Here is a 144,179-nt window from a genome sequence, read left to right as displayed (position 1 = left end):
GTGTGTTGTGGGTGATTTACTGGAAGGGAGATGTTCAGCATGGATGAGAATGTTTTTTCTCGGATAGAACACTTAGTTTGATCAGAGAAGCCCCATTTTATGCCTGTTTGCCTGAAAGCAATTATTACCACTGTCTTCTTTCCCTACTGATACTTTATAGGGTTACAATACTATTATTACCAACAGATAATGACTAAGCAGAGTGCTCCATTATTAGTTTTTTTTTTTTTCAGTTCACTGTGTGACAGTGTCAAAGGTTCTCCAGAGCTAAGACAAAAAGATGAACTTTAATGACATTATACATTATATAACATTCTGCTCAAATTATCCCTTTGAACAGCAATAACAACAATAAAAAAAAAAGTTCTATTTTCTCATTCTCTCTGCTTTTAGAATGACTTATTTGTACATCTAATACACTGGTTGGGAAGACTATGACTGATTATTTTATGAAACCTGCCTGATTATCTGGTAGTTTTGAGCTACCTGACAATGAACAGAGACTATTAGGATAAAGTGTTCAAACATTTCTTACAGGAAACTCGGGTCCTGATAACAACAAAAATCTGATTAATTCAGAAAAGGGTAGCTCCTCAATATACCTACATGAATACATAGCCTACGTCAATGTGACATAGGAAGTGTTGGGTTTAATATATATATATATATATGTGCAGAAAAAACATTAGCTGAATTTGTTATTTAATTAGGAAACAGAGACTGCTATTCCCTAGTAAGTTGTCAAAAACTCAACCAATTTTAAAAGGAAAAGAAAGTGTTTTTTTTTAATATATAAATTTTTAAAGATTTATTTATTTATTTATTTATTTATTTATTTATTTATACAAGAACCAGGGTACAGGCCAGATGTGCGGGGGGTGGGAGGATTCACCAGAGACAAAGTGGGGAACAGAACAGGCAGACTGACAAAATACACTGCTGAGGGGAGCAGCGGGCGAGACAGGAGAGGTCTGCTGTGCCATGGTGGACCCTCACCGGCAGGCCAGGATCAAACCAGCGCTGCAGAGGCTGCAGACAGCTTCCCAGACTGGTGCTCAATCGCCTGCACCACCTGGGGATGCCCAGGACAAGAAAGTGTTTTAAGAGAATATGCGACTTAAGGTAACAGCATGTTGTTCAACTAACATACATAGATGGCATGGTTTTGATTAAGCAACTTCCTTGGGAAAAATTCCAGCTCTCTGTTTTCCAAAGGTCTTCAAACACTTACAATTTAGAGGTCAGAGAAAAGAAAAACTTAACATTCAAGAAAGTCATCATAGTTGTCTTAGCAGCTCTCAATATGTGAACAAGTGTGGTGACATTTACAAATCCCTTGATTGCTAGGGACGATTAGGTGACCTTGCTAGCCTGAGAAAGTTGTAGTGTTTTTTTCCTCAGCAGCTGAAAGCAACAGCCCTGGGTTTTACATTTTTTGGAGAAAGACAGAGTGAAACAGAGGTAGGACGTGTAGGGACCAAAGCACACAGCTTTATATACCTCAGAAGAGGTATTTAAGTGAAAAAAAAAAAAAAAAGATTTGTTAAATCACCCACAATTTCTTTTAAAATGTCACAGCCAATTTCAATGCAGAAAATACTATGAAATAACATCCTGGGAAATTTTGTTTTTTGAGGAAGTATAAAGGACAGATTTTTGTAGGTCTGAACACTAAATGCACAACAGAAAGGAAGACAAAACTCTGAATTAAGAAAATATTTCCTATAGTATGACTTTGAAGTGAAGCACAAGACAGATAACCTGTCTTCCTACTTGGTCCTAGCCAAAGAGAGACAGAGCACCTTACTCTTGTGTTTTCTTTCTCAGGATTTCGTTGGTTGGCTATATTGGTCCTTCCCTCCACCCCCCGCCACCCACCCTACCCAATTTACTATCAATCCCCAAGCCATATAACCTATCTAAATGTGTATTCAAGAAAAACATGTATCAGTCATTTATTTCTTGTTGTGAGTATAAAATCCTATCATTTCCAAACTGAAATACTATGAATACATTTATTCCCATGAATTTTACCAACCATATATATGTGTGCATAAACAGAGAACTGCTAAACTATACTCACAATCATTGTGCATTAATCACTAGCACAATAAGACCATATAGAAGAAAAGCAGAGCTTATGCACTATTCGAGGGGGAGGTATGTATTCACTATTTTAAGTTCCTTCCTAATTGCAGTAACTGTCCAGGTTTACTTTCAGGGCACATTTTTGTGGTTTGGAAAGGGACCCTGACTTATCCGAGCTAATAAGTGAAACCTTTTTCCCAAAGTAATGTGCTTAGGGATAGATAATAACCAGTCTTTCGCCACTCAGCTCATGGGATTTCTATGTCTATAGCTATTGGTTCAAGTTAGGCCAATTAATGTATGGTTCAATATTTGGATAAAAGCAAGAATCCACACAGCTCCACTTGCTAATGGTAGCTGTGTCATAGCCTCATGATGAGAAAGAGAAGTCAACACAGCAGGCACAAAATATTAGAGAACAGGAATTAATTCCTTCAGTAAACCATGCCCCAAGGCAGCCCTACCTGCAGGTTTTCAATTTGTGATGACCTAATAAATTCACTCACTTGTTAAGCTAATTTGTTCTGTTTTTTTTCTAACATTTCAATTGAAAGAATCCTTCATCCAGTTCAAATTTAACCACCTTTCCTCAAAGTGCATTCTGAAGCTACTTATGTAACTTTCATTCTTTTTTATATTAATTTATGGCTTTCTTCAAATTGAAGTCTAGACTTGTAAACTTGACTTTCAAGAGCATTTACAACCTCACTCTGATTACTTTCCACCCAATGCTCCTTTATAGAACAACTTTGCCCCAGCTCAACTATTCTATCAAAGTCTCCTACACACACCAGACAGTCCTATTTTAATATTTCACACGTGATGTTCCCCTCATGCATAGAACATCTTCTTAAAAATGCTTTCTCTCTCAAATGCATCTCAAGATACCTTCATTTTCCCCATTTTTTTTTTAGCCCACAGTGAATCTTTTCCTTTTCCAAATACCTGACCCTAATCATATGGGCCTGGTATTTGTCAGATACCATTTCACATACACAATTAAAACTATTAAGGACCATATAGTTTGTCTTTTTCTTCCATTTCATCTAAAATAATTCCATATACACAAAAGACTACTTTGTTGAATATATTATTTAATTTGCAGTGGGTGTTTTTCAGGATTGACTTGAAATGCTAATTAACTGTATAGTTAACACTGCTAATCAAATAATTTTCCAAAACTTATCATATTCCTAACTTTTGAATCTATTTAAGTTTTGTTGTTTGTCCCCCTCATTCAGTAAATATTCACTAAGAATTGATTTGGTCCAAGTGCACTGTCTGCTGTTAGCGACACATTAAAGAATAATGGACAGAGTATCTGCTATCGTTGGTTAGGGGAGAAGGTACACAAAAATTCAACAATAGAAATCAAGAAAATAATTCAAGCAACTGACAAAATACACAGTGGGCCTGGAGGATTTCTCTGTGACAGGGGGATGGTTTCCTTTGCTGAGGAAAGTTCCCTCATAGCCCTATTGTACTGGCATGATATCTTTGCTATGAGTTATTTCCAATTTTTAAGTTTAATATAATATAGTATAAAGTTGTAACAAAGTAAGTTAAGTTGGATTTGGAGAAGTTCCCTTTCCATGTGGTTTCTATCATGAGACCCATTTCATTTAATTGACTTTTTAACTCTTTGTAACTCAGCTTAATCTGGAAAAATAACCAATAATAATTCAGCTCCCTTTTCATGAAATATTTTTGCATATGCAATCTAATGTACACCTTCCTTCGAGCCAGAATACAGTCTTTCATGTAAAAAAAAAAAGTTCAAATACAGGAAGCTCTTGTGCATTTGTTCAAAGGAACATATCCAACTCGATTTCTCTGGGAGGTAGTTTTTTTCTTCACATGAACATACTAAAAAATTCAAGACCAATGTGTGTGTGTTTTTGTGAGTGTGTGTGATTGTGTATGTCTGAGTGTATGTGAATGCATGTGTGAGTGTGTGTGTGTGAAGCAAAGTATAGGCACTGAGTTTCATTCTGGACAAGAATGCCAAGTTATTCTCTCTTCACAAAAAGCAATTACAATTGGAGGACTCCTCATGCCTGCCTTCTTTTCCAGCACCCCATCTGCCTCATCTGACTCTTTTCATGCCTCCTGAAACATGGGTTCTGGCTGCATTCTGTCTGTGTCACCAGTCACTCCTTGAGGACTGAGACCTCTGGTGAAACCTCTTGGTTTCCTTCCCAGCAACCTCTCTGTTCTTTGATTTGCAATCATCAGATTTACTGTCAGAAGTAATTCTTTCAGTACTATACACTTCTTCACCAGCTTTTTGAGAATTAAGATATGCTCCAGCCAACTGTGGACAATCTAAATTTTCTCCCGGTTGCCAAGTATTCTCAGCACCTGTAAATACTTTCCACATCGGGAACACTTCTGCTTCCCATTGCTGCTTGAGGGGCCAGTTCTATTCTTTGCCACAAATTCTTCAGGTTCTGCCTCTTCCATCTTCTTACTCATTCCATTCTGTTTCTTTCCCATTTTGGGCAATGTAGTTTGATCAGAGGCCATTTTATTCTACCTGCTGGCTCGATATCATTCGCCCCCTGAGCTGCTCTGGGTCTGGGGTCTGTGGCATCCCACCCTGCGCCTCATTAGAGCATTTCATTTTCTGATAACATAAAATATTAGGTGTTACGTTACCTGGTTTTCAAATCTTAAACCTCATTCTATCATTATATAAAGCAAAGCAGAACATCTTTATAAGAGGATATAAAACAGTCACTAGATCTTGACAGATGGGCTCCTTGAACATTTGCATGATATGCCTCACATGTGTCACACACTGTCATAGTTTATGTGGGAAAGAGAATGTGACAGTCTGTCTCCCCAAAGCCTCCTGATCTCTTAAGCAACAAAAGCTCATGCAATTTTAAGTCATATGAGAAAGGATAATGACACACACGTAGAGGCACATAGAGAACAAAAGTCCATTCATAAAGAGGGTTTATCTCCAGCTCTGGGAGCAGAGACGACTCTGTGAGCCCTTCCTGGAGCTTGGCAGCACATGAGGGGCGTCGCTGTTTCTCAGGAGGCAGCCTGTGGGGTGACCTGTCCAGACAGGAATCAGCTGGAGGGGACAAGCCGCTTATCACTTACCAAACAATGTAAGCAAGAGGTTGAATGTGTTCCAATTCCCCTACTTTGATAATAACAAAGTAATAATTAACAGTCCTGGAAACATTCTAAAATCACAAGTTGATGTTTAATGGGTTTCCACATATGTCTATTCAAGGGAAGAAGCTTGTGAAATCTCATCTCAACTAGGAGTGACTCTTCCCACCAAATAATTAAAATTCTGCTTCCTTATCACAGCATAGTTGAAGACTCAGTGCGTCAAAAGAGAAAACTCAGAGCATGTTCAGAGGAGAGGAAGGAAGACAGACAGAGATGGGCAGAGATCAAGAACTGCTGAGCTCAGAGGAAACTGGCAGGTTATAAAAAGCAACTGGCAGATAAACCTTCTTAACAGAGTAGTTTATCTTTAACAGATAAAACTAAAGTACAAACTGACATTTAAGGGCAGGTAGCACAAACAACATCACAAAGTTGATTTTCTAGGGCAGAAATACTGTTGGATACACAATTGGGTCAGTAAAGTGTGGAACAAAGGACTGGATGAGGATGTCTCTCTCTCTCCGTGGGACTCTGGGGGTTTGTAGAGCATTATGTTTCCATGCATTTGAGTGTAAATGTTTAAGGGGATAAACATTTATCTCTATCTCATACCCCTATATGCCATAAATTAGATTTTTTCTCACAAATCTTTCACCTGCCCCATGAGAGTTAAGAATGAGGTGACAGAAGACAGTAAGTAGAACTTAGAATAGTCTCACTTAACAGGAGTGCTTTCCTGTCTAAATATGTAACATATTCTGTTTTGCTAAACAAGTGACTTTCTCATGTTCTAATTACATATAATTCACTCAAAGAAATTTTCTGACTATTCTTGGTGACATTTCTATTAGCTTAATTTTCGTTGGTTTGTTTCATGCAAAGCTGTTCTATTTCTAAATGTCTTTATTTTTTGGTGGGAGAATTAATACCTTTCTGTCCATGCAGGTAAGTTGGATGAACCATATTGATTAGTTTATAGAACAGATATGACTTTGTTATAGGAGGCTTGGCTTGAGCATCTCAAATTTGTATCTGGGACATTAAAGGTAGCCACTCGCTGTTTAAGGCAACACCTAGTTTGTTGTTCCCTTATTCTCAATGGCCAGTCCTACAATGGAAGTTTCCTGAGGAATGAAGACCATTAATATAAATTTGAATGGGAGAAAAATGAACATGGAAAATGCCCAATGCCAGCATGCTGTGCCAGACCTGTGATTTAGCATCCCTTCCTGGCAGTCTGATTATAATTAAACCACAAGCATATGGAAGGCAAGTAGCTGAATGCTATTTGAGCTTTCTATATAGGAGAGAGGAGGTATGAAAAGAAAGGCAGGGAAACATGGTATTAAAATTATCTGTGGATTCAGAAAGTGACTTTGTGCAGCCATGTGAAGGGTGGATGTTGTTTAAGTATCGGTCCAGAGAGAAAAGCATGAGTTAAGAACAGATTCTTTCCAGGACTTCATCACCTTGCCATCCCATGCACCAGGCAATGTATCTTGAGAACAGTTTATGCTGTGTGGTCTTTATCAGACAGGCTGGATTAGTTACATTCAAAGGACAAAAAGATGCTTCTGGAGTGGAGTCTTGAAGACACAAAGAACCTGGATTTTGTGCTGAATGCAATCCTGAGATGAACCTTTAGAATTGTGTCACTTAGGAGGAGGTGATGGTGTTCCACACAAAATGTCCTCCTGGGAAGAAGGGATATTAGGTAGTAAAAGGACTGAAGTCGCAAATGACTTGCCACTAGAGTAACACTCCAACTGCTAATATTCTTTCAGAGGTGAGCATGGATCACAAACACCAAGAGCTAATTTAAGGCTTTTCTCCAAGTATCACATCATGTACTCGCACACACACACTGTAATCACCCCACCCGGACCCCAACTGGCAGGTTGGCAAAAGCTCCTGTGTTGGATTTGTCAGGATATTTTGCACCCTGTGGTCTTCACAAACGATTCCCTTGCCCAGAGTGCTCTTCTCTAATCTCTACTTTTTGATCCAATATTTAAGCACTTCCACCAATTCAAAGCGTCTGTGCATGCGCTCTACTCTGAACACTGAGATGTTTCATTACACATTTATTTATGTGATCATTTCCTTAAGACCAATCTTCCCTGTAGCCTATGATCTACTATTTTCCAGTTTTCTGTCCCCAGCAATCATCATGGTACCCAACGCCTAGAATGGACACAATAATTACTAGCAAAATAAGAGGGCAGATGAAACAAAACAAATCAATTTTCTTCAGACAAAAGGAATTTATGATTTTGTGATACTGAGACACATTGCCAGCAAAGAAAAGACATTATCAGATAAGTAGTTCTTAAACTTTAAGTATATTAATATTTCCTTTTTAACTTAAATTTCCCCCCTCCTATCTCAGTTGAGGTGATGTTCTCCTCACTCAGTGGACCTCTCTACATGCCTCTCGGATTCCAAGCCTTCCATATTCGGAAGAATTTCATTCTCTCAGTTGTTGGAACAAAAATATTATGTCTGAGTAAGAACATGAAGAAAGAATTAAATCTAAAATAACTTTTAAAAAGAATGATCAGTTCTATTTTTATCTGATTACCTCATATATACCTAAAAATATTTGAGTAGGTAATTCTTTTTTTTTTTTTTAAAGATTTATTTATTTATTTATACAAGCACTGGGTACAGTCAGAAGCGCGGGAGGGCGAGAGAATTCACCAGAGCCAGAGCGGGGAGCAGAGCAGGCAGAAGGACCGAAGGACACTGCTGAGGGGAGCAGCGGGCGGCAGGAGAGGTCTGCGCGCCATGCGGGACCCTCCTCCGGTGGCCGGGGAGCAGCAGGGATCGAACCGGCACTACAGAGGCTGCGGGCAGCTTCGCAACCCAGCGCTCAACCGCTGCACCACCGGGGAGGCCCTGAGTAGGTAATTCTTATCTAAACTCAAATATTTAATACTTTTCCCATGTTATTTGAGTTTCTGTAATCACCATGACATAGGCCTGTGTATGACTTTTCAGCTAGCTTGTGGAAAATATTATTTTGCATTAAAATTATTTAATATAACAGTGATTAAAGTATTTATTACAACCATGATCAAATAAATTGTGATTTTAAATATTTATTGAGCTAACATTGGTTTATAATACTGTACGTATTTGGTGTTGTGTTTAGGATCACACCTCTTCCGATGTATGTCACCACCCCATACCCCCTACTCGGTTATCCACAGTCCATCACAGTCCAAATTCTGGGATGATTTGTCCCAGAATTAGCTATATTACCATATATGAAACATTGAACTAAGAAGTATCATGCCATGATCTTGAATATTTCAACTAGAAGTCATGATTTAATAACATATTAACAGTCACAGAACCCATGGAGATTGTGTGTGTGTGTATGTGTGCCTGTGCACACACTCATGCTATTTAAATAGGTGGGGGTAAAAGAAAGATTTCATGTGGAGCAGATTTTAGACATTCTATCATCTGTGATAGAGTCGGGATGGCACACTGAGTAGGTAAAATAATACCTACACCTAATCTATAACAGGTGTACTCTTAACTTAGATTTGAGCTGTTTTATTATAAGAAGCCAACCAGAAAATACTATGGACATACCCTTTATGGGGCATGATCCATCTTGGAGAACTTTGATTTATTTACTTGAGTTCACATAAAAAGCAATTATTAGGTACTTGCTATATTCTGGGTTGTATTCTAAAATACAGAGACAATTAAGAAGCAGTTCTTACCCTGAGCATCCAGCCTAGAAATGGAGGCAGGCACTCAATTGATATTTCAACTTAGCGCATTAGGGAGGGATGCTCAAGTTCAGTCAAGAAGCAAATAAGAGAGCTATCAAATCCGCATGGGTAGTTCAGTAATGAATTCTTAGGCCAGAATGGGCGAGGGCCCAGGTTTACTGATAAAGAAGATAGAAAAAGATGTTGGAGAAATTGAACATTACAGGTGGAGGGAAATCGTGTGCATGGCAGAGAGGTGGCAGAGAGGATGTGGATTTAGGCATTGATTCACACCAGTATTGATTTAAAAAAAAATAATTTCACTTAAGTTTCCATCAAAGTAATGCATGCAGGAAATTTAAAGAGTCTATTAGTTCAACAAGGGTGATTATGCAAACAGTAGATTCTAACTATTTAACTCTCTGTAGAGTCATATACTTGTGAGTCTTTTAGCTAATTCTGATAGTGTTTACTTCCATATTGATGAAGAACCCGATTACATAACCAGTGATTGATTTTTCAGTATTGGTATTTATCTACTGACTTCCTTGTATAGAAGATGAGAATTTAAATTTCTTTCATCCCCTTGCCTCACACATCTTCATTCCCAATCTTTACCTCTCACTCTCTCCTGCATAAACACACATACATGCCAGTTTTCTAACGCAGTTATAATTTAAAAAAAAAAATAATGTTAAGTATTGGGCCTCCCTGATGGCACAAGGGGTTAAGACACAACCTACGTGCAGCCACTGCAGCACAAGTTCAATCCCCGGCCAGGGAGCTGACCCACAGGGCGCAGCAGATCTCTCCTGTCTCCCCGCTGCTCCCCTCAGCAGTGTATTTCAGTGGATCTGCCTATTCTGATCCCCACTCTGTCTCTGGTGAATTCTGTCACCCCCCACACCTCTGGCCTGTATCCCAGTCCATGTATGCATAAATAAATAAATCTTTAAAAAATAATGTTTACTATTAACAGTAGTCTTACATTAAACACATTATACTTTGTTTTTAGTATTATATTTTGTTTACTATTTCATTCAAAATACTAGTTTCCCCTAGGAGTTTATGGTAACTGATCATACACATATGCACACACATTTACATACATACCAGGATACAAACATACTGGTTTATGAACCAAAGAACTGGAGCAACAACATCCTGTTGTGCTTTGAACCCTTATTTTAAGGTACTTGTCAATTGCAATAGCTTTTGTTGTTAGTGACGCCTTTGCCTCAGCTTTAGCACTTCAAAAACAGTTACCCTATATTTTTGTCCTATTGGGTAAACCTCTTCTCTTTTCATTCAAACCCATAATGTGTCCTATAAATATTGTTTTCTGACTGGAGCCTTCTCACCAACTTCGATTAGTCATAGAGTTCTTTTTTTTAAAATTTTTTAAAGATGTATTTATTTTTATACAAGAGCTGGGGTACAGGCCAGAAGCATGAAAGGGTGAGAGGATTCACCAGAGACAGAGAGGGGAGCAGAACAGGCAAAAGGACCAAAATACACTGCTGAGGGGGAACAGCAGACGAGTCAGGAGAGGTCTGCTGCACCATGTGGGAATGGCGGCCGGCCGGGAATCGAACCGGTGCTGCAGAGGCTGCAGACATCTTCACAGCGCTGTGCTCAACCCACTGCACCACTGGGGAGGCCTGAGTTGTTTTTTTTTAAGATTTTTATTTATTTATTTATTTATGCATACCAGATCTGGGGTGTTGGGGGTGAGAGGATTCACCAGAGCAGAGAGGGAAGCACAACAGTTGGATCTACTGAAATATAAAGCTGAGGGGAGCAGCGGGTGACACAGCAGAGATCTGCTGCACCATGTGGGTCAAATCCCTGGCCAGGGATTGAACTCAACTCATGCCGTAGTGGTTAGCGTTAGCTTGATAGTGCTGAGACTGTAAACCCTGCATAACCAGCAGGGCCCGAGTCAGTGAGTTCTTAAGGATAGGTAGTTCTTAATTTTTTTCATGTGTTATGTATTCTTAATTTCCAATAATTCATTCCTATATGCTGAGCGTGTTTTCCTAAAACAACCTGTCCTCATTATGAGGATTTTAATAAATTTCATGCTATTCCTTAATATATCTTTTGTTTTGTTTTGTTTTGGTTTGGTTTATCTTATGCCATTCTTACTAGTGCCTGAGTACCTGTGGCCATTTCCACATGAAGAGCGACATCTGAAGTTCTGGGTGTATGGCTGGAGCTTCTCCCCTGAGCTCTTTCCTTATATATGACCACCTTAAAGGGGTCCTCACAGACACTGATGCTAGTGCCTAACCCTGGGGTAGCTTCTGGAGAAATTCATAGTCTCTAGATAGTGTACAAACTTTCATTGAATCACCTCATTTTTTGGAATGCAACCATCTTTTTCTATATGATACCTGTTAAAATTCTGCCCAAAGGATAAACATTCTGTTATCTGTCACAATGAGGATACAAATGTTCATTCACACCATGTGTGGGCAGCAATTTGGGTCTCGGTCCAAATTAATATGCTTCCATTGCCTTTTGAAATTTTAGTCCCTCCTTGCTCTTAAATCCAGAAGTAACTTACATCGAAGTCTTAAATCTTTGGGGGCTCCCTTGATGTGTGTGGGATTGCTCCTCAGGCTTTCCAGTTACCACTCATCTGTCATCCATCTACCTCCAGCCATCCCTATCCAGTCATGATGCTCCCTAAAATATTCAGTCATTTCTGTAGGATTTTAGTAGAGTGCAAAACCACATATTTAATATGCCCTGATACTAACAAGTCAATACATGTTTGAATATTTTATTTTAGTTTTTAATTTGTTTTCATACAGTGACTTCTTTACACACATACATTGCTATAATAACATATATACCAATACCATATGTATAAACTAACATTTATAATTATAATTGTTAGCTTATATAGACGGCATTGCTGTATATTGTCGGGGAAATGTACGTTGGCTCAGCCCCTCTGGAAAAGAAAATGGCAGTTTCTCAAAATATTAACCATAGGTCTACCATGTGATCTAGCAATTCCATCCTAGGTATTTACCGGGAGAATGCAAAAAACACTAATTTGAAGGGATATTCACAATCTGGTGTTTTTAGAAGCACTATTTTCAATACCTCAGTTATGGAAGCAACTTAAGTGCCCAACAACGGTGGATTAACAAGATATGGTACGCACACACACATACACACACTGGAATACTACTCATCTTTACAAAAGATGAAATCTTGCCATTTTCATCAATATAGATGGAACTGGAAGGGATTATACGAAACAAAATAATTCAGAAGGAAAAAGACAACTAAAGGATTATTTCACTCGTATGTGGATTATACAGTTAAAACAGGAACAGACAACACCAAATCAAATAAACCCTAGAAATCTGACTGTAGAATTGAGGCTACTAGAGGGAGAGGAATGGAGGTAGTATGGGGAGGGGACCCAATGGACTATCAATGAGAATTATGGGTCCTTTGGTGACAATAAAGCACAACTGGAAAACTCAAGTCAACACACATTTTCTTTTCTTTTATTAAAACTAATTTGCAAGATATTAATTTATCTTTACAACAGGCTGCTGTTACTTCAGTGTAAGTGACAAACCTCACACTGTCATCACCTAATATGTGCACATTCAGTTGGTCCCCTAGAGGTTAGTGACAAATTGACTGAGGCCTGTGTAGCTAGCACCCCGGTCCATCACCTCCTTTCTGGGTTTAAAAAAACAGCAACAGTATTTTGGAATAAATTTACACGTACAGAAACATTTCAGAGGTAACTCAGCTGTTTCCCATAAATATCACCCTGTAGCCCCATCTTATTTATGTCATCTTATGTAACTATAGTGCATTTGACAAACTGAGGACATTTGTAACATTCACACAATACTATTAACAAAACTCAAACTTGATTCAAATATCACCAGAACATACTTTTTCCTGTTCTGTGTTCCATCTAGGATTGCATCTTGCATTTACCAGTCAGGTCTGCTGAGTTTTCTGTGGGATGAGATCATTTATCTCTTGACTTTTCCAGTTTTAAGGAGCAGTTGTTATGTATTTTCTAGTGTGGTCCTCAGTTTGGGTGTGTTTGGTGCTCATTTTTGGACTGGGGTTACAGGTTTTTAAATGCTTACCTCTGACCATTGTCTTGAGACTCTTAGCTTTTGAAGCTGCCCGTGATGGTTACAGAGATACCACATGAAGAGACAGGAGGGCCCAGCCAATGTCCGACTTGTGTTCATCCTTCAGCAAAAAGATCAGCTTGGTTCCACTCACTGGGGGACCACCAGAGAACTGCCAAATTAAACCACAACAATCTTGAAAAATAATACTTTTTCTGTTTTTAGATCTCGAGTTTTGAGCATTTTTTCATAGAAAAACATAACTGAATCACTAATGAAGTAAATATGTTGAAGATAAATATCAGATTGTTTTCCTCACATTTTGAAACTCATCCCTTTCATTTATAAGTTTGACATTCATTAGGTGCTTAAAAAGATAAATATTGACAGAACCACAGAGAGTTATAAGATAGGAATTGTTGACATCAATAATTAACAATTCTCTAAAGGAATCATCTTTGAAAAGATAAATAGAACAGGGAGGCAATGGAACAAGATATTTTTCCTGAGATTATAGAGCTATATCACAGGATGGTGCATACTACTGAGAATATTACAAGAAACAGGAAGGGGACCTCCCTGGTGGAGAAAGGAGGTAAAGTCTCAGCGCTATCAAGCTACCACAGCCACTGCAGCATGAGTTCAATCCCTGGCCAGGGAGCTGTCCCACATGGTGCAGCAGACCTCTCCTATCTGCCCACTGCTCCCCTCAGCAGTGTATTTCAGTAGATCTGCCTGTTCCACTCCTCACTCTCTGGTGAATCCTCTTACTCCCTGAACCTCTGACTTACACCCTAGATCTGTACGCATAAATAAACAAAACTAAATCTTATTTATTTATTTATTTATTTATTTTAAGAAACAGGAGGTTGATAATACAAGAGAAAGAATTGTTAGAGGGACATCCCTGAGGGGAAGTGAAATGAAGGATCTCCTGGAATGGAGTCCACAATTGGATACTTAGTCCTTGGCCATATATTTGGTTAATCATTACTAGTTAGTGGGGAGATCAGGACATATGGGGGCAAATTCAAGTGAGGAGGAAGGTATGGCAGTGAGAAGTTTGGGAGGCAGAAGTCTGCTAAATTTTTCTCCTAGAGTTTCATTTTTCTCACAAAACAGAGGGCACAGTCATGAATAGAGTCCAGATGGGGGTGTTATTTGGAAGTTTGAGGATATGAAATTGCCATCGAAGGCTTTTTGTGTTATGTTTTGACAATGGGGTACACTGGGAAATGTAATGAACATGGCATGTTAATGTAGTACATCTTAGGTGTCTGGGAAATTGTTGCATGAATTCCATATGTGGGTTCTGAACATTGCTAATTGTAAATATTTTGCTTATCCTTGACTTATGTATATATATTCCTAAGAGTCGTTTTATCCAGAAGCTAGGCATGGCTTCCCCATTATTTACCAGTAATAACAGGCAGATTTTTTTCAAATCTACTATTTTGGGATGTGATAGCATTTTCAGGATTTAGAGGCAGGTCATCATGCATGTGATAGTAAAACTGTAGTTACAGTATTAATTTTTTTTTAAGGGTTATATATTTTTTAGTATTCCTATGTATATTTAATAGGAAAATTTGGGAGTTATTTTATCAATAATTTTTCCAGAAAGAGAAATTGTGTGTGTGTGTGTTTGGTGTGATCTTGGGAAATTTAAAATATATTTGGGGCCACTGTCTCTTAATCTATAATATGAGATAATAATATGAACCAGTTATACTTGTGGTAATTAAACAAGATGGTGCATAAAGAAAGAATTAGTTGTCCATGAAAGATAGCTTCATTATTTTGACAGAGATTCCATTCCTTATATTAATATTCAGGGTTTAGTAATGTCTAGTTGTGAGTTATATAAGTTACAAACCAATAAAGTATCATATATTTCATATCATATATATTTTTTATCTAAACCTAATAGATTTATCTTGTCCTAATACGAATTATGAAATAACATGAGAATTTTATATGTAATTTGATAAATTATTTTTAAAATTCATACTTGTGAAAAGTCTTTTTTTAAAGATTTATTTATTTATTTATGCATACAGGCTAGTATTTATGCATACAGTGGAGGTGAGAGGATTCACCAGAGACAGAGTGGGGAACAGAACAGGCAGATTAACTGAAATACACTGCTGAGGGGAGCAGCAGGCGAGTCAGGAGAGGTCTGCTGCGCCATATGTTTATCTTCCTGGCTGGGGATCAAACTCGTGCTGCAGTGACTGTGGATAGCTTCATAAATTGTGTCTTAACCCCTTGCACCACCAGGGAGGCCCTGTAAAAAGTCATCTTAAGTGATTATTCAGGTGCAAGGACAGCTGAGTCACGGAGAGAGAGAATCCTGTCACCGTAACACCATGTATAATAGCTGTTGTCCAATTGGCAAATTGGTTTCTAATGTAAGAATGTAGGCTGCACCACGAATACTCAAGCCTTGAAGTTAATAAGATCTGACCATATTACCACAACATATCCATAGAGCTTTATTTTAAATTTCTATGAAAATAAAGTGAAGACTATAAATACAGTGATTTTTTAAATCTCATTTTATGATACAGCTTCCCCATTACATTTGCATAAAATTTAGAGTCAGATTTTTTTTTTTTTATCCAGACACCAAATTTACCACCTCCAACCTGCAATCTGGAAATCAATAGTGTTCTTTTGGCACCTTCTAACCTCATTAGCAATTAAACACTTGAAATATAAACTCAGCTTAAAATTGTGTTGACAAGTGACTTGGCCACATCTGTCCTAGAATCTGCAGCCAACAATAGTAAGAACATATTTGTAAGGAAAGTAATCAGATATGATCAAAGTGCAAGACAAATGAGAAGCCACACTATGAAGTTTTTAAAGAGAAGTCTAATTTTAAACAAGTATTTCTGTCTCTATAATCCATCTTGAAAATAGATGAAAATGAGAAGAAAACATTACTGGGGACTCTTGCAGTTAAATTACAAATGCCACCAAAAATAAAAGCAGCTCTGTCTCTAGTCAGGAATAAATACGCTTAAGTGAATTACTAATTCATTTAATTAATGTTTTTAGCATAGATAATAATTTAAAAATGTGACTTGGTCATTACTTTCCTTAATTTATATAAATTTAATGATGATTATCTGTAAGGCATTGATCCTTAGTATTTGGTATGCATTATTCCCTTTAGTTCTCACAACAAACATTTGAGCTACATATTGAGACAAAGAAAATTTAAGTAATATGTCCAAATTCATACAACTCATAAATCACAAAATCAAGATGCATTTTTAGACTGTGTGGCACTATTTTTTTATTTATTGCCTTCATATAAAAAGGAGTTATGCCACCTGCTCTGCTCCCTGCTCTGTCTCTGGTGAATCTTCTCACCCCCTGCACCTTCGCCTACACCCTAGTTCTTCCATGCAAAAATAAATAAAATCTTTTTTTTTAAAAAAAGGAGCTATAAAAAGTAACGACATACACATAGGCAGATACTTTGCTTTTTAACAAAAATAGTGACGATGATCCCAGCACGTGTTTGTCCACTTTAGAGCATGTGTAATAATGTAGGTGTGCATATATATGTTCTTGCTTAAACAAAAGAGTTGTTTGCAGGGGAGTGATGTGGATGGGAGAGCATATTCTATATATACCCTGGAGAAACAACTCTAAGAATGAATTGCATTCCACCTGCTGCAGCATATTGGACTGATCTTGACGGCTGCAAGTGAGAAAGTGCATTAGATTGAAGAGCCCAACTGTGAGAGATGCACTGTAACGTGCTGGAAATGCATTTCCATCTGTGAGTCTGGCACATGCCCCCGAAACATCATCAGGTTTTTCTGAGCAATGAGTTCTCAACCGTCAATCACTCCATAAAGAGGTTGTTATGGAAGCAAAACGTGGGTTCTTTCTCTCTTTCTGTGACCTCTGTAATGACATGGCATAGACTTCTTGCCAGTCATGGGAAGGTACAAGGAAGGTCTGTGAATATCTTTTTAAATTTTCACAATGTATTAGGTCAAGAGATAAAGAACAGGAAAGTTTTATCCTGAGATTCAACTTAGATTCCCAGAATTGTGATTTCTAGGACTATTTTGTAGGTGGTTCTTTGATTTACATGTCTATGTCACATTTTCAGCCATGCTATTGAGGTTAGAGAAAGAAGCTCCCCTGTCTGAATTTGGTGAGGATGCACTAGCAGTGGCCATCAAATAGCATCTGCACGGGCAGAACTGTAGGGTCGCAGTCAATGACTGGTTAATGCATTAGCTTGAAAAGTCTATGACATATATAAGGAATGTTTGGGCTATGATGCCAAAGGAAGACTCAAGATAAAAGATTCATATATTTTTTTAAGTTTTATTTATTTATTCATACAAGAGCTGGGGTGTAGGCCAGAGGGACGGGGGTCAGAGAGAGGATTTGCCAGAGACCGAGTGGGAAGCAGAACAGGCAGATTGACTGAAATGCACTGCTGAGGGGAGCAGCAGGCCAGACAGGGCCATATGTGGGTTAACTCCCTGGTTGGGGATCGAACTTGTGCTGCGGTGGCTGCAGATAGCTTCATAGTGTTGAGACTTCACCCTTTGTGCCACCAGGGAGGTCCCGGACAATTCATATTTTTAATGAAGCAATACAAATGTCTCAGTACTGAGAGTTTTTAAAGACTTGTGGCAAAAGTATTAAACATAAATAATAAAGTTGAGAGTCAGAACATTTATAAGGCAGCACACAAACAGCTTTATTCACTGATGGGGCAGTTTAGAATAAAGGTGACAATAGTCTTAGCTGAAGCCATGTGTGGCCACTGGAATTCCCTAACGTTGATCTCTGCCTTGAGATATGTGAGTGCATTAATCAATGGAGCATTGGAACTCCAGGCAATATGACCAACAAATGTCCATCAGCACTGAGTTTGAACTTCACTTATTGCCCAGGAAACAGAGGGCGAAAATAACCACTGACTGTTTACATCAGTACTTAAGAATGATAAAGCACTTTATTCATATCCTGCTTTTAAAATTCTGAGTCAGTCTTGTTTTCCAATTTGCACAATGCATCATTTCAGTGTCAGTTTTGAACACTAAAAAAAGTTATTTTCAACTAAATGCAAATTCTAGCAGGTTTTAAAAGTACTTGTTTGAATTTTACTAGTTTTCAGCAAGGCACGTTGTGTGTGAATTCATTATAATTCTTAGGTTATTTTGTATCATTCCTTAGAGTTATCTTCTCAATACCATACTTTTTGTTCTACGTGTCTTCAAAAAGAATGGTTGAGTTCAGATGTAACCAAGCCAGAGATGTCCCAAAGATTGAATCTTCTGTGTTGCACTTTGGACCACTGGATGGGCCAGATTTTGATCAGTGTTGCATGAAGGAAAAAGCAAAATTTACAGATACAAACAGATATGGTTTTAAACCTCAATGTTTCCATTTTTTTGCTAGGTAACACTGAACAAGCTACTTCAACATGTAATTGTTTTGGGATCTCCCTGGTGGTGCAGGGGCTAAAGTCTCAGTGTTATCAAGCTATCACCAGCCACTGCAGCTGAGTTTGATCCCTGGCCAGGGAATTAACCCACATGGCACAGAAGACATCTCCTGTCTTGATCCCTGCTCCCCTCAGCAGTGTATTTAGTAGATCTGCCTGTTCTGCTCCCCATTCTGTCTCTGGTGAATCCTCTCACCCTCGCACGTCTGGCCTACACTTCAGTTCTTGTATGCATAAGTAAATAAAAATAAATCTTTAAAAAAACAATCATGTAATTGTTCCATTTCATCTAACAAATCAGGATAATTCTTACGTTACATCTAGAGCTTTTATCATCTGACATTATTGCAAAGCAAATCACTCCGTAACTTAAGGGCTCACACAACCGTAATTTAAGTAGCTCTCATTCTGTGGGTAAATCAGGTGCTTGCTCTGACCTGACTTGGCTCTTAAGGGCTCAGATAATCTAGAATGATCACATTCACATGTGTGTCATCAGCTGGTCTGGGAAAGCTGAGGCTCCTGTTCAAAGGCCTTTATCCTCCAGGTTAGCTCAGAAGCTACATGGAATGATGGAGAAGTTCTCAGAAGCGAGAGGCTTAATGTGCAAGCATTTTGAAATACTATACTGGGGTCGAAGGTACTAATACTCCATTGGCAAATGCCAGTTACATGGCCAAGTACATGTTAGGTAGATAAAAACTCCTAGTTTTCACGGGAACAGCTTCAAAGAGTTAACAGACTTTTTTTTTTTTAGTTTTCAATGGAACTTGAATAATAGTGAAAATGAATGCAAAGTATTTTTCATAGCACTAAATAGTATTAATAATATCACATTAATATTAGTATTAATAATCAATGATTAATAATAATTCCTAAATGCATGTTATTATTATGAATGTGTTTTACCAGTCATGCATTTCATCATCCTATGATTTTACAATTATTCCTTAAGACAACATCATGGGGGGCCTCCCCAGTGGCGCAGCGGTTGAGCGCTGGATTGCGAAGCTGCCCGCAGCCTCTGCAGCGCCAGTTCGATCCCGGCCGCCGGGCGAGGGTCCCACATGGCGCGCAGACCTCTCCTGCCGCCCACTGCTCCCCTCAGCAGTGCACTTCGGTCCTTCTGCCTGTTCTACTCCCCGCTCTGGCTCTGGTGAATTCTCTCACCCTCCCATGCTTCTGACTGTACCCAGTGCTTGTATAAATAAATAAATAAATCTTTGAAAAAAAAAATCAAGGAAAAAAAAAAAGACAACATCATGGGGAAAGTTCTTCTAATATCAATAACATGTGTTCCTCCAAGTTTTCCTTGTCAACAGTATATCACAAAGATTATATATCATGATCAAGTGGGATTTATCCCAGGGTTGCAGTAATGGTACAATATACACCAATCAATCAATATAATACATTTTACCGACTAAATTGATGGTATCAATAGAGGCAGAGACCAAAAAACTGTATTTTTTGGTCAACTGATTTTAAACAAGAGTCACAATATTGCTCAACAGAGGAAAGAATAAAGCTTTTCAACTACTGTAACTAGAATAACTGAATATTCTCATGCAAAACCTGACTGCAGAACTGAGGCTACTGTAGGGGAGGTGGAGGGAAGAGAGCAAAGTGGACTGTGGTGGAGAACTATGGGGGTTTTGGTGTTGGGAGTGGTGTCGCAACAATACCTGAAGTGGGAGAATCTGTATTTCTAAATCACAAAAAAATTTTGTAAACTAATGTTATCTCAATTTTAAAAAGAAAGAAAACTTGAAAAATTTGTTTTTCTTTAAAACAAAAATTCCTTCAGTTGGGCCCCAAACTTACACCAAAATTAATCAGAATGGTTCATATATCTCAATTATATGAACTGAAAATATGAAATACTTAGAAGAAGTCACAGGAATAAATCTTCATGATATTTGTTTAGGCAAAGTCTTCTGATACATGTCAAACGCACAAACAACAAATGCAATACTGGATAAATTGGGTGTTATCAAAACTAAAAGATTTGATGCAAAAGACACTATGAAGAAAGTTAGAAACAACCCATAGAGTGGAAGAAACTAATGGGAAATCATAGATTTGATAATTAAGTTGCATGCAAAATAGATAACATTTTTACTTAACAATTAAGGAAACAAAGAACTCAATTCAAAAAATGAAAAAGGAATTGAAGATACATTTCCCCAAATAAAATATACAAATAACCAAGATGTACATGAGAATATATTCAACATCTCTAGCTATTAAAATATTCAAATCAAAATCACTATGAGATACCACTTCACTTGTCTAATCAAAAGTCAGACAATAACAAGTTCTGGCAAGGATGTTGAAAATTGGATGCCTCATTTGTGCTAGTGTGAACGGAACGGTGCAGCCACTTTGAAAAGCAGTTTGGCAGCTCCTCAATAGAATATAAATAGAGTTATCCTGTGATACAGCAGTCCCATTCCTAGATACACACCCAGGAGAAATTAAGCCATATGTCTGCATACAAAGTTTTACATGAATGTTCATAAGAACATTATTCGAACACCAAAAAAGTGGCAACAACCCAAATGTCTATCAACTGATGCATGATTAAACAAAATGCTTTTAATCCATACAATGCAACATTATTTGGCAACAAAAATGAAGTGCTGGCACACAGTGTAATGTGAAGGAACCTTAAAAATATGATGGTGACTAAAGAAGCCAGTTAAAGGTCACGTATTATATGGTCTCATTGACATGAAATGTCCAGAACAGACACATTCATAGGGACAGATAACACAGAGTGGTTTCCAAGGGGAAAGGGATGGAGACTGAGGACCAAGGGTATGGGATTACTTTGGGAGTGAAAATATATTCAGTGCAGATATTGGAGAGGGTTGGACAACCCTGTATATATCACTGGCCACTGAATTTTCAATTTTAAGGGAAAATTTTATGGTGTGTGATCGACAGATTTGTACTCTGCCCCTCTGCCAACATCTGCTCTCAAAGGCAATCTTTTGTATAGTTACATCTCCAATTTTTGACTCATAATATACATGGGCCTCTTTCTATATTGATGGTTATAGATCTGAGAGTTACCTAGATGCCTTAATAGAGGTGCCTGGTGGTCTCTGAAACATCTATGCACTATGTGAGGCCATGTTTAATAATCGCTTTAAGCATAAATCTTTGCACGTTTGCTCAAGGGTTCCTGAACAGGAGCTATTGATAAGTGTGAGAAGTTAGTTGTAAACGAGGAAATAAATTAGTTAATTGTGAATTTGGAAATAAATTATTTTCCAAAGAAATGTCTACTTAACTTTAAAAACACAATTACCAGATATTCAAGAACTGCCGAAATGGTTACTAAAGGGCATATTTTCAGGATACTGAAAGTTCTAGTTGCTTGAAATTGTAATGTTTATCAGAGCGCTGCTCTCCTGAATCAACAGCATTTATTTCATATTAAAACCTCTTCAAATTAAAAATTACAAAGGAAAATTATGGACTAGTCAATAAAAAAGGAGATGTCTTTGGGTTCAATGATGTGTTCTTTCCCTGTTTTATTGTCCACTTTTAAGTCTGTAAATGTTATCTAGATTGTTGAATTCCAAATTTTAACTTTCATACAGTCATCTTTCCTGAGTTCTAAATTTGACTGGCCACACTGTACAATATTTGAATGATGCATGAAAACATTAGAATACAATCAGACAAAAGACCCCCAGTGCACTACCTCATCTCCATTGCCACTCTGTATTGCACAAGAAAGAATTCAGTATATACACCAAACTATGCTATAAAAAACGCTAAGCAAAACTATTTGAAAAGAAAATTGCCTGAGGAAACTTCCTTCCAAATCCCTTCCCTTCTGTGACTTAAGTGACTTCTCCCTTTTCATACTATCCCAACACCATCTAAAGTGACATTTCCTAAACTTGGCTTAGCATCCTATCTGCCAGATCATATTGGCTCTTGCAATTCTCAGAACTTAATCTTTCATTTTGCCAAAGACTGCTCTGCACCTGCGTTCTCCCAGTGCAGCCAGGAGCCCAGATGCAAGCAGACAGGCTGGCAGGTCTCCTGCTGCTGGAGAGCCGATGCCCTACTCTGCGATGTTTTATTGTATACAGAAGTACTAGTTTGCCCCTCTGCTTTATGAGCAAATTGCTGTATTTTTGGACATGTTGATATTTGGATAATTATATTGATGCTGGATTCTTTCAGCTACTCTCTCCATTTGTTTTTGAGGGAATGAATATTAACCACTTCACAAGGTGAGAACTAGAGATAGTTATAATTCTCTATGCAAATTCTTCCTAAAGTGATACAGTATGGATAAATGCTAATGCAGAATTCTTTGAATAAAGTCCTCTGAAATAATTTCACTGCTCTAGTCAATTTCTGTGTGCTGAAGGACCCCAACCCCCACCAAATCAGCAAATAAACCCAAATGCTGTCCCACTTATTTAAGGGGACATGTGGCCTAATGATCCATTAAATAGCATTAAGTGTGTCTTGCATGCACTCAACACTTTAGGTTCTTTATAGTGGTTTGTCCCCGGAAGCTCAGGAGTCCCTCATAACTAACGAGCAGAGAGAAAGAACAGTCACTATTTGCCCTACATAAAAAGAAGAAAAAGATAATTAATCACGAAGGAGGTAAAATATCATACGTATGTTTGTACCATACTAGAAACTTGATTTCTGTGAAAGAGACCAGTGTTTTTGCCACCAGAGAAGACACCTATTATAGGAGGAAAATTGATTTTCCCTGGAAGAAAATGCTGTAATGTATATATAATCTAAACAAGATTGTATCGTTGGACTGAAAAGCAAACATTTTGTATCAGCTCCATACCTAAGGATATCATGATTATCTTTATGTCCAACCCTAATTTTTTTTCTTTTTCTTTTTTTTTTAGTTTTCTGTCAAAGACAGTGGGAAAATGCTGTAATGGGAAGGAGGCAGGATTTAAATTGAACAGATGTGTATTAAAATGGTAGTTCATTAACTTACTAAGTGTGTGATCTTGTGTAAATTGCATTTGTTCTGAGCACTGATATGTATCTCTGGGAATGAGGAGGATCATATCTAACTTAGAGAAACTGGATGATTTATGCAATGCTCCTGCCAACTCTGGTCATTCAAATGATTCATGTTTCTTCTAAGCCCTTTATTTATCCCCCTTTACCCTTTACTTCATCTTTGCTTGAAATACATAGTAGATATATTTTGTACTTTGTGATTTAAAAAGGAAACTTATTATAAGGAAGTGGGACTTTAGGATCATCACTAGGGCACTATTTTGTTTTGGCAACTCGTACAATGCATGACATTAAATGAATGCAAAGCAGCCAATGACAATAATTTAGTAAGAAACCTCATTTTAGCACCAATGACTATCTGAAGGTTGGAAATCAACATAATGATTACAAATATAATTACTCTATATCCTGTACCACACCCCTCATACACACATAGATTTACGAGTTTAACAGGAGCTAAAAGTGGTAGAAATACTGACTTGAATTTCCATCAGCGTTGAACTAATGGTCTTGAAATAAATTAGTAAACATTTAGACTTTATTTGCATATTCCATAGCCAAACTATGCTCTAACGTGTTTACCAGTGTCAGTTTACCAATGTCAAATAGGTGAAGCTGACCCTACAGGATCTCATAAGATAACCCCTCCCTAAAAAGCTGATCTTAGAATGGAGATTAAAGATTTTCTTTGTTGGCTTTTAGGAACTATTATAGTTAACACTTCTCTACTGTCTAGAAAACATTTTACAAACGTATCTACATGATACTAAACATTCTATCACATTTCTAGTAGCATGGAAGTTTTGGAAGCAAAATAGTCTTGGGCTAGAAACAAGAGGCAATGTCTCAGTGAGGGAATGAGCAAACAGGAGGGATGTGTTCTACTTATCAGCCTCCAGTTGTCCTGGGAATCTCAAACACATTTGAAAACTTTCAACTCCCCTCACAAAGTGAAATCTCACAGAGTCTGTTGTGAGCACTGTCTTAATTCATAAGCTCTGAGTCTGGATAGGTGAGCCTAGCTGTTTATTTCTCAAGGCAGTTTGCATAGATAGTTCAGAGATGATGAAAATAATAGAAAGTATTTTTACTATTTTTCATTCATGCAATTATAACACTGTGGCTTAGATGGATCTGTGTTTATCTCTCAGAATAGTGACACAAGTTATATAGCAGTGATAGTTCCAGCCATTATGTTTATTTTTAAGCATGAGAAAATCAATAAGGTTGAAATATCTGAATGTTTTTATAATGCATCATTAATATTGATTTATTTGTGCTTAATTAAATTTCCTGCTGTATCATTATTTGCTAAATAAAAAATATAAACTGATGATTATAAGGCTTTATTCTATTATCATAATATTCTATTGAAAAAATTTTCCCGGGGCCTCCCCAGTGGCGCAGCAGTTGAGCGCTGGTCTGTGAAACTGTCCACAACCTCTGCAGCGCCGGTTCGATCCCCAGCCGCCAGCGAGAGTCCCACATGGCATGCAGAGCTCTCCTGCTGCCCACTGCTCCCCTCAGCAGTGTATTCCGTCAGTCTGCCTGTTCTGTTCCCCACTCTGGCTCTGGTGAATTCTCTCACCCTCCCGCACTTCTGACTGTACCCAGTCAGTGCTTGTATAAATAAATAAATAAATCTTTAAAAAATTTTCCCATAAATTTTATGTTTGAAGCACAACAGCCAAAGAAAATTACATGGAAGAATCTCTTAGCACTTAATCAAATAAGCATAATCTTAAAAGAAGACTGTCCATAAAATCTTTTTACTAACGGACTGCTCATATGAATGAAGCTCTTACCAATACATTTTATGTTTAGAAAGCACAAGTAAAGAACAAAAATTGACTAAAACAAATGTTAGCGTTATTACATCCCATTCATTAAGCACAGCCTTAGTATATTTCCTCTTATTAAGAAATTCATACACATTCATTAACAGACCAAAAAGCCCCAAGCTTTAATGCAAGTAAATTAATTTCAAGCCACAAAAATCACAATAGATTCAATGTTTATTGGGTTCTTATTATGAACAAAACCTTGTGATTATGTCAAAATAAATAAGGCATTTGAAAATATTGCTCCTTTTAAAGGTATGATTATACCTAAATGATGAAATTTGGTAAATTTTTGAAGCTTAGGGAAATAATTGCTATAGAAGTAAATAATGTTAATAATCATCCTGGCTTGGGCCAAAGGAGAGAGAACAATGTGCACCTCTTGTTGCACAGAGAAGAACAATCTAAAGAAATGGAATCTGAATTATACCAACAGCGTAACTGGTATTCTACTACCCATGGAAAAATCCTTTTGACCTTCTCAAGGAAATATGATTTTACAGCTGTCTGGATTTTTGCCAGACTCAACTGGAATCTCTTCTCCAGCTCTTTCCTGCGCAGTCAGGTGCAAATACTTCATGCATACACAACCACCACCCAATCCTAAGACATGTGGTTAGACCTGACAAAGCGTAGGTCAGTTTCCCAACGGTCATCTCAAATCACACTCAAGATTTCAACCTGCCTGAGGCATGCTTTGTACAATCAAAGGTTTCCTCCTTGGAGGTTGGAATTGGGGGAGGAAGCAGAAGGAAGAAGAAATAGCAGTTTTACTCAATAAACATCAAGGATTTTTTTATCATTATTATTTATGCCACATATGGTTGTATAATTTCTATAGCCCTGCTCAAAGGGAAATTTATTTAAAAACAATAGTACTTTTATAGAAAACATTTAATATTTTTGTAACATATTTGTAATGGGTTCATGTATACCTAGCAACTTTCTGATTCAAATTTAGCTCTCTAGGCAAGGTCTCATAAATAGAAGGAAAATGTTTTCTTATGAAAATTAGCTATTGAAATAAGTGAATAATTAATTCATTTTATTATGACTCACCATCACAAGTGACTAGAAATGGAAGGGGATGCATCGATTTCAGACAGGTTTGACACACACGAATGTTTGAATTCTTTTCCTGCCAACCATAAGTTGTGTTATATTAGAAAAATCAAATTCTGGACCTCAGTTTCATTGTTTGCAAAAGCCACATTATAATAAATTCTTTGAGGATTTTGTAGAAATAGAATTAAAATATTTATAAAGATCTTAGTATATTCCCCAATATAAAATAAATCCCTGGTACATATCTGTCATTACTGTTGGTATTTCCAGTCCCTCTGAGTATTCCTAAGGTAAATTTTTCAAGTAGCATGGAGGTTTTTTTTTTTTTTTATCCTCAGGCTTTAAAATGTAAATTTTAATTAGCATGAATTTAGTTATTAAATTCTGATAAGTCTTAGACATTAGCATGGGATTGTTCTAACCCAAATTCAACCAATATTCCTCAAACATACCATACCTTTTGAAAATGTGTATCCTTCTCCTGTCTACTTAAGTTTACTACATATTTTACTTAATATTAAAAATTATTTTAATTTTTATTATGTTTAGAGAGCACAAAATATTTCACAGAGCAGAAGTTATTATTTAAAAAAAAATCTGTAATAGAAGCTACTGGAAAGTGAGGCAACTCTAAATAAAACTTTATACCATATATTTTAATAAAGATTCTGCCCACATCAGTGACTCTCATCCTTGACTTCACGTTGGTCTCAAATTTGAGAGCTTTAAAGATAGTGATGCCTTGTTACTTAGTCCAGAATTCCTGCTTCAATCAGTCAAACAGAGGACTTGAGCACCGAATAATTTAATGCCTTCCCAGCTGGTCTGGGTCATCACCCATGATTGAGATCATTGCTCTCCTCCTCTTCAGTTGCATGACATTTTAGTAAACATGCTGAATTGGAATACCGGGGAATGCAAAAATCCCTAAGACTTTATATCCCAAAGGGATATTATATTTATTTATTGAGTCTCATCACTTAGCAGAATAGAGAGGATGCAGAAAAATCAAGTGCAAACTACTGTTATACGGGAGCTCAGGAAAGAACATGGAGCTTGAGTAACACTCAGAATAAGGAGAAGAATTCAATAAGTTTCAAAATCTGAACTGAGAAAATGTTTTATTTTAAATAATATGGATGTTGTTTCTTTTCTTTAGAAAGTGATACATACTCATGACTTCAAAGGAAATCAAGCAATCAAAACTGTTAATAATTAAAGTTAAAATTAAAGATTTGCTAAACACCTAATGAATGTACAAATATTGGGAATGAAATATGAGCTTTATTTTCTTCTGAGTTTTAATATAATTTCCAAAGATTCATCAGTGAATGAGCATTACTATGTAATAGAAAACTGATGAGTTTCACAAATAGGCTTCAAGACTTATTTAAAACTGTCACCATCCTGAGAACTTTCAGTGTTCATCATCCTGAATCTGATGATCTACTGTAGAAATCCATCACCAGACACAAAGTATGGATGAGGGGAAACTCTGACAAGATAAGAGCTCCAGCTTGACAGCAGAGAATTGAGTTTGATTTCTTCACCAATTGAAGCTCTGTGACATTGCCCAAGTTACTACCCATCCTTGAGTCTTACTGGTTTTGGATCTGTATCTCAGCTGGAATTCTAAGACGGTTAGTTCTTATTTCAGAGGTATATTCAGCTTTTTGCATGAAATAACTTAGGTATTAAGAGAATGTTAGGAACAACAAATGTTGCTAAATATTCGTGCTGTGAAATGGCAAAATAAGGCCAACTTTATGCAGTAATACTGCCAAATAAATGCAAACTTAGCATATTGTCTAAAAGGAAGCGCGTTCTACCTTGTGTCTGTAAATAAAAGATAAATTGCTGTCAATCAGCTAGTCATTAAATACACTCATAGCCAAGCAAATACACATGTCCTTTAAAACTCATACCTGTCGCTTATTCTTCAAATATTTGTATTTCAAAAAGTATTTTGTCAGGTTTTTATGCATTATATGTATAAAAGCATGTTCATTTTAAGTGTAATATCTGAATTGCAAAAATGTAAATAATGATGAAAATATCACTACTCTAAGAAATAGAGTACTTGTTCCATCAGTATCCCATCAACTTTCCTTATATCCCTTTATAATCAATGCCCCATCAATTCCCAATCCTTGGGCATAACTAAACTGATATTACCACCTAAATTATGCATTTTTTAGAAATTTATTACATTTTTTTGAAGATTTATTTATTTATGCATACAAGAGCTGGGGTACAGGTCAGAGATGCGGAGGGTGAGAGGATTCAACAGAGACATTGCGGGGAACAGACTGGGCAGAAGGACCAAAATACACTGCTGAGGGGAGCAGCTGGCGAGACGAAGAGGTCTGCTGCACCATGTGGGTTTCTCTCTGGCCGGCTGGGGGTTGAACTTGTGCTGCAGAGGCTGTGGATTGCTTCATAGTGTGGTGCTTAACTCTTTGTGCCACCAGGGAGGCCCAGAAGTTTATTTCATTGAACCACATAGCTCATCTGTCTTTGTTTCTGACTTCTTTCTTTCTTTTTTTTTTTTTAAAGATTTATTGATACAAGCACTGGATACAGTCAGAAGCGCGGGAGTGTGAGAGAATTCACCAGAGACAGAGCGGGGAGCAGAACAGGCAGTCTGTCGAAATACACTGATGAGGGGAGCAGCGGGCGGCAGGAGAGGTCTGTGCGCCATGAGGGACCCTCGCTGGCAGCCAGGGATTCCACCAGCGCTGCAGAGAGTGCGGGCGGCTTCACAGCCCAGGGCTCAACCGCTGCGCCACCAGGGGAGGCCATGTTTCTGACTTCTTTCTTTATGTATATTCGTTGTGAATTAAGGTTGTACATAAGTCAGCAGTTAATGCTTTTTCATCACTGAGTGTAATTTCATTATATTGACACACTATGTCAGTCCATTCAGTTGATAATAGCCAAGGGAGTCATTTTCTGTATGTGTGGATGTGTGCATTTATGATAAAGGTGATCTCAGCATTTGGGGACACATCTTTGTACAGACCTATATTTTCATTTCTCTAGAGTGAATATCTGTGAGTGAAATTACTGGTCTTATGATATATGTTTAACTTTATAAGAACTATCAAGCATTTTTCTAGAGTGACTGTTATTTTGTATTTTGAGCACCATTACATGAGACTTCTAGTTACTCTGCATCCTTGTCAACACTTAATACTGTCAGCATTCCTTCTGTCCCACAGTTGGGCCTGAAATCTTATCATCGTTTAATTTTCCCTTCCTTTACTAATGATATTGAACTTCTTTTTATATACTTATATGTCTTTTACTTGGTCAACTATCTGTATGTACTATTTTGAGGAAGTTATATTCTTATTACATAATTTTGAGATATGTATATTTTGTATAAATGTATAAAATCCTATATGTATTTCGCAAGTATTTTTCATCTATAGAATATATAAATATAGAATTCTGTGCAAAGTTATATGGAATATACATTTTTTCTTATTTTAGCATATTTTTGAAGATGTAACTTTTTTCTTCTTTTTCAAAGACAAATTGACTATTCTAATTTCTTTGCATTTCCTCATTTGATTAATTTCCTGGAATTATCATAACAACTACCACAGACCTGGAGAATCAAAACATAGAAATGTATTCCCTCAAAGTTCTGGAGGCCACAATTCTGAAGTCAGTATCACTGGCAAGAATCGAGGTGTTGACGGGGCTGCACTCCTTCCAGAGGCTCTAGGGGAGAACACATACTTTGGCTCTTCCAGATTTTAATAGTTTGATTGACTTATAATTGCATCACTCAGATCTTCAAGATCACTATCATCACATATCTCTGATATGTTTTCATATCACCTTGTCCTTTATGCATCTGTGTCAAATCTCCTTCTTCTCCCATTTATAAGAACACTGAGGTTACATTTGTGGACCACCTGGATAGTCCAGGATAAGCACTCCATCTCAAAACTCTCACTTGATCATGTCTGCAAGGACTTATTTTTTTCCATGTGAGGTAACATTCTTAAGTTCTAGTGATTACAGTGTGGATATGTTGGGGGAACCATTTTTCAGTTCATTACACTTACATACTCATCTATCACTCTTATACATTATCTCTACAAAAAGGTCTTGGTTATTTCGATATATAGATAAATTTTGGAAGAAAATATAACTTTAATATGTTAAACCTTAATATCTACAAACCCTATTTATTTATATTTCCTTTGATTTCTTCCATCAGTGTTTTATAGTTTAAGAATACAACTCCTCTATATATTTTATTATATTCTTACTGTAGTGTGTGTTTTTGAATGCATGAAATAAATTTAATTCATTTAAATTTAAAAAAACAATATATTTAACAATTAAAACTATTAAAGAAGAGTCATATATTTATCCAGGGTGTTCTAATATGTACTAGTTAAAACCACATGACTACTTCAGTATGATGTAAAGAAGAATATTAAGTTCCATCTGCAGTATTTTGATTGTCATAACAGCATAACTTGGTAGGGATTTATATAGAATTCAGTAAGTTTTAATGTATTTTGCAATCATGAATGTCATGTCATTAATACCTGTCAGTGAAATAAGCACAGTTTAAAAGCAAATGACTGAAGGGAGATCATACACTTCTACTATGGAAACAAGATGTAAACCAATATTAACTCAACAAAAAACATTTAAAAAAATTGATAAAGCAAATCTCAATGTCTTATCTGGAATTGAATGCAATATGTAACATTACATTACTTTCTGTCTTGGGTCCCCACCCCTTAAATCTCCTTTTCTTACATTCTTTGAAAAACACTTAGCTTGGGGCAGGAAGTCAAATGTTCCTCAATTGCCAGTGAACACGCCAACAGGAATGTTCAGTCTAGAACATGAGCCAAGAGCAGGAGTTTACAGATGTGTTCGGAGTAGCAGTAAAAGGACTGTGCATTTCCTGTATGCTTAGTCTGAACCTTTCCTGGGAGTGACCTTGTTGATCTTATAGTCTGTGAATTATGACCAACATTTTTATTAAGAAACATTGATTAGGATATCTGTAACAATATTTAATAAGTGACTGAAATAAGAAAGTTTCCAATGGGAAATTCAGCAGAAGTAAATATTAGGTACCATTTCTCTTTGTTTTTGGAATAAAATAAATATAATTGTTCAATAGAAATGTACTTACTAGAATTGCAGTTTTGCATTATAAAAGAGGAAAAACAAATATCAAACATTTGCAGCTGACAACAGTCATCTTGCACATGATTCTACAGCCATGATTCTACAGCTGTCCACACAGTCTTTATTTCTCAGAGCCAACTTGTCAGACAGCAGAGAATGGAACTGAAGTGTCACTAGGTTAATCAACTTGCTTAAAGTTCCTAAACCATTAGAGTCAAGTTGGAATTTAAGTTCATTCTTAACACACTCCAAAGACCAGACTACTTCCATAATAGCATGCTATTATATTTTTATGGATATTTGTAAGACTGGAAATATGACCAAATATGGTATCAAGAGATTTGTTGGTAATTAATAACTTGGTAATCCATCCTAAAATTCTGACTCCCCCTTCTAGAAAAGTCCACCAGGAGGGCAATGTGATAAAAATGCCTAAAACTGATCTTGGCATGGAACAGCTTTTTTCACAAGCAAAGGAGTATAAAACACACATAGATTGCCTAGTCAAAGAAGAATGAAGTCATATTTGACCTCTGTTTAGGAAACAGATCCTGTTCCTTTCCATAAAATAAGTTATTCATCCTCCTTGGATGACCATATATAAATACTGCCTTTAAATAGAGTTCCATACTAAAGGTTAAAACATTTTCTGCCCATCCAATATATCTCTAATTTATAGCATATTTGTACACTTTTATACTTATATTTTTCTCTCAATAGTGCATTCTAGTGTAGGGTCTATTATTATGTCTGACAAAATTGAAATGAGAGCAGTAAAAGTTTGAATTTAGTGAGGTATGGGGCCCTTAGGGAATGTACGATGTATTCTTAAAAAGCTAATCCCACACAGTATTAAATTACTTGCATGCCCTTGAGGACGCGTATGTTCTGTATTTCAAGTAATCTAATTCATGGCTCTTGTTTGTATATAAAAGTAGGGGACATCATATCATATCTGCCTTTTAAAAAATAATTTTCTGTTAAGCTGGCATATGCAAACTTTATTCATATTAAATATTTTAAAATATAAGTTTTTTTTTAAACTACAAATCCCAATCCTTTTATCAGCAGTTTAAATAGAGAAATGACATCATTTTCCTCCCTTGGGTAGATTTACCTCCTCATTTTAGTTTCTTAGTATTAAGAATATTTTCTAATTGATATTACTTAAATGAAAATTAAGTTGAAAATAAAAGGGTACTTACTAATTAAAGCATGTTAGGTATAAAATTATAATACAGAATTTTAATATTATTAACCTCTTTCAGGATTTATTCTCTACAATATTGTGATGAAATTATAACAATTTATAAATAATAAAATAAAATCTAGGTCAGGGGGCCACCCTGGTGGCACAAGGGGTTAAGATGCAACCTATGAAGCAGTCTGCAGCCACTGCAGCACAAGTTCTATCCCCGGCCAGGGAGCTGACCCACATGGCGCAGCAGACCTCTCCTGACTCACCTGCTGCTCCCCTCAGCAGTGTATTTCAGTCAGTCTGCCTGTTCTGTTCCCCACTCTATCTCTGGTAGATCATCCCACCCCCCACGCCTCTGGCCTGTTCCCCAGTTCTTGTATGCATAAATAAATAAATCTTTAAAAATAAAATAAAATAAAATCTAGATCAGGAGAAATCCAACTAAACTATATAACAATCCTTAAACATTTATTATAACATGACGAATGTTCCCAAACAATTCTTATTTTATGAAAATAAATAAAAGTGTTATTTAAAGTTTCATGCTATTTTCCCTATAGTATGTTTTAGATCTGTTTTTCCTAGATTTTTTTTACTTGACTTTGGAGGAACTCATCATACTCATTTCCTTGAAAACTAAGTTGAAAACTGAAACTGTTAATCAAATGAAAAATTAGCATCAACTGCTATTCTAATCTTTTTCATAAAATTTGAACAAATTTCTTCAAATTTCTTCTATGAATAAAACCAGAGAATTAAAAAAAAGTAATAATATTAAAATAAGACATTTCTTCTCTTTTGATGATACTGAAGAAGTTTAATCTAAATTCATTCAGACCAAAGACTTTCATAATAGAAGACATTGCAAAGTTGTCTGCAACAGTCAGCTCTCCTTTCCAGGCTAAGACAATTTTTTTGTGAGTACAATATGGACATGCGTTCTCATCAAGACAGTGTCTGTAGACTGGGAAGCCGGTGTGCATTGTGGAAGGATGGGTATTCCGAGAGGTCAGGGACTGGCCAAAGTCTATGAAATTAGAGGATAATGAAATTGCAAAGTGGAAGTTACAGTGATGTCCTGGCAAATGTGATGTGTATTTTCACCCTGAGCATTGAGGACCATCTCGTGGCCATCACATGTTCTCTTGGCCTGTGACCCTCCTGGGAGAGAGTGAAAGAGATCAGGGATTCACATTTCATTTCCTGGGTCAATAAGCTGGAGAATCAAGATTCTAACTTTAGGAGGAGGACCGATTCGATGTGGAGACATCCTTTTTTTTTTTAAGATTTATTTTATTTATTTATTATATAAGCACTGGGTACAGTCAGAAGCGCGGGAGGGTAAGAGAATTCACCAGAGCCAGAGCGGGGAGCAGAGCAGGCAGAAGGACCGAAGTACACTGCTGAGGGGAGCAGCGGGGGCAGGAGAGGTCTGCAGGCCATATAGGACCCTCCTTCCGTGGCCGGGGAGCAGCCGGGTATCAAACCGGTGCTGCAGAGGCTGCAGGCAGCTTCACAACCCAGCGCTCAACCGCTGCACCACTGGGGAGGCCCTCGATGTAGAAACATCTTGGGAAGTCAGGTTTAATAGTCACAAGGGTGCAAGCACATAGCTTTAGTAATTTCTTATTTGAAAACAATCCTAAAGATTTTAATTAATAGTCCAGATGGTTTGGTATCTTTAAATTGCTCTCATTTTTCTGAATTTAAAAGAAAGATATCCAAAATGAAGGAAGAAGCGGCACAGATCTCAAGTAGGAGAGGGCATGAGCCATGGAGTTTACACCAGAGATGGAAAAAGATACACAATTACCAGAAGGTGGTTGTGTTTTGTCATCAAAGGAACATGCAGCTTGTTATTTAAATTCATTAGTTCAGATCTTCAAAAAAATGACAAATCCAGCTTTTCATCTAATTATCGTCACTTGTAAGCACAGAAGTAGGAGGCCTCACTGTGATTGCAGGCATGGAGTGGGGAGGTCATCAGAGTTCAGGAGACTGAGCAACTGAAAGAAGTTTCTGCAAAGATGAGCAGTAACCGTGGAGCTGGAATTAAATCAGAATGATGGTAGGAATTCAAAAATGAAGACACTAGTGTCAAATGAATTATCAATCCCTGCCAATCATTCATTCCAACTTCTACACAAATACCTTTAAATATTGTAGTGGACATGACTGTCCAAACTAATCATTTCTAGTTTTAATTACTCTCAATATTGGGGAGATTTTGAATGCACTGAGATGAAAGTTCATTGCTGGAAAAAAGAATTCCTGTCTGTAATCATGACTGGAATAATTTACCTCCCCCAAAACCAGGCAACTGTGCTGAGTGACAGTGCACGTCAGGGGCACAGACTGACTGGAAAGGGGCGTTCCCTGGCGCAGGGTAAATAGAACCTCTTTCTTGAAGGAGGTAGGAAAAAGAAATGATCCCTGACTGATCCTGACTCTTGATATTGGGGTTTCCCCCAAGCAAAATGAGAGCTCTGGTTTCTACACATGGTTTAATCACATGAAATCAGAGCAGACAGTCTTGAGACTAACCAGCCTTTGATGGTCAGTCCCAGGATTCTCATGACCTCCTGCAAGAGACACTCTCTTCTCTGTGAACCTGAAGATGTTCTTCGGGCCCCTAGGAATGTGTCTCAGGGCGTGCGATTCAACTGCCGGGTTTAGTTGAACAACTTGGAGGCAGACTTGATCAATGTCCTTGGCTCAGGACCCACCACGTCAGCATGTCCATTACGTCTTTCAAGAAACACTTTTCCTTCTCATTCTTCAATTTAGCTCCTCTCCTTCCCCACCGCGACAATGTGTCCTCCCTTCTTCATGTGATTCTTCCATTTCTATGGTTTGCATCTCCTGCTCTGGCATAAATGGAATAAAATTGACAGGAACCTCTCAATAATATCTAAGAAGCCCTCAGGTTTAGATACTCAGGTGCTGATGCTTAACTCACTGTTCCTTTTTCTCTGCATGTAGAAGTTTGGGAGAAACACACACACATGCACACACACGTGTACAAAGGTTTATAACAAAGCTAAGATATTTTATAGCTTCCACCTATCTATATATAATTCTGTAGATTTTTCTCATTGTGCATTGAAAGTGTTTATAAATGGAGCTTTTATCCTTGTTCTGCTGTGAGCAATTATTTCTTTGTCAGCTCCCAACATAGCTGCACTCTGTGTTAAGGATTCAGAGACCAAATATCTAATTTATTTTACTTCTATTTATTTTCTGCTTTAAGAGATGCATTTTCTTAATGTTTCTCATTATTGTTCACTTAAGAGATATAAATTGTTAGAGAAACAACCTCTGAGCCCCTGGGTGATGCTCTTAGCCATGGTAAAGCTTTCTGGATTCAACGATGTGCCATGTGCTGTGCTAAATTTTCTTATCTATCATCTCTAGTCTTCACAGTAAGGCTGAAAACATTATTTTCCATTTCTGATGATAAATGCTAAAAACTAAGTTAAAGCAATAGGAAATGGGCTCTTCAGGGATTTTGCATGCCCATTATTGGATGCAGGAGTAGAACAGAGAAAGAGCCAGTTCTCTGCTTGGCTCCCACATTTGACTTTAGAGCCAACATGCAGCTGCAGGTGGCCCTTGAGCAGAACTAACCTGTGACCTCCAAGCTCCAGGGCAAATTTTTTTTTATCAGATTCCTTATAACCCTGATGTGATCACTCAGAACCACCACTTAGATCACAGTACCGAGAATGAAGACGCCAGGCTTAAGGAAGGAGGGTGGCTGGACTAGGAGACGCCATTCGGTGACATATTGGACCCTGCTTTTCAGATGTGGACTATCAAAGTGCTTAGCAAGCAAAATAGAGTGTAAGCATAGAAACGATTAAGATACTACTATGAGAAGAAACAGGATTGCTTGGAAAAGATTATAAGTTCAGATGTAGAACAGTAAATGCATGTTTATGTAGTTATTTTGAGTTAACTTGAACATAGGGACTTAGGACATCAGGAGGATGAAACTCTTTCCAATTAAGCCCTTGGGAGGCAATGGGTGTGAAGACCTACTGGGTAGGAATGTGCAAGCACATTACCATGAGAAAAGGCAGAGAGAAAAATTCAAGTGGCCTATGAGTTACCTATTTGAAAACCAGTTCTTGTACTTACAAAGGAGTTATCCTTTCTGGCTTAAAAAAAATCATTTATACATAATACTGGGTGGTACCACTTAATTCCTGGGAGGAGGGTGTTCTGACATTTGAAGGTAATTTTAAACCCCTTTGGGGTCTCCCCTGGTGGCACAGCGGTTGAGCACTGGGCTGCAGAGGCTGCCCGCAGTCTCTGCAGCACAGGTTCGTCCCTGGCCTCTGGTGAGGGTTAACAAAAAAAAAAAAACTCTTAGCCACTCTCTCCCATTCTTTTTTCCAGGTTCATGCCACTTTCCTCTCACCTTCTTACAATACGCATAATTCTAAATCAGGCATTTAAAAAATCTATACATGTTTTGCATATTGCTAATAAAAGGTCCCTCGGATTTCCTCTTTCACTATAAGTAGTATCTTTGCAACCCAAGATAAATTCTCGAGAATAAATATGGTGTCATTTATTAAATGAACACTTTTATTGTCCTCTGCATAACTACAATACAATGCAAATACTACTGTATTACAGAGTTGTTAATAAGAACAAAATCTTCTTAATTTATGGACCCAGGTCCAGTATTTCACAGTTTTGTGCCTCTGTAGAAGTTACCTAATATCTCTAAGTCTTGGCTCTGTCTTTTCCTTTTCTCTGTCTTTTTATCTCCTCTTTTCTCTCGTCTTTGAATTTGGAGCTTTGATTTTATTATCTATAGCATGATACTAATTCTTAGGGATGACAAGGATGCATTTAACCCAATAGAAAAGCTAGTTTATTAAAGAAGGAGAGTTAAATATCAAAGTTAGAAATACAATGATAAATTTAGAGAACAGTGCATATATCACAGTATTGTGGAGCAATAGATAAAACAATGGGTGGAGCCATGGGATGTTTTTGTTCCATGATCAACAGGAGAGTTGAGAGCCGACCAAATGGAGCAAATGACCTGCTGGAAGCTGAACTTCACTCACCCAACTCCTAGTTGCTTGATGGCACCAATCCAATTCTAATAATATTATAATGAGAAGGAAAACATCTGCAGAGCTGGTTAACAATAATTAGAGGAAGAAATGCACTTTCCTTAACTTCTTCCTAGTGTGAGATCTGAGAAGGTATTTGGAGCAGTTGTGTTACTGACAAAAGATTAGGTAGTAAATGATATTTACATAATTTAAATGTATGTGCCAAAGGATTAAATTTAACCTGTGTTCCCAGGAGCTTCTCTGCACACACCTGATGCTCTTCCTCCTAAGGCGTGGAGGAGATTATAAGTAATGAAATCATATATCTGCATTGTGTTAACTGAACAACAGTGTCACTGATAGAGTTTATTAGATAATCAAAGTGAGGATTTCCATCCTGGATGCAGTCTAATGGACTTTATCCTAAACATTCCAGTAAATAAAAGTTTGAATTTATTCTATGTAGGTGAAAACAATGAGTCATTGACATTAAGAATGTAATTATTCGTGATAGAAGAGGCTTCTGGTTCTAAACTGTCCTGATCTAAAGATATGCTGATACAAGAAGCAGCCAGCATTATCTCCTTTGTTTTAATGAAAACACCTCAGAGATGGAAAGGCTGGGCTTCCTTTGTTTAAATCTTTTTTTTATCTGAAAAGACTGACTTACACCTTCAAGTAGCAGATTTCTGCACACAAGATAGAGCCTGTGAAAATGGCTTTGTTTGCTTGCCTGCAGGGCCAGGGCTTAGAAACCCAGAACATTTATGTTACATTTGTAATTGCTTCCTTTTCTATACACTTGGGAACTCTGTGTTGACTTGGGAATTCTTCCAAACATCCTTTTGGTCACTAGAACAAGTGACCAAATATTTTAGCTCTTTGCTGCTTAACATTTTCCCCAGGTATTTTAATTGCCCAGAGACTTGGGTTCCTTACAGAAGATAGTGATAGTGTAGGGGAGCAAAAATCTCCCACCCCCAAAAATGTCTCTGACAATGAGTTTATTTCATAAAATGGCCTTTGAAGGCTGCATAGTAGTTGCTTCTGATGGTTTTATCTATATTTTTCCCTATAAAAGTCTATTCCAGGAAGACCTAAACCATTTATTGCTCTTATATATTTATTGCTCTTTATATATATATATATATATATATATATATATATAAAACTGTGTTTTAAACTCTGCAGGTGTTTTCCTCCTCATTATAATATTACTAGACTTGGACTGGTGCCATCAAGCAACTAGGAGTTGGGTGAGTGAAGTTCAGCTTCCAGCAGGTCATTTGCTCCATTTGGTCAGCTCTCAACTCTATGGTTGGCTCAACTCACTTTTGTTGATCATGGAACAAAAACATTCCATGGCTCCACCCATTATTTTGTCTATTGCTCCACAAATACTGTTTAAATTTAAACAGTTAAAATTTAGACTTTATATTTATTATTGTATATATAAATATTTTTATATTTATAAAATATATTTATATATTTTACATATGTATATGTTTAAACTGAGGTTCACATCCTTGGCTTCTTGAGTTATCAGAATGCACCCTCCACCAAAGCACTGTAGTCCACTAAACTAGTCCACTGTGCTTCTTCCCCATATTGCTCTTGTCCTTCTATCACTCTGGATTCCTCAGTACTGCAATCATCATTCAAGGGTTAGTTTTAAGTTTGGTTTTATCTAACACTTTGTTTGATTTCTCTATATTCCACTTATATGTGATACCATTCAGTATCTGTCTTTCTCCTTCTGACTTATTTTGCTTAGCATAATCCCTCTAGCTCCATCTGTGTTGCCATGGGTGGTTTGAATTTATCTGTTTCGATTGCTGACCAGTATCCCACTGAGTACAAATACCCTATCTTCTTGATCCACTCCTCCATTTGGGAACATTTAGATTATTTTTTATATCTTAGCCACTGTAAATAGTGCTGCTACAAACATAGAAGAACAGGTTTCCCTTTGAATTAGTGTTTTTGTGTTCTTTGGGTAGATTCCTTGGAGTGGAATTGTGGAACATATGGCAGATCTATTGAGGAAGCTCTCTCTTTTGAAGAACCTCCCTACTGTTTCCTATAAGGGCTCTTTATCACTTTTCAATGGAGAAGACAGAAGCACCTTTGTTTCCCCCACTAAACACCTCAACTGAATTTTTCCTTTATTCCCCACCTCCCTTGTACTAGCTAGACTATTTAAGATGGCATCTAAAGCCATGTGGGTGAGCTACTCAGTTGTGCTGGGTCTCTCCTGTGTGCACCGGAGGTACATGTGTAATTATTAAACTTTGTGATGGGGCCTCCCCGGTGGCCTAGGAGTTAAGTCTCGGTGCTATTGCCACTGCAGCCTGAGTTTGATCCCTGGCCAGGGAGCTGACCCACATATGGCGCAGCAGACCTCTCCTGTCTTGCCTGCTGCTCCCCTTCGCAGTGTATTTCAGTAAATCCACCCGTTCCACTCCCAACTCTCTCTCCAGGAAATCCTCTCACCCCCACACCTCTGTTCTACACCCCACTTCTTCTATTCATAAATAAATAGATCTTTAAAAAAATACATGTTGTCACAAAGAAATAAATACTTGTCATTTGTGCTCTCCGTGTTGGCAGTGTCTTATTCAATGCAGGTGCCCAGCAACAGAATGAACTCACGAGTTCAGTTTCGTTATCACATACTATACATATTCTTAAAAAAGTTTCCATCAGGTTCCCTGCTACCAGTATTGTCACTTCCAACATAGTCTCCAAAGTGGTAACTTATTTGTCTTTCTAATACAAAATTTGATTTCACTCACTTCTGGAAATCTCTCTGTCTCACACACACAAACACACACACACATATGCACACACACAATTGTCATAGGTGACTGTTCTTGATCATTTACTGACCTTCCCCTTTGACTTTGTAAGGATAGTCCTCAAAAACGTTCATATAGACTTTTCTCAATAGGTTCCCCATAATCTATTACAGAAACTAGAAGTCAATCAAGACCCTGTGAGCTTCAATATGTCTATCACCATTACTTAAAGAATGCACATTGTTTGCATGACAACAGTGAGAGCCCTCAAAGAGGAGAGGCTTTTGTTTTTGGGCTAATGCTTTGCACTTCTGTAGTGGGAAAGAGATCAGTGTCCTACACTTATACCCTAAATTAGGAAAAGGGTTGCTCTCCCATTTATGACCCAGAAGACTGTAGCTTGGTCTCTCATCCAGTGCTAGGTTTGTCAGCAAACATGTTCTCTCTAAGAAGTTCATCTTTACTCTCAGAATAAAGGTGATTTTAAATCCCTTTGTCACTCTCTCCTTTCACCTTTTTCTCCTGGTTCATACAATTTTCCTTTTACCGGCTTCGTGTTTGTCAGGTAAACCCTCCCCCATATATCCTTCATGTCTAGTCAAAAAAATGCAGGATAAATATTCTTGGTACATGTCATTATTCTTTAGAATTTACAACTATGTGAATTCTCCATATGTTTGTAGTTTGATGGCCAGAACAACTCGAGAAGAACCCAGGAGGTAGCAGTAGAGGAACAACATGTCCTGAATAAAATGCACTCACTGATGTTTTACAGACACTACTCCACCTCCATGCCAAAGAGAACCCAGGTGCTGAGGACAATTTCCATCATGCTATGAATCTGCCATGATTTTTACTACCTGAAGTGGGGGCTGCTGGGAACTAATGGTAGAGTTAGGGAGGGATGTTGGTACAAAACCAAACACATATGGTTTTACACTCTCTTGGCTTTTTCTGCTCTCAGTGTTCATCTGGGGTCTTAGCTCAGATGGCATTACTGGTAGGATGTATCGACCAATTAATTTGTCTCTGTGTGTCCTCCATCTTCTCATTTTCCTTGTAAATAAAACTTTTATTAACTACTCTCTGCCTGCCTGCTCTTTAGTCTTGTCCTGTGTTCTTAAGTAGGCAGGTGAAGACTCACAGCCATTCCCCTTGGAGTTGCCCTGTAACAGTACAGAATGATTTATTTTACATGCAGACAGCTTCTTCTCTCTCATTAATTATCATCACTCTTTGAATTGCATTTGGCCTGAAATAGATTTCCTTGATGTTCGTATCTTCACATGTCAATCAGACAAAATCTCATTCTAAGAGTCTGAGCATACATGACCCTTTTTTTAAGCTTTCCTTGACTCCAAGATTGAGCATGCTCTAAGTTTGCACATTAAAAACATGCTGTAAACAGTTTGTTTGCCAAATAATAATGAGGTGTATCTGTTTGAGTATCTATTTCTTTCAAAGCCAGGGTTTCTTTACTCCTGTTTCTCAGGTTAATGAGGAATCTTATTATAGGACTCCTTGAACCTAGACCTTGCTTGTCTAACCTCCCTGTTACTGAGCCCTCCAGGCTAATGAAATACAGTCAATCAATGAGAAACAGACACTCCACACTGCAGAAGCTTCCTTGCTCCAGAACCAGCTGGACCCTGATGGCAGAAATCTGACCTAGAAGTGACCTGTTCTTCAGCATCCTAAGCCACACACTTCTGTGTGGAGACCTAAGATGCTAATGAGACATACAACCTACAAAGAAGCATGTAACCCACCTGTGAATGCCCCTGCGTAGCTCAGCCTAAAGCACTCCATGATGCTGCCCCCACCACCCCACCCTGGTAACCAACCCCATAAAAACAAGACCCCAGCTGTTCTCAGGTCAAGAGCATGACTCAAAACGCTTGCTTCTCCTCTCCTGTTGCATGATCTACAGCAAATAATTCTCATTTGAAACCCCTTGGCTCTTTCAAAATCTGGGGGGGCGGGGACAAAGATTCTTGGAACCAAGATCCTTGGGAAGCTATAACCATCTGACACATTGTAAACACACCATCTAGGCTAAGTGAATGAATGAGTAGATTGAAATAGTGACTACCAAGAGCAGAACATATTATAAAAGTTCATTTAACACTGGCTCTGTGTGAATCAGTGAAGGAGGCACTGCAGCTACACATATGGGGCAGGCAGTTGAAACATTTCAGGGTTTTGAGTGTCTTTGTTTTTTCATTTATTTGAAATAGTATGTTACCAAGTGAACTTGGAATGGGGTCAATTTGTATTCAATTACTACTTTTTCTCTCAGGGTTGCCATCTAGGGTTTTCTACATGGCATAATACAAAACCGCAAGATGGAAATCAATTTCATTAGGTAAAAAATTCTTGCAGGCTTCAGCCCTGAGTCCATTATTGGCAACACCAATTAACTAAAGGAGGCTGTAACCTTTTCTCCAAAGAACTGCTCACTCATTTAGCGAGCTTAGATCCATTGTTGAAAATTAGCACACAACCCTGGAATTAACACCTGTAGGGATCAAATGTGGCTTAAAACAAATCTAGAACGAATCCAATAAAAACAAGAACATAAAGGGGAGGGGGCAGGTGACACCAACGAAGCTGACATCCTCAGGCTTTGTGTCAAATAGTTGTCTACACAAACTGTAGGACCACTGTGTGTTAGTGCATGTGTGTGTGTGGTTTGATACCCTAACCACGAAATTGCAAATTTCTCACTCCAAAGTTATATTTTGAATAAAGAACTTCAATATGTCTGTCACTAAGCTCTCATTTCCTACGTTCTGGCCCTTGTAATCTCTCAGTTATGGTCTGATTTGGAAGATGAAACAGTTAGGAGTTTGAGAGCTCCAATAACCACACTTAAAGTTATTTTTATAGACATTGTAAAGCTGTTGCTGTGAAATGAACAGCAACACCTGTGCACTGAGAGATATTGGCTGCAGGCTCTAATGACCTCGAGCAGATGCCGGAGCTGTCTGAGTCTCAAAATCTTGATCCCGAAAACCACTTCCTTCTCTCAAAGGCTACAATTGAAATTGTAGTATTCTTCAATAAAAGGAATTAGAAACAAAAAATGAATGTGAAGTCAGAAAGTGAGATCACAGAGTGTTCTCTGGGATGCTAAAGTTTTGTTGGCCTTACTGTTATCATTAGACATGAACCCTAGACCCACCCATTCCCACACCCAAAATCAGATAACGTGACTGTGAACTGTGCTCAAAGAAAGAAAAAAAAAAATACATGAATATCCCTATCTTTTTTAAGAACAGCCACGTCATTCATAATATGGTCTGAATTACAAAGAAACAGAATCTGTGGTTTGTGTTCAAGATGAAATGCGTACCTCTCAAATGCAAAGTGACATGCGAAGAGACACTTTCTCCTGAATATTGCTAGATATTTTTCTTCCTGCTAATTTTAGAGGTGTAACCACCAAACCTGCTTTCATTCAAGATACAGTGATTGCTAGCTTTGAATCAGATGGCACAGATAGACGTGTGATGAGTTTATATCAATAACACATTTAAAAAAAATTTACTAAAAATATGCTCTGTAAGACTTAATTAACCACCAGAGTTCCCAGTTTAACATGAGATATAAACAGAAAATATATTTTGAAATCTTTATTGCAAGCTTGTAAGAAAATGGGATGTTCAGATGAGAGGGAGGGTGGTTTAAGACAATTTTCTAGCTGCAGGAGGGCTTGCCTGCAAGGGAGAGGAGTTGACCCCCCTGTGTCACCAGTGACCTCCTGGAAAACACTCAATGACTCTATCAATGAACACATTCAATGTGTCATTCCTTCTATGTCCTATATGCTCAGATCCAAGAATAAAGTTCCTGTGCTAGGTTGTTACATCTGGGCAATCCAGACCCCAGGAGCAATAGTAAGAAAATGGGGTGAAGCTCATTCTAAGGTCTTATGGCACCTGTAGTTTTATAGCATTAAAACTCCACATTTCATGACATCCTCCTGCAATGGGAATATATCGCCTCTGTCTGCTCTCCTATTCTGAAATGCCAAGTCGACTAAGAGAGCCACAGAACACAGACACTTGCCTGGCAGGGGGCCTGGTACTGCAGGGGAAAACACACACACACACACACACACACATCCTTGTCTATGTATGGGTGTATTAATATACAGAGACAGAGATCCCTATGTTCCTGTATCTATAAAAGACATACAGAGATAGATCCCTGTGGGGAAGAGAGAAGATATTTATCTCTTAACTCTTCCTAGGAAGAGTGAATTGACTCACATTCACTCTACACTGGGGCTTACACGTGTTGTCCTGGTTTTCTTCCCCAGCACATAGTCTCTGATCTTCTCGAAGATAATGACCTGGTGTAGAGTGTACACTGTGAAGAGGACAGAGACAAAGGAAAGGGAGAGTAAGGCGTATGGGGGTGGGGAAGGAGAGAAGTGACAAGAGAATGAGAGAGGAAGGAATGTAGGGAGCAAAGGCATTTTGTGACTTATCATTTATTTTAATTTCTTTCCACAGACATTAGCACTGCCAGGCACATCCCATGTGCTCCATGGCTACAGGTAGCCTAAATGAATTATCTCATGCTAACCCACTCGCTAATTAAGCTATTTTTCCCCTCCATGTGTTATTTCATTTCTATGCAATAGGATCATTACTCAGAATACACTCTGAGGTCCTTTTCGCGCCTGACATTCTAAGTGTCTTCATTATTAATGAGATCTTGTGGCTACATGATATAATGCATTGTTCCCAAGCCTTGTTGCAAACTGTAGGTTTGCCAAGGTCAAGCGGCACTGGGAGAGGTGGTGTGCTCCCCAGCAGCTCCTTGCACATGGACACGTGCAAGACGACACGGCCCCCAGCCAGGAAACTTGCAAGATTTTCCGAATGCAGGTATTAGAAATTCCATCTAGGCATGTAACAAGTTGTGTGCTTGGTTTCGCGTAAGCCACATTAATGTCTCCAGGTCAAGCCCAAGACTCCTTATGTTGACATAAAGCAAAGAAGCTGAACAGTCATGTTTAAGGCTTCAGGTAGAGAAGAAACTGAGGGTGATGATTCTAAGCCCACTGTGAGTCCAGCGCTGAGATGGGCACCAGGTTTCCCATTGAACCTTCAGGGAACACGTGATCTCTTTGGAGACTGAGGACGTGTTAGGGGGAAAAGGCTGTCCTAAAGCTGATTCCATACAGGCTTTGTGGACTCCACCCCCACCCCAGGCCAAAGCCAAAGACACTGGGAACTCCACATCCCATCCCCACCCAAGGAAAGGTGGCTGGGACCTGAAGGTGGGGTTCAGCAGCCAGGTGGGTATAAAGCCAGACATGTGGGCTTTGGGGGGGGTCCCCCATTTTGACTCTCCGCCAGCTCGCAGCGTCCGGCCAGCTCTGAGAGTGCCTTTGGGTTTCCAGGTCGGCGGATCGGGTAGGACGCATGAAAGACTTTATTTCCCTATTTTCTCCCTGAGTTGTCCATTTTCCTTATTTCCTTTTCCCTTGTAAATAAACCTTTTATGAACCTTTTGTGTGTGCCTGCAGTGGAGTATTCATAAGTCCCTTTCAAGCGCGCGGGTGAGGACCCACAGCCAGGAACCCTCTCAATATCGGGGCTGCCCTATAACAGAAGTCATGGGGGAGGGGAAGAAGGACTTACTGAGCTCACCCCATTATTAGCTGGGGGGGCTGGGATAGACTGCTATTCTAATCTGTTTCATTTGCTGGGGTATTTTTACGTTCCAACTGCATCTCATCTTTGAGCAAAGTTCCAATGTGCCCTTAAACTTTGTGGAGCTGTGCCTGCCATACTTTCTTAAAAATTCAAATTGCTCTACTTCTAGAGGAGACATGCTGGCATTTTTTTTTCCCCTCAGAAAGCTCCTTTGGGTGCAAGAACATTTTTAAAACTGGAATTATGACTTACAACAGAAAATGTGACGACCAAACAAGATGTTTCATCCTAACACGCTCCAGATATTCAAAGCAGTGGTAATAACATTAAATATTTTGATGAGATTATAAACCCAGCATTAAGCAATCTGCCCTTTGGGGATTACCTGTAGTGGCAATAACTTTTCTGCATAGCAATTTTCTTTAATAAAACATACTGGCAAAAGCAATGTTTTCAAGCCTTAGGTGTTAATGGTGTTAAGGAGGCTAGCAGTAAAGTTTTATATTTTTATAGATTATATTTATAGATTATATTTTTATTTTTCTCTGAAGGACTCTGGCACTAATATCTCATGTAAAAACTCATTGCTGTATATGTTTAAAAATATATACAACAATGCATTTGCCATTAAAAGCCTGATTCAATTTTCCTCATTTTGGAACAAATAAGTGATATCTTCAGGCAATATATTTCATGGCAAAATATTTCTCCTGCCATGTCAGAATGAACCTGCCAGCGCACTAGACCACATAGACAAGGGGGAGGCAGACTTTCTGAAGGAATCATGTGCTGGAAAGACAGCAGCAGGGGATAGTACAGAGGTGGGAGATATCCCTGGCTCCTTTCTTGCTCCGGAATCTCTCTGCCGAGGCAGTTGGTGGAAAAAAACCTAGAGGAAAAAAGCTTTAGGGGACTGCAGAGAGGAACAGAACCAGGAATGATAGAAAGAGACCCAAGAACAAACTTATTACGGGAACAGCTCACACATACCTATTCAACAATGAATTTTATTCATTTTGTTAATCTATTCATAGTAGTAATAACCTACACTTATCTGGAAATTTTTAGTTTACAAAGCACAATTGAAGACCAAGGATGCGTGTTTAAGAGCAGAAGGATCAGACGCTTCACCAATGAAGAGATCAAAAGTACTGGGAGCTGGTATTAGAGTCTTACTTCCTCAGGACAATTTTCATTGAGCTGCCACTAACCCTAGGGCTAGAACGAAGGGGTCTTCATCCACGGATACTCTGGCCAGAGGTATCTTTACTGAAAATTACTGGAAAGCTACCATTAACAAAAAAAAAAAAAAAAAAAAAAAAAGCTTTCTTATTTTAAGGGCAAAATAAATCAATTGTTTTAGATGTTAAGATTAGAATATCAGAAATCCAGGGAGAACTAGTGTATTATCAGTTTAAAATCTTCTACATTCTTTCTGAGTTTTAGTCCATTTTTGCTGGGAAAGAAAGATGGTATCTTTAACCATCATTGTGGATGTGGCTATGTCTCACTTTGGGTCTTTGCAGGTGCTTTGTTTTCTGTTACTGTCATAGCAAACTACCACACACGTGACTTCGAGACTTCGAGCCCTCGTCCCAGCACTGACGTCCCAGGCAGGCGCTAAAATCTAGGTGCTGTAGGGCTTGTTCCTTTGGAAGCTCGGGGGGTGGGGGGGGAATGAGCCACATTGCTTATTCGATTGTTGGTAGAATTTAGTTTTCTTGCAGTGTGCCATGGTGGCCGCCCTTTACTGCCTGACTCACCTGAGGACCATCCACCCCTCTGCAGACCCCCTGCTCTCCCAGCTGTGTTCCTTTCTCCCTGCAGTGACAGCAACAGCAGGTGGGGCTCTCTCTCACCTTTTGCAATGCTCCTGCTGCTTCTTCCACTGCATCTTCTCTCACTCCTTCTCTGCCTTTCTCATCCATTTTGAAAAGCCCATTTGATGCCAAGAGCCTGGGTTCTCTCTCCCTTGTAAGGCCAACTCTTTAGCAAATAATTCTTTTGGCAAATTCTATGTATTAGCAAATCATGCTATTCCACCCTAATTGCCGTTTGCCAGGTGAATTCATGTGTTCACAGTCACACTGTCAGCTGGCAAAGATCAACGGCACTGAAGCCTCCCGCCCCAGCTTCCTGCACACTCAGAATCCTTGTGGCTCCCTAAGGGGTCGTACCTTTCGTCATCGTCAGAAATGTGCAGCTGCTTCTTGGACGCCCTGGAAGGGGAGGCAGGGGCTCCATCACGATTATGAATTCCTGTTCTACCTCAGTCCCTTAACTAGAAATTTCTGTTTCTTGTCTTTAACTTAGCAAACCACGGACTCTGATGTCTCCTTTTGTTCAGCTGGCTGAGGTGAGGTGCGAATCAGTGTCACACAGAAACTTTGTCAGGGAGATGTTCCTTAAATGATTTTAAACTTCTAAGTGGTCCACTGCGCAGTGAGAATGGATTGGATGTTCAGGAGAGTCTGAAATCATGATGATCTTTCCCTATTTTGTTTCCCCTGTTTCTCTATTCCCTCTTTGTGAATAATGCATTTATTTTTTTTAAACTAGGGTCTACTCTTTGAAGTAATAATTGCTATCTGTCCTTTAGAGTATCATTACCTCACAATTTAAGGGCCTTTATTGATACTCAAATCAGACCATCTCATTGACATTTCTAAGGAAGGTTAAAAAGAAAAAAAAAATCAGCATCTGCATTAGCTTTATGTAACATTATATTCTAGATGATAATGCAAATTCCCAAATGAAGGGTGGCAGTGCTTACGGCCATTCAGGTCAGATGTATTAAATTACTAGTGGGCAGTTTGAGATCTTTGAACCCTGTCACACTTAAGTATGATTAGCTTCACCTGGGAAACCTCTAGACTAAAATGCAATCCCCCTAATCCACACACTGTGCATGCAAGGACCCTCACTTCTGTTTCAAAAATTCTAATCATCTGTTGATTTAAAGTGCAGGATTCTTTTCTTTTGATGTGTTCACTTTTGATTTGTAAAACCAAGTATGCCATTATTATCACTTCTTGGTTGTAAATATAAAATTTTATATTTCTCAATTTTTGTATAGTTTCTCCAACAAAGAACTATGCACAATGGAGAAACACAAGGGCTGGGATTTTGATCTCCAGCTTATCTCCTCATCGTTCTCAACTAGCATATGAGAACTATTTAACTCATAGAATTTGCTAATCTCAGCTGTACAAACAACTGTGGAAGAATCTTAAAAATGATTATGCACTTTGTATTTGTTATTGAAGTATCAATATTTAAATATTTAGTTAGCCACTCTCTCTAGAATAAGTGAACCGAGGACTTAACCCTAAACTGGCCACTCAGTATGGCTGGACATTCCCCATGCTTGACTTCATGAACCCCTTAGCTTGAAGCATGAAAAAAGATAAAGGGGTTCACGATTACCTGCTGAGGTACATACCTGGGGTTCACATACTTTGAACCAGAATCTGTCATACTTTGGGTTCTCTAAGCCTGCTTCAATGCACAACTGCTCATCAAATAGAGTCTCACTTCCTTTTGAACTTGTTAGTGTCACAGATGAAAAATAAAATGGAAGAGTTGTGTGAGAACATCCAATGACCAAAGAAACACAGAGGTGTTTCAAGATAGGTGACCCTTTGAGCTTTTTATCACTCTCCTGAATGTACCATCCTGGTCCTTAGCACTAAATTCAAGTTAGTCCTTGAACCAAATGATTGCTCTTCTCAGGGGAAATGGAATAATGGAAGGGGGGGTTCCCAAATTCCACTTACAGGTGAGCAACCGGCCTCAATAATCCCCTCAATTTTCTAGTTATTTTTAATCTAAAAGATTGAATAATCAGTTCTCTTGACAGTGCAAACTACTATCAATACTCTGGATGGAGGGACTTAGTAGAGAATTGAAAGAATTTACCTTTTTCTTAAACTCACATTTTCAACTTTGCAGTTGACCCTAGGCAGCCTCGTAGAACTACAAACATAGTTAAGTCTCACAGAATCCTCATCAATATTTGTTAGAAATCTCAGTAGGTGGGGTATTCCTTCTGTTACGTTTCCCCCAAAGCCACCTCGTACACTGAGATAAAGACTCCTTTCACCTTTCTTACATCGGTGATATCCAACTCAGTGATTTAGCAAACATGCTTATCAAACAAGGTTTATGCTTGTGTTTGGACAAGTACACATTCCATATCCTACACTATCCAGCAAGGTAAAATATCATTCTAATATTGCCCAGAGGGTAAAATTTAAAATTGGATCAAATGAGTCATTTGTTCTCATTAAAAAAAAAAAAAATGTAATCCCCCAAAGTATAAAGCATATATCTGTGTTGTTTTTGTTTTATTTTGCTTTTCAGGCCTAGTCAGAGTGGTGTTGATATACTGTTTTGTTATCTGGGAGAGCAGAAAGTTGTGTGTCTTTCTACATCTTAAATGTATGTTTGCGTTGAGTTTAATCTCAGTAATTCTTACAATAGTGTGAGGTTAGGATCGCAAAGACAATTGCAAAACTTGATACATATATGATCAAAATTGTCAATGACAGTGGTTAAATACTTGTTATAAACAACTGTAAGGCTTCCTTGTGTTTTGATAATCTAATGCAAGGTTTAAAGAGTATTCACATGTACATGAATACTTTGAAGTTCTGTGAATAAAGTATTGCCAGTCAAATTCTATAAGTAAAAAGTACCTGATGAGCATATGTAGGTAAATTCCAGCAAGTAGAAATAATGCATTTAATTCATCTAACAACATTCAATCCTTCAGCAAATATTTGTTGAGTACTTAATACATACGAGTATCTACAGATTTGTCAATAAACCTAATAAGGCCCCTGTGAGTGAAACTTGAATTTCAGTAGAAATAACAAATAAGAAAATACAGATAAATACATGACAAGTACTAATAACTGTGATGATCAAAACAATGAATAGAAACTGATTGAAAATACTTGGTGAGAAGAATTTTGTGTATAGTGGTCAGAAAGAATATGAGAAATTCATAATTAAAATAACCTTGAAAAAAGGGCAGAGTGACCTCTTGGGGAGTACAGAGAACAGTGCTGCAGGCATAAGGAATGGCAAGTGCAAAAGCCCTGAGGCAGAGAACATTCATGTAGCCAGGCTGAGCTGAGCCAAGCAGAGGGTGTTAGGAGAGGAAGTGGGAGCTAGGTTGGGGTCAGATGTGAAGGGCTTACAGGTTATAGACTTCGGGTTTTATTCCAAATGAAATGGAAATAACAAGAAGTTTGGAGCAGAGTCCTGCACAGCTGATGTATTATTAAAGATCACTCTGACTGATATCTGGAAAATAGGTTGCGCAAGATGAGGGTAGAATCAGGGAGCTGTCAAGAAAATATTTTAATTTCAGTTGTCTCTTTGATCCATTTTCATTGGATATGTGGCTACATTGATAAGTGTTCATATTCTTTTCATGTTGTTTCAAAGAACCTCCAGTAAACACCAACATGGGTACAACTTGGTCAGGCACAAACGCCTCCCCTAAGCTCAGGTCCCTCTTATAAAATATTTTTCCAGGAGAATTTCTTTAGCTTTTGCTCACTATCCACTTGCTCCAGGCCTTATGAATTGGCCAGACACTTTCACAGAACTCCTGTCAAGAATGCATTAGCAGCCGTTTCCAACTTCTTGGCTAGAGCAAGCTAAGAGCCTCCTCTGCCAGTGATGTAGAAGAGGAAGGAGTAATGACAAAAAATAGGGAATCAGCACGCCCACTGGCTAAATGCCAAGAGAGGCCTCTGACCCTACAAGGAAGTGGCTGGTTTGCTCTCAAACTGGTTTGGGAAAGTCTCCTGGAAGAGAGGGGGATTGACTTTGACCAGCCCCTCCCCCTTCTTGAATCTACTTTACAAATAAATTTTAAAAGATCAGAAAAATTCTACATGCAACAAAACTGCCCTTCAAAAATGACAGTGAAATAGATATTTTTCGATAAACAAAAACAGAGAAGTTGTTGCTCCTTATATCCATTACTCCAGTGTCTATTGCAGCCTGACAAACTACCCAAAATTAAGTGCATAATCAAACAATCACCATTTTATTGTGTTCACAGCTTCTGTGGGTCAGTTTGGAGAGGACACAGACAGTGTCTCATCTTGGCTTGATGGTTTATGAGCCTCGCCTGCATGAGTAGGATCCAGAAACATGAAAGATTGATTGCTCTCAGAGCGTTTTCCTTAGGTTAATTCCAGGGAAGTATTTTTTATTTATTTAACTTTTTGCATAGAAGTAACTGTGGAATAGGCCAGAGGTGCGGGGGGGTGGGGGGCGGTTGGGGGTGTGGTGAGAGGATTCTCCAGAGACAGGGTGGGGGGCAGAACAGGCAGATCTATTGAAATACACTGTTGAGGGGAGCAGCAGGCTAGACAGGAGAAGTCCACTGTTCCATGTGTGGGTCAGCTCCCTGAGGGGGATGGAATTCAGGGTGTGGTCTTAATAGTGCTGAGACTTAACCCCTATGCCACCAGGGGGGCCTGGAAGTATGTTTTATTAGTCCCTGAAATAAGAGCCATGCCCCTCCCACCTGTAAGACCTCTATTGGGTTTTTCTGTTCAACTCTCTCTTATTAAATTATATTTCACTCTAAGCTTTCAGAGGCACTGTTTATTTTTTTAAAAATGGATTGCGTGCCTCTCATTGGCTGCATCCTGTAACTGGATGAAGTGGTCCACCTCCAAAGAGCTGACGACGAGAGGTTGTAACAGAGAGAAAGCCAAACACAGCGAACATGGGAAGGAGCTTGCGGGGGCACTAAACTCAAACGGCCTGGGAACAGCACACAAGGAGGAGACCAGGCACTTTTTTCTTCCCAGCCCTGTTCTGCATATTCCACATGGACATTGAACATGTTACCTCACTTTTTTTTTGTGCAGTAAAAGGAGACTCTGGATGCTTCTACATAGTGCAAACACTCAAAACAGTCAGGCACCAAGTACTTAATAAAAACTGTTATTATTACTATCATTTGACAGGGATTTTTTTTTTTTTTGAAGGATAGAAATGGCTCATCTGAATTCTAGAAGGATGCAGGAAGAAAATCCAAGGAAATGCTTTTATAAAATGCACCGGTAGACACTGGGCTCAGTGCAAAGTCAAAAGCCACCAAGAACCTCCGTGGCAAATATTTTGATGCGTGTTTCACAGATGAGGATGAGATACTTGCCAGTGAGATGCAAAGATGGAAATCAAATGCAAGCATTCTGATGTCATGCTGTGCTCCTGCGACTCTAAATAGGCTGGCTTCTCCCTTGGCTGTTACCCACCCACCATAAACGATGGCTCCCCGGAACTATTAAACCAGTGCACCTGCAGAAAAAGAGGCTGAGCTTTTCTCTGCCCACTCATCAAAAATGCTTTGATTTGTTCTGATTGCAACAGTCTCTGCAACTGGTGGTGCAGGAGAGAGCGAAATGAACTCATTCCAATTTTATTTTGATGGAATATTACAGTGAGTTTAGTTCGTGGAAAGGATCTTATCTTTTGACAAGCATAGCGGAAGAATTTTAATCCAGAAGTCACTTTGAGAACACCGCCAGGTTCCTAAATAGTGAAACAAGAACACAGTCACTTCTCTCCATATGCTTTTAGGGATTGCAAGAAAATGAAAATTTCCACCCAATAGAAAGCACAGTTTGAATTATTGATGGTCTGACAGGTTGTGTGGGCTTTCATTTAGTGCTGAATCACATGCAAATTTGCTGATTTAAAAATCATATTATGCCATTTTAGAGAGGAGGTGGTAACTAAGATTCTGTGTTCTGATAAGTGAATTTTAAGCGTTCCCTGTTTCTCTTTCCTTATCCTAAAGTTTCACATTAATATCATGTAGCCATCTGCAGTATCTTTCGGCATGTAGCAATCCATCGGTTTCATGTTAAAACCATTCTATCTTGCCCCAAGCATAAAACATGTCTACCTACCACTCCAGCCTAGAAATAGCCGCACTTTGGAAAAATTTAACTAGTTGCTGTCTATTATTTGTATGCTGATCACCTCAAGCAATGCACTGGAGTTAGGAAAGCCTCCAACGGGTTTTCTGATACCTCCTTTGAGGCTAATTCTCACTTCTGTATTTTCTTGCACTGATTTTATTATCTGGAAATGACTCTGAAATTATCTGGAGGAATGATCAGCTACATGACAAATTATTCTTTCTTGTAACAAGGAGCATAAATACATCTTCCCATGTCCACATTTTTAATTGGGTTTCAGACCAGAACTCCAATGTTGTTTCACAGAAACCTCTCTGCATTGCATTTATACAATTAGCAAGGACTTCAAAGAAAATTGATGTTTTCTTACTTTGGTGAATTCTGGACTGTAAGTATCTCGATAGTTTATTATCACCTGCTTTAACATTAGCAGCAAGTTCAAGAAGAGCCACATACAGCCTATTCTGTGACATTTTTTACGCCGCACATACAGGCTTTTCCTTCAGGGCCTTCCTTACACAGATGATTTACCAGTTACGTGTTGAATGTGCTACAAACAACTTTTTAGTTTTTAAAATAAACATTTTTTGAAAGAAAGAAAATGAAACTTCTTTTCTTGCTTTTATTTAATCTTGAGTGAGCTTCCATAAAGAATTTTGGGTAAAAAGTGCCCAAATAAAGAGTGGTGATGGGAACTGTAACTCATCACTTTTCAATAAGGTAAGTTTTTGATTTACATGAGGTAATAAAAAGTTTGCACATAATTCTATAGCTCAATGCACTCCTCTATTCACAAATGACTGTTTGACAAATTACTCTTACGTCTTGATCAAATGAAAGACCAAAACATAAATTTGTTAGTCAGAAAATTTTGAGTACTAGAAATTGAATATCAATGCAAATGAGGTTTTCAATTATTTATTTTTTAATAGGAGTTGGCATATTAGTGCCTCTCATCTACCATTTTCCTCTGAAAGGAAGCAGAACTCTTGTTTGGGGGCACGATAAACACAGAATGAAACTAGCACATCTTGGCATTCCAGAAACTATCAAGGAGTGGGAAGGTTTGTCAAAAGGACTTAGGAGCCAATTCAAGGAAGCTTCATGTTGACCCAAAAAGATAATTGGACAAGGAGGAATGAATAAAGAAAGAGAACACGAGACGTTTTCAATAGATGAATCCATAATGAGAGTAAAAAAGTGGTTGGTACCTGGAGGGTAAAGGACGTGGTCAGGCTTTTTCCACTCTCCTGTCCTGGCTTCCACAGCCGCCACCTTGGCCCAAGCAAGGGCCTCCTGGGAACCTGGGCACAGGGTACTCACACCAATAATCATGGGCTCCTGTGCCCAGCGAGCACGGGCATGCGCACACGTAAACAGGCACACCTGAGCCTAGAAGCGGGGCTCAAAGCGGTTCTGGGCTGAGTGCAGAGGTGAGACCATGAGAAGAGAATGAGAAGGTCAGAGAGAGGCCAGGGAGCTCAAGGATGCATGGGGGGCTGGAGGCTTTGTTGCCTGCCTGCCTCCCAGCCCCCTGCAGGCCCCCTTCTGTCTCCTTGCATCCAGCCCCCCTGCCTGTTATGCCTGTGTACCGGGTTCCCTGAGAGCATTAAGGACTTGTGAATATCCACCCAGGTCTCCAGGACTCTTGTCATCCACCTGCCTTAATGCACAGTGAGCCTGTCCTGTGCATGCTGGCACCACAGTATCTTTAAGCATGTGAGAGAACTCACTTTTTAAAAAGAGCTAAAAGGGGCCACACTGGTGGTACAAGGGGTTAAGTCTCAGCACTATGAAGCTATCAGCAGCCACTGTGGCATGCGTTCCATCCCGGGCCAGGGAGATATCCCACATGGCGCAGCAGACCTCTCCCGGCTCACCCACTGCTCCCCTCAGCAGTGTATTTCAGTAGATCCACCTGTTCTGCTCCTCACTCTAACTCTGGTGAAACCTCTCACTCCCTGCACCCCTGGCCCACACTCCAGTTCTTGTGTGCATAAATAAAACAAATCTTAAAAAGAATAAAAATAGCTGAAAGGAGCGACTAAGACAGATATAATGACTTTACAATATAAATTGTACGACTGATTGCAGGAAGTTTCTTTGCAATGATAATCAATGGCTTCTAACATGGCAAAACATTTGGAGAAACCTGAAAGCTTTCTGCAGAGTGAACATTTATAATCTAGGAGTTTGGAGTTCATACCAGAGGAAGTTACCACGAAGAGAGTGAACCAGGGGCAGTTCCAAGGAGTCTGCTGTTGGCATTTAAATATCTCAGCCGGGTGGATGTCTTTTGGCCCTTCTGCCAGCAGCCTTCCACTTGGAAACGGAATTTCATGGCATCATCAATAGATCAGGAAAACCCAATTGTAATTTCTATTTTCAGCAATACCTCTTCTGACTGTTACTAGGTCTCAATGGCTCTGATCCACACTCCCCATAACCACTCCCCATAATCTCTGCACAATGGTAGTAGCTGAATAACTGTTGTTTTATCTACTCTGCCACCAGTGCATTTCCAAGATCACTGGGGCAATCACAGCACTTTAGTCTTCAGAAATTCCCCAAGGTTTCTGTTGCATTATACCAAGTTCATCTGAACTTAATTCCTTTCATTTGACTTTCAGCTGCATCCTGCATTGCAATTTACAGCTGTCTCTCATAGAGACAGCTACCCCTGGGCTGTTGCCTCTCACGTGACTGCATGGCTGGCTATTCCAGGAGGCCAGACCCCTCTTAAGTCTACTTGTATGTTGAACTGATTTATAAGTATTCAAATACCTGAAAATCATAATCGGTGTGTGGCTGTGTGAACAGCTGTCTGAAAATGTGAAAATTTAAATGCCTGCAAGAGGGAAGCATTACTTAACAGGTTTAAAATCTATTCTCCTCTACTATGTGTTTACATAATAAAAAATGGCTCATAACCAATAGTTATAGGGGGAACTGATGGAGATAAAACCAAGAAATCAAATTGGTTTAGTCACAATTTTTTTTCACATTACATTAATACCTTTATGCCATGTAAGTTGGAGCAGATAATGCAAAGTGTACCAAAACGGCTGGACAAAAACCACCGAGGGATGGGTTATTCATTGTACATGATGTTTAGTCCCCTCATTTTTTTTTTTTTTTTCCTCTTGGCTTGGCTCAGTTTGAACACACTCTTTCCTAGCTTACCAATTCTTTCCACATGGTTCTGCTTATTCTGCACATTTGTCCTTGTCTCTATAATTTAACCATTTCAAACTTCCTTACATCTCTTTGCATCAAGCACATTAACCTTACTTTAATTGCTAGTTATAGTATTATGTTAAATGACAATATAGTTTCTAGCATATTCTTCACTTTGTGCAAATTTTACAGTGTCCTTGCTGTACTAATATTGATATTATATTGGTCTCATAATGCATTTTTCATATAAATTGTATTGGTTTTGAGTGGTCTGTCTATAACCTTCTTTTTCCCCATGTCATCTTTTTTTCAGAAGACAAAATTACTTAGGAATGAATATATCTTGTTTCAGTACGCAGTTTAGTAATGTTAGAGAGAAAGCTTTCAACTGCTCAGAAATGGTTTCCTCTATTCCTCTGTTCCCTCACATGAGAATATGTAGCTTAGATTTACCTACACTGACTTTGTGAACTTCTAGTAGGAGACCAGTTGCCACTGTTGTATTTGTCTCAGCTTCATTTAACATTCCTAAGATTACATTTCTAAACTTTTAATTTAGCTCTGAGTTTTGATTTTTCCCAACGTCTCTCCTCTTGCTCTCATCATTGCTAAAGCTATAAAAAAAATAAATAACTACCTTCTAATCTTTGATTAATAGGTCTTGGTATGGCCTTACTATAAGAAGGGATTTGATTATTTACGAATTCATCTTTCAGTGTAAGCCAGTCTTAGCAAGACTGACTGCATGGTATTCCACAAACAAGACCTGTTAATATCAAAGTTTCAGATACTTCATGCTCTATGGATAAAATTCCACCCATGTGCTTTGACAATGTCAGCTCTGCTTGCCTGGCTTGTTCGTGTGAGTTCAAGAAACCAACACTTGGGGCTCTGCTCTTCCCAGTTTGCAGCCAGCATAAACTCAGTGGTCAGGATGCCCATGCAAGGTCTGGAAACAGTCTCCTAAGGTCAATGTGGATGAAGCATCCGAACCCCCAACATGCCTCAGCTGACCTCTCCCTTCCTCACCCAGCTAATGCACTTAGCCAAACCTCCATCTGAATTTGAGGTTTTATTCCAACCTCTCATGGGACCTGGATGCCACTGTAAGTTCCAGTCAGCTAAACTGGGAACTTGATGACCTGAGTTCCTTTCAACCTCCCACTCCCTGATGCTCAAGCTGGAATATTGTTTTTTGTAATCCTGTCTTATTCCCCATGGCTGTGCCTGAACTGTGGGTCACCAGTCACATGATGGAGCACTTGTTTTCTAGAAGCCCTGGAGCAAGTCATGTCCTGCCCCCAGGCAGCAAGTCATGTCCTGCCCTCAGCACACAGGACACAACACACAGGTGTGAGACATGCCAATGCACTGCCGTGGGGGAATCCCTGACCTCCCCAGGTTTGGGGCTATTCTTCTGAGGCTCCTTGGCTCTTGAACTCCACTTAGGTGGTACTAGCATGCTTTCAGCCATGAGCCCCAAGGGACTTTCTTTCCTCTGATGAAACAGGCCAGCACCTCAATGGTGAAGCACTTCTCCGCAGCTCCTGCATAAAAGTACAGAAGAGAGATATTTGTGGGTTCCCCCTGGAAGTTGTCTGTACCTGCATTATCCATATTGCATTGGCTGAACTGCTAGAGAACACAGGGGACATCGACTCCTCATGTGACCAAAAAAATAAAGGAAAAGAAAGAAACAGGGATTACTGATCAACAAGCATCTCTGCCTGGTACATACAAAAATACAAATAGCACCATAAACTTTTGTTTGCCATACCAGAAGCCATTAAAATCGAGGCAAATACTTTAAATTATACTTAAATATGACAGATACTTAATGTAGCTTAAAAATGTCTTTAGAATAAGAACTAGGGACAATAAACACACCACGCATAATGTGATTTTATAGTAGGGAATTTAAAAATAGTAAAGCTATAAGGAGAAGAAGTAAATACCAAATAATTTCAAAAGTCATTATTTTTATAACATCTATATGGATGACATGCAGGAGGGAATATGGAGACTGTTTTTTTTTTTTTCCCTAAATGGTGAGATCAACATATAAATAACTGACTCTATTATGAAGACCAGAGGGAATCACATCAGTAGACAGAATGAATTAAATGAATGTGAAATGATCTTTGACTCCTGCTGGAATCTTACTGACCTAACTTGATTACCTAATTCCTGCTCCATGCACAGTGATTTTCTTTGGCATTGTCAATATGACACTTTCAAGGGTCAAGTTCTGGTAATGAACTACTCCTCCATGTATTGACACATTTATCAGTAGGCAAATGTCAACATCACTAACCCTTTTCTTAATCTTCTATTCAAATTCAAAAATAAATTAACTGTTCTCTCCAGGGTCAAACTCCCATCTCTGGGAGATGAACAATGACTTTAAATTACTGAAGGTAACAAATGTATAAACAAAGAAATTGAAATGGTCTCTGGGGAAAAGCATTATTGTCCATTAAAGATAGACTCAACACTTTGCTCCCCCACTCTGCTCAACTTCTCCATCAACCTTCCCAGGAGAATGTTTATTCAGCTCCTTTGACAACTTTGGCCACTGATACCCTGCATTACCCATAAGCATCTTCCATGACTTGTAGAGAATAAAATCTGTGCAAGTTTTTACTTGACATCATGTGTGGACTATTTGAGGGTATTATCCATTTGTTACATTAGCACAACATAAACATCTCCACCAACTAGCTACTGCTTTTCTCAGCTACATGCCTTCTACTCATACCTTCCTGTGCACTTGTACTTGATTTTTGCCACACTGCACTCAGCAGTTGTCTGCTCCCTCTGCTCATACAGAGAAGGATCATCCTACTCCATTCATTTTGAAATTTCATTCCCGTTAAGTTTTAACCTTCTCTTCCAGGAAATCTTCCCACATGTATGTCTGACTTTACTTCAGCATTTTGCAAGCTTCCATTGAATCTTGAACACAAATTCTGTGCGCCTTTCTGTACATGTGGCTATTTATTCATTAGATGATGAGCTCTTTGAGGGAAGGGACTATATGCTATATTTTACATTTTGATGCCTGACACAATGGGAACTCATAAGTTCCCGAAGTATAAAGAATGAGTTACAATATTGGCCTCAGTTGGAGACCAGCTATACACACAAATCAAATATTTTATTTATTATCCCTGTATGTAATGAATACCTTTCTCTCTGTGCCAAATATTTCACTTGACAAGAGAAATGTAAGGATGCAGTTCAAGTTCATGGTGCTTGAACTGAAGTTCATATTCTTATGAATTAGCAGGTATTTGGCCCTATTTCAATGATGCTAAAATAGTAATGATCATACCATGTGCCATTATGATTAACATAAAATGCCACCAATGCAACTCTGATGTCTTGCTCTTGTTATACAGAATTTGTACTTTATTCTTGTTGAAATATCGTCTTTAGACTTATTCATGATAAATTGGTTAAATTAGTCTGGAGACGTTTTCACATTGGAAGTTTAATTCTTTGGCATGACTTTTCAACTCAAGCTGTCAGTCATACATTTATCCATAAAATGTTATCCTCTGCATTCAGTAGACATATTGATCGGCATTGCTGAATTGGAATAAAATTCAGTTAATATGATTTGTAATGTTTACTTTTTTAAAAAAAAATTGTATCTTTTTTTTATTGAGGTAATGGATACAACACCATATGATTCAGAGGTATTGGTTTATACCTCTTCAGATGAATGGTACCATAACACACCACCACACCCACCACCCAAATACCCACAGTGCTTCTTCTCCCCTTTTGCTCCCCACCCCGATTATTTCTGATCCCCTCAATTCTATGGTCAGATTTCTGGGATTTGTTATTGCCTTAGTTTTGTCTGTCCCTTTGTTTTATTTCTCTATATGCTACAGATGAGTGAAACCACCTGGCATTTGTCTTTCTAACTTTCCCTCCAGTTCCATCCATGTTTTCACAAATGGTAAGATTTCATTTCTTTTTTGCAGTTGTTTATACACCTAGCATCTTAATCCACTCATCTGTTGTTGGGAACTTAGGTTGTTTCCATAACTTGGCTATTGTAAATAGTGTTGCAATGAACATAGGGGTGCAGAGATTCCTTCAAGTTGGTGATTTTGCATTCTTCAGATAGACACCCAGGAGAAGAATTGCTGGATCCATGTAGTAGATCTAACTTTAATATTTTGATTATCCATGAGACTGTGTTCTACAGGGGCTAGACCAGTCTATTTTCCCACCAACAGAATATGAGGTTTCCTTTTCTTCTATCCCTTTACCAGCACTAGCTGTTTCTGCTTCTGATCTTTTTGATATGAGCCATTTTCACAGGTATGTCATGCTCTCTTATTGAGGCTTTGATTTCATATTCAAACTGATAAATGATGATGAGCATGTTTTCATGTGCTTGTTGGTCATCTATGAATTTTCTTTGAAGTGTCTGTCTAACTCTTCTGCCATTTTTTTGATTGGGTTGTTTTGTTGTGTTTTATCAGTTCTTTGTGGATCTTGGAAACCAGCCCCTTGTCAGATGGGTGGTATACAAATGTTTTTTCCATTCTGTTGGTTGTTTTTCATTTTATGATAGTTTGTGTCACTATGTAGAAACTTTATCATGTTTTTAAAAGAATTTTTTTCTTTCTTATTTTTTAATTATTATTTTTCATTTATTTATTTATACAAGCACTGGGTACAGTCAGAAGCGCGGGAGGGTGAGAGAATTCACCAGAGCCAGAGTGGAGAGCAGAAGGCAGACTGACAAAGTACACTGCTGAGGGGAGCAGCGGGCGGCAGGAGAGGTCTGCGCACCATGTGGGACCCTAGCTGGTGGCCAGGGCTCGAACAGGTGCTGCAGAGGCTGCGGGCAGCTTTGCAACCCAGCGCTCATATGCTGCGCCACAGGGGAGGCCCTTTTTTTAAAAATTATTTTTAAGATTTATTTATTTATACAAGAACTTAGGTACAGGTCAGAGGTGCAGGAGGGTGAAGGAATTCACCAGAGAAAGAGGGGAGCAGAACAGGCAGACAGGCCAAAATACACTGCTGAGGGGAGCAGCAGCAGGCAAGGCAGGAGAGGTCTGCGGCACCATGTGGGAATCTCCCTGGCTGGCCAGGGATCGAACCTGTGCTGCAGAGGCTGCAGACAGCTTCATAGCACAGCACTCAACCCGCTGTGCCACCGGGGAGGCCCCAAAACTTTATCATTTGATATAGTCCCATTTATATATTTTTGTTTTAGTTTCCATTGCTATTGTAGTTGAGACATCACAGAAGCCAGTGTCATGGAGTGTTTTGCCTGTTTTCTTCTATTTATTTTATGGTTTTAAGACTATATGTTCAGGGATCATTTCTATGGTTCCTTACTCCTGTTATTTGAATATTCCCTAAAACTTCTGGTTTGTCAACTTCCTCATCCATTCTCTAGAGTAAATTTCATGCTAAGGGTTAATAATATATCCACACTTTGTTTCTGGAATCTTCTTTTAGTTTGGGATTTTATTGCAGTTGATGTCTGTTAGTGTACAGGCCTTGACATCTACATAATGGCTTATGTCTGATTGATGGCAACTATGAGATGAAAGTGATTAAAAGACACATTACAAATACAGAGAGCTTAAGATGTAAAAATAAATGAGTGATAACTAAATAAATACATAACATTTTAAGCTGGAAAAAAATACCACATGATCGGTTACAGAATATTACAGGAATACAGTGGGTCATTGATTCATTTTGTTAGAGGAAGTTAGGAAAACTCTATGTAGTTACAGAAACAGTAATATTATGGCTCAATTTTTGAAATTTGCATATAAAACAATATGGAAAGATTGTGACAACTTTCTTATGTCAACACAAACCTCGTAGAAATAGATGACATCTTTAACTTCTAGGTCTCTAATGCAGTTCACACAGAACAGGTGAAATATGCTATAAATATTTGATGAAAATATTTATCATCTTTAGGTTGGAATATGCATATATTAAATATTGACTACTGAAGATATTAATACTTAATGTTATTTTTGACAAAATGAATGTTTTATGATTAAGAATATTATAAAAGGTGCATATTTGTTTGCAAAGTATATTTAATATTTAATGGTGTCAGTGAGGGTAACTGTACAAATTGGAAACATAATCCACTTTTAAATTCATAAAAGTATAAAAATAACTCTAAAAGTATCTATTATAAAAAGCAAGTATTATAGGTTTTATTGAGTGAATAGAATTAAAAGAAAAAGAAAATTCCCCATATGTACATATAGTTACCATTCTTACTTGTTTTGTAAGAAAATAATGCAATAAAAATCATCATCATTAATTAAATACTAAATACATGCCAGGCCCTGTTGAAAGGATATACATATATTTAACTTATTTATTCTCCATAGTCAACTCTTAATATCATGGTAGTCAAGATGGTGATTCAGCCTGGAGTCAGATTGGCTAATTCAGCAAAGAGGTTCTTTACCACTATCCAAGTTACCTCAGGTGAGGCTTGAGTTGGATGCAGGACAACTGGTCAATAGGCAGAGGAGGCAGGGACATTCTGGGAAGGGCATCAGGGACATTTAGATAAACATGAATTGTCAAGTCTGATGAAGAGGAATCTATGTTAAAATTCTGCCTTACCCCTTACTTGTTATGTGTTAATTTCCTTAACCTACTGAATACTTATTCATCCTTCTCATATTAAAAATAGGATATGCTATCTGTTCTTCACTGATGTTAGGATAATTTATTTCTATGAAGTATCTATATAAAAAAATCAAATGGCTATCTGCAAGTGACATATTCCCAGAAGAATAGGAATCCACAATGGAGGTCAGCAAAGGAGCAGCAGAGGGACAGATGAAAGGAAAGATAGAAGGGAACTGTGTCAAATGGAAGCCAAGAGAGGTATGCTTCTAATCCACTCTCCACCACTGCCTGGTCTTTGCGACCTTGAGGTCACTTCAACAACTTGAGTCTCATTTTTATCCCCTTTAAACTGAGATAATAATACCTGCTTCCACTGCAGGTTGAAAAGGGAATCTGAGAAAGTGGCAGGCACAGAGAATTGCAACTATAAATATTCATTGTTCTTGTTTTCCTCCATTCTCCTCATTACCTTTATTCCAGGAGAGTATAATGAAGGCTGTTCACGCTGAATCCCAACCAATTTGAAAGGAAGGTAGCATCATTCCAGGATATGAGTCAAAGCCTTTCAAAAGAGATGAGAAAGATCTTAGAGGAAATGGAATTCAACCCTTTGCCCGATGAAGAGGAATCTGAGACTGAGGGTATGAAGAGACAAGGAGTTGAAGTTACAAGGGCAGAGCATAGACTTGACCCCCAGCGGGGGATACCTCCTGTCACCATAGTGTCTTGTAGATCATGTTAAGAAACTCAGCCTGAACGGGAACAATCTGCCTTTGCTTCTAATTTAAATGCGATGTAAAACCAACAAAGAAATGAGAGCATCTCTCCACTCAATAAGATTAACATTTCCTTATATAGTTTCCTCCCCATTTTTCGAACATTTCTCATTGTTTTAAAAATGGGAAATTCAAACCCGCTTTAAAGGAGCAGGAGAATCATTACATTTATTATGTAGAACAAACTAGTAGCTGGAGATGGGCAGCTATCTAGAGGCAGTGACCAAGCTGGTTCAAGAAGATGCACCCAGGGTCAGGTTGATTTATGCCCCTCCCTTTCCTGCCCCCTTCACCCTCCCAGCAGGTTTCAATGTCCAGCTGGCTGAAGGCTTGTTTCCTTCAAAGAGACCAAGTATATTCAAATGTAACTCTTCTGTCTCCTTAACTGTCTTGAGCTGTTTCTCTGGGAGAAATTTTTGTTAAATCTTCCCTAGCACTTTAAATAATAAATGACTTTACTCAATAGAAAGCAAAATGCATTTTTTACACCACTCCAGGTTAGAAAATGTCTAGCATGACAAACGTGAATGGCTGAAGAATTAAACTTGGGGAACAAGGGATTTTCAGTCTCTGGAAATGCTTGGGGTGGGGAAGTAAGCAGGCCAATTTGCTACATATTTTGAACTATTCCAAAGGAAACTACTGTCAGTGGGCCCCTCTTATTTTTATTTATTTATTTATTTATTTATTTATTTATTTATTTATTTATTTAAGGATTTATTTATTTATGCATACAAGAGCTGGGGTACAGGCCAGAGGTGTGGGAGGTGAGAGGATTCACCAGAGACAGAGCAGGGAACACAACAGGCAGATCCACCAAAATACACAGCTGAGGGGAGCAGCGGGTGAGTCAGGCGAGGTCTGCTGAGCCATGTGGGTAGCTCCCTGGCCAGCCGGGGATCAAACTCATGCTGCAGAGGTTGTGGATTTCTTCATAGTGTGGTGCTTAACCCCTTGAGCCACCAGGGAGGCCCCTTATTTTTATTTTTAAATGTGCACAATTCCTGGTGGCAGATAAACTAATATTGTCAGGACAGTATAAATTCCACAGAACATAATGTTTATGGCAGATGACTTATCCCCCAAGAATAGTAGCAAAGGGATTCACACACAAAAATGTGCTTAATAAAAGAACATGCTTCCTTCCATCTGAATGTTTTATGGGCTACAGAAATATTTGGAAGGAAGTATTGAGTTGAGTAACCTAATACAAATATCAGTTGTCACAGACCACAGATCAGCAGTGGCAATTTCAAGAGGATTTTAAATTCTCTTAGAAATGAAAGTTGACTACATCAAGGCATCATGGGTGTTGCATGTCAGGACAAGTTAGAAATTATACAAAAGTCTCACCTCAAGCTGAAGTTTCTAGCATCTTACAAGATACCAAGATAATGGCATCACCCCAATTACTAATCAGGTCACAAGATGGTGAGCACTCATTAATTTTCTGGTTATTAAAATTTTAAAATCAACTTGTCAATGTTAGAATTAATAGTGCACTATGCTGTCAGGTAAAAACTGTGAAATTCCTGCCAAAGATTCTTGAAGAATTGAAAAATGATATCTATGTACATAGTAGGAATATACACAGTAACTGCATCCTACTTGTTACAAACATTTTTTAACATTTATTTATTTATTTATACAAGCACTGGGTACAGTCAGAAGCGCGGGAGGGTGAGAGAATTCACCAGAGCCAGACTGGGGAGCAGAACAGGCAGACTGATGAAGTACATTGCTGAGGGGAGCAGCGGGCACTGCAGGAGAGGTCTGCACACCGTGTGGGACCCTCGCCATTGGCCGTGGATCAAACCAGCACTGCAGAGGCTGCGGGCAGCTTCGCAGCCCAGTGCTCAACCGCTGTGCCACCGGGGAGGCCCTTGTTACAAACATTTGCAGACAAAAAAATAATAAAGAATAGTTTCATAATAAAAGTCATATGTATGTTTGATTTTTATCACATATGTGATCACAGCCACACATGCCTACATGTATGTGCACATATATGTATATGAGTGTGTATGTTTCATCTATGCATTTTCTGTTAAATGGAATGACTGTGACCGAAGTTCATGCCATTGTTATAGTGTTGGAATTTTTTGCTTTCTATGGAAAAGCATATGATGTATATAGTCATTACACATTTTCCTATTGCTTTCTTCTCCCACCCAGGCTGTGCCTTACTGTTTTACCATGTGAAGCAAAATTTGTACACTAAGGAAAACCATGACATGAAAGTTCAGCCCCAAATTCTCCATTAACAAGAAAATAGTCAAATGGAAACTATCCTCAGGGTTAACTTTCTGAGTCAAACAAATTCTGGGTTAAGTCCAGGCCATCCTAGTCATGTAGCTGTAATCTCCCAAGTCTCAGCTTTTACATCTGTAATATTAGAATATATTAAATAAGTCTATGATTAATATTGTAGTTAGTAATATTAAAAATTATAAAATAGGAAACATACTTTGAATAATGCCTTAACATGCGGTAGACTCTCAATAATTGTAAGCCACTATTACCATTGTATATTGAATTATTTTAACTATTAAGTATTATTAACTTAAATAAGAGTATCTTCACCACTTTCTTCACTATCTTAACTTGTACATCTGTGGTTACTAACCTATGCTTTTACCAGCACAATTTAAAGATTCTCACACAGAGACCTTCGGAAAGGATTTGGGAAGTTCATTTAAAATAAAGCGATGCCTGGTAAACATTAGGATGATTGCATTTCTCATAAAATAGAATAAATCAAATTTTTTTTGGTTCTATTTTTTGTCTCTGTGCTTTCAGTAAGGGTCATCTTACTTTGCCCTTGGGTAAATGTCTTGAATTTCCCTTACAATGTTAGATAATAGCAAGTTTTGTGATCACGCTGACCTCTGCTAACACACACACGTTCCCGAGTTGGCCACATGGATGTATGGCTGGTGAGTTTGCACGAGCACCAGGCTCCGACAGGGGCCCAGGCACAAAGGGCAATGCTTTGTGGACTAGTGCTCTCTTAAAATGCTTGGTAGTTTTGTCTTTGAGTTTGTGTTGTATAAGGGAGGACCCATGGGGCTTGTCTGTGCTCCTGAGTAGTCCCACATCATCACAGCTCCTGGTCTCCTAACTCTGAGTTCTCAGGCTGGGGCCTGAGCACTGGTCCTAGAAGAGTAAATGAGTACACACACCCCATGTACTGGGTCATGGGGCAACATCAGGGCCCTGGGCGAGGACCTGTCCTCAGCAAAGTCCTTGTACCTAAGAAAGTGTGACATTAAACAGTACATAAAATCTATAATGCATCAAGAAGGAGAATACAGAAGAAAAGGGAAAAAAAACTATTTTCTTGCTTTTTGAATCAAACACCTGCATGTTCTTTTTGTTTTGCCCGGAATGTGATGGAGCTGAGCCAGCTCCCACCCATCTTTGTGGGCAGTGGGGAAAATGCTCAGCCTGCTGACAGCCTCGTCCAAAGTCATTTTGGCATAATTCAAATATCTTTTTTGTTCTCTACCCTCTGATTCCTTTTATGTTCTTGATGTGCCTTTGAGGTCCAAGGGTAGTGGAATTACTTCCTCAAATGTATTTTGGTTCAGAAATTTTACATCTTACATTTGCTCTCTTGTCCACATTTCCATTTTTACATCCTGTTAAAAATGTGACTCTTTTCTGTGTCTTCAGTAGGTTTCATTCTTTAACTCAACTCCTTTCCCAGGAAAGCTGTAAAATTTTCCATCACCATTGATGAGTTACAGGTTGAAGTCTGTCTTGAAAAGATTCCACTAAGAATAACCAATGTTTGCCCCTGATTTCAAATAAAAATATAATAAATACTGTGAGATCCTCACTCTGTGTTGAGCACCACTGAAAATACATATTACACCTTAACTCATTTCACCCACATAATACTCTATTGAGGTGGGGAGTATTATTAACTCCAATTTATAGATGAACAATTTGAGGGAGAGAAAGAGAGAGGTTAATAAACACCCTCATTTAGGAAGAAAAAACTAACAAGTGCTTGAATCAGAATTCATGTCCAAACATTTTCCGGGTACCTAGTATGGTGGAGGAACCAGAATTAATTCTTGCTGTCTTCATCCTCCCTGCCTCATCAAAAGCAAAATGAGTAACAATGATATTATTAATTTATTCACCAAGGACTCACTTGGAAAGCACTAGGCCATGTTATTGGTATTTTATAATTATATTTTCAAAATAATTCTTTGAAATAGGTCTTATCCCTCGTTTGAAGATGAAGAAGTTGAAGTTGACAAAGGATGAGAATTTGAGCTTGTTCAGAAGGCAAGGAATGGCTGCGGTGGTGCCCTTCAACCCCAGGTCCGTGGGAAGCTGGGAGCCATGGTGCTGAATGTCAGCATCTACCACTGTGGCTGTGGCTTCAGGGATCCCATCCAGACAGCCCACAATACCTCCAGCTCAGCCCTGGGAGCCCATTATCTGCATCTCGTCCTAATTCTAGGTCAATATCTTTAACAGTCAACAAAAATTACATGTCGTGGTCTCCTCCCATCCCCTGCAGAGAGCTAACTTCACCCACACACCATTGCATGTCCATCAGCAAATGACTTAACTACTAGGCAACCTACCAGTTTGCCACCATTTCTTGCCATCCAGGTGCCATTTATACTCGTTAAGTCCTTTGCCACTTGGCGAGGAAATTTTCTCCCTTGATATCTTGTCTGTAGTATTGGTTCAACCCTGCAGTTAGTCTTCTCTGCTTGGGATCACGCTCCACTCTTCTGCAGGAAATCATTTTTTTTTCCTGTATGAAAATGGAAGATAAAATATAATGAAGTGTAAAGCTTAATTAATAAAAGCCATGTGGCCTTCCCTAAGAACTGTGATTCTCAAGAAATACAGATTTTACCATGAAATTGCCTTGAACTAACCCTCCAGTGTTTTTCCATCCTCTCCAAATGAGGAGAAACTCAGCATGGAATACGCAGACTCAAGGATCGCCCCCCTTCCTATCCACTAACCTGATGTCCTGACCAATCCCTCCACACTCTGACTTTCTGGGGTGGTGCACCTGATGACTTAGAGCGAGGCTGGAAATCTTAGCTCTGCTGCATTTTAATATGCAAATTTAGATCTAATATCTAAATGGTTCAGTCTCTTTGCCTATGATACAGGAGTATAGCTGGTAGGTAGCCTATAAGACTGTTCTAATGTTTACCTAAGTAAATATATATACATGGACTAAAACAAAGCTTGCAAGTAATAGGACTTATGCAAATATGTCACTGTTACTGTCAATTTTGATATTATTATTGTCATTAAGAGTAGTCATTGTTATTTTGTTTGATCATTATAACCAGGGGAAAGAGAAAGTAACCATATGGTTCAACTTCATGGAGTTGTGGATACCAGATCCCTGGCTTAATTACCAGGCTTTTGAATAGACCTATCTGTTGGAAATGATGAAAAAAAAGAAGACATGTTGGAACAAATTTTCTGCCTTCCCTCCATCCTGCCTATCTCCCACTTCTGGTGTCAGGATGTTGGTGGTAGTGGTGGTGGTGGTGGTGTGTGGTGGGGGCTGGAAGGGGGAAAAACACAATAAAATAAACATTCCCAAAGCAACTCCATGTAGAACAGCCTCGTGGGACATTCCCTGAACATCCCAGGAGGCACCTGCCTTTGGACATCAGTGCCAACTTTTTCTCTGCCCAGGACAACACCCATTCCCAAGTCTTCTTCAGTTTTTATCTGACAGACTCCCACTTAAATTTCAAAAACTAGCCCATGAGCACACCATTCCAGGAAATCATCTCAAGTTTCTCCCAAATTAGTATATATCACCCCCTCCTCTGTGTGCCTTGTGTTATGGATATACCTCTATCTTCAACTCATTAATTTGTATTATGAGTCATTTGTATGTGGTCCTATTTATAAACATTGCCATGTAAGAGCCTCTAGGGCTATCCTCATGACCTACCATAATGGAAATTAAGGTTCTCAGCCCACATTTTCTAAATTGCATCATATCACATCAAATTGCATCAAAGTGAGATGAGGTCACATTAAGTAGTTTTTTTTGTGGTGTTCTAATTCTGGAGAAACAGTCTATTTATGAAAACTACCAATAATGTAATGTTAGTGATCCAGAGGTAACAATAAACAGAGTTAAGTGCACCTGAGCTAATTCGTTTTTTTCAAAATACATCTGAAGTCTTTACTCCCACCAACAAAATCCTGCAATGTTTTCATGGTTTATATTTTTCTGAGTGATTTAATGTAAAGGGGATTGATCAAGTTAAAGAAATATATTGACATTTTTTAAAGAACCAGTGAAACATCAAGAAGCTAAACCTGAATCTACTGACTGTAAAATTAAGGACTTTATGCCAAGATCATCTGCTTTTAAACAGTCATTTTTGTGCTATTCGGTGTTGACTTTTAGACTACCTGTGATCGGTATCTAACTTTATGAACTTGTATGTGGAACTCCAATAATATTGATATCTCATAACTCAGCAACCAAATACGAATTTAGTAAAGCCCCTACAATTTAATCCCTCTTTTTCATTAACTAAGATGCATTTTTGACCTTATCCTATTTTGTTATATTTCATGTTTTCCTGCTTTCTTTGAAACTTTCATGTTAGGACTCTAATCCTTAATCAAATACTTAGACACCTATGAACACATATCCTCATAGGGCAAGGTATTTACTTGGACGTTTCTTTTCTCATAAGTGAGAATTATATATGTCTTGTGATTTTGCAATGTGTGCTGAAATAGAAAAATCACTGAGTTAAGAAATACAGAAAGAGTTGCCCAAATGGGTAAAAAGTTGATGTCAAAGAAATATCATGATAAAATAAATGTCATTTCTAGTAAAATGATTCCTTTCTGACCAATTATATTTTGCATATTTTGTTTCCTCCAGTACACACTCTCTCTATATAGATAATAAACCTCTCTCTCTCTTTCTCTTTCTCTAACTCCCCCCTCTCTCCATCCATCCATCCATCCATCCATCATCTATTGATCTCTCTAATCTATACGTACACAACAACACTATTGAGATATACTTGACAGGTGATCAGCAATCACTCTTTACTTCCTCTCTACCCACCCAGACCTGATTAAATATGAATTAACTTGCTGTCCCTACAGATTTAACTATTTTGAATATTATATTAAAAAAATCACACAATGTTTTCTGTAGTGAGTGGTTTCTTTCACTTGGTAGAGTGTTTTCAAATTTCAACCATGTTGTACCATGAATAAGTCTTTTAGGTTTTATTGTGGAATGCTTTGCCATTTTATAAAGATATTATACTTTATCCATTTATTTGTTGATGAATCAGGGTGGTATTAATGATTATGACAATAGGGCCTCCCCGGTGGCGCAGCGGTTGAGTGCTGGGTTGCGAAGCCGCCTGCGGCCTCAGCGGCGCCGGTTCGATCCCCGGCTGCTCCCCGGCCACCAGAGGAGGGTCCCACATGGCGCGCAGACCTCTCCTGCCGCCCGCTGCTCCCCTCAGCAGTGTACCTCGGTCCTTCTGCCTGCTCTGCTCCCAGCTCTGGCTCTGGTGAATTCTCTCACCCTCCCGTGCTTCTGACTGTACCCAGTGCATGTATGAACAAAAAAACAAACAAACAAACAAATAAATAAATAAAAAAAAACATGCCTCTATAAAAAAAAAAAAAAAAAATGATTATGACAATAGAATAATTTCAAGGCAATATATTAATAGTAGAATGAATTTGATTAAATGATAATAAGTAATGAATATTATACATTTGTTTGAAACTTAAAGAATTCCTGACAAGATTATCTGTAATCTGGATCTGAAATTATAGTTAGGTAGTAAGTGGAAAGAGCAGAGGGCTAAGAATGGACATGGCTAAATGCAAAATAACAGTGCAGAATAACACAAAAAATTTCCTTTTCTGTATAATGAAGGCATCACACTTTTCTTACCAACCTAGTGCATGTTCTGAGAACCACATATTAGAACATATGCAAAGCATATTAAAAATTTTATAAATATACTTTATTTTTTAAATGTGCTTCTTTACAGAGAGTTTGCAGTTAGAAACACAAAATATGGCCTCTTTATATTCTGTTAAATACAATCACAAGCTTCTGGGGATACTTTTTTTAAAAAAAAAATTGTTTATTTATTTATACAAGCACTGGGTACAGTCAGAAGCGCGGTAGGGTGAGAGAATTCACCAGAACCAGAGCAGGGAACAGAGCAGGCAGATTGAAGAAATACACTGCTGAGGGGACCAGTGGGCGTGGCAGAAGAGGTCTGTATGCCATGTGGGACCCTCGCCGGGCGGCCAGGGATAGAACCAGCATTGCAGAGGCTGCAGGCAGCTTTGCAGCCAAGCGCTCAACCGCTGAGCCACCGGGGAGGCCCTTCTGGGGATACTTTTTATAGATGTTAACTTACTTAGCATCAACTCCTTTGACTTTTATCTTTTACTGTTAGTATTCAAACATAAAGTAAGAGTTATCAGTCTCTAAGATGGGCGATATGTGTAGCTTAATTATCTCCAAACTTTTAACATTCGATTAGTCCAGCTATTTGACATCAACAAGTAATGATGTTTCTCCTGTGTGTATGAATTATATGAATGAATACCCTCAAGACAGTCAAATTAACTTCTCCTATGACTATGTTCTCACTGGTGATATCAGATGCCAAGTCAATTACCTTGCTGATGGCAAACACCTTTCTCTATGTCTATCAACAGTTTAATTTGGAGGGGATTGAGTTTCTTTTCAGCAGAAATATAAATATACTCAAGCTTTTATGGGGGTATTAGAAACACTGCATTTAGGTTTTCAAACTATCCATTGTTTCTTTCTTTGTTCTGCTTTTGAAACATTTATCTCTTTTAAAAGGAATTGCCAGAGTAAATATCTGATTATTGATACACTCCTAGCTGTTTTTATTTTATTATTACATTGTCTTGCTGAAGCTGATGGCCTGAAGGAGGCTCTAGGGTAACAGGTTGAATTATGCCAGCCAATTTGAGCAAACATCTAGTTGAAACTCACATTTCCCTATGGAGAAACCGAGCTGCAGAAGTAGTTGTGATTAGTCAAATGGTTCTCAGCAAATTGGGGCCAAAGCAATGATTAGAAAATCAAATTCCTTAGCTAGGTAAAAGTAAAGTGCCAAAGTTTTTACTATGTTGAAATGTATTTTTTCATATGGTGGTTTTGGGAAGAATTTCCAGACAGTCAAGTTAAAGATGCAAATGTTATATAAGTGACACCTATGAGTGATGGTGAAGCATTTCTAGGACTCTAAGGGGCAGGTGCTGATGGATTTCATCCACAATACAGTGGCTTAGAACCTGGGGAAATGGCCCTCCCCGGTGGCACAGCGGTTGAGCGCTGGGTTGCGAAGCTGCCTGCAGCCACTGCAGCGCCGGTTCCATCCCCGGCTGCTCCCCGGCCACCGGAGGAGGGTCCCACATGGCGCGCAGACCTCTCCTGCCGCACCCGCTGCTCCCCTCAGCAGTGTACTTTGGTCCTTCTGCCTGCTCTGCTCCCGGCTCTGGCTCTGGGGAATTCTCTCACCCTCCCGCGCTTCTGACTGTGCCCAGTGCTTGTACAAATAATAAATAAATAAATCTTAAAATAAATAAATAAATAAATAAAATATTAAAAAAAAAAATAGAACCTGGGGAAATGTTATCTCAATCAGTAAACAAAAGTATAAATTTAAAAAAAAGTATATATCTTAATGTATTTTAAGAAAGCTAAATAAATAACATATTTGCAAAAGGGTTCTTTCAGCAGAGAATGTAAAATGAGGAAACGAAAGCATGGGGGTTGGGTATTCTGATGAACTTCCCCCAGAGTATTGGGCTTCCCCAATGGTCAGTCTTAGCTATATATATGGATGGATCAGGTTATTTTATTGACATGCCATTAGTCATTAATCTCCTCCTTTTGAGTCTTCTTGCTCTATTTCTGTAACTATCCAATAATCCTGTGATTATAATTTGGCATCCTGTATAGCTTTTCTACATGGTGAGGTTCTTCTAAAAGTGGTGGTTATATTTTTATTGAAAAGTAATGTGTCATCTAGTTAAATTAATGACAAATTTGGTTTAGCAGGAATCTGACTCCTTAAAACAGATTATTGAGAAAAGTTGTTCTATGAGAGTTGTAATAATTGAGTATATCAGAGAGAAAGGGTCTAAGACCAGGCCAGAGAAACCAAAAGTCTCCCAGGGATGATTCTAATGATAACCTAAGAATGATGTTTAAGGTTCCTCTCTTAAGCAGTAAAGGTAATAGGTGGCATAGACCTGGTACTCATGGAAAAATGTTCTCCTTGACTATGCTCTTAAATTATGGAGTAGAGGGGAATTTAGGGGAACAGAGCTCTAGGGAAGTTTAAGAACAAATTGGGAAAAGAAATAAAAATTTGGTTAGCAAAAACAGAGAAATGGAGAGCAGAGAAATAACTTTTGTATGAAAAGAAATAATATAAAATGTGTTATGTTTCAATTCAACAGTGGAAAATCAGGTTGAGTATTGAAAAATTATATGTAAGTATATATATATGAGGATCAACAGAAAATGATCCCATGTGTCTAAATTCCAGATCTACTTTTCACTTACTAACCATTTACCCATTCACTATATTCTCATAAAAATATTATATGAAAATAACCTTATTCCTATAAGAATAGTTTATCTTAACCCTAATTAAAACATGATACATGTCATGATTTAGGATATGTATCAAATGTTATATGTCATATAGTATCATATATATGTATAAGATGACATATATATATATATATATCTCACGTTAAAATATGTCTGACTGTTAGTTAACACTTCATAAATACAAGATTTAGATAGGTGGATCCTGGTTTTGTTGACTGCTGAGTTCTTTCTGCCTGGAACTTTTAAAGAGGTTAAAGTCGAACAGATGGAAGTCTGGAAATAATAGGCCACAGACAAATGTAGGTATAGAACTGGGCCAGCAGAAAATTGGAAAAAACTAGGATGATTATATGATGACACAAAAAACCAGTTTCAGGTCTCAAGGCTCAGAATGAACAAACCATTTCTAAGTGAAGATGCAATACAATGTGTGTGTCTCTTTGTGCTCACACAATGCTTCCTTATCAGTTATGTCTCTTAAATTTCATGTATTAAAATTGCCATTTCACAGAAAAGGGATCCAATGGAGAGCAGTAAAATAGCTTTGCCAATATTAAGGAAACAGTTTGAGAAATATCAAAAGCTTGACTGTGTTATTTGAGATAAATAATAGAGTTATTCCTTGTCCCACAAATAAAAATATATAGTATTGAGAGGGAGCAATTCTCTTCCCTTGCTGATGTTTTTCCAGGTGATGCCACATAAAATAAAGATGTAGCTATTTAAATAAGTCATATCATGTGTCTGCTATGAAATGCAATGTTATTCTTTTGATTTGGGGGGGTAGGTAGGCAATAGCTCTTTGGTTTTTTCTTGCCAGTTAGTCATGAGTTTAAATGCATGCTTTGTAAGCACTTAAAAACTCTGCAATAAGGAAAAGGACATTTTCCCCCATATGATAATATAATATGATTATGGTAAAAGCAAAAGAACCACTTATGAGCTTTCTAATCATCAATAACCATTATTAAATAATTCTCAATATAGTTAAAGTTGCCTAGAGTTGAATGCTTATAGAATATGAGATTGGGTGATACCATATATTAATAGTTGAAGCAATAGAAAATTAAGGCAGAAAGTGGGCAGGTTTTGTGGGGTTGGTGGGCTGCTCCTGAACATGTTGAAGATTTTGAAGGACAAAAATAACAGGCTGGGTGGTGGCGCAGCGGTTGAGCGCTGAGCTGCAAAGCTGCCCGCAGCCTCTGAAGCACCAGTTCGATCTCCGGCCTTTGGGCAAGGGTCCCACATGGTGCAACAACCTCTCCTTCTGCTTCCGCTGCTCCCCTCAGCAGTGTATTTCGTCAGTCTGCCTGTTCTGCTCCCCGCTCTGGCTTTGGTGAATTCTCTCACCCTCCCACGCTTCTGACTGTACCCAATGCTTGATAAATAAATAAATAAATCTTTAAAAAAAAACAATAACAGGCTGGGGACTTTTAAATTTCATCCCTACGCATAATTAGAAAACAGGCATTTCCACAACAGCTCTTCCATAGGACTATAGGGCAAATATTTCACGAAACCAAATGCAAAACCTTCTCTGACAGTTGTCTGCATTGCAAAGTGCATGGGAGTCACAACCTCCTCAGATCTCTTGTGTTAAAATCTGGAATGGATGGGGCTCTCACAGTTGGTTTGGGGATTGTGAATTCTCAATTCCTAGGGTGTGTGTGGGGCAGGGGAGAACTTCCTCCCTATCTGAGTACCTATGCTTCCCCTTGACTAATGATCCTGCTGGAGACAATGCTCTTCAGCAGGCAAGCTGAATCCCCTGCAGACCTGATTCCACAATCCTCATGACCCAAGGCTCAGTTGCAATATATTCCAAGGAGCACATATACAAAGTCTGAGAAGAGTTTTCATACTTAGACAAATAGTGTGAAATTTTACAGACTCATGTAGGTAGAAACCTGAGGACTATGCAGTGGAGTGGACTATAAGGGGGCTTGGTCGGGGAAGGAGGAAGGCAAAGTTGAATCAGTGTGAATTTCCAACACGAGAAGACAGACTAGAGATTCTGGAATCAAGGTTCCTGGAAGCAGCCTGGTTGCAATCTACATCCATGGCAACATTGCTTCTTCAACATTCATGCAAATCCTGCGAAAGAAAGAGCAGCTTCCCTTTCTTGGCTGGATTTAACCACACGCCCCCCTCCACAGCACCTGTCCAGTAACCATCTCAGCCGCACCTTGGAAAACATGGGCCCATTGTTTGCCAGTGCTGCTATGACCCCGAGAAGATGTGTGTCTGCAGAGTCTTGGGCATCCTTTCTCCAGTCACAGCATTACTGAACCTACAAGTCTGATGGAAAGGCTGACTTCTAATATCATTTTATTCATTTCGTATTAATCAAGTACCATTGTTTTACACTCCGTTAATGCTTTGGCAATAGCTGATTTCTCCCCTCAGGTGTGCTCACCTTTGCTCTCCCATCACCAAAGCATAGTCCTCTGTCATAGTCCATTGAGCTCTCCCCCACCCATCCCCACATTCTCACACCTCCTTTCACTCTCCCGCCACCCCCTCTGCATGCTTCAGGTCTATGGTCAACTTTCAAGTGTTGGTTTTAGTGCTTGTCTTTGGTTTCTCTAACCTCCACTTTCTCTGAGGGCTGAAGCTTCCTGATTCTGAGGAAATCGTCGAGGAACTTAACAGATGTGGCTGGTAATTTGTGGTATGGGTGGAGGAAGTGTTCTGTTAATGCTATTTTGTTTTCATGTGTTTGTTTTGTGTGTATTTTAATTAGGCTCAATAGAGTAATAATGGGTTTGCTCTGCTGTCTTTAACACCATAATATTTTTAAATCAGAAAACTCAGACTCAAAAAGATTAAATGTTTTAATCAAATGCACATGAAAAATAAGAGGTAAACTGCAATTAAAATGTCTAACTGAAGCCACAGAATTTGTTATTAAAAATAAATCCCTTATTTCTAGCAAGGGGTCAAGAGCTTATGAATCAATACATCATGCATTTAGACCTGACAAAGCTCTTTGACTTGAGACGAGGCGATGGGCAGGGTTCTAACCTCGCAGATCATGTTGTCTCGATCAGCAACTCTAAACTTGCATTTATGTTGTGACTTAATTCCTGTTTAATAGGATTAGGAGGAAAGAATTTAGAATTAAAGTAAAGCTAGTGACATCTTGACATCGAATTTCTTTTTCTATTAAACTTTGAATTATCCACTGATTAATTTTGTGATTCTCTGCTATGCTTCCTACCATATCCTTTCCTCCAAACAGGATCACACACCGGAGCAGCCAAATATAAACATTATAAATTACACATGTAAATCCATGTTTATCTGTGACTATCATCTACACCATGTGAAGCAACATGGTTTTGAAGAAAAATGATACAAACTAGAGAACTTGTGTACTACATTTTTGCTCTGCTTACTCCAGGCAAATTTCTCAACATTTTTTAACTCCTGTTTTGATGTTGGTAAAATGAGGATATCACTCTGCAGGGTTAAGGGAAGATTAAACATGATGTTTGGTATAAGGCATCATGGCATCAATATTAATACTGAAATAAATATGTAATCTTGGGCAACCTGACCTTTTGGGATTTCTTTAGGCACCTGCTACAATGGATCAATCACACTCCTTCTAGCGCGCTGTTGTGCCCGTAGTTGGAGCACTGCCAGCGTTCTCGTGGACCTCTGGTAGATATGGAAATTGCTAAAGCTGCCCATTATTGTCTCCAGCCAATGCAGGAAGACAAATAAATAGAGCAAGAGAAGAATTCACCCCAGCAGGCATCAATTGAATCAAAAGCATTTCCAAATGTCTAGCTTAAATGCCATTCCTGAAATAATTCCCATGGATGGAAGTCTTGCTGATGATAAAGGAAAACCACATAACATGTAAGATGAGTATTTCATAAGCAGTGTCCCTAAAAATGTGAAAAGTTCTAGATAGGTCTACTGGGGATATTAGGATGAGAAAATACTTTCCTTGCCCTTTATGAATCTTTAGGAGGTATCGTTTAAAATGGAAAGTGGACATTTTTGTGACATTTATGACAGGCCATATGGCAAAATGTATTAAAAATCTTAATGAATTTATTACATATATATGCTCCATGGAATACTACTTAGCTACTTAAAAAGATGAAATTTTACCTTTTGTGCAATATGGATGGAAGCAGAGAAGATGAAGTTAAGTGAAATAAGACAAAAGTAAAGGAAAATCACCAGATGGATCCTCTCATTTGTGGAATTTAAATAACCAAACAAAATGATCTAGAAAAACATGACAAAAATAACTCTTAGACACTGAAAAAAAATACAGTGGGTACCAGGGGAAGGGGTCAGGCAGTGGCAGGAAAGGCAGAGGGTTCAATATGATGAACACACTAGGACGTGGGTGGTGGGTGGGAAAAGTATGCACACATACTGAGTTGTGAAGATATACTCACAAATAATTTTGTAAATGAATGGTAAATCTGAAATTTGATTTGACACTTTATTACCATTAACCCAGTTATCTTTTACTAATCAGTAACAAAATACAGGTTTAATGTAGAGTGTCTCTTCAGGGTTACTAATTAAAATTATAGAATTTAATGTTATATCCCCAAGTATAAAATAAATATTCACAAGTCCATGCAGAGATAAATAAACAATTGAATGAATAAATAAAAGGGGTAGAATAGACAAATGGACTATGCAGAAGAACAGAAATAAGTTATGTAGGTACTACCCACTTAGGGAAGTGCATATTTTTCCCACTTTTTTTTCTTACACCATTGTTCCTTTTTTACTTTTAAAGGGTGAATTGTGCATAATTACTTTCAGATAGAGTGCAGTATGAAAGGGAAGTGCTGCGCTGTGAAGCTGTCTGCAACCTCTGCAGTGCCAGTTCGATCCCGGCCTGCCGACGAGGGTCCCGCATGGCACGCAGACCTCTCCTGTCTCGCCCGCTGCTCCCCTCAGCAGTATATTTCATCAGTCTGCCTGTTCTGTTCCCCGCTCTGTCTCTGGTGAATCCTCCCACCCTCTTGAACATCTGACCTGTACCCTGGTTCTTGTGTAAATAAATAAGTCTTTAAAAAAAAGGGACCTGGTAATAATAATAATAATAATAATAATCAATAATGGTTTGCTAAATGTGATGGGTATGTTTCATATTAATGTGAGAAGTTAATAACAGGAAAGACCATGTCAAGCACATGGGGATTCTACACCATTATCTTAATTCTATCAATAGAAGACAGTTATAAAGCAGAAATATTTTTTAAAATAGAAATTTATAAAGAATAACTGTTCATTAATAGAAAATTACTAGATTATCAAATATTTACCAGTGATTTTATCTGAATTATGAGCTTATGGGTGATATTAAGTTTTTTTCTTAATATAAAAATTGAATTTTAGCCAAGAAACTTAGAATATTTCCAAACTTGGATCCATTCATCTATTTACAATGTGCACGTGCATATGTATACATTTACTGTCTTTAAAATCAGAAAATATAATTGTTAATATTTTTTAAAGATGCTACATTTTTTGAAAAGATAACCATTAGAAAATAGTTTTCAGAAAATGAATTATGGTACAGGAGAATATATTCAAAACTTTTAAGGCACAACACACAATTCAATTACATATAGTGAAAGTTTACAAATAAATGTGTGTGGGGGTATTTTTTTTTTCTTATGAAAAATAACCTAGAAAAAACTGTTTTGCCATCCTATCAGCTTGTAGACCTCCCCTGTGGACTTGTACCCCATTGTTCAGGAAGAGGAGTTTCTGATTGTATTTTGATGTCTTCCAGATGGGTTTGCCCATGGCGCCAACTGGCAGGAAGTGGAATTTGGAAGGGGAGGTAACCCAGCCACTTAGATGTCAGTCTCCTCTGACTGCCAGGCTGTCAACATCTGGGCTCTGCTAACACTCCCGCTTCTTTATTCCTCCAATCTAAGGGTATCCAACTGTTGCTAATTTCTGGCTACTTTAAGATCTCTTGTTTGCAGTTCCTTCACCTCCCATGTAACATAAAAATCATTGAAAGTCCTCCCTTTAAATACTTAGGTGTAATTCACTCTGCCTGATTGCACCCTGGTTTACATACAAATAAATACAAATATTAACATTTGTTAATTTGTGGTTACATATTTGTTGAGGTAAGTTAATATTTTTGCACCATTCAACACTGTCATGTTTAAAAATTCTTCATCTTTCAATAAGATTTTGGGGTATTTTCTTCCAATAAGAACAGCTTTCCTTTTGTCTATATGTACAGGTAGTAACTGACTGGCTTTCTTTTCACTAGTAGTTCTAACTGGCTACTTTCCATATCTGGAAAAGCAATGGATTTGCTAACACTCCTTTTCTAATAAAATTTGAAACACTCCTTTTCTAATAAAATTCAATTTTCATTCTGGGATTCCGCAAAATTTTTGCAAAAAGCAATGACCCCTCACTACCTCACACTTCAGAAAAGAAAATAGTGAAAGCTTGAGTTTGGAATCAGAACGACAGGGATTTGAATGCAAACTCAGACAGCAAAATAGCTGTGTGATCTCAGTCAATTTCCCCATCTCCATAAATCTCAGTTAAATCCATGGTAAAATAAAATTATGGGTAGACTCATATTGGATGAATATGAGTAACAAATGGAACTGCACTTAAAGTGCTTTAAAATTGGTCTACAAATTAATAAAATTTAAACACAACCTATTTGAGTATTACACAATTAGTAGAAGTTTTACCATTGCCTTGAAATAGATTTCATCATATTATGGAGATATATTTTTGCATGGATAATATTCTTTAAAAATTCAGAAAGAATTCTGAGACAATGAAAGTACTTTTTAAACATGAAAGGTATCATCTGAGCGTTTGACTTTTATCTATACAATATGACAAATTGTGTTAATAAATATTCTAGTATTGATCCACTCTTCTACCTCAAGAAGATTGAGACAGATGCATTAATTTATTCTAATTAAACTTTAGATTTAGCCATTATGTTTTATGTATAACAGCTTTTCTCTAAATTATATGCTGTGATAGTCATTCATAAAAGTGTCAGATGGTTAAAAGCCTCTGAGTTTGGTGCCTGCCAGTCTGAGCCTCTAAGATGTCCTAGGACATCTATGAGACTTGGCAAGAGGTACAGAGTGTATGGAATGCTTCCCTCTGCAAGCTTTTTTGACATTTTTTTCTACATCAGTTGCAACTACCCAATAGTAGACATTTGTTTTGAGGTATTTATTGAGCACTGAATGTGTACCAGATATTATTTTAAGCACTTGAATTCCAATGAGGAAATTGTTTCTGAAAATATCTGTGCAGCAGATACAGACAGAAATGTGCACCTTTCTCAATATTCCATCTAGATGAACAAGAAAAAATAAAAGGACTCCCTTGAGAAATCCTTACTACAAATTCTTGTTGGATTGCCTAATAAAATCCACATTATCAATGTACTTTTCACACACATTCTCTCTCTCTCTCTCTCACTTGCTCACACGCACACACGCACACAATCTCAGACTAGCCATGTTAAAGTAATTTTAAAAAGAATCAAATTAAATATGCAACCCGAGGCAAACATTTAAAAATTAGGTCTAAAAAAAGTTCCATTAAATACAAACCCATAATAAAAAAAAGTATTCAATAGAACATCAAAGAAAGAAAAATAAAGTGAATCAAATAAATAAATAAAACTTCAAAAGATATCCCCAAAGCCTATACATATCAGAGTTCTCAGGTGCAAAATGTTCAACATTATAATATATTTAAATTAATTCTATAAGCAGTAAAAGGATAATGCCACAATAGGAAATGATCCAAAAAATTCATAGTAAAGAAGGAATAAAAATGTAGAAATTGAAGGTATTAAAAAGTTAATCATTGAAATAACATACACAGTAGTTTCACAGTAGTTTCACTAAGTTAGACATAACTTGGAAAAGAATTAGTCCACAAGAATAAGCAGAACAGATAATGCAGACTGTACTACCAAAAAGCAAAGTACAGGAATTGGTGGAAGGGGAGGGAAAAGCAATTGATAATTGAATGAGAGCTTCTATATATTTATGCAGAATCTGTAATGAAAAATATACAGAAGTGATATAAAAATTGATGATGACTAAGTTACTGAATTGATAAAAAATATGCAGCCCCAGGATTCATTAACTTCAGTAAATTTTAAGCAAGACAGAAAAAATCTATAAGAAGAGTCACTAACTGCAGAATATAAGAAAACAATCCTTTTAGGAGACTAAAATTCTGTTCACAATGTTGTAGAAAATATCCGTATTTGAGAGATGTTTTCAAGTGTAAAATTAACCTAACTATATGATTAATTGAACACAGGGTATGAGGAAGAGTGAAGTATCAAAGATGACAGCTATGTTGTCATTTTCTCCATGGACTAGGTGGTGTGATACCAAACTGCAAGGTCTGGAGCAGGATCTGACAAGTCATTCAAAGATCTGCTAGCTCATTCGAAATGAGATCCCAGTAGGCAGGTTGGCATACCTATAAGGTATAACAAATGGAGCTCTTAAATATGTATTTATATTTGAGAGTGATTCATTTTCAAGGTAGTAATTAAAACATTGGGAAATCATGAAATTGTCTGGAAGGAGATTATAGAGAAGAGAGGAAGGCTTCGATTAAAATAGTAATGGACTCTAAAACTGAATGGCTAAATATAGAAGACTTTAAATATAATGAAAAGGGAGAACCAAGGAGAAAGGCTAGACAGACCAGTGATATTTCCACCTGAATTAAACCAGCAGTGCATGATGTGGTTGAAACCAGGTGTGTTAAGAAAGAAAATTTGTAAAACCAATATGAGGAATGGAAAAAAATGTCATTTGGAGTTAGCAAACTGGAGATGTTTGATGAATTTACCAAGATGGGTTTCAGCTGAGTGGATCAAGGAACTAGCCACACTGCAATGAGTGGAGAGGTAAGAGGGCAATGAATAAATGTGAACGTTAAGTTGGAAAAATCTTTCAAGAAATTTACCTGTGAAAGGGAAAATGATGAAGGACATTGGTTCCATAGAAAAGTTTATTTCAGGGCCTCCCCTGGTGGCACAGCGGTTGAGCACTGGGCTGCGAGGCTGCCTGCAGCCTCTGCAGCGCCGGTTCGTTCCCCGGCCTCCAGCGAGGGTCCCACCAAAAAAAAAAAAAAAGAAAGAAAAGTTTATTTCAAACTTTATACACACACCAACACTATACACACACACACCATTGAGTAGAATAAGACAATTGATAAATATAATAACACTAATGGGAAAAGTTTGGAGCTGGACACAAGTGCATGGGTCTGGTTACAGATGATGAGGAATATGATGTCAAGCATAGAGGTCCTCAAGGTGCAGTCAGCAGACTAAAAGAATAATCATCACTTGGAAATTTTTTAGAAGCTGAAAACACTGAGAATAGGGCAGCAAAGTGATTGGTGATTTTACTATTCATCTTGATGATGCTGATGGATGCTAAAGATTGAGAATTACTGATTAATTGCCACAAGACAGAATAAGATAGGTTTACTGCAGTTTGGTTTATTTTTATTCTATTTAAAAAAATTAATTTTTGTGTAGAAGAACTGGGGTGTAGGCCAGAGGTGTGGTGGGTGAGAGGATTCACCAAAGACAGAGTCAGGAGTAGAACAGTTGGATCTACTGAAATGAGCTGCTGAGGGGAGCAGTGGGTGAGACAGGAGAGGTCTGCTGTGCCATGTGGGTCAGCATCCTGGCTGGGGATTGAACTCAGGCCATAGTGGTAATAGAGACTTAACCCCCAGGCCACCAGGGAGGTCCTCTGGTTTATATATTTCTTGAATGGAAGTTGAAAAATTTCCCATCAAGTAGCTCATATTTCCTTAGTTAAGAAGGAGATATCCCTGAGCATGCAGGGAAATAAGCCAGAAAGAAAAAGAAAAATACTGGATGGTCTCACTCATAGCAGGAATCTAGAAAACTTAAATAAGGGACCAGGAAAAAGAATAACTATAAGAAAGTAAAAATCAAAATCAACAAACAACTATGAACCAGAGACACTCTTTGGGGGGTGGGGGGCAGGGAGGGGTGGGATTGGAGTCAAAATAAGGGGGTTGCAATTGTATGGGGAATATAAAAATAAAATTTATAATTAAAAAAAAAGAAGGAGATATCACAAAGTAATGGTCAAAAAGGATGAACTGGACAAGTTTTGTAGAGAGAAGAAAGTGTTTGATTCAGGAAATGAATTGACTAGAGTAACAAAGTATAATTTCTCAGGGAGAACTGAGGTGCTGATTAAGGTTGACAAAATATTAATTAATTAATAATGGTACATACTTGCCCTGCTATGTGAGCTTTGCAGGAATGTCAGTAGTTCAGTTAGAAATGTGGTGGAAACACTGGTGGCGCAAGGGGTTAAGCACTGCACTATGAAGCAACCTGCAGTCTCCGCAGCATGAGTTCGATCCCCAGCTGGCCAGGGAGATATCCACATGGCAAGGCAGACCTCTCCTGTCTCGCCAGCTGCTCCTCTCAGCAGTGTACTTCAGTCAGTCTGCCTGTTCTGTTCCCCACTCTGTCTCTGGTGAATCCTCTCACCTCCCACATCTCTGGCCAGTACCCCAGCTCTTGTATGCATAAATAAATAAATAAATCTTTTAAAAAATGTGGTGGAAACAGATGCTACCTAATGATGCAACATTTGAAGCTCAATGATGCTAAAGTATGTCCAAGTGGTACTGACATAAAAAACTGTAAAACTTAAATGAGTAAGAAAATAGACAGTAGATAGGGCTGATGATTGATTAAAAATATATTTTTAGTATGAATAGTTGATGAAGTAAAACTTAAGGAGAAATGATAGGCTGGATATTGGTTGAATGAATAAGTCATTTTGTAGTTGGAGTTTTGTTTATAGTTTTTACGTGTGTGCAATGTGATTAAGATGAAGTGAGGGAGGGCTCCACTGAAGATGCCAGGAGATTTGAAGAGTCATTAATGGCAGCGAATCACAGAGTTCTTTGATTTCTCGTTTTCCCAGATGTGTTTAATTCCCTTATGTCACATGCCATAGAAGTAGACCAGTCACATGCCATAGACCAGTCACATGCCATAGAAGTAATGGTGTTTGACTTCTGGGGTGTTGATTACATTTGCCTTTATGTCTTTTTGATGCTCATGTTGGGGAGATGAACATTTGCCATAAAGGTAACCACACAGCTCTCTAGGGAAATTCACTTGATGAGCAACTTGTAGCCCCTGTCAGGAGCAGGCACTAACTCACACACCATGTGAGGGAGCCACTTTGCAAGTGGATCCTCCAGCCCCAGTCGAACCTTCAGATGACAGTATCTGGCTGACACACCTCATTGAATTTTTGAGAGACCATGAGGCAGAACTATGCTGCCAAGTCACTTCCTAGTCCCTGCCCCATGAAAATGTGAGCTTATATATGCTCATTATTATTTAGTACATTAATTTTTTGAATGATTTGTTATACACTAATGGATAATAATGCAACAGTCATGTGAATATTGTAGTAACCTAGTATATCACAAGAAAAAGTATGGAAAGAAAAAGATAACCAGGTCCCAAATTGAATGTTATATTTCCCTGAAGATTGCTACAGAAATAAAAAAAACAAAAACAAAGAAAAAATAACAAAAGAGAAGTTTGCTGACTTTCCATGAAGACAAGTTAATTTTTTTTTTGTAAGTGGGGTATGATGATAATCCTGATAATTTCTCTTTCCTTATGTTAGATTAGCTGCAGCTTAGAAACTCCACAAACTAAAACAATCATCAGTTAGCTGTGGCTGAGCAGATCAAGCAATTAATTATATTTACTTTGTTAAAAATAATAGTTATGGAAAATAAATTTGTATTCCTCTCATCTCTCAATCATTACAGTTTAACTCTGTAACTTCTGGGTGTTTTTCCCAGAATAAAATCAGAAACAACTTCAGAGACGGAGTAACAGTAAGCGTACCTGACCTGCACTTATGCCTGTGTGACCAGTTTCACGTGAAGTGTAAGTATGTTAAGAATCATGAGAAATTCTGGAGGAGAAAAAAGGAGGAGGAAATTATGAAATGGAAGTCACTTTATCATCCCCAGGGATGGGATTACTAATGAGCACTTATTTCAGTTTCTGTACTTTATATGATTAAAAAAATAAGGATTCCATTTTCATTTTTTAACAATCCAAGATATATAGTGCTGTGGTTTTAGTTGTAAGATCTTTAATCATTTTTGTCAACTGGATTTAATAAGAACATCCCTTATATTCGCAGACTAAACTTTTCCCCCACAGCCTTCCATAGATAACTGAATCTTAGTATCCGTATGCTTGAAAGTTTGGTGAATTAAATCCCAATGCCTCAATAAGTGCCAAGCTATATAAAGCAAAATGGAAGTAATATAAACAAGTGTTTCTTTATAAATATAAATATATATATATATATATATATATATTTTTTTTTTTTTGTGGGACCCTCGCTGGTGGCCGGGGATGGAACTGGCGCTGCAGAGGCTGCAGGCAGCCTTGCAACCCAGCGCTCAACCACTGCACCACCAGGGGAGGCCCTCTTTATAAATATGTTTTTATAATTCTAAAGTAAGACTAAGGATAGTTTTCTTTCCAAAATGAACACCCATTGAAAAGTTTAAAATCAAAGTGTTTATTTTGAAATAGTAACGGGACAAGGTCAGCCATTTGTTTCAAAAACAATGCAGTGACAGTGCAAGGAATGGGGGTGGACAGAATGTTTGTGATCCTTTGTATTAATATTTATGCTGCAGCTATATTTACTGTCAACATGGGCATGATGGATTAAACCTGAAGACCTCAACCATATGGACATGAGAGATGTGCAATCTCCTGGGCATTTACGAAGGAGACTTTGAACCAATAGAATTTTATTCATTATTATGTCAGAGAAATATTTATGAGGATATGTAGACATTAGACACACTAATTTAAAAATGGAATTTAGAAAAATGTATCTGTTCAAGAATGTTAAAGACCAATAGGGGGAATTTTGGTATTTAAATTTTTGTGATGGTCACAGGAATTAAATAAATCTATTTTGAATATTGTTTCACAAGAAAAACCTCAATGGTATTTGTGAAGATGTTACAATATTTCCAGGGGACCCACTAGGAAATAAGCAAGTATTCAACAAAGGCCTATTGATAATAGCCTTTGTATATAGCATGAGTAAACAGAGATATAGCTATGAATTTGATTATCACATGTCCCCAAGGATATTGTAATCCCATTAGAAACAGAAATGAAAAAACTGAGGGTAGTATAGGACCACACGGATAGGAACTAAACAAAGAATAAACACCATGCCCCAGAATACGAAGAGATATTATGCTTCCATTGTCAGCTAGAATAATACAAGCAGATCAATTGAGCCATCGATCTCTATTATTTTTCTTTTTAATGGAAGTCACAATGAATTATACTATCATATAAGCACTAGGTACATCATTAAATATCAACATGTATATTTACTTCATTAAATTTACCACTAAAAGTCCAATTCTATCCTTCCCCAAATCATTGTTCCCTTTAACCTGATTTACCCATCCCTTCTCAATTCCCAAACTATTTTTAACATACATATAAGCTTAAATGATAAAAGTAGGAAACTGGTTATTTATTGCTATTTCTAGGATTAACACTTGACTTACTACACTTGACTAACACAGGCATCTCCATTCCTACCCCATGGCCAGCTCCACCTTAGTTTCTTTAATATGTGCACCTATTTCACACCTTGATACTAAAAATCTCAAGTTATTTCTACAGCTGGGATCTATTTTATACAGCCTGTTTTCAGAATGAATATACATTTTTTTTTATTTACTTGGCTCTCCTTCCTACTATTTTTACCAAGACTGGGTTTTTTCCTTATACCAGAAATCTATCTCTTGTTTATCCACCTACTAAACACTTACCAAAGCAAGTATCAGCTTCTTATAGTAATAGACATTTTCCATTCAATCCTGCAGAGAAAAGCCTAGCATTTCTGTCCAGAAATCTAGATTTTCTGGAGGAAGATAAATAAGGAAATAGGGAGTAGAAGAGACTTGATGAGATGGAAGTTTATTTTGGAAACAGGAGCTTGACCCAAGCAGTTATTAGAAAGTCTAGAAAAGGTGTTTCACTCTAATGTGTAAATGTTTTCAGACAGAGTCCTGTTTAATGAATATGATGTAAGAAGAATGAGGGTATGAACTTGGTTACATTTAGACCTGTGTGATTTTGCATATGTTTGGATGCAATTTTAAATGGTTACTGATTTTCTAAAAAATACATTTTTTAATTTTTTACTACTGATACATAGAAATCAAATGGATTTTTATACTGATGTGCAAACTTGTTAAAATCAGTTATGAAAGTAGATTTGTTTTGGTAAAAGATTGGGAATTTCTACCTTGAAAGTCATGTTGTCTGTGATAAAGACAATTGTTTCTTCTTTTCCAAATTTTATCGAATTTTTCCCTTGCATTAACATAACGTACTAGTTAGGGATTCTGTGCAATGTGAATAGATAGGTAATTGTGGTTATCTTTTTTTTCCCCTCTTGATATTGGGGTAAGTGCTTCAATATATCAGTATCAGTTATGATACTTAAATTTTTTGCAAATGCCTTTTATCGGATTAAAATTTTGTTACAATTCACCATTAATGCTTCTAGGACTAGAGTTTTCTTTTGTCATAATTTGTACTAATATATTCAATTTCTTTGATACATATAGAATTGTATCTATTTCCTTTTGACCAAGCTTTGATAGTCTTCTTTTTTCCAAGTAATTTACCCACTCTATCTAAATTTTGAAACTATGAACAAAAGTTGACTTAAGTATTTTCTTATTCTTCATTTAATATGTATAGGATCTGCACTGAAAAATTTTAATCATTCCACATGTGGTTAATTTGTGTTTGCTCTGTGTATTTCTCAATCAATAGATCCGGAGTTTTATAAACTATCACGTTAAAGAATCATATCCAGGTTTCATTTATTTTTCTTCTTTCAATTTATGCATTGAGCTTTGCTTTCTTCTTTATACTTTTATTCCTTTTATCTATAGAAGTATCTTTATACTTTTATTCCTTTGAGACTAATTGGTTCTTTCTAATTTAGTTCATCTGTGGAAGCTCAGATTATTCATTTTATTTCTTTCTTATTTTCAACGGTAAACATGTAAAGATAAAAAAAAATTCCTCTGTTCAAATTACCTTAGTTTTTACCCTACTGGTTTTTCTCCTGACCTATTCAGGAGACTATGTTATATTCAGGCATCATTTCTCCTTAGGTGCCTCTGGCTTGGGACAGTTTCTCAGGCTTTTCCAGTTAATAAGTGCTTATCAAGCCTTTTGTAGACTACCCCTCTATTGGAATTTGACATTTGTCTTAGGATCAGACTAAGCTCATGCATCTGGAGAAGAAAATGGTAGAGATAGATCTCAGTTTTCACCCCATTACAAATGTCCATGGTGTCAACATACTTGCCACTGTTTATGTTGACTGTGATCATCTGGAGCAGATGGCTTTTGTCAGATTGCCCACTAAGACATTGCTCTTCACCTCCTCCTTTGATATGGTACTCCTGGAATGCAAGTCTCTGCAGAGTTTTGTCTTCAAGAGAAAGAGCGCATGTGTATCTGAGGGGAAGGAGTGTGCTTAACTCCCACCCCTCCCCTGAGGGCAGAGTAGCTACATAGGGTTTTCCATATGCAACTGTTTGGGATCTGCTCTTTCTTTGTTTCAATAACTTAAAATTCCCTTCTGATTTATTCTTTAACTTATAGATTATTTAGATATTGACTCTTTAATTTATAAATACTTGTGACTTTCCTGTGTTGATGTCTAGATAAATCCACCTTGGTCAGAAAATAAATTCTGTACATTTGTACTTTAAAATTTATTGATGGGTCTCCCTGGTGGCACAGTGGGTTGAGTGCAGTTCTGTGAAGCTGTCCACAGCATCTGCAGTGAGGGTTCGATCCCAGCCAGCTGGGGAGAATCCCACATGGCAAAGCATACCTCTCCTGTCTCTCCACTGCTCCCTTCAGCAGTGTGTTTCAGTCAGTCTGCCTGTTCTGCTCCCCACTCTGTCTCTGGTGAATCCTCTCACCCTCTCACACTTCTGGCCTATACCCCAGCTCTTGTATAAAAATAAATAAATCTTTAAAAAAAATTATTGAGTATTGTTTCAAGATCCATAAAGCATGATATGTGAAAGAATGTAAGATATAATCACTGATTTTAGAGGTAAATAGATATAATTACATCAATGTGGATGATAATATATTCTTAAACTTCAGTATATTTGTTATCCCCCACCCCAGTTGTATTATTTCCTGTAAGGGAAGTGTTAAAATATAAATGTGCTATTAAAATATGAAGATGTGTCATATACAACATACAATTGGATCTTGTCTTATAAATGCCTTCTGATCTTAATAGCCTTTTTTGGTATATTTAGACTATTTAGTATATATTTTGCCTATTGGTATATTTTAATTTTTTCCTCTATATTTTGTTTCTACATTACTGCTTTCATGCCTCTCAGAATTTTTAATTTATAAGATTTTCATTTTCAACTGACTTTTAAATATACTTTTTTTGGGTATGTGTTACAGGAATACTGTTCAAGGAATTACTTCATACATCCTTCATTTTTCATAACCTGTTAATATTTAAAATTGTACCACTTTATTAAAAGGTAACAATGAATCTTTTATATATTCAAGATTTCTTATTTATTCCATGAGTTGGCAAATATTTTCTATCAAGAACCAGATTCATTCTTCTACATGCCTGAGGGTAAAGAAAATAGGTGACATTATACCCTTTTCTGCTAATTGTAATAACTGGGTTATTTGGGTTAGTCTCAGATTGGTTTTTTTTTTTTTTTCCTTTAGAAAGGGTCCCATCTTCCTTGATCTTCATGTGTCAGATAATTTTAGAGTGATTCCTGGAAATCAAAATGTAGATTCTATTATTTATCTCTCAATACTGTGATTCCTTCGTAAAGTTAGGTAACTGACTTGATTTAACACAAATTACAAACAATTTCTTGGGTATCAGCTCCAATCAGTTACTAATATTGTCTTTAACAGAGCTATTTTTTTTTTATGTCTGCTCTATTATGCTTTACTCTGTGGTCACTCAGAGATATAAAAGACAGAATTTGGGGGATCCCTGTCTTCTCCACTTCTGAAATCCCTCTTTCAAAATTTCTGTGGTCTACCTGAGTATACTTTCCATATCGGTGAGACATCATGGGTGGCAATATATTCTGTCTCCCAGCTGAAGAAATGCAAACAGAGAACTTAGTCCTTAGAATTCTACAAGTGTACACTGTGCTAGAACAAATGTTTCTCTTTATTCTTCAGTGCCTCAAGATAGCACTTTTTGTATTATTTCAAGATTTTTGACTTGTTTTCTGCAGAAAGGTCACTTTAGTAGGTTCTTCTCTGTCATTCCTTGGGGACATTTTAAAACTCTTCTGAGTTTAAATGTGATGTCTTATATTTCCTATAGGAATGTTGGTACTTGTCAAAACATGTTTCCTCCTATTTTGTTTAGAAAATACTTCCTTAGAAAAATATACACTTTCCTATTTTAGGTGTTACAAAAAGTCTTATATGTATTTTGCCTTTCAGAGAATGTGGGTTGAGACCTGCTATTTATTAGACATTCTATAGGTGCATGCAAGTGTCATTTGGAAAGATGAGGAGCTTCAAAAGCAAACTACATGGATTTTTCTTTCAAATAGTTTCCAACTTAATACATGAGAGAAGGAATGTGCATATATATATAATGCACATATACCTAGATATGAAAATTTAAATTTATCTATATGTATATACACACACACAAAATTTGAACATTCCATACTAATTATTTGAAGGAAAACTAATCACTAGAAGTTATTCAATATCACAGCATTCAAATAAAATAGATACTAAGTTAGGAATTTACTTGTATACAGCCATGTGTTGATAAAGCAAAGGAACTAAATCATGCACATGCAAAAATTGAATCTAGATATAGACTTAATAAATATCATCTCAAAATGGAACATGGATCTTAATGTAAAATGAAAATTTATAGATCTTCTAGAAGATAACCAAGGAGAAAACAAAGCTACATGACCTTGGTATGGCAATGACTTTTTAGCTGCACACCAAAATGTGATCTAGCAAAGAAATAATTGATAACCTAGACTTTGTTATAATTAAAATCTTCTTTTCATGGAAATACTATACCAAGACAACTAAAAGATAATTCACAGACAGAAAATTTTGCAAAAGACATATCTGATAAGGGACTATTATCCAAAATAAAAGAACTCTCAAAACTAAATTATAAGACAAACAACTCAGTTAAAAAATATCAAAGCCCTTAACAGACACCTCACCAAAGAAGAGAGACAAATGGCAGATTAGCATATAAAATGCTGCTTCCCATCAGATGTCACAAGGGAAATGCAAATTAAAACAACAATGAGATACAATTATACCCTTATCAGAATGGTCAAAATTTGGAATGCCAACATCAAACACCAGGAGGATGCGGAAGATTCACTGCTGGGGGAAATGCAAAGTGGCACAGCCACTTGGATGCCAGTCTGGCAGTTTTGTACAAAAACTAATCCTACTTTTACCATCTGATCCATCAATTTGCTCCTTGATGTTTGTTCAAAGATGTTGAAAACAGGTCTACACAAAAACCTCCACATGGATCTTTATAATAACTTTGTTGATATTTATCAAAACTTGAAAGTGACCAAGCTGTCCTACAGCAGGAGAATCGATAAATAAACAGTTATATCCAGACAATGGAATGTTATCAGCACTAAATGAAAACGAGAGAGAGAGAAAGTCAGTAAGTTTTGAAAAGACATGAAGGGGTCTTAGATTCACATTTTTAAGCGAAGAAGTAAATTAGAAAAGGCCACATATTGTATAATTCAAACTATATGACATTACAGAAATGGAAAAATGGACAAGGTGAAAAGATGTGTGGTTGCCGAGAGGCGAGGATGGAGAGAGTGAAGAGAGCCCACAGATGACCTTCAGGGCAGTGAAGATACTCGGTATTACATTATAATGATGGAGATACGGGATTATAATTGTCCAAGTTCATAGGATCCATATTCTCAAGAATGAAGCCCGGGGCTTCCCTGGTGGCCTAAGTGTTAAAATAAAATTAAAAAAAAAGAAAGGCTGAATTGTCCAGCCAGAGCATGAGTCCTCGTGACCTATATATAACAAACCTCTCCAGAAAAAAAAAAAAAAGAGGTAGATGATGTTTCCAAATCTAGACACAAATCTAAAAATGTTCCCAGAGGGTTTCCCAATACAGACCCCTAAGCAGAGAGGATGCTCTTGAAACAGAAGTGTGAGCCGCGGACCAGAGGGGGCGCGCTTTCCCAAGCAGGTGAAGATGCAGGTGGGCGCACATGTCCAGGTCAGAAATGGAACCTCAACTCAAAATGCTTCCAAGAGTTGACCTGATGCTACTGGCCTTCCACAATAGAGCAAGCCGGCAAAAAGCAAGGCTAAAGGGGCTGGGAATTTAAACTTCTGTGGCTCAGCTGCGCCCTGCAGCCCCTAGTCTGGGGTAAATGGAGGTAGGAATAGGACTCTAGGGCACTGCTTTTTTTTTTTTTTTAAGATTTTTTTGATTTATTTATACAAGCACTGGGTACTGTCAGAAGTGCGGGAGGGTGAGAGAATTCACCAGAGACAGAGCGGGGAACAGAACAGGCAGACTGACTAAGTACACTGCTGAGGGGAGCAGCGGGCACAGCAGGAGAGGTCTGCGCGCCATGTGGGACCCAGGCTGGTGGCGGGGGATCGAACTAGCACTGCAGAGGCTGCGGGCAGCTTCGCAGTCCAGTGCTCAACTGCTGCGCCACCAGGCGAGGCCTCAGGCCACTTCAGGCCACCTCAGGCCACTTCTTTCTTGCACAGAAAGCCTGGGTTGGACCAAAGTCAGCCTCGGAGAGAAATCAATGATGGGGTCTGGAATGAGAGGCGATCGAGTGTCAAGACTTGAAGGGGGAAAGGTGAGAGATGAGCTGGTACTCTGTGTGAGTGACAGGAGCGAGCTGTTTCTTCCAAAGGGGGAGATGGGGACATTAAGGAGCCAGGGAACTTCAAGCACCAGATGAAAAAGGCCGTTAATAAGGGAGCAGAAGTCTGGTGAAAAGGAGCAAATGGCATGAGAGAAAATTGACAGTACTCATCTTAAGAGACAGAAAGATTTCTCAATTGCAGTGGAGAGGTGCGGATGGGACTGAGCAGACAGAAATGGCCCAGCGCAGAGAGGGGGCTGCAGGGGGGAGCCGGAGACAAGAGCCAGGCAGCTGCTGAAGAAGTGCAGTGTGAAAACAACCCGGGACAGGACAGCAGCTGCTGACAGGTTCACCTTAGAGGAAAACCCTGCAGGGCTCCTTAGCAAGACAGGTCTCCCCCTGATGTGCACAGACCCCCGAGTCAACACACAGATCCCTGACGATATGCATGGTCCTTCTGATTTCTTTTTCAGATCCACCCACTTGCTGGCTTATTAGGGTATCCATCCTCACAGCCACAGGCGCAGGCAGTGCAGAAGGCCAAGCTATTTGGCAATGCAGCTCAGGCAGCATCAGATGACACCTAGGGGCCCTAGCCACAGAGAGGGTGTCAGAAAGGGTTTCTTGGAGGAAGGTTGGCCGAGGGGAGGCTGGGGGTGCCTACAACAGTGGGGGAAACAAGGCATCGCTGACAACCTGAGAGGTGAAAAGAACATTGAGCAAGATATCCCTGCAGAAAGAACACCCCTTAACAACGTTCTAGAAAGCAGTGTTGCAATAGTGGGACATCAAGAAGGCATGCAGTCAGACAAACGGGAATTTGAATTCCTGTCTGCAATGGCCGGGTGGTGCCACATTACAGGGAGCCAATGTTCTTGGTAAATGAAAATATCACCAATTCCTCACTGGCTGGTGTGAGGATTGAAAATCATGTACTAGAAACCTGCACCTAAAAAGCACCCAGCAGCTCCGGGGATGGGGGGGAGCTGGGTGATGGTGAAGGGGTGCAGGGAATATGTGTCCCGCTAGCCCAGCCCTGCTTCCTTCACACCGGGTAAGAAATAGGACAGGGGCTCTCGGCTCAGGGATGTGGGTTGTGTTGATTGGAAATGTGGAGGCGACAGTAACTGGTAAGTTCACCATAAACACGTCTTCCCGCAGGGAGTGAAAGGTGGTGTGAGTTTTGGGAGGCTAAGAAAGCAGGATAGAGAGAGGGAAAGGGAAAGGGTCAGAGGGGATTGTCACACAATGTGCTTTGGGTGGTTGGAACAGCGGCCAGACTAAGGAATTTGTGAGGGAAAAAAAGAGGGTGTTTAATCTGGAGGCTCAATAGTTTGACTTTGCTAATCTGTTCGGGGTTCCATTAGCCCACCTGGCACAACGGTTCCTACCTGGCAGTGAACTGGTAAAAGAAGTAAAACATCCATGATATTCATCATACATCCTGAGCTGATGCCAAACGTAACTCTTTATCTAGTGTTCTCATTATTATCTCTAAAATACACACAGCCCCCACCATCTCACTCTTTGCTCATTGGTAAGGCGACATTATTCTTTCCTTTCCAACAACTCCCTCACATCAAGAATAAATAAAGTTAAGTGTCTCCCTGGTGGCGCACGGCTTAAGGTCTCAGTGCTGTCGCCAGTCACTGCAGCATGAGTTCGATCCCCAGGCAGGGAGTTGACCCACATGGCGCAGCACACCTCTCCTGTCTCCCCGCTGCTCCCCTCAGCAGTGGATTTCAGGAGATCTGTCTGTTCCATTCTCCACTCTCTCTCAGGTGAATCCATTCAAACACACACCCCGCCTCCGGCACCTCTGACCTACACCCCAGTTCTTGTATGCATAAATAAATAAAATAAATCTTGAAAGAATAAAATTAAAATGTGTGGGTGTGACCTCATACTCATTTTTCTTTCTCATTCTCTCTTATACCACCTCCCTCCCTGTTACTGGGCCCACACGAGTATTTCTTAATACTGGACAACTCATGCTGTAATTTTTTTCATAATTTTTCAAAATTTGCTTTTCCATTTCTCAATGGAAATTTGGGCTGCTGCAAGTGTTTGACTCTTATTTAAAAAAGAAATCCTAAGAAAATTCAAGAAATTTTTTGAGGACATGTATCTTTAATTCTCTTGGATAAATACTTAAGTGTGATAGTTCTAGGACCAATGGTGATGTTATACTTACAACTTTTCAAAAGGGTCAACTGCAGTTGTGAGTGGCAGAGCCAATTTTACATGACAATTCAAGTTGCTGCATCATCTACTCAACTTAAATTTGGCAGACTTGCATCTGTGACTGTGTGTCTGTATATTTGTGTCAACCAAAAGATAAATTAGAAAATGTAGCACATTTCAGCATTCTGGGTCTGGAAGGGGCAAGGATCTCTACTAATTAATTGAGATTAAGAAACTGGATTAGACCAGTCAAAAAATGGGCAGAAGAGCTAAAAAGAAACTTCTCTGAAGAGGAAATGCAAATGGCCAACAGGCATATGAAAAAATGTTCAACATCACTTGCAATCAGGGAAATGCAAATCAAGACTACCATGAGATACCATCTTACACCAGTGAGAATGGCACATATTAAAAAAACTAGCAACAACAAATGTTGGCGAGGGTGTGGAGAAAAAGGAACTCTTGTGCACTGTTGGTGGGAGTGCAAACTGGTCCAACCACTATGGAGAGCTGTGTGGAGATTTCTGGACCTACTAAACATAGAGCATCCATAGGATCCAGCAATTCCACTCCTAGGTATTTACCCAAAGGACACAGAAACATCAATTCCAAAGAACACCTGCACCCCTATGTTTATAGCAGCACTGTTTACAATAGCTAAGCTTTGGAAATAGCCCAAATGCCCAAAAATAGATGACTGGATCAAGAAGATGTGGTACATATACACCATGGAATATTACTCAGCATTCAAAAAAGATAAACACATGCAATTTGCAGCAACATGGATGGCGCTGGACTGGATCATGCTCAGCGAAATAAGCCAGAAAGAAAAAGAAAAATACCGGATGGTCTCACTCACAGCAGGAATCTAGAAAACCTAAATAAGGGACCAGGAAAATGAATAACTATAAGAAAGTGAAAATCAAAATCAATAAAATTCTATGAACCAGAGACACTTTTGGGGGGGTGGGTGGAGGGAGGGGAGGGATTGGGGTCAAAATGGGGGGGTTGAAATTTTATGGGGAATATAAAAATAAAATTTATTATAAAAAAAAAGAAACTGGATTAGAAAAGGGATCTAATCTAGCCAAGATTAGATAGTCTCCATGAGAAAGACTGTAGGGCCAGGGTTCATGTGTGAGCTTGTGTGAGCAGATGTGTGTTTTACATTCGCCAAATCCTTAATATTTAAAGATAGAAATACTACTGTAAAAGTCATCTCTAATATGTAAGCATAGGAATACTACTATGAAATCCTACCTAAGAAATTGGGCATTTTAAATTTTTAATAACTTTTTCTTATTAAAATATCTCTAATGCTGGGTGGGTGGGGGAAAATACATGCCAGCTGGCCCTCCCACTCTGGAAAACAACTCTGTGCCTAGCAAATTGTTCTCCCACCTTCTCACAACCTGCAGAAATGCACAGCAGAATCCAGAGAACTGAGGATTGAGTTGTGACTTTTCACCAACCCAGTGGCAGAGGTGCTGTCCTCAGCTCTAACAAGCTTATTTACTTTACCCATAGACCTGTCAACATCAGTTTTAAGGTGGAATATTCTGTCTGAAATAAACATAGACTCACCTGACATTTGAAAACAGCAGTTTCCCTCTGGATATATGTATCCAAATAGACTTCTGCTCTAAGGGAACGGGTGTGTGGGTGGGTAGAAAATATGTTATTACCATAATTGGGATGGTTTGCTGCATTTGTCTCCACGTAGACACCACAGGCGCCTGACTACCTGCCAAGATTTTACAAGAGCTAAAGAATTTCCCTCGCCTGACAAAATCATCGCTCTCATCTCCTACCCTAAAACTAAAACAGTCCACTCTAAGCTTATTCAAGCTTTTGGACCCATAAGAGACTCTTCACCTTGGGCAATGTCTCCACTCCGCTCATTATTAGCAAGGTCTGCTTCCAGAGGAAAGGAAAATAGTGAGTAATCAGCACCATTCCTGTGAGAACACTAGTAAGTATACAACACAATGGTCCTTCAATATAATAAATAAATAAATAAATGTTTGGAAAACACTGGTTTAATAGTTAATCTTCAACACTCACTCAAGAACTCAGTTTTTCATTAATAGTCTGCTCACTAATTTGATGCTTGCTTTTGATTTATCTCCTCTATCATACCCCTGCTCCACTGATTGGGGTTCTAACTTAACACTAAAGGTGATCCTCCATCGCAAGGTATGCTGGGGTCCAAACACACCAGGACTCAATCATAGACTGTTGACAGGTCTATGGGGAAGTAAACTAGTGGACTGTGGTGGTGGGAGGCCTAGGTGACAGCACCCAAAGAGGGGAAGACCCTATACTTTCAAAATACAAACAACAATCGAAGTCAATGTCACCTTAATAAAAATGTATCCGTTGTCTCTTCTCAGAACAAAAAATGAATCAATAATTTTTGTGATAAATTCCTAGAGACCAGATGAATAAACAAGTTTATCTACCTTGTGGAGCTTTTTTTCCCCACATTTGTTATGAAATTTCTGGCCAATTTATGTTTCATATAAGAAGTGTCTGGCTGCTTCAGTGAAGTGCAAGAAGGGTTGAATGTGTGTGCATAAACTTGTTTCTACAGGAAATAGAACCTTAAACTATCATCTTTTGAGTCCTTGGAAGGATATGGAGTTGAATAGCTTATGATTTTACATTTTCAGGAAGTTAAGTATTTGCATCTTCAAAAAACAGATCTGCTTTTTATCTTTTAAATATTTTATCTGTGGCTGTTTTAGTTATACCATTAGTGTAAAATATTCAAGCATGCAGTCTGGTTTAAAATGAGCTAACAATGCAAATACTATATTTCACAACCAAATTTTAACAACTGTTAATGTTTTGCCTGTTTCCATCATATTGTTTTAAAGAAAAAAGCTACAAATGAAGGGGACTGAAACTGGAGCTCCACCCACAAGTGGTGGGGCAGGACCTGGCACTTGAGCAAAGCAGGCCATGCCCCCATGAGCCTCGGAGCTTGAATACATGTCTGTATTCAAGACAATACTTTTCTCTTTAATTTCCTACTGGTAGTTACCATCTAAACACAGTGACGCCAAAACCTATGTATATTTTAGATAGTGCCATATGGTTCCTAATTACCCAAAAACGATATTAAAATATTGTTTGGTTATGTTAAAATTTTCATAAATCTTCCATAGAACAAAACTACAGCTACTATTAAAAATGCAGAGGAAATGCTCCAATAGTATGTTGAACAAAGGAAACACGACACAAAAAAGACTGTTTACTGGTTCATAAACCAGTATTGGATTAGAGAATACAATCTATAAAATCTCACTTTGGAGGCAGGATTTCTGGAACGGTGTGTGAAGGTACTCAGCAAATTCCCTGCCCAACACTATTAAAACCATACATATAAAAAAATAATGGAAACACCCAGAATTCTGAATTGAAAACTATATTGAAAAGCATTTACTCAAGAGAAATGACTGAAACTTGGATAAAGCTTTGGAAGTCTCCGGTGTTTTTACCTAGATCTGTTCAAACCCTCCCCTTCTTTCCAGCTCAGTCAAACACTAGCTCTACTACTTCATGGACCAGTAGGAAAAAACAAACTGAAAAAAAAAAATTAATGTAGGAAGCAGAAAAAGGGACCTCTGGAGAAATCCCTGGGTGACGGTGAATACACAGAAAGATACACCTGTGGAGATATGATGTAAATAGGCTTCACACAGAGGTAGAAATAGACTTCACTAAAATAGTACAAGATAGAAAACAAATAAGCAAGTAAGCAACACGGCTTAGATGGGAGGGGGAATGGCACATCCACAAGTTATTTTTATTTTTTTAATATTTAATTATGCATACAAGAACTGGGGTACAGGCCAGAGGTGTTGGGGGTGAGAGGATTCACCAGAGACAGAGGGGGGAGCAGAACAGGCAGATCGACTGAAATACACTGCTGAGGGGAGCAGCAGGGAGACAGGAGAGGTCTGCAGAGCCATGTGGGTCAGCTCCCTGGCCAGGGATCGAACTCGTGTAGTGGCTGTGGATAGCTTCACAGTGCTGATGCTTAACTCCTTGTGTCACCACGGAAAGCCCCACAAATTATTTTTAATGTTCAGGTTTCAACAACAGGTATAATAAAAAGAAACAGTGAATGTGCCCCTATGAACAGGATGGAAAAATATAGGCAACCCAAGTTAAAAGCTTGCTGAGAGCAGATACGACAAAGATTTAAAGCAACCACTAGTAAGTCTGTTCTAAAAAAAGTCATACTTACGGAAGTAAAGGAAGATTTGATGATAATTTTGATGCAATTAGAGAGCATCAATAAAAAGATAGAAATCATTTTAAATAGGAATCATTTTCTAAAGTTCAAAATAAAACAATTGAAATGAAAAACTCACTAGAGAATCTCAGCAGTAGAAAGACATGGTAGAAATGAATCAGTCCATCTGAATGTAGATTGAAAGGGATCACACAGCACAAAATGCAGGAAGGAAAATAGAATAAAGAAAATTTGAAAATCAACAGTGAAAGGCAGAACTCTATGAACTTACTGATATAAGCATAATGGAAGGAAGGACCAGAAAAAAATAAGAAAAGGGAAAGAGTAGAAAACTATTAGAAAAAGCACAAATGAATAGTTAATATTTCCCAAATTTGATTTTTCAAAAAAATATTTATTTATGCATATAAGAATTGGGGTGTAAGCCAGAGTTGCGAGGGGTGAGAGGATTCACCAGAGAGAATGGGGAGCAGAACAGGCAGATCAACTGAAATACACTGCTGAGGCGAGCAGTGGGTGAGGCAGGAGAGAGCTGCTGCGCCATGTGGGTAGCTCCCTGGCTGGCTGGGGATAGAACTCATGCTGCAGTGGCTAGAAATAGCTTGATAGCACTGTCTTTAACCCCTGCACCATAAGGGAGGCCCCACCAAATTTGATTTTTAAGAAAAAAAATCAGGGCCTCCCCGGTGGCGCAGCGGTTGAGCGCTGGGTTGCGAAGCTGCCCGCGGCCTCTGCGGTGCCGGTTCAATCCCCGGCTGCTCCCCGGCCACCGGACGAGGGTCCCACATGGCGCGCAGACCTCTCCTGTCGCCCGCTGCTCCCCTCAGCAGTGTACCTTGGTCCTTCTGCCTGCTCTGCTCCCTGCTCTGGCTCTGGTGAATTCTCTCACCCTCCCGCGCTTCTGACTGTACCCAGTGCATGTACAAACAAATAAATAAATAAAATGCCTCTATTAAAAAAAAAAAAAAGAGTACTGTGCTAGGACTCAAAAGAATAATTAAAAAAAAAAAAGGAAAAAAATCAAAGAAATCAAGATAAATATAGAGACACATACACAGATATATAAAGTGAAAAATGTTCAAAGCCAAAGACAGAGAAAATCTTGAAGAAAGAGATCAGTTAATTACTCCAACAAGATCAGAAGCTAACTTGTGGTGAGAAAAGATGCAAACATTGATAAGAAATATTCAAAGTGTTGGGGGGGAGGGAACTTGTCAACCAAGAATTCAAACTACGGAAAAATTTTCAGAAAAGAAGACAAACTAAAACCATGTATGATAAAAACTGAGATAATGCATTTGATATTAGACCAACTTTAAAAGAAATATTAAAGAACATCTTTAAGACGAAAGCATTTGACACCAAACAGTAATTATAGTAATTCAAATTCATGTGAAAAAGCAAAGACCTTGGTAAAATTAATTGTGTAGTTAGCAATGACAGCAAAAATACGTATTCCCTTTTCCTCCTTATAATTGATTTTAAAAGACAGTTGTGTAAAATAGCATGTATGCAATTTATTAAAGGGAACAGAGTTGTAGGACTCATGATTCTCAGTCAAAATTTGTTAAAATTATAAAGTAATAAAGACAGTAGGATAGTGACTTAATGGTAGTAATATATTGAGATATTGGAAAAGTCACAACACATTTTTGCATAGAAATCATAGAAACACTACGTCGTGACTTTTCTGAAAATCCAATAGATCAGTGAATTGATAGTATAGATATAAACCTATATGTCTACAGTCAACTGATTTCAACACAGGTGCCAAAAAGATTCAAAGGGAAAAATAATCTTCTCAAATAATTGTGCTGAAACAATTCAGCATCTTTATGCAATGAAATAAAGTTTCATGCCTACCTGACACCACATACAAAAACTAAGCAAGGTTGATCAAATGCCTCATTATCACAGTGAAAACTAAAAATCTTAGAGTAAAGCATAGGCATACACCTTCATGACCTTGGATGGGTAATTTCTTGCAATATATAACCACCAAAACACAAGCAATGAAAGAAAATAGATTAATTGAATTTTATAAAAAAAAAGTTTATACTTCAATGAACACAATGGAGGAAGTAAAAATAGACACATAGGAAAGGGAAACACTTATAAATCAGACATTTCATAAAGGATTTCTATCCAGACTATAGAAAGATGTCTCATAACTCAACTATGAAAGCCGGATAACCAAATTAAAAATTGGTAAAGGACTAAATAGACATTTCTCCAGACAATATATACAACTGACCAAAAATCACTGAAAAATATCTCCAATCATTATTCATCAAGATAATGCAAATCAAAACTACATGGAGATAACACTTTATAACAACTATCATGATTATAAGGGGGAAAAAACACAAATAATAATAATTCACAAGGATGTAGAGAAATTAGAACCCTCATATGCTGCTGGTGGGAATATTTAATGGTGCAGCTACTTGGAAAGAAGTCTGATAGTGCTTGAAAGAGTTAAACATACAGTTACCATATGACCTAGCTACTCTACTCCTACATATATGCTCATAATAAAAATATTGTGCACAAAAACTGTGTACATGAATGTTCTCGGCAGAATTTTTCATTATAGCCAAAAATTGCAAGTGATCCAAATATTAATCATCTAAAGGATGGATAAGCAGCATGATATAATCACAAATGGAATAAAATTCAGCAATAAAGGAGAATAAAATAGTACTATATGCTTTTGAAAAGATTAGGCAAAATGCAAGATTTCAGTCATCATAGGTCATGGATCATTGATATTCTGTTCATAGGAAATGTTCAGAAAAGCCACAGCTATAACAGCTGCCCAGGGCGTGGGGGAGCATTGAGGGGTGGAGAGTGACTTCCACAATGTATTAGGTTTAAGGATTCAGAAAAATGATCTAAAATTGATTGCAATTATCTTTGCACAACTCAGTGAGGATACTAAACACCACTGGATTCTGCACTTGGGTGAAAAACAAGTGAACTGGTGAATTATAACACATCATTTCTATCTCAAAAATGCTATGATTAGTAAACATTTTATGACCAATTATGGAAAGATTTTGGTGTGACTACATGGTTTTATGTCTACTAGATAAATATCTAAAACTCAGATGTTTGAGTGGTATAGAGAGCACTCTTCCTGAGAAACTGGCAGGCTGTTTCTCCACGTAATGTTATCATTTGTACTCTCAACAACAGTGCAGGAAATTTCTACTTGAACCCTTACACCCAATGAGAGCATTTGAGTTTTGCTTTTTTCTTGTAGATTTTTCATTTTTTCTTTTTGAAAGATAAACTTTAACTCTTAAAAATGAGTAATACACTCATCAGGTTCTCATCAGTTTACCCAAGTTAGCACCTATATTAATTTAACAAGCATCTTTAAAGCATCTATTTCATAATAGAAACACTGTTAGCTTTCTGAGACATAAAAATAAATAAGAAGAACATGGTATTTTACAGGACAATAAACAAGAAAAATGAAATAAAGTGAAAAGTGTTTAACAGTTGGTGTACCGAGAACAAACATGATTTAGAAGGAACAAATTATCTATCTTATCTATCTATCTATCTATCTATCTATCTACCCACCCACTCACCCACCCTACCTATTTCTCTATCTTTTTGGTTTAAACAGCAAATATTTATTTCTCACAGTTCTGAAGACTGCAGAGTTCCAGATCTAGAACAACAGATTTGATGTCTGGGAAGATCCTGCTTCTTGATTCATCGACTGCAGTTTTCCCACTTGTCTTCACACAGCAGAAGGTAGTGAAAGTTTTGTGGGACTGCATCCTTGGGAAATAATACAATTGAAATAAGAATGTAAAGCAAACAACATGGAGAAAGTATGACAGACATAGAATGTTTTTAAAAAATCATTGTGGCTGTATATTCAAGAAAAGAAATGGATGTCCTGATTGAAATGAATCTATTCAAGGGATGTTCAAGAAATTCATCCTATCTTATGACCCCTGGATATTCTTGTTATCCTTTTGAGATAAGGGGCCAGTTATTACTTTTCCTAGTTTGAGAGATATTTAGACTATTCCCTGATAACCTGATTGCTATTCTCTTGTAGTAAACTTCCCCCATAACTGTTTTTAGGTTTGTCCTATTTTATAATAACCCCCTAAGGTCTGTATTTTTATAGCATTATAGTTAGTCTCATAAAAACAGCAACAACAAAAAAACCTGAGGGTTAAGAAGCAAGTAATGCTGTTCATTAAAAGATGTCAAATGCCATCCTTTCTTTGGTTGTAACTGAGTATAATAAGGAAGGCAGTTAATGTTTTATATTCATATTCCACTTGACTGGAAAAATAAAGGCAGAATTTGATGATGTTATTATGTTCACTTTATAGAAAAGTGAGAATCATGAATAATAGAGAATTAGACAGCTTAGCCGATTAGATGCCACTCAGCTAGCTAAGTGGCAGAGTTGGGAATCTGACTCAAGCATTCAAAATCTAGAGCTCAAGCAGGTAGAATGAGTATTCTTAGTACCTTGAGAAGTTGAGCACAGTCCTAACTTCTATTCCATAGAAAGTCTTTTTGTACAAGTTCAGGTTAATGAACTAACACTATGACATCAACCGAAGTACAAATATTATAGTTAAGTGATGTGGGTTATGATGTTTTCATAGCTTTGGGGAGATGTAATTCACATGCCATACATTTCACCCAATAGTTTGCATTCCACCACTATAATCTAGCTTTACAACAGATTGTACACTCAAAAAGTAAACCCACATCATTATTGGTCTTTCCCGCCTCCCTACTCCTAGACAATCATTAATCAAATATTGTTTCTATATGGAAACAACTCTCCCTAAATTAGTGGGGCATATATCTGCTGGCTCATGGAGGCAGCCTCTGTTAGGGCATACACAGGAGTCAGAATGGTTTAAGATCTTACATCACTTTCTTTATTATGTTACAGGTCATCACCATCTGGGAAGCATGAAATTCTTATTGATGAAATGCATGTCCCTGTTTCAAATAATAGCTTACAATACCCAGGAGTAGGTTTTAATTTATCAAAATGTGATCATTGAATACTACATATTAACAACAAATAATAGGCTATACTAAGATGCCTGTGGGGAGTTCTGCATTTGGGTATAATTGAATTGAAAAAAATAAAGTAATACTCATCAGTAGGGGAGATATCAACTGCATTTCCTGTTCTTATAAATGATTTAGAAAGAGCAAATATTTCCCCATCCTGTGGGAAGGATGTTAATTTGTAAAGTGTGGTGTTTGGAATTGGATTCTGATTTAAATCTTGGTTTGCCTTTTTTCATCAGAATGACCTGATTTAATTTCACTGTGGATTAAATGAGATAATGTAGGAAAGGTTTTCCAAGCAAGTTAGGTTAGAAAACTTTTTGAAAATCTATGCAAAAGACAGATCACATTTTTCTAAAGTGTTTTTTAACAACATGTGGCCATCTTTCATTTTCTGAATTTGTGATCTAAGGTGTGATAAATATTTAAGTGTATTTGATAACATGCTTCCTACTCACATGAAAAACAGGAACTGAATCAGTGAATGCCAGAGAAGCAGGCGGTTAGACTCACTTACTTGTAAAGTTTATGTGAATTCAGCAACCATCTCTATACCATATGACAATTTCCTAAATAGACTAGAATTCTGAATAATTCATTCCCACATTCATCTCATTTACTTCTCTCCATCCATCCATTCATCCATTCATAATTGGTTCTTCATTTCCTTCCTCCTCATTTGACACGAATAATGTTACTGATCCATTCCTTAGGTAAGTCACAAGACAGCTTTAAATAAATTATATACTTAATATACTGTTTTTAAAAGAAGAGATGCTATGGTCAAAATGTAGGCAGATAAAGAATGTATGACCTGAATCCTAAAAACATGAAAAACATGACAACAGAAAGGAATAATTTTAGAAGGAATACCATCCATCAGCTTTGCCCTCTTCAATCAGGGATAAATACATGTCTTCCACTTATCCTCATATAAGCTTTTATCTGAACTTATGATACATAAAACACATCTCATGAAGAAGCTGCATAGTGTATTAGAATGTAAAACCTAAGTATGTGAATTCACTTTCCTTTTGCAATAAACACAAGTATGTACTGAAGTGACCAGGATAAATGAAACACAGAAACAGGTTTCTGTGGACACAGGAGAGTGTCTAATCTCTACTCCTTTATTGCTTTCCTTTGTATAAAATGCATATTTGACATTGAGACATTTCAATTCCTTAATTTTATTTTTAGTGAGGTATAATTAACTTAATGGTGTATTAGTCTTAGGTGTATGAGATGATGATTTGATACATGTATATATTTGAAAATGATTACGACAATGGCTTTAGTTGACATTCATCATCAGATATAGTTACAAGTATTTTTTCTTCTGATCTAATTCTAATTTTTAAAGATTTATTTGCTATCTTTCAAATATATACTACAACATTGTTAACCACAGTCCCTATGCTCCATATTATATTGGCAAGGTTTATCGTATGACTGGAAATGTGAACTTTGTAAAGAATTAATCATAAATTTTAAAATAGTTTCATAAACTCTGTTTTGATTTCCTTAGCGTATATAATTTACTCGATAGCTTATAATCTACTTCTGCTTTATAGATTAAATATAAATTATTTCTATACATCGCCATTCTCTCCTGGCCAACTTTGCAGTATTTTTATAAATATTGCATGTATATATTATATTATAATCTCAAAAGTGCATACTTTTGATGATAGCTTTTGATAGCTTACAATTTTTTTAATATGGGCATTGTCTTCCTTTTTTTTTAAAGATTTATTTATTTATACAAGAACCGGGGTACAACCCAGATGTGTGGGAGGGTGAGAGGATCCACCAGAGACAGAGCCGGGAACAGAACAGGCAGACTGACTGAAATACACTGCTGAGGGGAGCAGCGGGCCAGACAGGAGAAGCCTGTCACGCCATGTGGGTTGCTCCGTGGCTGGTGGGGATTGAACCGGCACTACAGAGTCTGCGGACAGCTTCACAGCGCTGCGCTCAACCTCCTGTACCACCAGGGAGGCCCGATATCTCACAAATTTTAAAGGTGAGAAACAGGCTAACAACTGCTGGTCACTATCTATTGAAGCCAACCTGTCCCTGAACCAGCATTATAGACTTTGACTAAATGATTTTCAATTCCTGTTCTGCCACTTCGTAACTTTCAGCATGGGGTGAATTACTAAATTCTGTTGTACTCAATTTCTTCATAGCTATATTGAAAATATTCATAGTACTTATATCACAGGGTAGCTATGAGTATTACATTAACTTATTTAATATGCTCCTTTTAAATTAACTTAAACAAGTAATTATCATATAGTAAGCTCCCCATTAATAACAATAACCATTACTACAACTCATGTAACTGAAATTTTCATCTTTCACTTTGTTCAGTTAATGTTTTTACCATTTTGTTTTCTTTTTGCCTACATAAAGATCCAGTGGCCACTGAGTCTCCACTTCTATCATCCATCATATCTAAATCATCCATCTGAGTGATTTCTTCTTAGAACCCTTCTGACAATTGGGTTCAACCCAGTTCAAAATACCCTCACATGTTATTATTACCACAACAGTCATTCTACGGAAACAATGTAATTACAGTATGCCTTGCTGAAGTCACTTCTAAAAATTTCTTATTGGCTAAATTTTATGGCTTCTATCTAATGCTCTTTATGATTTCAGACCAAACTGTCTTAGAATCTGACTTTTTGTCACCCTCTTTATGATTTTTAACTTTTTTTACTCCCCAAATGAGGCCATGCTTGTCACTGGAATAAAACTTCCAATATATACATTTGTCTTTTATTCTTCCTCCCTTCCTTCAATTTTTTCCTTTTTTTTTTTTTAATACAACTATCATTTTCCTACAAAGCTGCTCTAAAATCCTGACTCAACCTTTCCAGGGATGGTCTGAATAATCCCTGGGTGTTCCCACTGATCCATCCATTTGGAGAATTTCCGTTCACTCACAACCCTTTCTACAGTGTTCCTGGGGAACAGTTCCAGGTGCCAAGAGGATGATGAGGAAAATAACACTGCTGTCAAATAAGTGTGTGAACTTTCATTTCAACCCCATAGACTTACAGAATTTCTGGCTTCACTTGTCTCAGTAGCAGAAAATACTCAATTGTCTCTGTTCTTATAATATTACATATATACCACTATAATTTCAAATCATTTCCTGTATGGTTGGCTTATTACTAGACCATTGTGAACATTAGAGGACAGGCCCTGTCCCAGCGAGCCGTGTACCACTGCTAACCACAGCTTCTCGGCATTATGTGGACCAAAAAAAATATTTATCTAGTGAAAAAAATGGCGATCAAGACTCTCTAACTCAGGGACCTGAAAACCATCCTCCAGGGCAGGGCCTGTGCTCTGATATGTCTCTAAATATCCCTGTTAAAAATTTACTTGTGGTATTACTCCTTTAAAAAAAAAAAGATTTATTTATTTATTTATTTATGCATATACGAACTGGGGTGTAGGCCAGAGGTGCGGGGGTGAGAGGATTCACCAGAGACAGTGGGGAGCAGAACAGGCAGACTGACTGAAATCCACTGCTGAGGGGAGCAGCGGGGAGACAGGAGAGGTCTGCTGCGCCATGTGGGACAGCTCCCTGGTTGGGGATTGAACTCATGCCTCAGGGGCTGGCAATAGCTTGATAGCACAGAGACTCTAATCCCTGAGCCACCAGAAAGGCCCTGGTTTTACTCCTTTTAATGGTACACCATTTATCTGGATCAAATATCTTAACGAGTATTAGTAATATCTGATCCCACTCGTTACATCTCCATGCAGGCTCCTAAATAATATCTTTGATACCCGAAATAGATGTTTGGAGACAACAACGACAAATAAAGGATCAGTCCAATCTCCCCCTTTCAGAATCTGTAGCTCATTTCAGTGGGGATTTGGCGTTTCCCTAAGATTGTTAACTTTTATAGTCTTTGCATCTTTTTAAAGGAAAAATTATTATCATCTAAGTTTAATTCAAATTCATTATAGATGTGATAGGTGAATATAAATTAATAAGCTGAGCATAGATTGGAGGCCTCCAGGAGGGGGTGAGGGGGAAGGTCAAAACAGGGGCATTAGGGACTATGGTGATGGATCAGGGGTGCTGTGCTGTGGTCGGGGGAAAACTATGGGGTCTACAACTGAGGGGAGAAATTAAATATTGTCCAAAAATTAATAATGACATAAGAAAATAACTGGTTAATAAAAAGAATATAAATTAGTACCTATAACTTTCAGAAGCATTTTTTTTCCAGCATCAAACTTTTATATTGTGTATAGGAAAGTTGATTTTCTGCAAAATTTATGTTTAAAAACACTTCAATTAAAAAGCAGTTTTTGGACATCATTTGAACATGATGTAAGAATACTTTTTTGTTTGGAGGGTTAAATTTAAGGAATAATCTTAATGTAATAATGTTCTCAATCTTCTATTTTCCAAGTGCTTTTCCCTCATTTCAACATTATCTCTAAAATTTCCATTAGTCTGGAGAGTCTTATGACTCATCTTAATATAGTTTAATGACTATGTACTTTGTAGCAAATTAAACCTGATTAAATGAGAATTTTGGAATGAAAATAATACTTCCATTTAAAATTAGCACATCTGATTTTTACATATCCTTAAATCTCATTTTAAAAGCTTCATATTTTAGTTCCTTGTGTCTCATTTGAATGTGGAAACACTCACATTAAAAACAGAAGGATTGTTTCTGAAACCAGGGAATGAGATATGTATTCACAAATTTAGTAGGGAATTTAAAAGACACAAATATTTTTGGCATTTATTGCACACTGTTGGACTGGATCAATGACTCATTAAGGCTCATTAAAATAATACCGGAGTGTAATGGACTATTGGAAAACTTCTATTAGAGACACAATAAAAACATAACAATTTTGTTCACCTGCCTTATTTCTGAGAAATTCCAGACAAATGAGATTGCTTTTCCTGACACACTCAAGTTTTTGTTGGTCAAATAATAAAACCTCCCTGTTTTTTACTTGTGTTGATTAATCAAGTGGGCAGAAAATATTTTAGAATCCACTATAAAATGTCTGCTTCATTTATTAGAAAACATTAAAATGCAATGATGTTTATACTACTTTCATCCTTAGATTTCTACTTATTACTTTTATTGATCAGTAAATAAAAACAGAACTTTGATAAAGCACTAAACATCTTTTATTTTTTTAAATTTCCAATATTCTCATTTATTTTCCAGACATATTTTTCAAATTTAATCAGAATCATTGCTGAAGAATTTTTGAAAGAGAAAATTTTAAGGAAAATGATGACAGTTTATATTGGAATTAGGATCTAATACGAAGACAGATTTTATTATGGATTCATTTTTCATTTATTTATATTTATTGATTCTATCCTTTGTTTCGTTACTAATATCTTAAACATTTTCTTTGGATACAGTTTTCATTTCCTTGTTTGATATGCTTACTTGCATGGGTATTTTGATGGATATTCTGCAGACCTTATTTCAATGGTGTTATCATACTGCTGATGTGCTATTGTATTTTACAGTGTTTTATATATATATATATATATATATATATATATTAAAAACTCCATGTAGCAAATGATTATATCACAAATCAGAAGACACAGGTTTTCATTGCCTTCTGAAGTTTTCTTAAAATGGACTGTATCCTGATTCCTCATGTTAAATCCCAACTAAAAATACTCTTACAGTTTCTTTTACTTGGCCTGGTGCTTAAAATAAATATCAATAGGTTGTAATTATCATTTCTCCATGACTGTCAACTCTGACCACAATTTCGATAATGAAGAAAGGAGGGAAGGAGGAGCCAGGGGGCCACCGGGAGGTAAAAAGAGGAAGAAGAAATTGGACTCTTTGCTCTATCCCAATAATTAAAAGGAGTTGAAGAAAGTGAGAGAGTCACTCTGTGATGGGAATGTTTTAGTATGTACTCAGGATTTGTGTCCTTGTCATGGATTCATTGCCAGGAACCTTCAAATGGAAGCAAATTTTGGAAAAATGGCTGGAATAAATAATGATCAAAAATGGGAATGACTACTTATAAATTAATATACCAGAACCCTGATATATAACAAGACACCTACTGTAGATGGTTCTCCAGGAAGTTCAGAACATTCCATGGGATATTTTATGTATCTGACTCAGGTATTTTGGAACCATATAAAAGGTCCACAATATAGTTCTGAGGAATTGATAATAGATTCTGGGGTAGCTGTTGTCTTGGGCACCATCTTCGAAGTGAGGCAGTACTATCTTAACCCCACTAATCTTACTTATTAATTGTGTTAATTTCGGCCAGTATATTTTGTTGCCTAATTTTCAGTCAGTATGTGACAGGATATAATTTGGATCCAGGTAATTGTCTCCAGAGCCTCTACTTAAATTTTATATTAGAGTAGATTTATAAAAACTTACACAAAGTATTGGACAGATATAAGGGGTTCAATACACACTCATTCTTTAGAGGGTAGACTTTTGAAAAATAATCATTATCTTTTAATCATTCTCATTTAAATTTATTTCATAATATAATTTAAAATTTTTTTCAAGTATTTGATTACAGTCCAAATGAAATCTTATTCCTGATAATTCAAGAACTACTGAGTCCATTTCATAAGGGCTGAACTAAAATAGGTATTTAGACTTAAACATACAAATAAAACAGAAATAAAAAGTTCATGGAAATATTTTGTATTCCTTTCTCTTTTATAGCTTAGGGAAGGAAGTATTTTAATTATTGTCCAAGTAAGTTAAATAATTTCCAATGATCTTTTGGAAAAATTGGCTGTTTATCATACAGCAACTGACTTTGGTGCACAGTTCTATTCTAATCCCTTTAAACATATGCAATTTTGTGAACCCACCACCATAAAAGAATCCTGAAGAGTTTCACCAAAACAAAACACTCCCTATGCTGTCTTTTTGAAAATATCATGTAAATAGAGTCACACAGTGTGTGTGAACCAATACATCTTATAGGACAGTGACTGTAGGATTTTATATATGTTTGACACACAGTACGAAACAGATAATAATTCAATATTCATCTAAATACATGACAAAAATTATAATGTATTTTATCATTTCTTCTAATTGCTTTCATATAATAAGGGGGAAAATAGCTGTCACTTCCTTTTAAATTGAATTTGTTAGCCACCAAATAACCACACGCTTAATTTGGACAAAACTATCTTGGAAGGTGTCTGCTCCTTTTTACATCCTGTGGCAGGAAATTGAAGGGACACTAACCCATGAAATTTAAGATCAAATATGGGAATATTTTCTGAATCTAGTAACAAAACACTATAGTCCATTATGAATTATAACATAGTTGAAAGGCTGATGTAAAAAAGATTCCTTAAAATTAAACATCATGAAATCTATTTTGTAAATTTATAGGTAAATATGGCATGTAGAAAAGGAAGGTGCATATGTATATGTTGAATGTGGGGCTTATAAAATCTTTGTAAATGTTTTCACTTATTTGTAGGGTATGAATATTATCCACCTTTCATTTCACAATAGATTCCATAAAGTCAATGAAATTTCAAATGTTCCCAGAGATTAAATTTTCATTTATTTTATATTTAAGTACTTTTTGATTAGAGGAGGCATTGAGTTCTGAAAAAAGTTCTACACAAGAAAAAACAGTTTTGGCTTAAAAGTATGATTTAAATCTCAAATGTTAAAAAGTAAAAAAGAAATAACATGTGTTAGAGGATGGGGCAAAATTTGCTTTGAATTAAATAAAAAACTTTTACAAGTTTTGAAAGAAATTTAAATTGAAAAATGATTTTTCTATAATAAAGTGACATCTTAAGCACGATTTCCCAAAATAACTTGATTTTTTTTTCCTTCAGTATCTCCAGTCTACAAATCACTGAATTCCCTTCCTATTTTAAAAAAATTCAATTCCATAAATAGAATCATAGCCCCAAATTCTATTTTTTTCTGATTATAAGACAGTTTCCTTCCTGAAGGACAAATACTGTCGATTGTACCTGGCAATGGCTAAATTTATACTTTGATTTCAGTTCTTAACCACCTTACTTTAATCCTGTACTTTCTAAAAATGAGCAGAGAGCTGGTTTGGAATTTGATAAAGCTACATCCCATTTATATTCAGTGAGGCTTTGAGCATGGATAGAATATTGCAACTCATGGTTTAAAATTGGCTTTTGCAAATGTTTCATTGAAATTATCTGAGGGGTGAATTTGTATTTATGGACACTGTTATGTGTTCATGAGAAAAATATCTCATTCAGGTAATTCACATTAATAAAGATTTCTATTTTGAGAAGTCCTTTAGATAAAATAATTTCTTCCCTTGCATTTATTAGCTGCTGTTCTCATTAGGTTATTAGTCAGGTACATTATTCCATAATAGTTATTTTGAAAGACTTTATTCCCCAGACTGTGAGCTCCTGAGAGCAACAACTCAGAGTTATTATATTTTACTTGAAGGAATACATTGCGTAACTGAATATTCTCTTTTCAAAGCTATCCAGAAGTGAAGGTTCTCATAAGGTGAAATTGGACTTAGCTCCTATCACAGTCACTGAAAATCTATACCTAAACATGGGTTAATCCACACAGAAGTAGATCTGACACCCAGACTAAGGGATCTTCATAAAGCCAGCACTCAGATGGATAGGAGAAATAGAGGCTCGCCCTCACCCAGGAAGGGAAACTCCACCCCAGGGACAAAAGGGTGCATCTGGGAAGGTGAAGAATTTTTCCTGAGGGAGTGGGTGGAGGGTTGTGCCAAACCCTGCTCCTTTACCCTCTGATCCAGCATAGGGGAGATGAGGCCGTGGGCCTCCCTCACTGAGGACCACATGTAAGTAGACATGGGAAACCCTGGGACAATGTAGAGACCCAGAACCACCTGGAATAGGCCTGAGAGTCACTTGCACTGGGACTCAAAGCATTAACTCCAGTCTGAACAGCACCCAACTCATAGGTGAAGGAATCCCAGATGCCATCTTCACAGTATTGACCTGAGAGGCAAGGAACTTTGGGGACTAATCCAGGATCTGAATCACTAGCAGACCCATGTTTGCAAACTTATTGATAACAGTGCAGGTGGGGACAATCTGGAGCCACCCTCATGCTAGTAGACACTGAGTTTGAATCCCTGCTGAGAACTCGAACTCCTCCCAAGAAATAGGGCTCACTGGGGTCAATAATCAAGAGCATTCACACCTGGCCATCAAACAGACTCACACTTGCTAGCTTGTGCCACTAACCTTTCAGAAATGCTAGGAACTCATTTCAACTAAAAAGTAAGGTTGATAAATAAAAACAAGAAAACATACCAAAGGGAAATTAACACCTCATTTTAAAAGATATATTCTTTTCTTTAGGTGGACCAGCCACCCAGAAAGCAGAGTGAAGATTAAAATATGAGACTAATAGAACTAACAGAAGCCTTAATAATTATTGAGGGAACTAAATAACATAGAGTACTAAAATGAGACATCAACATTATGAATGTAGGCAGGGGGGTGAAAATGCATAACTTCAGAATGTATTCAAATATAAATAGTGATCAACAGACTACAGAATAATCTATGCACAAGACCTCCTCAGAGACTCATAGTAACCACAAAGCAAAAAGCGATGGTAAAAATGACAATGAAGATGAAAAAGGAACCTACAGACATCCCTAAGCAAAAACATAAACCTCAAGGGAAGAGAAAAAAGAAGAAAATAACAGAGAAGAACTACAAAAACAAACATAAAGCAAATAGTAAGTTGCAATAAAACACACATATCAATTCCCTTAATGCAAATGGCCTGAACTCTCCCGTCAAAAGTCACAGAATGAATGACTGAATAAAGTAGCAAGACCCAACTCCATGTCGCCTACAAGAGACTAATTTCAGGGATAAAAACATTAAATGAAGAAAGTATTCAACCAGCAAAAAACACTGAAATATGTAAATACATGCATAAAATAAACTAATGAAGTTGCAGGTTACAAAATCACTATATAAAATTCTGCCATATTTCAATATGGAAATAGTGAGCTAGCATAAAGAGCAATGAAGAAAATAATACCATTTACCATCACACCAAAAAGAAAAAAAAATACTTGGGAATAAATTCAACCAAGGAAGTGAAAGATCTGGTCAGTGAAAACTGTAAGATATTGTTGGAAAAAATTGAGAAGACACAAAGAGATGGAAAGACATTCCACACTCACAGATCAGAAGCATCAGTATTGTCAAAATGGCCATTCTATCTGAAGCAATGTACAGCTTCACTGCAATCTGTGTCGATATCTCAGTGGTTGTTTCCACAGAAATTAACCAAAAGTCCTAACATTTTATGGAACTACAATAAAACTCAAATAACCAAAAACAGTCCTGAGGAAAAAAAGAACAATGAAGCTGTCATGCTTCATTGTTTGAAGTCAAGTTTGACTTCAAACTATACAATAAAGCCACAGTAATCAAAAGAGCAACATATGGCATTAGACAGAAAACAGGTACACAGATCAATGGAATAGAATTGAAAGTCCAGAAATAAAACCACATGCAATTGGACAATTTATGATAGACGTTAAGGATATTCAAGGAAGAAAGGAAAGTCTCTTCAATAAATGCATTGGAAAACCGCACAGTCATATGCAGAACAATGAAACCAGATAATTTTCTTGCACAATTTTAATTCAAAATGTTAAATTCCAAACAAAAGTGCAATCTTCGCCTTTTCTTCTCATTCCCGCTTTCTACATTTTCTCATCTCACATTCTGATTAAAAAACAAACAAAACTCTAGCCTGATTCCCATTCAATGGTTTCTGTCAGCTACTTTCTGATCCTGTCAGCTACCAATAAGTGTATAATTGATCATTTCAGTTTTCATAGATCTCTACTTTTTGAAGATGTGGAGCATTCTTCATACTTAAATTGTTAACTTTTTTAGATTTCACAATAACACAGTCTAGTGCTTCTCCCTACCTGTCTCAAGCTGTCCTATTTATGTATCTTGAAAGGGATGTTTCATAAATGATAACAGTTTATTTCATAAATGATAATTCTCAAGCTGTCCTATTTATATAATAATAATTCTTATATTTCTTTTTTAGTCTGATTATTCATGAAATTACATATATACAATTATACATATTATATACACTTGATATAAGCTGTTGATTTATTACTGAAAGATTTGCCCCCTTGAACTTTATGTATCTATACCCATGTTAACAAAAGGCACCTTTATATGCCTTGCAATGCTTGCTTCATATTCTCCCCTCTATGTGCTCATGTAGTTTCCCAGTTGATGAACTCTCAATATATATGTTCCTGTTAGAAAACAGAGTAACAGGGCCTCCTTCGTGGTGCAAGGGGTTAGGACGCAACCTATGAAGCTGTCTGCAGCACGGTAGTGTGAGTTCGATCCCCGGCCAGGGAGATACCCACATGGTGCAGCAGACCTCTCCTGACTCACCCCCTGCTCCCCTCAGCAGTATATTTCACTCGATCTGCCTGTTCTGTTCCCCACTCTGTCTCTGGTGAATCCTCTCACACACCCACACTTTTGGCCTGTGCCCCAGTTCTTGTATGCATAAATAAATCTTAAAAAAAAAAAAAGAAAACAGAATAACCGTAGACACCATTATCTTATATCCTCATTAAAATACTCATTAACTTAGGCAATTTTGAACCTTTAAAATTTAAAAAAATCAAATCCATCTTTTTCCATTAACACTGATTTGAGATCATCCCTGGGCTAGACAATTTAAATAATCTTTAGAAGTGTCCCCTGGTCTCAAACTTACACAAGTAAATTCCATTTCATCCCAGATAGGTGAAAGTCAGGTGTAAATGAGATTCTGATTGAGTCATCTCCCTGCTTGAGGAGCTGCAGCAGCTACCTATAGGTAAAAAAGTAAAGCCATTCCAAGTATTTAATTACTTTGGTATGTCTCCTATTAGTCTCTCAGGACAAACCTGCTTTGTCTTTGATGCTTTATCTATTCTGAAGTTTTTGAAATCACTCTCATATTCATGCTATGCTTTCAGTTCTCTGTGGTTTTGTTTATGCTGTTGCCATCATTTAAAATGTCCTTCCTACCCTCTTAACAGTAATGCATCGTTTTCTCACCCTTTGAGATGCAACTCAGGCATCACCTCTTGAGGCTGCTCCTCTGAACTGATCTTTGCACAGGCATATTGAGAAGCTCCTCCATAAAACACCAAATGATCTATAAACAGTGCTAGTATGTACCTGCCCTATTGATTTATAACTATATGTTTCTTTAATACCCCAGGGTCTCCTCAAAGGTAAATACTGTACCCTATTAATCTTTGTATCCACAGAATTTAGCGTAGTATCTACATGCACACACACCCATAATGTGCATATTAGGGCTTGCAAAAGCTTATGAAAACTATGAAAAAATATTCTCAGCTGTCTGTCTAGCAATAAGGCTTTAAAAAACAAAACAAAACTAGTTTCACATATTTATGGATTTTTGTATATTTGTAAAACTCTAGGAGGAACCCAGTGTGTTCATGATATATTATCTCCATCATATATTGCTTAGGTTGATCTGCTAACATTTTTGCCTTTGTCAAAATGGTCCTAAGAATTATTAATCTGTTCTGTTGTTATTTTTGTAATATCTGTGACGGGATTTGGTATTCGGGATGCACTGACTGCAGAGCCTGTATGAATCTCTGAACAAGTATATATTTGTATTGCATACTTGTACATGTGTGTGTGAGTATGCATGCACTTTAGGCACGTTTTTATCTTGTTTGTGTGTGTAACATATATGGGTGGGATGCTATACTATTCATTTGTGAGAGTGAATTGGGAAGTACTTGCAATTATATGCATTCGCATGACTGGAGGTGGAGACAGGGTCTATGTAATGTATACACTGATCTACATGAATATCCACCCTTTCCTACCTGTGTTCACGTTTTTTCATCACAGATTACTACATCAGTGTTTCCACATGCATTACATTTCTGTGTCCATCCTTGTGACTATGTGCAAGCTTTATGCTTGCTTGTTGTATGTCTATACTTCACAAATTTTAAACATTAGGTTCAGACATGTCACCTACTTCCTAGAGTGAAAATTAATTGCCCACTTCAGAGGAAAAAAATAATTCAAAATGGAAAATTCCCTTGGCTGGATATAAACTATGTGCTCCCCTTGCTCACTCACGTTTGCATCCCTCATTTTTCAGTGCTTTATATAATCTGATGCTGCCAGGACTGTTTGAAGAATTCTTGCTGCAGGTCCCCTCCAGCAGTCTATGAAAAATTCATACCCAGCTCTTGCAAAGACCGAATTCCGGCAAAGATTTTGCTAGGCAGGAGGTGGCAGCTATGTCCTAATGTGCACCTGTCTCCAAGAAGTCTCTAAAAACAGGGATCTTTCTCGAACATTTAGATTTTAATTTTTTGGTAGCTTCCAGCTTTCAGAGTGAAAACACAAATTGTCCTTTATGCAATGACTTCAATGGCAAATGCTTTCTTATGCTCAAATCCCCTTTCTTAAGTTGTACAAGGATACTTGCAATTTTATTTTATTTAAAGATTTATTTATTCATGCATTCAAGAACTTGGGTGCAGGCCGGAGGCGTGGGGGGTTGAGAGGATTCACCAGAGACAGAGTGGGGAGCAGAACAGGCAGGTCTACTGAAATACACTACTGAGGGGAGCAGAGGGGAGACTGGAGAGTTCTGTCGAGCCATGTGGGTCAGTTCCCTGGCCAGGAAGCTAACTGAGGCCACAGTGGCTGGCAATAGCTTGACAGCACTGAGACTTTAATCCCTGCACCACCAGGGAGGCCTGATATTTGCAATTTTAAAGTCACATTCATACATTATTTTATTTGATCTTGTGTGACCTTGGAAATGTCACTTCATTTCTCAGAGGTTTCGTATATTTTCAATTTCTGCAAAACTATAATAATGATCACTGCCCTGACAACTGAACACAGATGCTGTGAGATTGCAAAGAAGATCATGAATTCATAGCTCAAAACTGTGAGATTAAACCAAACATACACATTACAAGTTATTGCTACCATTGTCATTATTTCTCTCAACAAGAGTATAAAGTCAAATGTAAAAAATATAACAAGGCACTTAGTTCATAGATTCAAAAACCAATTTCATAGTCACCAAATTGATATATTCAGAAAACAGAACAATAAGTTATTTTTCTTTATACAAAAGAACTACCACAAGAAAACACGTTTTGCTCATTACGTTCGCAATACTAAATTTAATTAACAATCACCTCCAGCAAGTAGGTGAGTAAATGACATTCTAATAAGTGGGTGACAGGTTGAATACTGTTTTGCCAAACTTTGCTGTATTCTTCAAAATTTATATTCTACCTAATCTTTGAGCCATCTATTCTCATTCTTGGCATCAAAGCTAATTTTTCATAAACACACACACATACACATATATGAATAAACATACATATTCACATTTATATATGCATAAGTTTATATATGTATATATGTGCATATATACAAATATATAGGGGAGAAGTAAGGATAGAGTGGGACATGTTTCCATTTCTAAATATATATACATATATGATGAGAGTATTATGACATATGCATATTTATCATAAATTTTATACCTAGGTAATCTTTTAGATCAATTCAAAATCTATCTGCAAATGAAGGTTGAAATATCTCTACTGTATGCCTAACCCATGACTCTATGCCTCATAAGAAGAAGGATTATGGGGCCTCCCCGGTGGCGCAGCAGTTGAGTGCTGGGTTGCGAAGCTGCCCCACAGCCTCTGCAGCACTGGTTCGATCCCCAGCCGCCAGGTGAGGGTCCCACGTGGCATGCAGACCTCTCCTGCCACCCGCTGCTCCCCTCAGCAGTGTATCGTCAGTCTGCCTGTTCTGTTCCCCACTCTGGCTCTGGTGAACTCTCTCACCCTCCTGTGCTTCTGACTGTACCCAGTACTTATATAAATAAATAAATAAATAAATAAATAAATAAATAAATAAATAAATAAAATCTTTAAAAAAAAAAAAAAAAAGAAGAAGGGTTATGTCCTGACCGAATGGGAAAATAACTGTGCTATGGTACTAATTTAACAAAATAATTTGCAGAAAAATCTGCTGGGTTGAAATAGATATGTATAAATACACTGTTGCAGAGACATAGTTTTCTCCTACATTGTTTTCCATTGTTTGATTTTAATGACCATGCATTATATTTATAATTAAACAGAAGTCTATGAATTAATAACGAAAGAGTAAGCTAAAGCATTGACATTTTTAAAAGACAAAAACTTAAGAATGTTAAGACTTTTAGAAGATCATTCCTTTGCACCACTCACTATAAGCAACCGTGTGATCCACAGTTGCAAATGAAAATCTAAGTGTATTATAATCCTGGTTCACTCACTGAAGCCCTGTAGAATTCTCTGGAGGCAAAGTTTTCACAGTTATCTTTCTTTTAGAGCTTATAAGAGGATTAAATAGCTATAATTTCCTTACTTCTCTGGATTTTTCTTCTGAAGTAAAACAGTGCTCTTAATTAGAAGCAGTCCCTTGAGAAATGAAGGAAGTTACGGGAAGAATTTTCTCAGGGAAGAGTCTCCCACAAACTTCTCACTTGAGTGTGCAGTTCCCAAAATCTTCATTCAGGAGACAATGAACTTCATTTTATATTCCAGTCATCTTATTGGTTTCTTATTTTTAAATTTTAAAATATTTAAATTTGGAGAGATGGTTTAAACTGTCTCCTTATTTTCCCTTTTTAAAGTAATGCTGCATGATTACATTATATAGGCTTCAGGCTTTCATCACTGAGAATCAACACATGTATATTACATTAAGGTCACCAATAAGAGTTCAAATATACCCTTTACCTTATCATTCATCTTAAAATTAGAAAAAGGAAGAAAACATCCCTGATGGCCAGAATGAGAGCAAGACTTTGTACTTTGCTCTGTAGCTCTTTCTCTGACTAAGCTTTAACCAAATCTGGAAATAGTGCTGGATTCCTGAGTCCCTGGGATCCCAGGAATTATCTTGGAGTGCTCTGTCCTTGCCTGCAGGAGTAAATCCCTCCAAAGATCCAGAAAGATGAATAAAGAATAAAACAAATGCTATTTTTGCATAGATGTGGGAGAAATTAAGTCAGGAATCATGAATTTCCAATTTGGTCTATGCCAATTACTGTGTGAAGTCAAGCTGCATCCTCTCTGAATTATTATGTTATTATGAAATCACGTATCTTATATACATATACATGTAGTGTTTAACATAGATGCTGGCACATGGCAATCACACAGTAAAATCTAGCTACTATTACTGTAGGAAAATTAATACTCCAGAGAGAAAAATACTAGTCTTTTTGTCTCTTCTCTTTACCTGCAGAATAAATCCCATCTGCGGTGGAGCCCCTCACACTGACTTTCACCAACTCGCTGGAGTGTGTCTGTAATCATCTCAGTAATACAGGCTTTCTACAGTCTTCTAGACAGTAATTCCTAGATAATTACTAATGCTCTTTGACAAGAGGTCATTTTTGAAATTTACTTGGCTGTGTTTTTCTCATTAACCACATTCTGCATAAATGTTATCACCACTGGGGTCCTGTCCTATCCCACAGTCACACAGAGTAGATGTGCTTGTACTCTCTCCTCTGTCCCCACATCACAGCCAGTTTGATCATCAGTACCATTTCTATGTGTCAATTTACCCGACTAACCTGACATTTTAGGAATCATCTTTTTTGAAGGCACTTTGCAAAAAAAAAAATTGATAAAAAGTAGCTCTAAAACGGATTAAATTAAAACTTATAATTAAGATTGATCAGAATGCAAATTTAATATCCAAATTTCAAGTTCCATAAATGGAATTAATTTGTCCTCTGTGAACATTAGTGATAGATGGGAAGGAAAATTCCTGTGTTATTTTATAACACATCAGTATTTAAAATATTCCTTATCATTTAAGACCCTATATCTACTCTGTTAAAATAGTATAGCATTCTTTATACTTGGGAGAATATCAAATATATTTTTAAGATTGTAGATTTTTAGAGCAGTTTTTGGCTCACAGCAAAATTAAGCAGAGGGTATAAAATTCTCCATCCTATGGCTCTCCCCTGCCCTATACATGCCCAGCATCCCCCATCAGAATGGAACACATCAGAATCACCTCAAATTCAAAGATTATATTAAGATTCCCTTTGGTGTTGAATATTGTCTGAATCTGGACAAATACATATGCATATGTATTCATTGTTATCCTGTCTCTCCTATTCAAAACTTCCTTCCAAATTCCTGTCAACCAGGGAATTTTTAATTGTCTCTATAGCTGTGTCTTTTCCAGAATATCAAATAGTTAGAATTATATTGTACATAGCCTTTTCAGACTGACATCTTTTATTCAGTAATATGCATTTAAATTTCCTCCATGCCTTTCAGTTTATTAACAATTTTTAGAGCTATATAATATTCCACTGCCAAGATGTACAACTAGCTGTGTATCCATTTACCTACGGAAGGACACATGGGATAATTTTAAGTTTTGAAAATCATGAATGCAACTTCTACATATATACAGGTGCAGGCTTTTGCATAGACATAATTTTCAGCTTTTATGGATAAATACCAAAGAGCAAAGTTTCTGAATTTTATGGTAAGGATATGTTTAGGTTTGCAAGAAACTACCATGCTGTCTTCCAAATCAGCTGTATCACTCTATATCCCCCCCAGAAAGGCTCCTCCTGGTGCACACACTCATCAACATTGGGAATGTATGTGTTCTAGATTCTGGTAAATCTAATAGGTGCATAAAGGAATCTCATATTTTTTTGTTTTTATTTTAACTTCCCTGATGATATGTGACATGAAGCATGTTTTCTTATTCTGGCTGCCATCTGTGTATTTCTATGGTAAGGGGCCTGTTGAGACATTTGGTCCATTTTTAAAATCAGATTGTTTTCTTATAGTTGAGTTTAAGGCTTATTTTTAAATTTATGCAAGTGTACATAGATAAAAATAATTATGTGTGCAGACCAATACTATAAAATAAATGTTGCACATGTTTTATGTGCATGTATGAGCTTATATACCAGTATGTATAGATACAGAAATGTGGAAATTACAGCCTAATATAAATTAAAATGTTAATCATGTACATTTTTTAAGTGATGAGTTTAAGAAGTGAATTTGCTATCACTTTTACACTATAAAACTACTAGTTTGTGTGTAACTTAATGTTTAATAACTCATCACTGATCATGGAAAGTATATGTTTTTGCTTATTAATTTGCATTTGATAATTAGTTCCCTAAGTCAGCATTACATTGCAGGGATAATGAATTAGTACTTGAAAGTTTCTAAGTAGAAATCAACACTCTTGAAGGAACTACTAAGAAAGCTTCAGTTATCTTCTGCAATGGATGGCACTGAATGCTTACTAAAAGAAATTTAAAGTTATTAGTAAAATCAGTGACTTCAAGACATATAGGCTAGCAAAAAATAATGAACAGGTGTACTCAACCTTGTAAAAACAGTGTGCAAGAACTGAGTGTGTGCATTAACCTATACACTTTAGCATGGCACTTGAGATTTTATTCTAAAACAGCAGTTTGTATAGACAGTGATGCAGAGAATTTTCCTTGGCGAAATTATACTAAAATATTACCATATTTACTTTGGGAGAACCTATCATGCAAAGAGTCACTGAAGCATTTTTAAATATGATAGAAGCATACCTTCATTGTGCCTACAGAACAAGCAACTAGAAAAATAAATTTGAGTAATAATGTATAATTATGTGGTGAAAATTAGGCTAAAAACTACTTTCATTGTAACCTAGTAAGAGGTTATAAGGTAGAGACCTAGAGTGAAAATATTCACCAAAATGAAACACATAAAACTGTGAATGACCACACGTACTTAGATCAATTTTCCAATATTATGGCCTGTCTTCAAATTCATACACATAATATTTAAGCTGAAGAAATGCATTTAAATTAATATATATTTAATAAAAAATAATTATCACTATATAATGAAAACTCAACATGATCTGGAAAATGTTCCCCAAACATAATAAATCAAAATTTGGCATATGGATATATTTAATATACATCTATCTATCTATCTATCTATCTATCTCTCTCTATCTATCTATTTCTATCTATTAATATCTACCTCAACCTATCAATTATCCACCCATCTATAATACTAAAGAAAAAAGAGGACATAGAAATAAATGAAAAACAAATTAACTATGAAAAATACTAGGAAATTATTGATGGAGACATATTGTATATGACATTTCAGGAGAACACAAATCACCAAAATAAAGTATTAATCAAAATCATAAAGGATTCTGTAACTATCAAATCCACATTTGTGGACAAAAAGGCACAAACCCAGACAGCTGAGCCAAGGTCAAAGCTATAGAAATGACAGGTCTATGGGCAAGCCCTGCCCCTATCAGCCAAGCTCAGACCAATTCAGCTGAAGCCCACAAGCTCTTGAAGTAAATTAATATTTACTATCTTATGCAGCTAAGATTTTGTGGTTGTGCATTATGCAGCCCTATTGAGACAAAGCAATTCCTTGTTAATATCCACATCATTTTTCTTTTGGGATTGAAAAACAATTTTTGAAAAATTGTATGGCCTAATTTGAGTTTTGTTTTTTTTTTTTTAACTCAGAGGCGTTTTATTTTGTGTTTTTATTATAAGGAAAATGGTTGTGGGCTTGGAACTCTAATATTCTGCACTGCAATTTGCCCATTTAATAAGAGATAATATCCCAGAAAATATTTTCATGGGGAAAAAAGTGATTTTTAGAAAGATAGCTAATGATAAATAGTTTTTATCTATATTAGAAAGTATTAAGCAAGTATCAAATGGATGACATAATAACCAAAATGTATTTATTGCTAGAATGCAAGGAGTTTTTCTATCACTGAAACTACATTAATGTAACTCACACATTAACAGATGAAAGAAGATAAGCAATTTGAGCAATTTGAGTATTTTAACAAGTGTATAAATGTATTCCAAAATGTTCAACAGAAATTGTCTTCTTAAAAAAAAGTTCTGGAATACTAGAAATAAGTTACATTATTACTTTATATACATAAAAAATCTAAACATGTCCTAGAAATTATTAAATCATTATCATGTGTATCAAACTTTAGCACAGTTGCTGGGCACAAGGTCTAATGAATATAAGAATTGACTGTAAATTTAAATACATTAACTAAAAATGAGAAAATTATTCTAAATAATAGGTTTATTAACATTGAGAAAAATATATGGTGCTAATATTGGATAAAACAAAACACACAATGTTTCTCAGAGAATTAAGTTTAAAATTGTTCAAATTCTCGGATAGGAAATCTTTGTGTCATAAACATACCTATTTTCCCTAAATTAATCTACAAATTCAATAAAAATGCAATTCTATTAAAATTACAGAACTGTAAAAATACTAAAGTGTGGGAAATTGACATGCTCATGGCTGAAAATCCCAATCACTTAATATTATAAATACACTGTATACTTATCTCTATATTCATATACATTGTCTAATGGAACTCAGCAAATGAATCCTGAGTCCAAAAATTGGGTAAGTGGCCCAAGAAGATAATTTTGAATTAAAACAAGGAGGAGTTATAATTTGTCCATATCTATCCTTTTCCTACCTTGTTCGTTTTTTTCTTTCTTCGCTAATAGCTGGATTGAGGACGGCACACATGTGACATTGTCAAATTTACCTCTGGTGTGTAGTTATGATTGTTCAGTCATATGCCATGCCACAGAGCCCAGATCCAAAATGCTTCTGACAGGTTTGAACAAGAGGTTTTATTTCCTTGAAATGTAATATGGAAAAGGAAAAATTATACATTGGAGCCTTAAATATCTATGCAAAATTGTTTAATGGGCAGTTGATAGCTTTTCCAGGGCCTCTGTCTCCAGGTGGGAACCAAACTTAAAGGTCACCTTCGGTGTCATCTCTTGTCATTCTGCACATGTTTCACCCCACTGAGTTCCCCAGGAGACAAGGCACAAGGAATGTTCCAGTCAGTTACATGCAACTTATTTCTGATTTTTACTTCATTTTCTGTCCTAGGCAACTGAGACTTACAACTTTGATAAAAATAAAAAAGTCTTCTTTATCATACTCTCTCCTAAAAAAAAAAGAAAAGATGAGTCATTGCAAAATTGCTTTACTCTGCCCACACAGGCCCTGTCTCAGCCTCAAGCAGTTTGGGAGGTCCAAACCAAAAAGAGAAAGAGTTAAGAGTGAAAAGGAAATGGATGGAAGACAGAAAAACAAAGGTCAAGGAGATGCCACATTTCTGTTGGTCTGCACCAAATAAGGCTTAATTCTCTTCTGGGGGATTTCTCAGCTTCTGGTACCTTTTCTTGCTTTTTCCTGGGCTGGGTGACAATATTTCAACTTACTATGAAAAGAGAAGAAAAGAGAGGCTTGTGCCCTCACTTTTGGATGACAAGAGGTCTATTAGCTGGATTTTGCTAAACAGCCAGCCATTTACCAGCCTCCAAGAGGTAAAACATTCCTCTCTTTTTCTCGCTGGAAATTGATATTCAGGAGGCTTTTAAACTCGACACCTCATCACTAATAGCATTCATTTTTAGCATATTTAGTAGTTATTTACTGGTAGTGGTTTCTCAGCTGTCCACAAAATTGAGAAGTTCAACTCTGGCTGTGTCTTTGAAGCAGAGACTTTTTTGGATTGTAGCAGCACAAATGTTGCTGGATTTTAATTTCAATAATTTCCAAGCAAAACCACAGCTACAAATTGAAGATCCCATTGCCTTCCCTCTAATGCAAGTTCTACCCTCCTGGCTAGGCGATACTTCATGAGGCTTATTAAATACTGTATTAGAAAGTAGAGAATTACAAGGAGGTTATCTTATTAAGCAAAGTATAATTCACTCCCACTTTATCATAAGTTTACTAAATTTAATTGCTTTAGACCTGCATGATGCCATTTAAAATTTCAAAAGGCAACTTGTTCAAGCTTTGGAGAGAATTTAAGTATTTGCAAGAAAATTTTTCCCTTAATTTTGCATATTCCTGAATTGAATTCAGATGGAAAGTAGGTTACCCTGTAATTTATGCCAGATATATTTGGCCCCTGTTATTTATGTTTGATACAAAATAGTGATATAGGTTTATGGATCTCACTATAATAATGGTCTCTCTCTCTCACTCACTCTCTCTCTGCATGCAAACAACTTAAATTTTTATCAAATAGGTCAGTCTGATATTCTGAACTCACTCAAAGCTTACCTGAGTTCCTTGTATGTGAAGTAGTAAAAATGAATTGACAACTTATTTCTATGAATTTTTCAGTTCCAATTATACATGCCTAGATACTAAATATTAAAAGAGTGGTATGCCTGGATGGTATTATCTAACTTCTGAGTAGAAATGACTTCATGAGCTATTATTTGATGTTAAACCCTATGCTTTTTAAAAATCAAGTAATCCTGGACTTAAATCCTGACTGGAACTTGTCCAAGTCTCTCATCTTGGGAATTTAGCTTAGCCTCTGCATGCCTTTATCAACTCAAGTATAAAATTTCAAAAAGCAGTATGTAGTTCACCAGCATTGTGGTGGAGATTAGATGAAATTATAGACCTCAGTTCAAAGTACATAGTATGTAGTTAATAAGTGTGAATTCCACTCCAGGATGGAGTGCTATAGGAAAAAAAAATCTTCTGAAAAATAGCTCTACAACTTTTTAAACCTAGAGTCGCAGACAGTGTTTGATTTACTTAATTTCTATTGCAAGTGAAATCTAATATTAATTGAGAAGAAATTTCCTTCCATTTTTTTCAGATAATAAAACCTTCCAAAACAATTTGTTGTTTTTCTGGTTGTAGTTTTTTGTTGGTTTTTTTCATTTTTCTCCCAGATACACAGGAAAATGGAACCCCAAATCATGTTAACCTGTACCAAATAGCTCACCCCAGATTCTGTGCATGTTATTTGTCTCTTTTTAAAAAAATCCTTTAACCTCCTGCTCTGTTGTATTTAAGTATTCATTTGTGCAGGCTACCTCATAGTCTTCAAACTTTGATCTTAATTAGAAGTATAACTCAGAATAAATTTGCTTAATCCTGGTGGCTGATTAGATTAGGAGCTATGACTGAGTAATACTAAAAACATGGGAAATGGTAGCATAAGTTCTGAATGAAATATACTGCAAAACTTAACATCTTTGAGCCTTGTGAGCCCCCAAAGTCCTAGCATTGGCTGCCCTGCCCTCTCTTGATGAGTGCCCAACCCCACAGGAAAGGATCCCTGCATTGCCCAGCTGGTTCCCCTATAAACTTAACCAGCTTCCTCCAACCCGACCCTCAACCTGATGGTTGGGCAACCCCCCTGCCAGTGTCCAAAATTATCCAAACAAACCAATCACATCCTCTTGCAAGAACCAAGTGTGACCTCATTTTCTTGTCACTCAATAGCTTCCTCCACCAGGCTGTGGTACTTGTGACGAATAAGCTGTTTTTGTGCATCAGTTCAGGGTCTCATGCCATGTCTGGAGTATTTAGGAAATACCTCCTTTGCCAATGGAGAGATAGGAGGTGGTCAGAACAGTCATGAATAGTGTGGATTGGATGGAGGGCAAACAATGAACCAAGTGGGAGGAGAACTCTGTTGATCTCTTTTATAAATATTGCTGGCTTGACAGCACTGTTTACAATAGCTAAGCTTTGGAAACAACCCAAATGCCCAAAAATAGATGACTGGATCAAGAAGATGTGGTCCATATACACCATGGACTATTACTCAGCATTCAAAAACGATAAACTCATGCAATTTGCAGCAACATGGATGGCGCTGGAAGGGATCATGCTCAGCAAAATAAGCCAGAAAGAAAAAGAAAAATACCGGATGGTCTCACTCATAGCAGGAATCTACAAAACCTAAATAAGGGACCAGGAAAAAGAATAACTATAAGAAAGAAAATATCAAAATCAACAAACAACTATGAACCAGAGACACTCTATGGGGGGTGGGGGGCGGGGAGGGGAGGGATTGGGGTCAAAATAAGGGGGTTACAATTGTATGGGGAATATAAAAATAAAATTTATTTTAAAAAAATTGCTGGCTTGAGAGGACAGTTCTGGGCTGGCTTATCCTTTTTTCTATTGGTTTGGAAATTATGGATTTTAGCTTCATTACATTAGTGACTGCTCTTAAGTCTTAACACAAATAAGTCATAATGAGGAGGGGACTTCTTGGATGTGCTTGCCTCTTGCCCTTTGCATGAATACTTGGAACAAGAACACATACAAACATGCACTAATAATAGCGCATAGAAATTAATGTTTAATGAATTACTGAAAATCATTGCTTACTCTCTGTCCCTAGTAACTTCTTTGTTTTATTCGATTGTTGAAGCAATCCAGTGACAACAAAGTGGAACCACGGCTGGCCTACAGAGCAAGCAGCAGGACCCCGTGGTGGAGCGTGCTGAGAAGAAACCTGAACTAACTCTGACCTCATCTTCATTATAATACTAAGATCTCCAGCTCTGCGGAGGTGTTGTCCTCCATTTCATGATCATCCCACTCATGAAGAAGCATATTTTACTATAGCTGCACAGGCAGCCGGAAGTCCCCATTAGGAGACACTTACTCTTTCTGTTGCTCTATCGTTTCCACTAATCTCAGCTTCCAGTTCAATTTCTTGTCTCCTCATCTCATTCTTTTTTTAAATTTATTTATTTATACAATAACTGGGGTACAGGCCAGATGCACAGGAGAGTGAGAGGATTCACCAGAGACAGAGCGGGGAGCAGAATATGCAGACGACAGAAATACACTGCTGAGGGGAGCAGCGGGCACGACAGGAGAGGTCTGCCGCACCATGTGGGATTCTCGTTGGCCAGCTGGGATCGAACCCGTGCTGCAGGGACTGTGGACAGCTTCACAGTGCTGCTCTCAACCACCTGCACCACCAGGGAGGCCCCTCATCTCATTCTTTTTTTTTTTTTAATTTATTGAATTAAGTTTAAGTCTTTTTTTTTTTTTTAAGATTTCTTTATTTATTTATACAAGCACTGGGTACAGTCAGAAGCGCGGGAGGGTGAGAGAATTCACCAGAGCCAGAGAGGGGAGCAGAGCAGGCAGAAGGACCGAAGTACACTGCTGAGGGGAGCAGCGGGCGGCAGGAGAGGTCTGCGCGCCATGTGGGACCCTCGCCTGGTGGCTGGGGATCGAACTGGTGCTGCAGAGGCTGCAGGCAGCTTCGCAACCCAGCGCTCAACCGCTGCACCACCGGGGAGGCCCTCATCTCATTCTTAAGGGAGGAACTCAAGAACCCACTTCCACTGACCATAGCAATATCATGATGTGGATTTTATTCTCTCACCTTCTAGGAAAAGTACAAAGATACTAATATTTTATACAGTTTGTGAAAAATAATGTGATGTTGATCTTAGTTGTATAGTTTCACATGTGCAATAATTTATGAATAACATATGAGTTCTGCTTAGCTAGTGTATAAAAATTATATTATAAGTATTATTATTTTATAATTCCACTACTCCCACCTCTGTTTTTCTGTCCTTATTCTGAGTCTTGCGAAGTGCTTAATTCTGACGACTGCTGTATCATTAAACATTCAGCCAAATCTCACTATTTTCTACCCAAGAGCTGGTTGTGTGATGATTCAGCACCTGCTTACCAGGGGGAGGTCTGGCCTAAGAGATATTTATGTTATTTTTATCCTTTTTATCATGACTTTATCTTTTATCATAGCTTCGTTTCTTTATCATCTAAATTTACTATATATTTTATCCAGAAGTATTTTGCTTTTGCGCCTTTCTGTGACTACGACACTGATCCTCCAAAAACTAATAAAGTCATCTTACAAGGAAATCAATGCTGGAGTTAGGAAATCTTTATAATCCTGATTGAAATGTTTTGTGTCATCCCTAAATCAGGATCCAATCACTTACTTAATAAATGCCTATTTATCACCTCTTAGATGCCAAGCTCTGTTCTAAGTGCTTTGGATAATACAGAGAAGCTTCTGAAGATGATTAATACTCAGTCCCATGCTCCCACAATTCCATAATCTGCCTGAGAAATAATGTCATTATACTACACCACAATCATTTTTTATAATAGATGCACATATTGGATGTTATTTGTATAGTTTGAGGAGGTGATCATAAGTGATTCTCTATTTCTGGGTGGTACAAAATTGGAAAAATTTCATAATGAAGTTAATCTGAATAAAAGTTAAAACAAGTGGAGAAGAAGAAGCGAAGGACTCAGCAATGACAAAGGGTGAGGTGATGTATTTGTTCACCTACTAATTGATTGTTCAGTTGGTTGATTCAATAACCACCAATCAAGGACTTAATTTGTGCTACATACTGCACAAGGCAGCTATAGGAGACATGGTCCCTGCTGCCAGGAATGCCTTGTCATGGCCAAAGTGGGTATGGAAAACAATCAAGGGGGACTCAGTTGAGCCTGGGGACACAGACAAGCACACACTGTCCAGGTGTCAGTGGGGTGGTAGGGCACCTTGCAGCATCACCAGTGTCACAGTTGCTCTAATGCCTGTTCCAGTCATGAAACAAAGAAAAAGCTCAGAAGAGTTCAAGTCTGACTTTCTGAACACCAGCTTCCCAAGGTCTCCCTCTAGTTTACCTCCTACCTCTGGCCCATATTAAAGGGCATTTCCTTTGTCCTAAATTCTTCTCTTTCCCCTATTCCTCTGGTGCTTTTAGTCCTTCCACTTCACAGCCCTCTGTGCACTCATTTGCTGCTGGCATCGGATTCACCTTCAGTCCTGAGTAACAGATTTGTGAAAGAACCCAATTAGAACCCAGTTAATGAGCCCTCTGTGGGCTCCTCTAATAGCCAAATGACTGTTTATTTTCATCTTTTGAATTAAAAAAGAGATTGTAAGTCAAGGAAGAGTTTAGAATAAAGAAGCACTAATTGAATCAGAAAGACACCTGTGCTCCTCAACCTATATTTATTTACGTACTTTTATCCGATGTTGTTTAAAAGGTGCAAAGTGTTTTAAACGTGCTAATTATGTGCCACAAGAAAACAAACTCTCAATAAAAACTAAGAATTAGCCACAGCAAGGAAAAAGAACACGAGAGAACAGTGGCATTTCATAGCCTTTTATCCTGGCGTATTTTCATCAGAAGCAACCATATGAAATATTATTTTAAAAATTGCATTTATTATGATTCTATTGTTGAAGATGGAACCATAACGTGTCACTTAAAATATTTACATATTTGAGTGAAAAATGCTACCCAGTCAAGGAAAAACCCTGAATTGCCACTGAAAAGGCATAAAGAACATCTATTGTGTGTCTTTTCTCATTTATGGGTCCTGAGAAGCAGCTGCTAGGGGTTGCATTTGATGCTAGAATAGTCGGCTGCAATGACCGGCTACTGGGACTCCAAGGTGACAATCGCTTTATTTTAATTGTTTCTAAATGTGCAATGACTGCAGGAGTCTCCAACAATGTGAATATTTAATAACCCATGATTATCGTGTACCCCTCTGCCTTTTATCCTCATCAGAAACAGACACCAGCTGTCTCCTTTTCATAAGAAATCGCCTATTACTGTGAATGAATAATTTGTTGGTAAAATGAACACTTAGAATAAGAGTGTCGCTTCCTACACACCAGACTGCAGAACCATTTGGACCTGGATGAAAAGGTGACATCTCAGGATCAGACACTGAGATCCACCTCCTTATATGCAGCAATACCCTCTCCCACCCCAGAGTGGCACACTTATTAAAACAAATATTTTCTTACCTCTACTAGTCCAAACATCTCACAGAGGGAACTTCTAAACACATGGGATTCAGAAAGATTTATGGTGCTGCTATGAATGCCTGTTTCTCCAAGTTTCTCCTACGTACTGCCCTTTCCAACAATTGTTTATTATGCCGGTGGATGCCACTTTTCAATTTTACCACAGGCGCACTGACTGACATGGAAGTGCTTCTGAAATGTCTCCCTACATATCCCAATCATGCCACAATCAGCTTTGTTATCTGTGATGTGGACATGCAGTCTTGTAGTTTCAGAAATACACAGAAACAATGGGTCTGATGTATATGGTAGCTAGTACCATGGAAAAAATATGTCATTTAAAGACAATTAGTTTGAGTTTACATAGATATCTTGAACATATGGGTCTTCATTGCGAATACACCAAAATGGATTCTGGATGGATTGCCAAGGGATACCAAATGCCTAAGGCAGACAAGAAAGCTAACCATAGACCTACGGCATCCAGAGGGGGATATAGAAGGGTTTGGATGGTGCTGGTGGTGCAGAGAGCAAAATGGGCTATGGTGGAGGACTATGGTGGAGGACTATGCATGCTCTGGTGGTGACCACACCTGAGGGAGAAATCCTGTATTGCCAAAATATTAATAAGGATGTAAAACAATGCTACTTTATTTAAAAAAAATAAACAAACAAACAAAAAGAAGGCATTGCATGTAAAGCATTAAAGCTTAAGTTTCAAATTGAAATCATAGATTGTCCACACTTTGCTTACTATAATATTCTTACAAAAAAAATGTTGACCCAAAATAAAATACTCTTAAAATAAGAAATAGCCTGACAAGTTGCAACATGAAACATATGCATAAAAATAATGGAGCAAATGAGAGAAGTAAAGGAAATGAATGTGAGATAGCTTCATGTATCAGAATGGAATTGAGCAAAAAAGTAGAATTCTTCTTCACGTCAAGTTTTTATTTAACCTTAAAGATATTAAAGAGAAGATAATTTATCGGAGAAAAAAAAATCCAAGAAGAAATAAAGAGAAAGACAATTTTTGGTAGCAGAGGCCAAGAAATGGAGAGAAATACAACACATTTAACAATAAATAAAAGTTGTGTTGGATGCAACATGTTTAAAATAAGTCCAACTCCAATAATCAAAGAAAAGGGGTCCAGGTTGAAGGAGACCATCAAAGTGAAGTGTAGCAAAGAAACAAAAGGCAGATGACTAGCACACAACACTAAGTGAACAGAATAGACTGTCCACATTATCTACTACGTACCATCCAGCATCCTCCCTGGAGTTACTTAACCCCCTGCATCTTAAGATCTTCATCTATAAAGTGGGAATAATGATAAACCTACCTCTTAGGGGGATTCCACACAAGAAATAAGTGAACTTTAACACAGTATCTGACATGCACTAAGAGCCTCAAAAGTGTCATTACACAAAAATGAGTATAAGATCAAAGGGATTCACAATATATGTAAGAATAAAAACAAATTTATTCAAGAATAAGAACAAAGCATTTATTCGATTAAGAGTTTTGACTCTAAAGAATGAAAGGCCACATCTTATTTAGGAAATTTTGATGCAAATTTGTCAGTTCCAAAATTTGTCCTGACAAAGAGACTGAATTTCCATAATAATAATAATAATAATAATAATAATAATAATAATAAAGCAGGCAGTAGACAGAAAATGACGCATCAGCTTAAAATGAGTCATCAAACTACTGTCATTCCATCTAAACTTCATTGGGGAGACACAATTAAACTTCATGACAGAGGTTCTAGAGAGAAAGCAAGCAAGACCCAAGACCAGAAGTGGCAGCAGAGATGGTCTTGCACCCTGTGGAAGAACTAATACTTTTAAGGATAATCTGTGTCTTTGTCTTTTGAATTAAAGTTTGTCCTGCACATTATAGCTTTTCAATATTTGTTATTTTAATCAAATTAAACATATTTCAGAACAAAAGAAGAATATATTTCCATTTAGAAGACAATTTTGTTTGAACTTGGTATCCAGGATACATTTATCTGCATCTCAATGTTTACTAGACGTGTGATCATGAGTGAAGCAAATAATCTGAATCCCAGTTCCTTATCAGTGCTGGGCAGTTTTGCATACCCACCAGGTCTGGAATGGAAATATTTATGCAAACAGCTTACTCTGAATGTGGTAAAGATTATTCAATTTCATGATCTCTGCTCAAATAATGAGTAGCAAAGCTAGGAAGATCTCAAATTGTCTCATTCCACAAAGAAAATGTGCAGGATACAATGTTGTGCAAATAATTGGATAATATGTGTTTTGCACAATAGTCAGTCATTTTATGAAGGGTGTTAATGGCATAGATAATATCCACTATTCCTCTTGAAGGTGTTTTCTCCTAGGGATTCCTACTCTTCAAAATTCAGCATCCTGAAATCATCTTTCTCTTTACACCAAATATCAAGAATATTCTAACCATCTGCCCTTACATGACATAAAGCAGATAGCAAAAGAATTAAGAAATCTTGGGTTTCTAGGAACAGTTGCTAAAAGTAAGGATCTAAGTGAGACCAGATTTTCAATTCCAGGGACACTCTTACAGAGTCATAAAGGTGACTTCACAGGGCCTCAGAAACAGAATTATTTATCTGCCAAGGAAGGGAACTCCAGGCGGTATATGATTTTTCATTTCCTGCTGCTCAATTTTCTAGAACTGGATCCATTAAACTTACAACATAAATTGCCACTCCAATTCCAGACCTTAGCCCAATCTCAACATGGGGTAGAAAATTTGAAAAGCATCTCTCTCCTGGCCCCAAGTAGATCATCATAGAAAGGGTAGTAAGACCTGCATTTATTGAATGGCTTCTGTGTGGTAGCACATTCCCTAACTTATCTCTAATCCCAGCAGGTAGCTTCATTGTCAGTACCTTTGATGATACACTTGAAATTCAATGAAGCTAAGCAACTTGCTAAGCAACTGGCACTGTAGGTCAGCAGGGCATCAAACTTCCATCTACCTGCCTCTGAAGTCTGCATGCTTCCACTCTGCTTTATTACACGTTCGGTTTGGCGGAAGCCCCATCACTTACTGCTGAGTCAACTTGAAAATCACTGAAGCTCTCTGATTTTCATTTTCTTTGTATGTATAGTAACCCCTAGAATGATACCTATGTCATTACTAGATTGCATGATGTAATAATACACATATAATATTTTCTAGCTTTAGTGAGACATGCTTGGCAAATAAAAATTGTATATTTTTATTTATTTATTTTTTTTCCTGATAATGATACCTTTATTTTTTTTATTATTTTTTATTATAAATAAAAATAAAATAAAATAAAATAAAAAAATAATAAAAAAAATAAAAAATAAAAAAAAATAAATAAATTAAAAAATAAAAAATAAAAAATTGTATATTTTTAGAATCACTTTGGAAGACAATTTGGCAGTTTTCTACAAAACTAGACATTCTCTTATCATATGATCCAGAAATCATAAATCTCATTTACCCAAAGTAGTTGAAAACTTGTGTCCACACAGAAACTTGTAAATGGATATTTATAGTAGTTTTATTTGTACTTGGAAGCAACCGAGATGTCCTTCAGTAGGTAAATGGATAAATAAACTACAGTATATCCAGCCAATGGAATATTACTCTGTGCAAAAATAAATGCATAATCAAACCGTGAAAAGGCACGGAGGATCTTACATGCATGGTGCTAAGTAAAAGAAGCCAATTGGAAAAGAATACAAATGGAATGATTCCAAGTGTATGACATTCTGGAAAAGGCAGAACTACTGAGACCATGAAAAGGTCAGTGGGTGCCAGAGACTGGGGAAGAGGGTCAAAGGGCAGAGTTCAGAGGGTTTTGCAGGCAATGACTTCTCTGCATGATACAACAATGATGGAGACATGTCACCATATATTTGGCCAAATGCTTAGAATTTTCCAAACCAAGAGTGAACTTTAATGTAAACTATGGAGTTTGGGTGACTATGATGTATTAATCTGAATCATCAGTTGTAACAAATATATCAATTCCACTCTTGGAGCGGGATGTATATTGATAATGAAGGAGGCTATACATGTGTGGGGGCAGAGACTATATGGAAAATCTCTGATCAATATTCAATAAATTTCATATATATGTAAGTTATACAATTTTGATATAAGTATTCATTGTGAAGTAATGACTATAATAAATTAACATATCTATCATCTTACATGGTGACAGTGTGTGTTGAGAACACTTGATTCATTCTTTTTTTAACACCTTTTCTTTTTTAAAGATTTATTTATTTGTTTATACAAGCACTGGGTACAGTCAGAAGCGCGGGAGGGTGAGAGAATTCACCAAAACCAGAGCAGGGAACAGAACAGGCAGAAGGACCGAAGTACACTGCTGAGAGGAGCAGCGGGTGCGGCAGGAGAGGTCTGCGCACCATGTGGAACCCTCACCAGGGGCCGGGGATCGAACCGGCGCTGCAGAGGCTGCAGGCAGCTTCGCAGCCCAGTGCTCAACCACTGTGCCACCAAGGGAGGCCCTTAATATTCATTCTTTTAGCAAATTTCAAGTATACAATGTAGTATTAATGATAGTCACCACGCTCTGTGTTAGATCTCCAGAACTTACTCATGCTGCATAAGTTAAATTTTTTGATAAAGAGAGCAATTTGTCAAAGGGCATAACAATTGTAAACAAATGAGCCTGGCATTAGTGCACTTACATATACAAAACAAACACAGATAATATTTAAGCAGTTTGTAGTCCATTAAGTACTTAACAAATGTCATTTCTTGTTTTCATTACTATTACCTTTGTCTTTATTGGCTGATGTGAAAATTAAGTAACAGTGAATGTCCCAGGCAGGAAGAAAGATGCTCTCTACACAGTAGGCTCCTTGCTCTTGCCGACAAGGCCTACTATTGTTCCTGAGCTGAGCTCCCATTCAGGCAGGGAGACTTGGCTAATCAGCTTTCCCCCTGAGCCAACGCTGGGAACTGTAGCAGTTTGTTTAGTATCTGGTCCACCCCAGGGAATGGTTCTCCTAGCAGGATGAGGTGTCTAATCCCAAAACCTTATACTATAAGTGGCAGAACATATGGTCTGCTGGTTTCCAGGTATGTTGTAGGAAACTACAGGCTAGATCATTGGTGGCCTCCCAAGAGGAACCCAGGAGAAAGATGCAGAAATGTGTTCAATGCTCTCTCATGCTGATTGTCAGCGTAGACTGATCTTTTCTAGTCTGTTGCTCCAAAACATCATTTAGAGAGAAAACTCATCCAGCTCAGCTCTGTGAATGATGCCATATTAACTCCCGCCGATAATGCCCACATCTGTTAACACATTAGAGACGGAGTTGGATGCTACTTGGAATCACTGTTCAGCAAATGTTTGGCTGAGACATACCATCCTTCCGGAGCGGTTGCTAATTTATCTTTGCCAATCTTTACTAGTTTTAGTTCAGCAAACAAGGATACAGTATCCGAGCTGGCAGCCGGGAAATTCCCAGGAAAGTTCTGATGTCCCAGCTGCCCTTCTGAAACCTTGGCAAGTTGGAAATGACTGGCAATAATCCTAACTTGCAGAGCCCAGCTGTGTTGGGCACACAGCTACACGCAGATGGAGAGTCGGGTTGCAAGAGGGGAGACTCCAGACCTCCCTGCTCCAGGTCAGAGGAGGAGGGGAAGAGGCCTGCCAGCTAATGCGCGCAGAGAGCAGTGCCAGCTGACTCGCGCTCCCTGTGCAAGCACACATCGCACAAAAAAGAGGGATTCAGTCAGTTTTCCAAGGGTTCAAAATGCCTTTAAATCTACATGCAGGGCCTCCCGGGTGGTGCAGCGGGTTGAGCGTAGCGCTTGTGAAGCTGTCCACAGCCTCTGCAGCGCAGGTTTGATTCCTGGCCGGCCAAGGAGAAACCCACATGGCACAGCAGACCGCCCCTCTCTTGCCCGCTGCTCCCCTCAACAGTATGTTTCATCAGTCTGTCTGTTCTGCTCCCCACTCTGTCTCTGGTGAATCCTCTCACCCTCCCGCACATCTGGCCTGTACCCCAGTTCTTGTATAAAAATAAATAAATCTTTAAAAAAAATAAATCTATCCGCAAGGAAGAGGAGAGGAAGGGCTGGTTGCTGGCACCACTTTAAAGCTTGTCAGTGTCTCTGATCCCTTTTGCACCTCTTTCTCCCTCTGCTTTTTATTGCTTTCTGGTCTCAGAAGAGTAGGTGATTTAGGTGGGATTATGTATAATAATTTAGCTAACTCAGTTTGATCATTCCATAGTCTATACATTTAGGATTCTGAAATGATCAGAAGAAACTTTTTAAACAAGTAGGTCAAGCAAAAAAGAAAAAAAGTATACCAAATGACATGAGTGCTCTTAACCCTCGCTGAAAAGCACTTGTGCCCTTAAGCTGAAGTTGAGAACAATGCATCAAATCAAATAAAAGTAATGGAGTTAGAGAGATAGGAGTCTTTCTAAATTTGGATCATGAACTTGACTTTTCTCAGCAGTAGTTTCATCACCTGTTAAAAGGAGATTACAAAAATAGCCTTGCAGGTTGTTGTAAGGTTTAAGTTAAATATACATTTAAAGCAAGGTGAATAACATTCATTTAAAATTTAGTGTGGTTTTCTACTACAAATTTATTTTAAGTCAGTGTTGCTGTTACTGTGTTTTGTTGTCCCTGTTATATCAGGAGAAAATAAGCAGTTGTGTTCCTTTCTAAAGAGATTTAAGGATCAGTAAAAAAGACAACTGTAAAGAAGATATGGCAGGAGCTTTATGCTATGTCCTTGATATCGTCATGTAGTTATTCTCTTATACATCAGGGGCAGTCTGCCCACCAAAAAATCTAACTCTGTCTGTCTATCTGTCCATCTAGCCATCGATCTATCCATCCATCCATCTACCTACCCACCCACTCACCCATCAATCTACATACATCTCAGGGATATGTAGTCTATCTATTAAAAACAACAGCATTAATCCCAGAGATCAGAGAGCACAAATAGCTATGAGACCTTATGAGACCTTAAGGGGTTATTTTGAAAAACTTAAAATCCTTGGCAATCACCAGTTGCTGCTAAAAGATGTGGAGATTGCAATGGCTTAAAAGTCTGACACATACCATTGGTTTCCTCTCTACCTCTCTTTCTTTCTCTTGCTTCTCCCTCCTTCTCTCTTTCTCTCTCTCTCTTTTTTTTAAATTTGAGATCTAAAAGCCTTGAAAAATAAATAAGAAATAACAGGGGTTGAGAGAACTTCTGGCCTCACCTCTCCACACAAATATATTCTTTGCTTATAGGATCTTCTGCTTCTGCGATGTTGACATGAACAACTGTTTGGGAAGTAAGAAAAGTGCCCTCCATGACATGGTCACTCCTGGCTCATTTGTCTGAGTGTTTGTCTATCAGATTAACCTCATACTGTACATCCAGAACAAGGTTGGAGACGAGAGCTCTGTGGGGTGCTTGGATGTATGCGGGATTGGTGCAGTGCCCAGAAGTGCTGGGCAGACAGGCTAGGCAGATACTCAGTGTTGCCTGCAGAGCTTGGTAAATCAGGCATACACCCTAGATCTTCCTATTTTTCTAGAGTGGGGAGCCATGTGCTTTATGGCTGGGCTCAGAGGAAGAGAAAAGTATGGCAGATGGTGAAACTTCACTGGTAATCATAATGGATGCAATATGTCTCTCATGTTTACTGCTGCAAACCCCAATGGGCAAAGGCATGTTTGGGGGGATGTTTGGAAATGCTATTCCCTTCAGGGGCAACCTTTAAAGTCATGTCAGGAAGGCATACTGTGTGGAGGAGTTCAGGGAGAGAGAACATGTGTTCACACACCATGTAGGACTTGGGCCAATGTACAATCTCAGGGAAATCTGAATTGTAATTGGGAAGAAATGATAGAGAAGTTATCACTACACCATGCATTTTAAATGGAAAAATACTGTGGATGCATAGGGTACAGAGAAAGATCTTTGACAATCAACTCAATAGTATTCCCATTATCCACTTGTCTATGAGTTCTTTGTGTCTCCGGGAGCTTAATTTACACAGAGGCCTGAATTATGGTAAGAATTAAATGCAATCTTGTTAATGAATGATTACAAAGTATCACTATAATATTAACATCTTTATAATAGCTACATATTCCAATCTTTCTTACCTCAGGCCATAGATAGGCCTAGAATTGTCAATGAACATTACTTGTTCATGTGTCCACTTAATCCCATTATAAATAACCTTTTCAAATCTGAAGAGAATTAGAGGTATCAGTGAAGAAATAAAGAAGTTCTTTAGATAAACGAGAAAGAAATGGGAGAGGATTTCTATTTACAGTATGTACTTTGCCTGGCCACTGCCTGAGACTAGCTATTTTACAGACTGCCGTCTATTTAATCTTCACAACTCAGCAAGTTAAGAGTAATCACACGCCCAGGAGCGGGGAGGCCCCATCTGCATCTCTGCTTCCTACGTTGTACCCATTCTATTAAAAAGTCATTCTTATATTTATACATTTAGCCATGGAAAGGAATTGATTTGCGGTAATATATTCTTAGAAAGTACATTCTGTCTTCTTTTGACATTAATAAAGAAGTGGAATTTTAATTGCATGAAATTTTAACCTGTTCTGAATTCAAACTCTATCGTAAGTTTTCTACATAAGAATGCAGAATTTTAGCAGGTGGAAAATCAGAAGGTTATTTTTCTAGTTTAAAACTGCCTGAGGCAGGTATCTAGATTTTTTTATGCTAATGTTATCTATTACTAAGGCCAATGAAACTAGCCTAGATAAAACATGTAATTGAATACTGTCAGTGGAGCTCAGAGTTCAAGTTTTTTTTTTAAAGATTTATTTCATTTATTTATACATACAGAAATGGGGTGTATGCCAGAAGTCCGGGGTGGGGAGGTGAGAGGAGTCACCAGATAGAGTGGGGAGCAGAACAGGCAGATCTACTGAAATATACTGCTGAGGGGAGCAGTGGAAGGGAAGGGAAAGTTCTGCTATGACATATGGGTCAGCTCCCTTGATCAAACTCATGTCCCAGTGGGTGGCAGTAACTTGATAGCAGTGAGACTTTAACCCCTGTGCCACCAAGGAACCC

General features: G+C 37.6%; 1 long non-coding RNA gene and 1 pseudogene across 8 annotated transcripts; both read right to left on the bottom strand.

Moving 5' to 3' along the window:
• Positions 1–4,074: 4,074 nt before the first annotated feature.
• LOC119258754 (chromobox protein homolog 3-like) lies at positions 4,075–4,614 on the bottom strand (annotated as a pseudogene).
• Positions 4,615–57,293: 52,679 nt separating this feature from the next.
• LOC119258752 (uncharacterized) lies at positions 57,294–138,214 on the bottom strand. Of its 8 annotated transcripts, none has more exons than XR_008554173.1 (9): positions 138,078–138,214; positions 133,944–134,085; positions 127,939–128,105; positions 105,814–105,953; positions 79,763–79,882; positions 78,614–78,723; positions 69,570–69,745; positions 64,659–64,751; positions 57,294–59,088 (listed from the first exon to the last, which is right to left on the bottom strand). It is a non-coding gene; the product is annotated as an uncharacterized LOC119258752 (long non-coding RNA). The 8 variants fall into 8 exon arrangements; XR_008554171.1 differs by having other exon boundaries at positions 133,951–134,085; XR_008554172.1 differs by having other exon boundaries at positions 78,662–78,723; positions 133,951–134,085.
• Positions 138,215–144,179: the final 5,965 nt, after the last annotated feature.

The sequence above is a fragment of the Talpa occidentalis genome, unplaced genomic scaffold (assembly GCF_014898055.3).
Source record: "Talpa occidentalis isolate TD23 unplaced genomic scaffold, MPIMG_talOcc4v2.1 talOcc4.5, whole genome shotgun sequence".
NCBI classification, from domain to species: Eukaryota; Metazoa; Chordata; class Mammalia; order Eulipotyphla; family Talpidae; genus Talpa; species Talpa occidentalis.
Note: the sequence above shows the minus strand (reverse complement) of the source record. Positions and strands in the feature narration are given on the sequence as shown.